Source organism: Ceratotherium simum, chromosome 6 (genome assembly GCF_057802395.1).
Source record: "Ceratotherium simum simum isolate JZ-2026a chromosome 6, ASM5780239v1, whole genome shotgun sequence".
NCBI lineage: Eukaryota > Metazoa > Chordata > Mammalia > Perissodactyla > Rhinocerotidae > Ceratotherium > Ceratotherium simum.
This window is the reverse complement of record NC_141905.1, coordinates 57,231,925-57,376,103: the sequence shown is the minus strand read 5'-3', so window position 1 is coordinate 57,376,103 and position 144,179 is coordinate 57,231,925. Positions and strand designations below refer to the sequence as shown.

At 41.9% G+C, this 144,179-nt stretch overlaps 2 protein-coding genes across 4 annotated transcripts in view; one reads left to right on the top strand and one right to left on the bottom strand.

Annotated features, from left to right (window-relative positions):
* DNTT (DNA nucleotidylexotransferase) overlaps window positions 1-24,538 on the bottom strand; it is a 33,512-nt gene extending 8,974 nt beyond the window's left edge. For 2 of the 3 annotated variants that reach the window (XM_014785603.2, XM_004427891.2), the window contains exons 1-8: window positions 24,336-24,538; window positions 12,283-12,457; window positions 11,420-11,545; window positions 10,099-10,269; window positions 8,922-8,993; window positions 7,549-7,672; window positions 1,849-1,981; window positions 689-797 (exon numbers count right to left, since the gene is read on the bottom strand). In XM_014785603.2, coding sequence (XP_014641089.1) covers window positions 689-797; window positions 1,849-1,981; window positions 7,549-7,672; window positions 8,922-8,993; window positions 10,099-10,269; window positions 11,420-11,545; window positions 12,283-12,457; window positions 24,336-24,538 — 1,113 coding nt within the window. The remainder of the gene's footprint in view (window positions 1-688; window positions 798-1,848; window positions 1,982-7,548; window positions 7,673-8,921; window positions 8,994-10,098; window positions 10,270-11,419; window positions 11,546-12,282; window positions 12,458-24,335) is intronic. The other variant, XM_087432967.1, reaches the window with a different exon arrangement.
* A 39,057-nt stretch (window positions 24,539-63,595) lies between these two features.
* Window positions 63,596-143,437, top strand: BLNK (B cell linker). The gene is made up of 17 exons (XM_004427890.3): window positions 63,596-63,793; window positions 88,918-88,983; window positions 93,494-93,543; window positions 103,823-103,863; window positions 108,508-108,664; window positions 111,313-111,476; window positions 117,403-117,484; window positions 118,696-118,767; window positions 125,874-125,946; window positions 127,959-127,986; window positions 128,815-128,857; window positions 131,152-131,236; window positions 131,724-131,755; window positions 134,832-134,908; window positions 135,739-135,822; window positions 137,736-137,891; window positions 142,637-143,437. The coding sequence occupies exons 1-17, from the start codon at window positions 63,747-63,749 to the stop codon at window positions 142,754-142,756; spliced, it is 1,377 nt and encodes a 458-aa protein (XP_004427947.1). The 5' UTR covers window positions 63,596-63,746; the 3' UTR covers window positions 142,757-143,437.
* Window positions 143,438-144,179: the final 742 nt, after the last annotated feature.

Genomic DNA, 144,179 nt, shown 5'->3' with positions numbered 1-144,179 from the left:
CGCCCCAGGCCTACAGGCCCCTGGGGTAGGGCCCTCTGGTCTCTTTGGGAAGTGAAGCTCTCACTAGAGTTGGGTGGGAGTCAGGGCTCTGCTGGTGGCTTTGGCCACAGGGTCAGTCTTAGCTTCCTCCGCTGGACAATAGGCGGCCTGTGGCAGGTCTGATCTCCTCAGAGGGTGTGGGCTTCTTGAGCCATGACCTCTGCTGGGCCCAGCTTGCCCTCATGAGTTTCCTTCTTGCCATCTCAGCACAAAGTGAAGGTGTTATCAACCAGCATAGAGTTCAAGGCACCAGCGACATCTCTTCGACTGATTTTATCCCAATCTTAGCAGTCCTGCCCCACCCCTAAGCCTGCTCTGCCCCGGCTCACACCTCCTAGGTCTTCACAGCACAAGCTTTTCATTTTATTTAAGGCTTTAATGCCTCTGCATGTCTAACACAGAGACATAACCACTCTCGGCCCCTTTGGTAATAGGACAAGTGTATATAAACAAGATCATAACATGGACTCTTGGACCCAAGGCACGTAAGTCTCACTGCATGCCGTGTGGCATGGTGTAAGCTGTTGCAAACAATTGAGAATCAATTAAATGGTCATTATGCAATTATAAGGTAAATAGCATGTAAAATTCAACAATATTAATATAATGCTTGAGCATCCAGACATCTGCTTTTGATCTTTCTTCTTACCTTCCTTTCCCATAATTTTATCACTTTAGATAAAAGTTCTTGCTCTTCTTCCTCTGTTGATCCTGGACTGGTAATTAAAAAATCTACATCATGCCCAATCTTCTTACCCCTGTTTAAAAAAATAGTATAAAATGGAAATAAGTTAGATTTTTAGCTCTCAATTTTGAAAAGTCAATTTTGTTTCTATGCCCTATGCTTCAAGTTGGTAACACAAAATGATCATGACTTTTTTTTTAAACAAAATATCCTTGGTTGCACTCTGTGTTTTGCAAAATAAATTTATGACACAGAAAAATAAAAAATCATACATAATACGTATAAGATCACCTATGTGTGCATAAAAAGTGACAAAGAAAATTATTTCTCCTACACACACACCTGCACACACACACACACACACACACACAGAGACAGCATGACAACAGGCAAACCAAGAACTATGTTCACATAATATAAGATAGGGCTCTTGGAATTATGACATAGACTAAGGGCATTTTCTTAGATTCGGTCTTCTCTTCCCACTTTCTCTCTCACCTCAAACCCAGCTTGCCAGAATGGCCAACAGCCACCAGGTAATACAGCCACAGGGAGAGTCGGAGGAGGGTGTGGGAGGGAAGGAATCTCTTTCTGAAATGGAGGCTTCAATATCCAGCAATTGCACACATCTCTGGGAAGAGTTCCTTCATTCATTGACTCAGCCAATGCACTGGTTCTCACCAGCACTAAGTTCTAAAATCTTAATGGGGAAAGCACCCAGACAAACAAATTACTTGACAGCTGCCCAGGGAGCACTGAAGAGGGATGCCTAGCCCAGCACGGGGAGGAGGGAGTCAAGGAAGGCTTTCTGGAGGAGGTGGCATCTGAATTGAGTCTTAAAGGATAAGTCAGCCAGGTGACAATTTGAGGAAAGCCAGTCCAAGGAGAAGGGTCCTACTGAGCAAAGGCACTGAGGCAAGAAACAGCTCCATGTGGGCAGAGAATGACAAGCCATTTGGAGTTGCTGGAGTGAAACATGAAATGCAGGAGACGAGGCTGCAGAGAGAGGCTGGTGCCAGACCCCAAAGGCCTTTTGTGCCATGTTCAGAAGCCTGAACTTCTAAAAATGGGGAGCCTCTGAAGGTGACAGAGCAGGGGAGGCAAAAAAAGCCCTCATTATTTACCTCCGGAATCCTCCTGTCATGGTGATGAAGGCATCAGGCAGAAATGCCCAAATGGCCTCTTTAACCAGCACGCCGACTGCCTCTGCTTCTGCTCTGGTCACACAGCTGACGAGGTCTTCATAATAGAGGAATCCTGAGAGGCCATTGGACAGGTCAGTGGAGGGAGTGATACGTGACCAAGTAATGTGTGCTCTCTTGGTTGTGAATTTTTCATGTTAACAATGGCTCTTTGCTTTCTGATTGAGAGGCTTATAATTTCCTGGCTAAGAAAGAGACAATATTTCATACCCCTCTGGAAACCAAGCTTTTCAAATCTGACTTCCTATTGAAGAGCCAGCCCTCTTGATCACTAAGCTGTGCCCTATTATTTTAAAAAGATAATGCATAAAGATTTGGGATGGGAAGATTTAGAGTTTGAAGATGATGGATGAATTAAAAAATTAAAGTTGAGAATAGGAAGAGGGTAGATTTGCGTTTGAGGCGAGGTAGGACACATCTTTCATGGTTTGGCTTGTTGTTTCCTTGTCTGACCACCATAAATAAATGGAAGCTCAGAGAGAGTCATTATGATGAAGAGTTGTTATAGTGACTTGGTTATTCCCACAGACCCATGGAGGGAGGCATAGAGTGGAGGAGTAAAGGAGATGGGAGCCTTATCTCCAAGAATAGGGATGAAAATTTGGAGGGGAGATTAGCAGGGGTGCAGGGGAGATTCATAGAGCCAGAGGGACATCTATCCTTCAGTATAAGGGACTGCTGTCTTATTTAGGATTCCCAAGAAGGAGTCATTCAGGGGCTGGCCCCATGGCGTAGCGGTGAAGTGTGCGTGCTCGTCTGCTGGCCAGGGTTTGGATCCCCGGCACACACTGATGCACCGCTTGTCAGGCCATGCTGTGGCGGCATCCCACATAAAGTGGAGGAAGATGGGCACAGATGTTAGCTCAGGGCCAGTCTTCCTCAGGAAAAAAAAAAAAAAGAGGAGGATTGGCATGGATGTTAGCTCAGGGCTGATCTTCCTCACAAAAAAAAAAAGAAGAAGGAGTCATTCAAACTTTCTAATAATAGGGGGCCCTGATACCTCCAGAGGCAGCCCATTTCTTAATTGTAAAGTCTGGGCAGCTCTTTTTTTCCCCCAGATTTATGGAGGTATAATTGACAAATAAAAATCATATATATTTAAGGTATACAACGTGATGTTTTGATATACGTATACATTTTGAAATGATTACCACAATCAAGCTAGTTAGCATACAATGGAATATTATTCAACCTTAAAAAAGAAGGAAATCTTGCTATTATCAACAACATGGATGAACTAGAGGATATTATGCTAAGTGAAATATATCAGACACAAAAAGGCAAATATGGCATGATCTCACTTATATGTGGAATCTGAAAAAGTCTAGCTCTCAGAAGCAGAGAGTAGAATACTGGTTACAAAGGGCTGGGGGTGGGGAAAATGGAGAGATGTTGGTTAAAGGGTACAAAGTTTCAGATACACAGGATGAATAAGTTCTGCAGGTCTAAAGCACAGCATGGTGACTACAATAAACAATACTGTGTGGTATACTTGAAATTTGCTAAGAGAGTAGATCTTAACTCTTCTCACCAAAAGAAGAGGGGGCATCACAAATTTGTTCTTTTAATTTTTTTTTTTTGTGAGGAGGACTAGCCCTGAGCTAATATCCGATGCCAATCCTCCTCTTTTTCCCTTGAGGAAGACTGGCCCTGGGCTAACATCCGTGCCCATCTTCCTCTACTTCATATGGGACGCTGCCACAGCATGGCTTAACAAGCGGTGCATCACTGCACACCTGGGATCCGAACCTGTGAACCCCGGGCCACCGAAGCAGAGCGCCCGCACTTAACCGCTGCGCCACAGGGCTGGCCCCACAAATTTGTTCTTTTGATAAGCTTAAGTCTGCTTCTTGCAGTTTCACCCATCACTAGCCCTCTGGAAAGATGGGGAGCAAATCTATGGATCCTTATTTCTCACTTCCAGGATCATGGGAGGGAGAAGGCAGGGAGGCCATTTGGCTTGAACATCATGGTCACAAAATTCTCAAATTCAAACTTCCCATATTATCTCTAAATGTGGACATTTGCAGAAATATGTTGGCAGGATTAAGAGAAGATGATGTTCACACTAACACATTGTTAGAAAAAAACAAATGGAGAGCAGCCTCAAAAATTCCCTAAGCAGCAAAATCAGGTTAGTCATACAAACAAAGCTTAATTTAGCTTATTTTATAAGGCTAACTTGACCTGAATCATTTCTTGCTTATGCCTCTGGAAATCATAAGCAAAACTTGAACTGTTTCCCAAGGTTAATATGAGTAACTACTGAAAATTCTAATATTGTAACCAATCACTCTGAAGAATAAACAGTCCCTGCTTTCTCACTCCATAAGCTGCTTTATAACAATATACCCCTGAGCCTCATTCCATGTCCTTTTTTTTTAAAAGCCACATTTTTTTTTTTTTTAAATTGCAACATGGCCATTTTTGTATGTAGGGAGTTTAATTTAAAAAGCAGTGCTTCAGGGGAGTTGCTGTTCAACGGGTACAAAGTTTCAGTTATGCAAGATGAGTAAGTTCTAGAGATCTGCAGTACATCATGGTGCCTGTCATTAACAGTACTCTGTTGTGCGCTTAAGAATTTGTTAATGAATGTGATGTGGATCATAGACCTAAATGCAAAAGTTAAAAAGAATCAGGCTTCTAAAGGAAAATGGGAAAACATCTTCATGATCTTGGGGGTAAGCAAATATCTCTGAAACTGAGCACACAAAATATTAACTATAATCAGAAGATTAATAATTTGGACTTCATTAAATATAAGAACTTATGCTCATCAAAGGACATTATTAAGCAAATGAAGAAGCAATATACAGACTGGGAGAATCTGTCTCCCAGCATTTCGTATATCTAACAAAGGACTTATATGCAGAACACAAATTAGCTCCTACAAATCAATAAGTGAAAGACAAACAACTTACTTTTAAAAAGGGGGAAAAGACACAAATAGGCACCTCTTAGAAGAGGAAATGGCCAAAAAGTACTTGAAAAGGTCATCAGAGAGATGCAAACTAAAACTACAATAAGATAACACTACTCACCCTCCAGAACAGACAAAATTGAAAAGACTGACAATAGCAAGTATTGGTGAGGATGTGGAACAACTGAAAATCTCATACACTGCTAGTGGGGGTGTAAATTGGTTCAACCACTTTGGAAATCTGTTGGGCAGTATTTACTAGAGCTAAATAAATAGCTATTTATCCTCTGACCCAGAAATTTCACTCCTACATATATGCACAAGAGCAATGAGGTACAAGAATGTATCTCATTTGTACCCCACAGGTACAAGAATGATCATAGCACGTTTTCTTTTTTTCTATAATAGCCAAAAACTGGAAATAACTCAAATGTCCATCACAGGAAATGGCCAAATAAATTATGGTACCAACAGGAAAAAATTAAGAGGGTAGATCTCACGTTAAGTGTTCTTAACCACAATTAAAAAATCAATTTAATAAAATTAAATAAATATTTTACTAAGGTGAAAAAAATAAACAGCTATGCTCCATTAGACTCTTTTTTGATACAAAAATTGTCGTCTTGACTGATATTCAAAGTATGACTCACTTGGTACCATAAAGCTCCTGCGCTTATTCAGGGTGTACATAAGCCAAAAGTCATGATTAACAAGAATTTCTTTAAGAACATGTGCAGATATCAGGAATGAACTTGGAGAGACTATGATAATTTGTTGACACCTGTGAAAGCAACTTAATTGGCTTTCCTTTTTGGTATGGTGGGGAGGTTAACTTATTACAAGAAACTTATTACACTGCACAGTGTTATATATGTGCTGCTACATTTTAGACATGGACTTTTCAAGGCCAGTATAGCATGTGACTCCTCAAGGCTTAGGAAGACTGAGTCTAAAGATTCAGACTAAAATGACTAAGACTAAGACCAAGTGCAATTATAGTAAAATTGAATCAGGTTTTCCATCTGACCCGTGGATCATACTTCCAACGTATTCAATTAATTAGCTTATCCTTTGCGGTATTCAGAACTATTCCCATTGACAATTCCGTTCATTGTAGTGCTGTCACAAGGGATGCATATACCCAGGGGTTTTTTGTTTGTTTTTTTTAGGTATAAGTATAATAGGAAGGCATTCCTTCAGTTGTACATACAACAAGAGCATTAAAGAGTCTGATGGCAATCACTCATTGATTAACTGAGTAATAGCTGCTTCATTCACTGGGCTGGAAGAGCTCAATAGGAAGAGAAAAGTCCAGTTTACAAAGCTGGGAAATTGGAAGCTACTTAGATCCTGAGCACCTTTGGTGTCATCTGATAAGGGTTTTTATCTCCATGAAACACTATATTTCTCTCTAAGTGTTGAGAGTACTTTCTATCATTCTAAGCTACTCACTCACTACTTATGTTTAATACTTACATAAATTTCTTTTTAATGGCATCTCTAGAGCTGGTGTAAATCACACTTATTAAATGTGCAATTTCAGGAGCTCAGATTGTAAATACAGGGTCTTTTTCTCTTAGACTCTTTTATTTCCTATGTGGTATCTTATAAAGCTTATTAGCAACCCTTCAGAGGTTAGCAACTTTATGAAAGATGACTAAGGGTCTTCTATAGTAGTGATGATGCAAAACACCAAGATTTGATTTGCTTCCTATCCCATTGCTTGTTTCTTTTCATCTTTTAAACAGAAGATAGCTGTTTTCTTTTTTTCTGGTTTCTTCTTATAGAAGATTCCCTTACTTTCATATCATTAAGAATATTGATCATTCTCTGTAACTCAGAAGCCATAGTGCTCAGGACACTGTGGCTGTGACTCTCTTCCAAATTACAATTATATTGCATTTCTATTGCATGTTAAAAGTAAATGTCTAAAACATATACAATTTTTTGACCCTGTATTGGCATGTCTTCATTTTAAAAAATGTACTGGGACCTCCACAAATGGAAGTGACCAAGCACTTTCAACCTCTGGGAGGCCCCTCCAGGCTTTCAGATCCCTGACTAAACACAGTCTTCTCAGGTCTTGGTTGTGTAGATCAACCCCATGTCTAAATTTCCACCATTTCCCTTCTATATCCTGGTGTTTTACAGTTTCCAAGGCAGATCCACATTTGTACTGGGCAACAACTCAAGTTTGTTCAAATATTCTTTACTCCCAATCCTCCGTGTTGACTTTCTGCCCTTGACTCCTCACCCACGCCTCTCATCCAGGGAGACAGCTAGGACCCAAATGTCTAGAAGAGTCAGTTCGGTATGATCCAGATCAACAGCACCAGCTCGTTTGACATCTGGATAAATGAACAGTCTCTGTGCCAGGCCTGGTGCCAAGGGCTTTGCCTGTGTCATCTGATTTATTCCCCCACTGAAGTACCAATGTTACCTCCCTCTTATGGATGAGGTAACTTAGGCTCAAAGATTTTAACTAACTTGCTCAAGAGCACACAGCTGGAGAGTGCTGGAGCCAGGATTTGGATCCAGATCTGTCTGATCCCAAAAGATTGTGCTTATAAACATAGTATGAAAAAAGGCCAAACAAGTGACCCAGCTCCCTGAGATTGGAGTGGAAGCACAACAGACAGATCTCAACCACAGCCTGACCAGTCCATGCCAACAATGTGAGCCTTTTAGGAGAGACAATTTACCTGCTTTCTGCATTTTTGTGAATTTCAGGGTTTTGTCTGACCTTATTTTACTCAGAGTTCTGAAACCCATTCTGAACCATTTCTCAGATGTCTTCAATCCCACTCCAAATACAGAAGTAAAGAGCTGAAATGGAAAAGGCATGCCTTTAGTTTCTAAAATAATCATTATGACAATGAAGTGAATCTTTTCAAGGTCAAGCGATTAAGAAAAATTATAAGAAGATATCTGACCCACTTTCTCCTGTATATGACAAGCAGGTGAGTGATGCTAATGTTTTAGAGACGTTTTGTTTCAGAAGGGTCCTTTCCTGACATATAGTATTACTAAATGAAACAGAAGTGAGGAGGCAGGTTCTAGCATCTGCGTAGGGCTTCCGCATAATTTGATCGTGGGATTGCCTGTGCTGTCAATGCGTGACAACAATTATTCCTATCGGGCCCTCCTCTTTACCAAGGATCTCCTACACACATTCATGCTCTGCATATTTACCCTCACAACTTAAAGAGGGATGCACGTGTAGGTTGTATAAATTCTTCACCATCACACAGCTGGTAAGTGGCAGAGCCCAGATTCAAACCTGGTCTGTTTGCACTCCAAGCCTGGGCTCCTGCCCATGAGCACCTTTTGGGCCTGTGCATCACTTCTGAACTGAAGGGATTAGCAGAAGTCCCTGCTGCCTTCAACTCCAAGGTAAGGAAAATTGGGAGGTTACAAACCCAGCTTCAAAGTAGACAAGGATGTAGTGAGGAGCTTTCCAGCATAGGTTTGCTCTTTAAGAGCAGGTTTGTTTTGTCTCATGGCCCTAGTGTCCCCATGATATTTGTACCCATGAGTGACAGACTCCTGATAGGTAAGGTAATTTAAATCTCACCATACCATGGCAATAAGCTTGAGCACCCATATTTATTTAGGCATCTGCCTCCTAGACCACTGCTATGGACTGAATTGTGTCCCCCCCAAATTCATATGTTGAAGCCTTGACCCCCAGTGTGATGGTATTTGGATATGGGGCCTTTGGGAGTAATTAGTTTAGATGAGGTCATAAGGGTGGGGCCCTCATGATGAGATAAGTATCCTTATAAGAAGAGACACCAGAGAGCTTCCTCAGCTCTCTCCCTGCCATGTGAGGACACCTTGAGAAGATGGCTGTCTGCAAGCCAAGAAGAGAGCTCTCACCAGAACCCCACCATGCTGACAGCTGATCTCAGACTTCCAGCATCCAGAACTGTGAGAAAAGAAATATTTGCTGTTTAAGCCACCCAGTCTACGGTATTTTGTTATGGCAGCCCATGCTGAGTAAAACAACCACCTAGAATGAGTAATAGGATTAACTGAAAAACCGTTTTCCATAAATATACATAAAATCACTTACTTTGAAGGACTGATATCGTTCATCATTTAACACAGTTTTAACTTCAGAACTTTCTCCATCTTCAATAATTTCCTGCATGGACAGTTGAAAAATATTTTAAATTAGTGATGTTGAACAATCACAGACTGAGACTCTCAAATTCACAGATCTAGTAGCTTGACTTTTCATGAAATGTACACTCATTGCATGCAGGATGTTTCACTAGCTGATCTGAAGAAAACAAGATATTTGCCTGTAATCTTGAAAATCCCAGGCCATTATATATCCAAATACTCCTTTACAATCCTCAGTGACAAAGGTACAGAATGATTAGGGTCCAAATCTACAGAACACCAAATCAAAGTATTCATTGAGAAAAGTATGTCTAAATATTGGTGATAATTTTCTTTTCAATGGATATGAACTAGCTGAAACAAGAGGACTTTTCATCTGAGCAGGTTAATTTTGGATCCATTGAAAAGCCAATCCAAGTTCAAGCCTTTATGATGTCTAGCTCAGGGCCGCCCACCCTCCTCTAAATAGAATTGGGATTAATTTCCTTGAATAATTTACCTTGCACTTAACTATACTGAAACTTACTCCTGGGTGACCGACTTGTTTTGCTAGGGAATCCTTAAACATTATTAAATAAATAAATGCCCATCCTTGGCTCTCTTCTTGGAACACACAGGTAGAGATGAAGAACCAGCTCCACTGCACGTCACACCCACCACCATTATGGAGGGCAACATCTCCTGAGAGGAGCTGAGGTCCTTCACACAGCCTGTTTGAAGTCAGACCGTTTTCTGCTGCTGAGATTTTAGGTCAATTGACTCTTTCACCATGATTAATAATAATATGGGAGAGTTCTTTTTCCACTAGCTGGCCCCACATAGCTCCAACTGTAATAATATTGGGGTATGGATTATACGTATATACTTGTATATATATAATCTATTTCATATATTATAATCTATCTATCTCATATATATAATGTACATATATCTATCTAACTACATCTCTATCTCTCTCTATATATAGAGAGAGAGAGAGAGAAAGGAAAATAAGTCGTGAAAACCACATCTACATAATTGACAGGAAAGTCAATTAATTGCATCTCTTTCTCTCTCTCTCTCTTTCTCTCTCTCTCTACCTACCTACCTATTAGGAGGTGGGACAAAACACATTTCATCCTTACCTCTATGACACACCTCGCTTTGTCCTCCAGGCATGGAATGCCTTCTATGTCTTTCATACTGATGATTGTGAATGGCAGAGATTTAAGTACAGAAGCTGCTCTCATAAATGCCAGATAGAAGCTTTCGTTTTCTCTAAACTCATAATTTTCAGCCAGTACCTCAAAGGCATCCTGAAGAATAAAACCAGGTGAGCAAAACACGGTCTGCTTTCTAGCCCCTGGACTAGTGGTCACTCGCAAACACCTCTTGCTCTCTGTTAAGTGTTGGAACACCGCCTGACTGCTTCCTTGAAGGTCGGGATTGGGTCTCCAGTACCTTTGTGCCAGTCCCTTGTTGGGGATTTAACCAAAACACAATCCCGTGCTCACTGCATCCTACTAGTCATTACTCAGCGTGATCCTTCCCTCTTTGCTTGCTGACTTTCCCACCAGCCTGTGGCCAGGATTCTGCCTTGATCACTGGGCATCCTCATCTCTTAGCTTGTACATAAAACACAGGCAGCACTTAACACAGCCTTGTTGAATGGATGGGTGTAATCACAGGTGGCACAGACCAGAGGCCGGGGTTATTTAAGGTAAGGCACGTTTACATTTCTAGCAGAGGAGGAAGTAACTGCAGCTGTGTGGCATCATGCTCATCCTGTCCAGTAGCTGCAGTTTCCTGCTCTTTCTTGCACACATGGGGCTGGAAGTCTAGAAATGAGAAGTTTTGTGTTTGATGTGCTCCTGCATGTTTTATCCACCTGACTACTGACTCTAGGCTGGAGGACAAGCATTTGTGGCCTTGTTAGGGTCATCTGAAACACAATTACCAAACTTCAAGGCTGGGTGGGCTTTAGAGATGATCTAGCTAATTTCTAATTGAACAGATGAGGAAACTGAGACTCAGAGAGAGGAACTGACTTGCCCAAGCTAGTTAATATCAGAGAGGCGAGAATCCAGGTCTGTTGTCTCTCAATCTTTTGGTTTCCCAGCAAAGGCTGTTTATGCATTATTGCTATTTCTACGTAATTGCTCTTACTATGTTTTGGTTTTTTAAAATATTTGCCTTTGACAAGTGTTGTGCCCAATAATGACAACTCTCAATAAATAGTAATCTACCATCTCTAAAGAATATAATCCAAATGCATTTGTCCCATTTCCATGGCAGAAGTAGACCCATTCTTGACAGAAACAAGAACCAGAGATCAGGCTAGGCGGATGGATGTGTGGGGAAAACTTCCCTAAATTTTCAGAAAAATTCATAATTTAATTTGTAGATCTGTGGAAAGAAGCTGCAAGCCCTCCATTTTCTCTGGGTGTTGTTGGAAAGCCCCATTACCGTGAATACGTGGTTACAGTTGTTTAAAGTGGTTCTTCTCTGACACGCATATGGAGAGATCTTTTTTACAAGTGGTGGAGTCTTCTGGGGCCCTGGGTCGGGGCTAGCTGAATCATCTCTTCTCACCTAAACAAATGCATAAGCATCCACTTTTAATAACAATCAATAGTAATAATAACAGATATGTATGAAGGCAAAATGGGAAGCAGTTTGATGGCAATTGTCTCTGGTAAAAGGATAAAATTATAGGAGAGTCATGTTTTATGTTAGATGCATCTCTGATATTTGAATTTGCTATGATTAACATGTATTATTTTTGCAATCAGAAAAAAAAACATGAAAAAGAACCATCAAATAGACTCCATTTTCCCTTTCCGGGAACTTACACAGTTATGGTTCGAACCCTCTTCCTGAGGTTCTAGTGCTATTGGTGAAGGATTTGGAATTAAGAGCTTAACTTTCTTTATTTTTTTCTTTAGGAATGATCATAGTAAGAAAAAAAATAGGAACCCTTTACTTTTCCAGATGCCAGAACATCAAGGCTTCAATATTTTGAAATATTTGTGTGCAAGTTGTTCATCAAAATAGCTACCATTTATTAAGTGCGTACTATAGATCAGGCTTTGTGGGAAGTGCCTTACATGTATGTTGTTCAAATCCTCATAACCATCTTATGAGGTAGACGCTGTTGTTATCTCATATTATAGAGGAGGAAACTGAAGCTCAGAAAAGCTAAGTGACTTGCCCAAGGTCACACATGGAGTAAGCAGAGAACCTGGGGTGTAACCCAGGTCTGTTGGTTCTATAGCCCATGTTCCTAATTTCAAGCAAAGGGCAATGAAAATCACAACCGTGACACTTACAACAAGCTGGTGTTCTTCTGTCATCTCCACCGGTTTTCCTGCCCTCATACATTCTATCAGCCAGGAGACATCGAGGAGTTCTAGCTGTGAGCTGGCTTTTATATTCTGTACCTGAAGCCACTCCAGGACTTCTGAACCAGAGTTGTTTTCTGCCACAATATGGGTGACGGATTCACTGCAGAATGCAAGACAAAGTTACTAGCTAAAGGGGCTTTGAAAATCAGAAGCTCCCCTCTTTCCTCAAGGTGTTCAGAGCATTCCGTCTGATGGAGAAAGATGCACGCTAGGTCTGACCATAGGCACAGAGAATTTAGGTCTCCACGCAAGGAAAGTCTCTCTATTTTAATGAGTGTAGTAACAGTGGTCTATGTTACATGTTAGATGCAAGAAAAATTAAGAAAACATTAGCAAGATTGTGGTGTCAATGGAAAACCAAGGTCCAGAGAAGATGAAATTGCTCTTAAAGTAGCACCTAGCACTCTGTACGTGGCTTTGGTGTACCATTTCATTTTTATTTGTAGAATGCTTTAATCCTGTGCCTTCCAAACTGTTTGTGACCCATAGTTAGAAATACTTTTTATATCATGACCCAAAATAGAAATAGATATAGATATATATACGGTTATAACATCCCACTAAATTGATCACGCAACCCATTAATAGGTGGTGACTAGCCTTTGGGAAATATTGCTTTACATGTTTCTCAAAGCACAGTCCTGTGATATAACAACTCCTGAGCACTTACCATGTTTCTGCACTGCCCAAGGGCATTACGTACATCATCTCATTTAATACTTACATAGCTCCTCAAGTAAGTGTTATGTTATTCATACTTCGAAATTGAAGAACGTAGAGGTTAAGTGACTCCAGAAGGTCACACAGCTAGTAAATGATATTTATCCTTTTTGATTGTCTTTTCTGAGTCGAGTATACTATTTCTAGTTTTTAGCAAGTCTTCGCAGTCAACTTCATATCATTAGAATCAATGATTTTTTTAAGGCTTTTTCAGTTCAAATAGTCTATGAATCTGGGAGATAGTAAGTGACATATCTAGGCATCCAAGAGAAAAATAGAAGTGTATTCTCTCCTTCCTACTTCTCTTCCTGGACTTCCTCTTTCCTCTTCTCCTGTTTTTGATTGACTCTTGGATTCATTAGGTATTTTTTTGGTTTACTGGTATATTCATAGCCCTAGGTTCCTTGCGGTGGTGGCGGTGGGAGGCGGTTGGGTACCAAAGAAGAAGAGGGAAGTTTCTGGACATTAATATCTTGTGTGGAACAGATGGTTAAGATGTGACAAAACATGAGGCACGGACAAGTTCTGCAAGTGGTGGGCAGAGAAGGAAAAGAGCTTGGTGTGAGCTGGGAGAGGCAGGATGGCTTTGTGGAAAAGTGGGATTTGTGTCGGGCTTGATGGATGGAAAGGAGTAAAGTACCTGGAGGCAGAACTTTGGGCCCTCCTGGAAGAAAAGATTCAGAGACCAGAAGGAAAGGGAGGAGAATGGCCGGCATGGGAGTGAAGAGTTTATGTGGGGCAGTAGTTGTAGCCGTGGCTGAGTTGGTAGGGGCAACCGTGTAGAGAAGGTCTTGGAAGCCTGATTGAGGAGGTTGGGTCTTATTTTCTGGAATTGTGGAACCAGTGAAGGCTTCTGTGAGCAGGACATTGATAGCATTTCTGTGTTATTTAAAAAGACTAATTTGGTACATGCAATGATTTGGGGGAGAGAGTGATGCATGGGGAGGGTCGGGGAGCTACTTAGGAGAATGAAACAAAGGACCAAGTGTGAGATGATCTTAACCCAGTCTGGTTCCTACAGCATTAGGAAAGAAGGCAAAGGAGACATATGACGAATCTCCGGCATTAGTTCACCTATAAAAGGTGAAGTGGAGAATAGAGTCAGATATTACTCTGGCATATCTATCACAGTAAAGTAATAGCCCTTTTGGTAGAAACAGGGATTTAGGAAGTTGCATCTCTTTGGGGGAAGGGGCTGGGCGTGGAACTGGAGTTTATTTCAGACGTACTGCATTTGAAAGATGGCAGGAGATCCAAAAGAAAACATCCAGTTGACAGTCAGGATCTGAGGCTGGTGCTGGGAGAGAGATGGGGCTGGAGATCAGAGCTGAGACCATCTGGACGGCAGGATGGGCAGCAGGCCCAAGCAGAGATAAGTTGTGGTAAAACAACATTTTGCAAGAGTTGAGAGAAGATGGCTAGCTGCTTCCCTATTCTAGGTCCATATAATTCCAAAAATTACTTATCATAAACTTCTTGAAATGTTGTTTATGTGAAGACTTTAAGAAGACAACAAAAGGATTAACAAGGCTACATAGGAAGTGTTATTCTGGCTGTATTTATGCCCTTTGGAGAGAAACTTTATTATTATGTTATTATTTATTATTATATTGATGATGATGATGATCATTATAAATAGGGTTTTGTCTAAACCTCAGAGGGAGAAGGGTACGCTGAGGAGGAGCTCTGGGGCTCAACTTCCAAATGCAGAGCCCCCCGCTATCCACTCTCACACCACCCTCACCCCCACTGCCTCTTCACCTGGGATTCCTGGAACAGTGTGGGAATGTCTGAGCTCACGCTGATGGATGAGAACCATATGCATCTGTTATAGAGTTAACATAAGCGTATTTGTGAATGACAGGCCATACCTCACATGAAGGAAGACTCTGATCTAAACTTCCAGTCCCTGCTCATTAAGCAACTAGCAAACCAAACAAAACAACAGCAACAATAATAAAGCACACAAAAACAAAAAATCAAACAAAACGTCGTCAGCCACTCACACGGTGCTACTCGGAGTTTAGTACTGCTTGCCACTGGTTCCCACAAGGTCAGCACAGAAATTGAAAGTCAGAAACTTTCATTGTCATTTGACACCATCACAGTAGTTTATTGTTTGTTTTTTAATATAAGCAGTGGTCTGCAACACATTTTTTGAAAACTGGTACATCACCACAAATAACTTAAGAAACGCTGTGTAGAGCATAGTCTCTCTTCTGGTCTGGTCAGTATTTCCCGTCTTCTTGTGTTGCCTGAGTCCGGCCGACGCTCTCCTCATGGCAGCCTAGATCTGGACTACAATGTGCTCTCTGTGATGGGCTTGTCAGGCGCCTCTTGCAGACCGTTCACAGTCTCCGTGCGTGGGTTCCCTTTCAGTGCTGAGGAGAGTCACTGCCTCCAGTGTGTTCTGCTGGCGACTTCTTACTGCTGTGTTGTGACAGCTAGTTGTCTACTGCTGGTCCAGTGGTTTTCTCTCTGCTCTGAGTACTCCAATATTAAAATGTTGAAAATAATATTGAAATAGTATGAAGTGCCAGACACTATAGTAGGCACATTTCATACATCACCTCATCTAACTGTCAGTAACACTATGCCATCGATATTATCACCCTCATCTAAAAAATGAGACAAGAGAGCCGTGGAAACATTAAAAATTCACCCAGCTAATAACTGGCAGAGCAGGGATTTGATCCTAGTTCTATTTTAGCCCAAAGCCTATATTCTGGACTACACTGAGCTACCCCGCTGTAACTCTGTGCTTCTTCCATGGCTGTGGAGAGAGCTGCTTCTTTTTGCAGAAGTAATAACATCGGGATGGGGATCATAATAATAAAAAACCCGGATTCCCTCCAAAGGACAGAAATAGAGACACAATAACACTTCCTATGTAACACTATATACACTGTCCCTGCTGCTGCCATGTGGAATTTGTGTTTTGGTATTTCATGTCCAATATCATATGGACCGCAATAAGACTGCAAGCCATGTAAAACTGTCCCAGAAAATCTGGCAGAGCAGTTGCCATAGCTACACACCAAGATGGAGAAGCCACGGGAGGCTGTCAGGCTCTCTGAGCTCAGGGTTTTCTCTAAACCTCGGAGGCAGGCAGGTGTGCCGAGGAGGAGCCCCGGGGTTCATCCTCCAAGTTCAGGCCCCTCACCATCCACTCTTACTACTCTGCCCCACCACCCCTATCTCTTCACCTAGGATTTCTTTAGACACAGAAACATCCAGAATGCCTAGCGAAGTGGTGGAAGGGTGCTGTAAAACAATCAAGAAACAATATAACATACAGGCATATAAAAAAGAAAAAGACTGAAGAGAAATACTCCAGACTATTAGAAAAAATAATAACTACACACACACACACACACACACACACGTGTATATTCTTACTTAATCCTCACAAGAGTCTTATGAGGTGGACAATGTCGTTTCAGACGAGAAAGCCAAGGCTTGCAGAGGTTACATGCAGTCAGGATTCAATCCCAGGTGTGCATGACTCAAACAATCTCTTAACGTTCTACCAGGCTGTGGTTAGACCCCTGGGGGATGTTTTGTTTTAAGTATTTTTTTATATTTTCCCATTTTCTGTCATGAATCATCTATCACCACTTTTTTACTTAGGAGAAAAATGCACATGAATGTCATTTTCAAGGGCAAATAAACCTGGGGCTGGGGCTGAGGTAGTGTCTGCCTCACCCTGGAGGCCTGGGCTCTCAGATGAGAGGTGAGAGCAAGATTCAGGCAACCATCCCCAACCTCTTCCAAGGACCCCAAGGCGCTGCTGAGACGGCTGTTCCTGAAATACCAGTGGGTGCAGTTCTCTAAGTGCACCTAGTTTCTCAGCCATGACCAATTAACGATGGCTTGGAGTAGGTTAGGGAGGCCTTGAACCAATTACAACAATTCTGAACTGGGATTTGTACCTCAGCTTTCCACAGGGAAGAAGATTCAGGGTCCTCTCCTTTGACTAGTGCTGAACTGAAATGCGCTTGGCTTGGTCCCTTGCGTCCCTGAGGGCGGGGACAGTGTTATAATCTGCCTGGCTATAATTTGGGTTATAATCATGCCTGGTGCCCAGCACATGGCCAGATTTATAGTAATGGTCAGTAGATAGACCATTGGTAGGAAGAATAAATGAATTGATTAATCAATAGCTCTAAAGGAATGTTTCTTAAACTCTAGTGTCTACCAGAGACACCAAGGAAGCTGGGTTAAAATTCACATGCCTGGGCCGTATTATCTAAAGCCCAGGAATATGCATTTTGACAAACTCCCTTGGTGATTCTGATGTAGTCAGTCAGTTCTAGTTATCTATTGGTGCATAACCAACTATCCCAAAATGGCTTTAAAAAGGCAACAATTTTGTTATATCTCACAATTCTTTGGTTCAGGAATTCAGGCAGCTCAGCTGGGTGATCCTTCTATTCAGTATGGTGCTGATATTCCATATGGCTCTGCATGTCTGGCACCTTGGCAAGGATGGCTGGGAGATTGGGCTCTGCCACATCTATCAACCTGAGCACCTTTACGTGGCCTCTCTCAGAGGGGGCTCAAATTTCTTACATGAGGCTCTGGGGGCCAGGGAACAGCAGAAGCCTCAGGGCCTTTTATGACCCAGCCTCAAAAGTCACATAGTGTCATTCTATTGGTTTAAGCAGTCACAACCCCTCCCAGATGCAAAAGAAGGGAAAATAGTCCCTGCCTCTCCATGGGGATGACATATTTTAAACCCCACAACCAAGAACTCCACTTTGAGAAAGCTCTCTCTTTACCTGCCCCACGCTGGACTTTGGGCTCAATTACAGCAATGTTTCCCAAGGGGGCATTCATTTCTCTGCAGGTACTTGAGATGATTTTAGCAGGTACACAACTGAACATTTAAAAAACATATGTGTTTATTTCTATGTACTTTTTTTAAACAATTCTTTTGTTTTTTTTGGAAGATTTTCCCTGATCTAACATCTGTTGCCAATCTTTTTTTTTTTGCTCCTCAAAGCTCCAGTATATGGTTGTATATCCTAGTTGTAAGTTGTTCTAGTTCTATGTGATCTGCTGCCACAGCATGGCAACTGACAGACAGGTGGTGTGGTTCCACGATGGGGAAGTGAACCCAGGCCGCCAAAGTGGCGAGCCCCAAACTTTAACCACTAGGCCATCAGGGCTGGCTCTATTTCTATGTACGTTTTTAAATTATGCTTATCAGACCCATAGTTTTTATGGGTTTCATGGTTTTTATATTATTCCTTAGGACAAGGCTAAATTATTTTTAACAATTAAGTTTAGGGACAATTAAAGGAAACAGATTAAATATATAGTAACACATGGCAAAAGATATTATAAGATTTATGAACGTGTCGCTCAGATGTCAAGAAAGCCCTGAGTTATGGAATTAATGAAAACTTAACAGTTCTGATTTTTTTCTCCGATACCTGTATCCTCACTCTTCCTGTCTTTCTCTTCCTGGTTGGTCCTGTCTCTCAGTATAATTGGAAAAACTCTCCATGAAGAAAGAGGCAGCCATCCTTCCTTGCCTGGAGACGGACTGACACCCAATCTGACTTCCCCAGTCCTCAGGGATGGTCACTTGCTTTTACCTTTGTCTTTAAAACTGTTTTCTTTCCCTGGAGAGGTTATTCCTGAGTCTTCCCATCTGATGTAGGACTTATTTTGTAACTAATGACTTTAAATAGTAATTTACAGTTGAATGGAGTCATTTACAGTTTAAAAAGCCTCCTGCCAATTTCCCTTAGCAACTGTTTCAGAATCCCTGAAACAGAAAAATCACAGCAGTTTTATTTGGTTTTATCCCACACTCTTACTAGCACCAGTAAAGACAGGTTTCTATTTGCAGCCCTGATATATTTAAGACTGAGAGGGCCTTGCCCTGATTTTTTGGCCCACCTTAAATGGGATCATAAACATTTTTGTTAATTTGAAGTCCACAAATTTTGAAATATAAAGTAATTTGGACAGAGCAGGACTAAAGTTTACATTGCATGCAGTTGAATTTATAAAAATCAAGTCTTTATTATTTTGCTGATTACAAAAGTAATACTGATGCATTGTAGAAAAAATTTTAATTACAAAAATTAATCTTGATAATCATAACTTTGGCTGGTTTCATGTTCACCAGAGAAATCATTCTTTGAGCAAATATTTCCTGAAGCCTACTGTGTGTCAGAAAATTGTCAAAGTCTGTGGGTGAGGTCTACACAATGGCCTTGACGATGCCCTTGCCCTCATGGCGTCAGGAAGGAGCAACTGGATGAGATGAGAAGCAAAGACAAGTGGGAGAGTTGGGGGCCAACCCTAGGACATGGGTCACATCCACTTTCCCGGGAGGAAGTTCTCTGGAGAGGGCTTCCAGTGGTCTTAGGTCGTAGACACAGAGAGGTGTAAAGAGAAGGGGGGAGAGAGTGAGAAAATATGTAAAGAGAAACCAATGAAGATGTGTTTGGACATTGGACCTGGAAGGGGCCTAGAAATGGGCTGGTTCTACATCATATTTTCTAGAGCATGTAACTTATCTTTTTCATCTGGTGTTCCGTTTATTTTGCAAACAATGACTTTTAATATTTTGATTTCAGACACCGCCAATTTGAAGTGATAGAACATTGTCAAAGATAAACAAAGCTGGACACTAGTTAAAGCAGTAAGGATAGATTTTATTTAGTAATAACTATTGCAATAAGGAAGAGAGTCCAGCATGAATGGAGCTCAACTTCAAGGAAACAGAAGGCAGGAGACCTTTTAAAGGCTGGGGTGCGCTAAGGGAAAGGCATTAAGGGCCATCATGGGGGATTGGTCCATGTGACCAGGCCACCTGGATTTGCTAATTGGCTCTTATGCAGAGGAGAAACAGATTTCTCAAATCTTGATGACAGCAGGCAGTGGCGTAAGTTAGAACAGGTGCCCACTAAAGTTAGGTCTTCACCCTCCCACAGAAGCTGGGAGAGAGAGTTATCTCCTTGAATGCCTGTCTTTCAAAGACCCAGCTCTCGAGTCTTGGAGAAGACAGTTCTGGGTGGTTAGAAGATTTACATCTCAAAGAGGCAGAGAAAGGATTTCTAATTACAAGATTTCTAAAGTAACTGCACTAAAAGGGGTTCAGGGGCCTATCTGCCTATTGCCAGGTTTTAGCTGCAACAAACAGTAAATTCTCCTGGCAGCCTTGAGCTTTCTCAGGCAGGCGTTTTAAGCGGGCCCATCCTAGGGACATGGCCTTAAGCTGCTAGAAGCCACGCTAGAGTTTGGTCAAGGAGAGAGTCTTTATCAACATTCAGGTGAAAAAACTATGGATTTTACTACCATGAGATTCCTTGGGACTTGGGAGACAATAGTTTTGGGATAATGAGTGGAGCAGAAGCCACATTTCAAACGTTACATAGTGAATGGATAGAAAGTACAGGCAGGCAGATTGCATATAACTAAACCAAAATAACATAAGAAGACTGACAGTAAAGGGTTGGGTAGGAAAAAACTAATTAAAAAAAAAAAAGGAAGACTAGTACATACTTGGAAAATATATTGTGCTATCTTTTAATTCCAGGTGACGACAGAGGTAAAATTCCTAACATTGCTGTCCAATTGTAAACTCCTTGCTTGCAGGGCTCATGTCTTCTAATATTTTGATCTCCAGAACCTGACAAATACTGTGCACAGTGGGTACTAACAGAACCCTTTATTTGTTGCTACAATCCTACAATGGTATATCTTGCTTTCATCAAAGATAATGCCTTTCAAAGGTACCTTTGTAGACAAATGATGGAGATCTAGGCAGGACAAAAGTATCATCTGGTAGGTTTCTACTGCTTGAACAGTAGAACTCAGCCAGTGTTAAACTGCTGAGTGATGTTCCCCTAGAGAGTGATCCTTCTTAGCCACAGCTCTCTCTTCTTCAACATCAACGATTTAGGTCAAGACATGGACAGTAGGCTTAGCTAATGTATTCACAGAGGACGGTTGATGACAGATCAAGTTTTAAAATAGTTCAAAGTACTGAACCCAAGGATGAAATAAGAATGTGACCAGCACTAGATTCTGATCCTTCTCTAGCTTGTCCTAGATAACTCTAAAATTATGAAGTTGCTTTAAAATTGAGCATGTTGACCACGGAAAAAATTCAGTATCCTTTTCATGAATGTGCAAAAATGCCTCAAAGGACTCGACACCTCCCTTGATTTATATTTTAAGGACCAGCTTCCTGTGACACATTGAATAGCATGTCTTGTGCAATATAACATAAATATTAATGAAGCCCAATCCAAATATAAGGACACAGTGCACCTATACTGGAGAATAGTTCAACACATTCGGGTACACCGATTCTAAGCTGTGTGTTCAGGCCCAGGTGAAGTAGGAATCAGATTTTTCCTCAAATTTAGTCCTCCTGGCAGCCAAAGAATATGCCAGGAACTATGGAGGTTGCTGCCTATTTTCAGAGCATATTATTTTTCTTAGCTCCTCTTTCTCTGAATCCTTTATACTAGAAAGGAGAGGTATAGCCTTCACTATTGAGACGTACCCCTTTTTTTTTATTTATATATATATATATTTTATTTTCCCCCAAAGCCCCAGTAGATAGTTGTGTGTCATAGTTGCACATCCTTCTAGTTGCTGTACATGGGATGCGGCCTCAGCATGGCCGGAGAAGCGGTGCATCGATGCGTGCCCGGGATCCGAACTGGGCAGCCAGTAGCGGAGCACGCGCACTTAACCGCTAAGCCACGGGGCTGGCCCGTACCCTTTCTTTTAAAAACCAATTTTATTTTCATTTTTAAAATATATGCTTACTGTAAAAACTTTGGAAAACATGGAGAATAAAAGCAGCTGTAATCCCTCCCTACTACCCAGTTCCCCCTAAAATAACCACTTATAACATTTTTACGGGTTTCCTTCCTGTCTTTGTTCTGTTTGTTTACATTATTTGACCTAGTTCATATCGTGGAGAGAGAGCCCTCTCCTTAGGGTTTTGCTGTAAAGGTCAATAGATCCAGCTAATTAACAAGAAAATCACGTTACATTTGTAGAACTGTTTTAATTTATGGAAGCACATTGACATCCATTGTCGCATTTGGTGATCACATCAGACAGACTAGACCATTTATCTGGAAACCAAGGTCAGAGAGGAGAGGGGGGGTCTTGCCCCACACCACATGGCTGGGAAGGGTCAGAGCCAGAATTTGAGGTCTTTAGACATCTTATCTAGAGATTTTCCCCTACAATAATTTCTATTGTCCTTCCCAATTAAAGTCTATATATCTATATGTACAGAAATTCCGTTTGAGAGCTAGGACTTCTACTTCCTATGGTTTATTTTTGTGCCATAGAACACATTTGTATATAATGTGTCTTCTGAGCTGCCAGCCTGGGAACTTGGCCACCATCACACACACAGCAGCGGCTTGCTCACCATGCTCCAGTTTCCTCTGTCGCCTGAGCAGCTGGGCTTGGCCTCTGGCAGCAGGCATCTGGGGCACGGACCTGCCTCTTTGGATCTCTTGTCAAAAAAAGAAACTTGCCTCCTGTCGTCTCCTCAAGTACCTGCCTCAGCCACCATGTGTGTATTCGTAGCTGTGCCTGTAACCGAACTAGTCAGCCGTTGCTGGAAGTGTGGCCCTTTCAACAGAGAGCTTTCTATGTAAGTGGTACCTTGACCATCTGTCTCTCGCTTTCCTGCCTGGCCCTTGCCCAATTTCTTTACCACAAAAAGCAGTTCCACATTTGCGAAGGCTTTTAACTTCTGCTTTTTAAATGTTTGGTTTTTGATCTCTCTTCCTATGTCATCTTTTTTCCCCCTAATTCCAACATTTTATGTAAGTCTATAAGGTTAGGAAGACTTAATTAGATGAAATCTATGATTTTGTGGAAGGGAATGTTAACAGTAAATTAACTCTTGTTTTCCTATGTATAATCTCATCAGATCCTCAAATCACTGAGATTTTACGCTTAACATCCCAAATGAGATAGGGAGTTAAAAAGAAAAAAAGAGGCGGGGGTGGGGGGTGGGGGGAAGGAGACCATGTAAAGAGAAATCAGATGAGAGAGAAACCATGGGAGACTCAGAAATTTCTGAATAGAGCATTGCAGTAACAAAATACAATGTTCTGTGACATTGACTTTTCATATGAATTATGGGTGTTGTGAAAGTTATTTTATCTGATTATTGACTTTTGACATATGTTTCTCTAGCAATTTGAAGCCAACATTTCTTCAGCAGGAAATGCTTGTCAGTTTTATTTTTAAATATCAAAGACTATTTTTAAAATAAAAATTTATTTTCACATAGAATTCTTACAGTTTTTCCTGAAAAAATTGTGGTCAATCTATTCTTTGGACCCTCAAAGCCAGCCAACCACATTAATCATCATTCTTTATTCATTGCAAGCTCCCTGGCAGTTATGTTTGGAACTATTTACGTCAAGGTTCTAATACCATTTGTTTGTGGGTTTTGTTTTGTTTTCTCTTCCATCTATTTGAGACCAGTGAAAAGCTCATATAACAGTTAGAAAAACAACAAGGCTAATTGCTGGGATGTGAGTGGGTTTATGAATGAGCCAGTTTAGGTGGTCCAAATACTGGCTTCAACTGCCTTCTTGTCTGGACTCTGATCTCATCACTTTCAGCATGGTGTCTATCACCCCTGGACAGAGCTTCCCCTGCATCTTTAACCAGCATCCCTCTCTCTACAGACCCCACTCTCTCTACAAACCTCTCTCTACAAGATCACTGTTCTTTAGAAAAGCATGATCAAGCCCGCATTTGGGTGCCCGTGGTGAGTCAGCTACAGTCACTCATCCTAGCCCATCACAGACATCATCAGCACAACCAGATGTTTAGCTTAAGAGCCAAGCAACCATTCTTTCTGCCTCAAAGTAGCTGAAATTTTTTGATGGAACTCAGTAGTGTTTTGTTTAATTTGGTCAAGAATGAAATTGAGTGGTTTCAGCATTGAATTTTCAACTAGGTTTCTATTTATTGTCCCTAAATACCTTATCTCAATAGTGGAAGGCAAAAAATTTTTTACCTTATTTTTCAGTGCCAACTAATTTCAGTATAATTGCATCCCGTCCCCACTCATCTTATTTCCCTTAACTAATTACCTCAAATTTGTTCTTTGATTTCAAGCCTGTTCTCCCAGTGGGAATATCACCTCTTCCAGATGTGGAAGAAAACCCGGGTTTCTTGGGTTCCAAAGAAGCTGTTCACAAAAGCCCTGCTTATTCACAAAGGGAATCAGTGATGCTTACCTGAGCTCATTTTCAACCCTGAATCCTTTCCTTCTGGCCAGCTCCATGAGGAAGGCTCTGCGGGTGGTTCCCATTTTCTTCTCCAAAATGAAGAGGACCAAATCTTGGAACTTGATGTCATGAGGAGGGGAGACCATCGAGGCACTCATTTGCCTGGGTCTCTTCTTCCGAGGGCTCGAGTGGGCCATTTGAAACGGATCCATGGGAAGAGGCTGCTGCTGCTTCTGGCTGTGCCATCAAGTGGTGTCTCCAGAAGTGAGGAAGAGCCTGCCCCTCCTTCATGAAGAGCTTTGATGTCACCTTACTGGCAGACTCTGAAGCCAGGGCAAGGCTTCCTGGGCCCTGCCCTGGCGACAGCTTCTCTCTGAAGAGCATCGGGGAATTTGTATCTCTGTTCAGTTCATTTATTCAATATGGAGATCATAATGGAAACAGTAAATTAACTTTCTCTTTCCTAGGCATAATCTCATCAGATCCTCAGAATAACCTTGTGAGGAAGGTAGGGAAGCTTCATTGTTCCCATGTTATTTATTTATTTACTTATAAACTTGTTGAGGCCCCTCTTTGTCTTTATTTTTGATCCCTTTTTAACCTTCCAACTCGCTTGCATTCTCTTTCTCTCATAGACAATCATTACAATACATTGGATTTCTGTAGTTTGCATGGGTGTTATACGTTGCGTATGGTTGTTTTGATTTTACATAAATGGCATTGTTATATTTCTCATTCTGCTGATCACATTTTTTTCACTCAAAACTATGTTTTCAGATCCATCCACATTGCTCTGTATTCTAGCATGTTGCCTCTAATCGCTCCATCATACTCCATGGTGGAGATTTTAGCTATGTTGGTGCATTTTTTAAGTGAGGAAACCAAGGCTCAGACAGTTTACTCAAGATCACAGAATAAGGTGCAGAACCAGATCTTGAATTTTGGGCTTCGGGCTTCAAATGCTATATATCTCAGCCTTCTCAGTGTCCGGAGAATTGTCTATTATGTAACTCTAAAATTGATCTTTTGGGCTGGAATAGGATGATCTTTAGATGAGAATTACTGCCATAAAGAGACATTTTCATAACTTTATGTGCAAAATAAAATTAGTGCCTTTCATCAATACACTTGATAGATCTCATTTCCTGAGCATCTACTACGTGGCCAAGGTAAGTACCTACCAGCCTTAGCCGAATGACTCCTCACCACGCCACTGTCTGGTAGGTACTAGCATCCCCATTTGCCTAAACTACTTGCTTAAGGTCACAGAGCTAGGGAATGGTCACAAGTAGGAAATGATTGAGCTAGAACTTGAACTCAGATCTGTCTTATTTTAAAATTTGTGCTCTTAACTCCCAAGAAGCCTTCCTCTCTATGCGTCTGCGCCAATAACAAATCTGAGCTCTGCTCACCCACTCGATCATATTATTTGAGACTTTTGCTACCTCCAAAAGCACAGCAGCCCCTCACCACAAAACCAGGGGAGGAGTTATATGACAGCTGCCTTCAAGCAAAGCTGTGACAGTCAAGAGAGCAAGATCAAAAATCTTCAGGTGGAACTTGTAGAGCAATAGATTTTAACTCTGTGCAAGTAAGAACTTTTTATTAACTAGAGCTGTCTAAAAAGAAAGAGACTGCATTGTAGAGTGGCATATTACAGGTTAGGAAAAATGTTCAAATGGAGTCCAAACAACTGTTTATTGAAATGTTTCAGGAGGGATTCAGACATCTGGTAAGGACCTTAATCCAGCTCTGCCATTCCAGTATGCTATGATTGCTAAAGATGAAAATCTGGGCATGACAGCCCATTTTGGCCCTCACTGTTAGGCATTTTGTTACTGAAGTGCTGAATGCTTCATGTGAGAACGCAGTCTTAACTACCAAGTGGCCCCACAGCATGGAGCAAACAAAAGATTCTGGCAAGAGTCTGGGGTTGTTGTGCTCATCCCGATGGTATGGCCAGAGGAAGAACCAGTGTATCGACGAAATGGTAAAGGGGATGGAGAGCTACAGAGATACGGCTAAGAGCTCAGGCTCTGACATCAGGCTACCAGTACAAATCTCATCTCCACTGCTTTGAGGCTGTGACCTTGAGGAGGTTGCTCCACTTCTCTAAGCCTCAGATTTCCCATCTGTAAAAGGAGGGCCAGCTGAGGTAACCCACGGATCCTGCTGAGCAGAGTGCTTGGCACAGAGGAAACACTTTAAATAAAAGTCAGTTGGTAGTAATTTGGTGTTTTGTTTTTAGAGAAGTCCCAGTCTGATTTGAAATGAGATCTATATGTTTTATAAAACCATTAAATCACCAAAATTTTATATTAACCAATGTTTTATTTAATTTGTTTTGAATCACCGGTATTGAAAAGATTACCAACAAAAATTAAAAATGTGATGATGTCTGTCTGGTTATTAGGCTATTGCCTATGAGCTCAAAATCTACTTTTCTATGATGGGCTCTATGAGGTTGGGGCTGGGACTGTGCAAACCCCATTTCTCATTTCTCAGCTGGCTCCATGTTAGGCTCTGCCAATAGGGGGCACTAGAGAGAGACTACAAGACTGGAGAGAGGACAAGGATCTGATCCTTTTGGTCTGCTTGCTGATACTGTCAGGGTCTTCTCAGTAATGGTTCTTCACTCCGGCGGCAGCGATTGATTCCACTCTCCAGGTGATGCCAGCCCTGATATCAGTTTCCCTACGTAAACCCAACATATATGGGGTTAAAACCAAAGGCGCTCATCCCCTTTCCCTGCTTCTCTAAGTTACATTCATATGTAAATATCGGTTTTTTAAACCTTCCTATCCCTGAACTTCACAAGGCAAACGCAAGTTACAAATTGTTAAAAGGCCAGGTGGCCTCACACTGGGCTCACACTGAAGTTTTGGCTAGTTTTGGGTTTTTTGAAGTTTTATTACAGGGAAACTGATATCCAGAGAATATCAAGAAGCTGAAGCTTCCCAGACCCAACTCCTTGGCTTACTGGTGCCCGAATCCACCACCCATCATGGAGGCAGACAACCAAGGACACCCACCTGTGGATTCCCTTATCTCACCATCCTCATCCCTATCTATGAGCAGCCTCACGAGGCCAAATGCAGGCTGGTGGGAAAGCGCCAACCAGCAAGGCCACCGGCTCCCCCTCCCTACAAGGAGCTACGTTCCTCGCAACCTTTAAAACCCCTTGCCTCCCATCTTTCGGGGAGATGAGACAAATTTGAGGGCTCACTCTCGTCTCCCAGCTGACGTCACCCGAAATAAAAACATTTCCTTGCCATAAGCCTGGCGTTCCAGTTTTATTTGGCCCCTCTTGTGTGGTGGGTAAAGAACCTGTGTTTGTGTCCGGTAACACAGCTATTTTTTAACTTTTTTTTCCCACAACCAGACACAGCCTCACCATGCCCTTCAGAGACACCAGCACCAACCAGAACATCTCCTTCTCAGAGGTCTGAGTCCCAGCTCTGCAAGGATTTTCCTATGGACTCCTACAGTGCCAGCAGCACAGGCAGCACCCGCTCCTCAGAGATCTGTGTTCCAGCTCCATGGGGATTCTGCTCCAGCCTTGAGGGTTTCAACAACCCCAACTCTGTCCTTCTGTTCCCCCAGCACTAGGTGTGGGACATGCCTCCTACAGTTACTCTCTGAGTTATCTCAGTGTTCTCTTTTTGCTTTTTAGCCTTCCAATGCCTGTGAAACCAGTCCCTTATATTAAATTCTTTTTGTTGAAATTCCTAGTGTGCTTTCATTTTTCCTAACTGGACCTTGACTGATACACTGTCCAATTAAAATGAGGTGTGTGGAATGGGGACTCACTACTACACTGCTGAAGATATACACTTTCTAAAGGGAAATTTGACAACAGAGTGAAAAAGTCTTTAAGATGTCCTAATCCCTTGACCCAGCATTACCATTTTTTTAAGAAAGAGAGACACATAAAGATGAATTCACTGCGATGTGCATCACAACATTGTCTGTGCAGAGGAGATTTAAAACAACATGAATGTCCAGTAACAGGGAGGGGATAAAGCATGATAGAACATTATGCAGCCACTAAAATCATGTCATAAGAGAATATTAAAAAACATGAGTAAATGTTCACAATCTAATAATTGTAAAATCAATTTACAAAATAATAGTTGCTGTGTAACACCAATTTTGACAGAGGAGACTAGAAAGATATATGGCAAGCCTAATATAATAGTGGTTATCACTGGTTGTTGGGCTTATGCATGATTTTATTTTTGTCTTTGTGCTTTTCTGTATTTTACAAATTTTCTATAATAAACATGAATTATGTTTGTAACCACAAAAACAAATTATTTTTTAAAAATTAACTTGAGATGACACCATGTGAACTTAGTGAAAAGCTATGACTCAAAGGCAGTAAGGTTGCTGTGAATAAGCTAAATAGCAGTTGAGTATGTTTTCTGATAACTACAGAACAGGGCTGAGGGACAAACACTTTTATATTTTATGTACAAGTCGTATCTTACTGCCAGGCAAGACTCCACTAAGTAGGATTCCAGCACTGAGGAATGGAAGGGGCTGTGTAATTCTGCCTGGTTTGGATAACTTGCTGAAGCTGACTCTGGGGAGGGAGTTTGTGGCTTCTAAGTCCTTAGTCCCGCCTATGAGGGTCCTTCCCAATCATGTCATGTGACCTGTGCTAGGATGACAGTTATGAGAGCTGAAGCCATTGTCATGGCTTGGTGAAGGGAGGTGTGAACCCCTCAGCCTCACCTTAAAATGAGTCTGAGTACACCAAAGTCTTTTTGTTGTTTCAGGAATTAAATTAAATCATGCTCGTGAAAGTGTCTTGAACATCATGAAACACTACCAAGATCAATGTTCTTATTATTCTCATTGGCCATGCTGCTAATGGCAGGAATTAATTAATTTCTTCTTTCTGAACCATCGTTTTCTGATTCAGTGTTGAGCACACCCTTGGTCCAGTATATGGGTCAATAACCCTGAAATCTCAGGGGCTTCACACAACAAAGTTTACTTTCTCTAATGCTACTTGTAGGTAGAGGGCTCTATTCCACTCAAGACTCAGGCTGATGGGGAGGCTTCACATTTTTGTACCTGTACCACCTAGACTATGAGGACTTCTTGGTCACTGTGGCAGGGAAGAGGGCACTGGGGGGTCTTGCACCAGCTATTAAATGCTTTGTCTCAAAAATGATACACATTTCTGCTGGTCATAGCCTATTGGCCATAACTAGTCATATGGTCCCACCTAACTGCAGTGGGAGAAATTAAAATGCAGGGGAGCACATGGATTTGTGGGGAGCATTCCTATTCCTGCCATGCCCAGGATCAAGTTAAGTGCTGGCTGGTGGTGGTAGAGAATCCCAGTCAAGGGGGTGTTACTGCATCTGCACTAAGCCTGGGGCAGAGATTAGGGGGGACCAGAGCCCTGCACTTCCTAGTGGAGAAGCTCCAAGAGGAGGATCACACGGTACAGTGGACAGCCCATTCTGGGGACTTCCTAGAATTCCAAGCGTTGGAGTGGTCCTGGGGACAAGAAGATCTGATCCCCCTGAAATACATACCAACTTTTCCTCCTTTCAAGTATCATAGACAGGAAAGTCCTTTATAAAATGTCAAAGGGCTATCCTAAGTTCAGGTCAGGTGCTCTCCCTGCTCCCACTGTCTTCTATGCCTCCTTGCCTATCAGAGCACGTGTCCTTCTGTGTTGTAATGCTCTAATCCTGTGTGTACCTTCCATTGGACTGTAAATCCTATTGGAGCAGGAATCATGTAGGTTGTATTCACATCTGACTCTCCAGCACCTAACACAGCACCTTGTACAGTAGGCACCAGTAAATGTAGAATAAACTAGAAATCAAATGTAAATTGATATTATTACTATTATTAAGCTTTCATGCTGTTTGGGTAACTATGATATGAATCTTCTGCCATGACCGCCCTTCTCCACCCTACAAGTTCCCAACTAAATGTCTTGTCAATATGAGCAAGTATAATACAGTTGTTAAGGAGCCGGACTACCTGAATACAACAACCAGATGTTTATGAGCTGTGTGAACTTGGGTAAGTGACCAAACCTCTCTGTGCCTCAATTTCCTCATCCGTGCAATGGGGGTTGTAATGATTTCTATCTTATAGGAGGTTAGGAGGACTAAATAAGCACTTCAAAGAGTACTGGCATGCAACAAGTACTCAGAAGTGCTCATTGTTATAATAGCTCAGTCTCCTTGTCCCCCTTGCCTCCCCATCCCTCCCCTGTGTCCCCATACACTTGAGAAGTATTCCATCAGAGTACTTCCCACTGGCCTTTTGCTTTTCCTAGACTCTTCCAAAAATGGTGTCAGGCCCACTCCAGAACAGACTCAGGATCTCAGTGAGACTGGAGGGGTGTCCTGCAATGATTCCCAGCACAAGTTCCAGGGAACGCCAGTCTCTGAAGTGTCCCAGGCAAAGCAAAAGTTTCTGTATTGAATTAAGTTTAGGGAAGCCAGAGAAACTTTACACAATTTGAGTTAGAACATTAGAGGCTTCGGGAAGCCTTGCAGTAAACAAACCTATTTAATTTTGGTTAGCCCAGTGTGTTCCCAACTTGCTTGTATTTTTGTTTGTCTGTTTTCTAGGACATTTATAGCACCTTGTTGAACACAAGTGTTGACAGCTACATATGCACTAAGCTTGGGTGCCTGGAGTTAGACAGGCCTGCTAACCATCTGCCACTCAGCAGGTGTGTGATCTTGCGCAGGTCACTTAACTTGTGGGATTCTTAGCTTCCGATTTGTACAATGGCAATTATGGCCGACTGCATTGCATTGTCAGGGATGAGTAAGATAATATGGACATACCCGCCTGCTCCCTGGGGGTGCTGGGCCCTAGTCCAGCCCTCCCCCCACCTTGCCTTGGCTGTCCCATGTGCTGGCAGACACGCCCAGGGCTCTTGGCTTGGGTAGGTGACGACAGCTACAAGGAAGCGAAGAGCAAACCTGGTCATTGCTTGCCACCCTCACGCTCCCATACAGGTGCTGCTTTTCTTAGTTTGCTATTGATTGGTTTTTCCATCTTGGGTGATACTTGGTATCCACATGATTGTTTACTGAGCGTGAGAGTATGGGGCAGGAAAAAAGGCAGAGGGTTGCAGGTTTTCCCTGGTTCGGTGAAGTGGGCCTCTTCCCATCAACAAACATTATTTTTATCCCTAGGAGCCCTGTTGTTCTTCTGTTTCTGTGCATTAGAAGAAGTCAGTTTGAGAGAGCAAACTTCTGCTTCCGGCAGTTTTATTTTCTTTGATATCAAATATCTTGTATCGTCTACTCATTTCAAGCTGTAGATCTGGGAACCTTGCCATCCTCGAATGTGCGAGCAGAGTTTTGTTTTGGTTCGGTTTTTTACCGAGCGCCAGCTTCCTCTGCTGTCCGAACAGCTGTGTTTGGTTCTTGGCTGTGAATGTCTCCTGGAGCTTAAAACTGCCTCCCCTGGAAAACTTGCAGGGTTTCTTCAATGACAAAAATCTCGGAAAATTTGCTTCTTGCCATTGAGAAGCAATCTGTAGCTATGTATCCTTGATGTTAATAAATACAAGAACATTCTATATTTTAGTTATAACTTGGGGTTCACTTTTGTCTACAAGGTGAGACATAATGGCAAGAACAAGGGAATTGATGAAAATAGTAGTTTATGGTGACTTCTAGTCTTTATTAAAAAACGTTTATTAAACTCCAGCTGTGCACAAAATGTTGAAAGCATGAGTATCAGGCATGGAGATGAGAAAGTACAGATACTTGCCTCAAGGAAGAGTTTGAATAGGAGAGTTGGGATTTTATTTGCAAAGAATTGGGAGCTGTTGAAGGAGTTTGAGCAAAGGCAGAAGGTGATAAAATGGTGCCTTAGGAAAATTAATCAGGCAGTAATGAATGGGATGAATTGGAGAGGGAGAGAGAAGGGAAGAAATTAGGAGGCAACTGTAATAATCTAGGTATGAGTTCATCAAAGACTGAACTGGGACAGCCAAAGAGAATCTGAACAGAGCCTGAAGTGAGAGTGACAGGCCCTGATGACTGTGCTGTTGACCATTTGTTGGGGGGAACTGGGGTCAGCAATGGCTCCTGGACATGTGGGGGAAGTCCTCCAGTACTACCAGTATCCAGTGATTTCCAAAACTTTATCTCCAGCCCATTCTTCTCTCTCGAGTGTCAGACCCATCTATGCTCCTCTCATGGGTCTTACTCAAAATGCCTAAAACAGAACTACTCATCCTCGCTCCCTCAACTGCCCCTTCTCCTCTCTGTTAATTCTCTCCTTCTCACTCAATGGTGTTTCTGAGGTAACCAGTAACATCTCATTCCCTCTGGATTACAAACCAGAAATAAGCACGGGGGTCAGATAGGCGGCTGGAAGCATGTGACTGCTTAACAACCAGCTCGCAAAGTTCCAGAACATTTAACCTTTGGTCCTTATTAGTTGGCGCTAGGTGGCTCCAACACATCACTGTGATCTGATTCACCAGATCAGCTTCATATCTAGTCAACTGGTGAATTTGGCTTGATTCTTTAGCTCCTACCTTCTGGACACCTCTAATTTAATTGAGAAGTTTATGCTATAATCACACGATGAGGATGGAGTAGCAGTCATGGTCAGCTGTGAAGATGTTACGCCTTATGAAACGCAGTAACATTCATCCTCACGCTCAGTCTTCAGAGCATCCTGGAGGACATTTAACTTGCCCCTCTTACAATCTCCTGCTGGGAGAATTTGAAGGAGAGAGAGGAGGGGAGAGGCAGAAATGGTGTTCACAGAGGAGGGAGCCTGTCCAGGGTCAGGAGGGATGCGCCAGATCTCTGAGAGCGCTGGAAGCCTGAGGCGGCATTGGGAAGACATGGAGAGCTTCTGAGCAGGACAGCGGCACGAGTAAGTCAGCCTAGTTGGTGATGTGACCATAGTCTAGAAAGGAGACATCTTGGAGATGCAGAGATCCAAAGCCCTGACTCCAGCTGGGAAACTATTGCTGTTGGCAGGAGATAGACAATGGAAGCCTAAACTTGGACTATTCATTCATTCATTCACAAATATTCATTCTGTGGATCCTATGCTCCAGGCACTATTCTGCACAGTAAGAATACAGAGTGAATAAAACAGACCATCCCTGACCTCCTGGAATTTACATTCTATTAGAGGGAAACAGACAGTAAATACAGTTAATAAATAAACTAGACTAGGCCAAATGGTGATAAGTGCTATGGAAAGAAAGAAAGGCGATATGCTGGGGTTGGGGTGGCAGTTTTAACTAACATGGCCTCACTGAGGAGGTGACATTTGCACAAAGACCTGAAAGAAGCTAGTGGCAGTAGGAATGGAGGCTACAGACCAAGGAGGCATGTCATAAAGAAACAGCTTTAAAAAGAAAGAACCTTGGGGGCCGGCCTGGTGGTGCAAGTGGTTAAGTGCACGCGCTCTGCTGTGGTGGACCGTGGTTTGCCGGTTTGGATCTCAGGCACGCACTGATGCACTGTTTGTCAGGCCATGCTGTGGCGGCGTCCCATATAAAGTGGAGGAAGATGGGCGTGGATGTCAGCCCAGGGCCAGTCTTCCTCAGCAAAAAGAGGAGGATTGGCAGATGTTAGCTCAGGGCCCATCTTCCTCACAAATAAATAATAAAAAAAATTAAAAAAAAAAGAATCTCACAATCATTTAGACAATGAATTGGAAAACAATAGGATCATAATCAAAATTGTAAAATATATAGAATTACACCAAATTTGAAATGTGTTTGACCTTTATGGTTTTAAGAGTCAGTTGAATTTTTCAGTTTTTCTTTAGTAGATTATATGGGGGAAATTTTAAGTGATAGTAGTATTGTAATTCTAGGGATTTGAGATGGTCTTAGGTCAGAGTGAAATGAATAGTAAACAGAGGCTGATAATAATATGCTTCAAAATTCCCTGATTGCTCCTAGCCCCTTAGGAATGGGCCTTTTCCCCCTCCTGCTATAACCATTTATCACCAACATCACTGATATCCCCCGTAGTGGATGCTGTGGTGTGCCGCCTAAAGCCCCCTTCAGAACGGAGGCACTCATTTCCTCTGCAGCTGGGAGTATTGCCAGCCGATGGCTCACTGCCAGAGGGAGCCACCTGGCCTAAGGTCAGGACCCTCCCTGGGGACAGCTGCATTCAATTACCAGTGGTTGTGGTGGTGGTGGTGGGGGGGTGGTATGAAGGCCAGGCCATCTTGTTTCAAGGAGTGACAAGGCTGAAGGGCTCCCCTGGCTCCAGAGCATCCTGTGGGATTAGCTGAGGCCTGTGTTGTGACTGCATTGTGGATCAGCTGTTCCCTCTACCTCGTCCACTGCCTTCACTCCCCCACAGGTGTTGATCCCAAGGGCATCCCCAGTGGACTTCCTACACACAAATCTCCATTTCAGGGCCAGCTTCCCAGGAACTGGCCCAAAGAACACACCTTTGATACTTATCCTATTTCGATTGTCTTCTGCCCTTTCTTCATGTAGACAAGCAGGATGTGTCTTCCTACCTAGGTCAAAACCTTCTTAAAGGCGAGGAGACTGTCCTTGACCACTTTGTGTGCCCTAGGGGGCCTAGCATGGGTCCTCGTACGTAGATGGCAGTTCCTAATTACAGGCTTAAGAACACCATTTCTGCTTCCAACCAGAGAGATCAGTGAGAACTCTGGATGGCAAACACCTGGTGCATAGAAGAGGCGAGCTCAGACCCACGAGTGTTTGCGCCAAATCATTTCTCTAAAGCTGGTTTTGCTGGGGATGCAGCCAAAACCCTCTTTTATTCCTGCCAGAATGTGAAAGTCTTTTATCACCACCTGGGAGGAAAAAGGGGTTCAACCGTCCAGGCCCAGTAGAAACAACCTCACATTGGTGAATATGGTATGAAACTTAGTTCTTGATGCAATAACTCTGAGAAATTTGTTTTGAATATGTGTTTCTCAAAAGAGAATAATTCAGGGGGAGAGGAGCAGGGACTCACTTTCAACATAGTAATCCTTTTTCATAAAGGTTTGTGAACAATTGATTACTTTCTAAAATAATAGAAAATTTCATATTCAATGTTTTAAAATTGTGAAGACAGTAGTATAGCTTCTAGTTATGTGCTAAAATGTATGATTATATTTAACCAAAATGTTTTAACTCGTAGAAACTGTAAACTACTGTGACACAAAAGAGCCTGGCTCCTTTCAAAAGTTTTCTGAGGTAGCAGGTTACTTAGTTTCAGAAGACATAAACCTATATACTTCTAGTAAGTCTGAGCTCTATGAGAAAAAGCAGAAGAGGGTCCAGCAGAAAACACATGGGCTGAAGGAAGAGGTTTGCTTCAGACGGCTTGGGAGGAGGACATGGGGAGGGGAGGGGGAGAGTTCCAGGAAAATCCAAGAGGAGCCTGCCAGCTCTGAGAGGAAAACTCAGTGAATTCTAGATGTTAGAGTCTTCTGGGGCATGGTGGTTGTCTTATTTTGGGCTGCTCTAACAAAAATACCATGGACTGGGTGGCTTAAACAACAGAAATTTATTTCTCACAGTTCTGGAGGCTGGGAAGTCCAAGATCAAGGTGCTGGCTGATATGGTTCCTGGTGAGGGCCCTCTTCCCGGTTTGCACTCAGCCACCTTCTTGCTGTATCCTCACACGGCAGAGAGAGGTCACGTCTCTCTTGTCTCTTCTTGTAAGGACACTAATTCCATTCATGAGAACTTCATCTTCATGACCTAATGGGCTTCCAAAGGCCTCATCTCCAAATACCATCACACTGGGGATTAGGGATTCAACATGTGAATTTTGGGAAGACACAAACATTCAATCCATAACAATGGGTAAAAAACAAAAGAAAATGCTGTTTGTGTGTTACATGCATACACGGTTACATAAATATTTGTTCTCTGCTTAGAACTTTGGTTCACTGCCCTGGCTGCACAATAGAACTACCTGAGCTTTTAAAATATCGGGGACCAGGCTCCATCCCAGACATTGGATTCCAAATTGCAGAGGGTGGGTTGGGGCTAGGCATCCATGCTTTTTACAAGCTCCACAGTTATCCTCCCGTGCTGCCAAGGTTGAGAGTCTGCTATTTAGAATTTTGTTGCAGATGTCTGCCATTTCTAACTTTACTTTGTCTCCTTTATATAAAGCTAAAAAGATATAGAGACATATCTATATGTCTCTTTCCCTCCTCCCTTTTGATATTTGGATTTGCTAAATAAATGGAATCACTACTTTTAGTTGGTGGACTTGTTACTGAACCAAGTCGGCTCGCCTCCTGGTGAGTTAAATAAGACTCTATGCCAGTGGAAGTTGTCTCACAAAGTAAAGTGTATTTGCAGCAAATAGGAGGCCATGAGGAATCATTTCCAAAGTCAGGGTGTCCCCAAACAAAGGGAAGCAGGAAGTTTTATTTGGTTGGGGAATGAATATTCAAAAGAGAGAGCGGGGTATTCGCTTGCACAGGCTCAGCTGGAGAACATGCTTCCACATAATGAGGCCTAAGCTTCTCCTGGAGAGATCTTTGCATTAAAAATAAGGCAAAGGGGGGGCCGGCCCCATGGCTTAGTGGTGAAGTGCATGCACTTTGCTACTGGCAGCCCGGGTTTGGATCCCGGGTGCACACGGAGGCACCGCTTGTCTGGCCATGCTGAGCCCGCGTCCCACATAACAGCAACTAAGAAGGATGTGCAACTATGACATACAACTATCTACTGGGGCTTTGGGGAGAAAAAAGGGGAAAAAAAGAGGAGGATTGGCAATAGATGTTAGCTCAGGGCCAGTCTTCCTCAGCAAAAAAAGGAGGATTGGCATGGATGTTAGCTCAGGGCTGATCTTCCTCACAAAAAATATATATATATATAAGGCAAAGGTCATGGGCGTAGCTCTTGTGGTGAGGCTTGGTCAGTTTCAGGATGGCTGGTGGTTACATCTTCTTAACATACAAAAGGAAAAAACCTTGGAAAAACAATTAATTGCTTCCAAACCCACCTTTGAGTTTCTTGAGGCACCTGGTCGGTGACAGAATGTTGTCCTCAATATTCTGGACAACTCAAATTTGCACCACCCAGCACTTGCCAGGTGGCATCAAGCAGGGCATCAGGAGAAGGCATCTCCCTACTTTGAGTACTAGCTCCACTTCATCGCCACCTGTGAAACCATGTTCCCCAAAGCCACATGATCATGGCCACATGTTTCTCTCATATACCTAGGCGCCATCTTGGGGGCCTTACATTTCCTCAAGTTATCCAAGCAGAAACCGAGTTACCAAATGCGACAGTTTAAATTATTGGATTAGACTGAAATGGCCAGATGAGACTAAAGTTTAGTTCTTTTCCCACATTCCAGCAAGAAGAAAGAAAATCAGCTCTTCTATAGGTGAAATAACAAAGCTCACATTTTCTCTGTACACATAAGGTAAGTGATTTTGCACCCTGACACATAAGCTTATGAATCCATTTGCATATACTCATGTATATATACACAACCACACACTGTAGACCAAGGCGGTATAAACAAGAAATTAGAAGAACAGGCCAGCAGTGGGGAGCACCTGGCATAGCCTGGGATTCTGGTTGGCAGAGAGGGAATACCAACTTCTTGGAGGCAAATCCTGACATACATGTGTGGGAAACGCTGCAAAATGAAACTCGTCAGTGGTGCCATTGACAAGCTACTTGCCTGGGAACTATCACAGTGGTTTGGTGAGCTGGCCAGACTCCGCGGCGCTTCATTTGCAGTGATTCTGTTGCCCCACGCATAGAAGTTCTAGTTGTCACCATTTGGTGTCAGTATTTTCTGTCTTAAAAGGTCTCTGGGTTGTCAAACAATGTTCCCGTTGGAGCAAGTCTGGAGCATTTGGGTGTGAATAAATTACTTTTTAAAATTTTTTAATATTCTCCCAGTGGTTTCTCAACCCTGGCAGCACAAGAGGATAACTGCAGTTTGTAAAAAACACGGATGCCCAGTCCCACCCCAAACCTCTGAGATTCAGATTCCATTTGTCTGGGATGGAGTCTATTCTAAAAGCTCAAGTACTACTACAGTGTAGCCAGGGTTGTGTACCGAAGTTCTAAGTAGAGAACGACTATTTATGTAACAACTTATGCATGTAACGCACATGGTTTGTTTCGTTTTTACCCACTGTTATAAACTGAATGTTTGTATCTCCCTGAAATTCACTCTTTCATTTTCTGCTTTGTAATTTTTTTCCCTTTGTGCAGGAAAAAGGCAGCATCCTCTTTATCTGCAAAGGCCAGCATTGGATTACACCATTCAGTCATTCGACCAACAAATTTTGAGGATCAGCATTGTGTAACACAGGTCCCTCCTCCTACCCAGCCTTTGGGATTCCAGAGGGCAGCATAAAGGGGCAGAGGAAGCTGCTGGAGACAGCAGTTCTGTAGGGAAAGAAGCAGGCTCTGGCTTTGAGCCTGGCTTTGCCACTTAGCAGCTGTGTGGCCTTGGGTAAGAAACTTAACCTCTCTGAGCCACAGTCTCCTCATACATAAAATATGCATAATAAACACTTTTTTTCAGGTTTATCATGAAAATGTTACTAGCACTCACAGATACTTATTGAATATCTCACCGTGTTTAATGTGTAGATAGGGGCTGCTCCGGCCCCGTGGTCCTCCAGCTCTGGTGCACTGCAATAGCACAGGGTTTGCAGCCAAGTCCAGGTTCCATCATTTACCCTTGATGACAGGTAACTGGCTGAAATCCTCCATACGGGCATTTAAATTTTTATAGATGTTGCCCATCTGCAAATTGCTCTCTACTGAGGATGTACTAATTTACACTCGGATTATACACCTGAGAGGTGCACCCTTTCCTCATGCTCTTAACACATGGTGCATTATCAAACTTTGGGATCTTTGCCAACCTGACACGTGGAAAAGAGTATTTCAGTGGAGTTTTCATTTGCGTTTCCTTTAATATGAGTGAGTCTGTGCATCTTCATCTATTTAAGGGCTACGTCTATTTCTATAAACCATCTATTTACATCTTTTGCCTATTTTTCTATTGAGTGTGTTGTGTTTTTCTTATTGATTCGTGGGATTTGTTTACATATTACAAAATTAGCCCTTTTCCTGCATATGGGTTTCAAATACTTGCCCTAATTTGTCCTCTGACTTTTGATTTGGTAAATGGTGATGTTTTTTAAACACAGGTTTTTTTCTTATGTAGTCAATATATCAGTCTTATCTTTTATGACTTCTGTGTTTTGTGTCATACTTAGAAAGCCCTTTCCCACTCTGAGATTCCAAAATAGAAAAAAAAATCCCATGTTCTCTTTTAGGTTTTTTATAGTTTTATTTTCATGTTTAAATCTTTAACCTGCTTGGAACTTATTTTTGTGTACAAAGTGAAGTGTTGGATCCAAGTTTCTTTCCCCCAAGTAGCTTCCTAGTTGTCCTAGATCCTTTTATTGAATAATTCATATTTTCTCCACTGATCTGAAACCTACTTAGGTTTTTTTGTGTGTGTGTGAGGAAGATCAGCCCTGAGCTAACATCCAATCCCAATCTTCCTCTTTTCCTTGCTGAGGAAGATTGGCCCTGGGCTAACATCTGTGCCCATCTTCCTCTACTTTATATGAGACACGGCCACAGCATAGCTTGACAAGTGGTGCCTTGGTACACGCCCAGGATCCAAACCTACAAACCCCGGGCCGCCACAATGGAGTGCGTGCACTTAACCACTGCACCACTGGCCGGCCCCCTTACTTAGGTTTTTTTTTTTTTTTTTTTTTGGTGAGGAAGATCAGCCCTGAGCTAACATCCACGCCAATCCTCCTCTTTTTCCTGAGGAAGACCGGCCCTGAGCTAACATCTATTGCCAATCCTCCTCCTTTTCTTTTTTCCCCTTTTCTCCCCAAAGCCCCAGTAGATAGTTGTATGTCATAGTTGCACATCCCTCTAGTTGCTGTATGTGGGACGCCACCTCAGCATGACCGGACAAATGGTGCGTCGGTGCGCACCGGGGATCTGAACCCAGGCCGCCAGTAGTGGAGCGCAGGCACTTAACCGCTAAGCCACGGGGACGGCCCCACCCCCTTACTTAGGTTTTGAATAAAGGTCAGTGACTTCTAAATTTGGCAAGAGGAGGATGTCCAAGCTGCAAACTTAACACTAGGCTCTTAGCTCTTTCTGAATTGTGTCTCTTGTCATTTGGGAAAAAAAGAAATACATGTGCATTGATCTGAAAATTTAGTTCAACCATTAGCTGTGTGGGAGAATGGAAAGAACATGGGCTCCCAAGTCAGAAGACCTGACTTCACTTCTGTTGAGTAATTGTGGGCAAGTCACCTAACTGCTCTGTGCCTCAGTTTTCTCCTCTGTAAAATGGACCTAATAGCATCTATGTCATATATATTGTGAAGTTCAAGTGCATTTTATATGTGAAAGAGCTTTATAAACTATAGAGGTCTATAGGCACATTAGTCATTTGAATTTTTGCAAGTTGGTACAGCATTGCCAGTTAAGCAACACAATTCTAGATTGTTTAATTTATCAGCTGTCTCGAAATTCTTCAACTTCTTTGGAGATGGTTAGTTTGTTTCTCCTTGCTGGTGAGTCTTCTGGGTTTGCTGATTTTTGTTTCTTTGTCTGTTTTCTGACAGCATCTGAGGAGGGGAGGTGGTGATAAGAAGAGAAGAGAAAAGTAGGAAGTTAGAATCATCCGTTAGGTTTTGAGGGAGAGGGAGGTGAATCAGCACAGGGGAATGGGGGTGATTTGGTGGAAAACAGAGAAAACCAGAGGAAGAGTGAATGAGCTTATTTACAATTTTGTAAATATAATTATTTCCAAGAAAATAATTATAAAATTTGCTGTTTTGTAATTTAATTTACAGCAAAGGTTTGTGGGCAGTGCAGAATAAAGGCTAAGAGTCAGGTAGTGCAGTGGTGGAATCAGAGTCCCTCCTCTTTTTAGAAGCCCCAGTTTTCTCTTCTCTGAAACAGTGTTACTCATATATGCATTCCTCATGCTCATGTGAGACTAGATTGGGGATTGGGGCGGGCAGCTGAGGAAAAAGTGTAAATCTCATGATGGTGGCTTGTGTTTGCTCTTGGGAAATGCAGTTGAATTTATCTGCAACCAGTCTTGCCGGAGACAGGTGCAACTGGAGTCCAGGCGATGGCCGTTCCCAAGCCCACGGACAAATGCCCCTCCCCGCTCTGAGCCAGCAGAAGTCTGGGCAGAGGAAGATGCCACTGATTTCCTGCCAAGTTTGCAAGAAAGGACATGGGATGATGACTGCATTATCACAAGGGGAAGATAGACTGTCCAGGAGGACAAGGGGTGGGGACTTTGGATGGGGACGTCGGGGGAGGGTCCATGAGACCAGCAGAAGAAGGACCAGGAGAGAGTGAAACCACCATTAAGGTTGCAGCTATGAGACGCTTAATGAAGAAAAAAATGTGACTGTGATTTAATTTGTTGGAACCAGAGAAACCAGTTGTTCAGAATTCTCTCAGCTGTAAACCTGCCTTTATCAGCCATTCTGTCAATCAGTTACAGGGTAGCTAAGGTTATTCATGGTTCCCAGCTCACAACGCCCTTCCACATATATTATTACAAATGCTTCCAGCCCCAGGGGAAAGTGACTTCAAAATTCCTTCCATGTTTATCATATTCTGAGTGTATTTTATTAAGTTATAAAAATTTGAAAACATGTCACCCAAAACAGCCCATTCATCAGTTGGCCCAGGTGTTGTAACGAATTACAATATTTTCTCTGTGTCAGTTATTGTAAATAAGTGAATTCTAACGAAGTATATTGGAAACCACCAGAGAATGTTTTCACTTTTTTGTGAGGTCACATTATTAAATTTTCAACTTGAATTTCTGGTTAATTCTATACCAGCCTAGAGATTTACGCATGTGACTACATGTGTGTGCTCTCATTAATAAAAACCCACCAGCAGGGACAGCTCTGTGGGCATGTTGCTTGTGCAGTCCCATAGGGCCCCACACTCAGAAGAGCCCACACTTGGTTTAATGCTCTGCTGTCACCGTCTTGAAATTCTTGATAATTTTTGAGCAAGGGGCCTCACATTTTCATTTTGCATCAGAGCCCATAAAATATGTAGCCAATCTTGCTTACTATGAAATATTGAACTTTGTTCAAAAGGGCAAATGAGTTTTAAAAAAAGTTTAATTTGATAGTTATCAGTATTTTATTTTTTAAAAATGCCTAGCGTTCAGGTATGTAGTAAATCACACGCCATTGTTTACAGGGAAAAATGCTTCATCATGCCCATGTATATACAAAGGGTATCAATCTTGAATAAAAAACAGTAAATAAATGGTTTTGAGAGAAAAAGAAACTATAGTTGAATTAATTTCTTTGGTTCAGGAGCATTAATTCTAACCATGTCATCTCCTATAGTTAGAGGAAGTGAGAGAGAAATAAAGAGACTGAACAGAGAGGATCAGTCAAGGGTGTAGAAGAGAAACAGAGAGGAATCGAGGGTGGGCCAGTGAAATGAATCAAGTGTTGAGCCCAATAGTCTTATTTTGATGCAAAAAAGCAATTTGCATGGTCACCCCCTTCTGGTGTGAGCATTATCTGATGATATTGACTTATCAAGGAGACAGGTTGTGTGCTCTCTTCACTGTGTGGTTTTGAAATTTTTGTGTGTCTGAGTTTGCTTTGCAACAGACTAGAAACATCTTGCCGATCTCTTTGAGTGACTGGACTCAAAGTAAAACCAAGCTGTTCAGGTAGCTTTGATCTCTTATCTCTCCCTGTGCTTGGAGGAACTTTACTGTTTTGCCTGAACTAGCAATAATAAAGTTAAAAAATAAGTTAGCCTCTTTTCTTATACTGTGCAAATATATACCTTTTCTTCCTAAATTTTCAGCATTGCTCATTTATTTTTTTAGCCCCAGGCATTTCTTTCACCAAGTTTTCTCTTAAATGGATATGTGTTCACCAAAGAAATGATTCTGTTGCTTTAAGAGGGAAAAAAGTTACACTTGGTCAGTCTGAAAATTTAACACCTGGTGCCTATATTTAGAAATTTTAAAACACACACATACATACACACACGCACACGCGCACCAGGCTTTAGCACTGAAGTGTGCAAAACATTACAGGAAGCTCATTGCTTAAAAGCAGTTGAGTTCAATCATTTATTTGTAAGTTGGTTGTTTGGAACTTGAAAGCACTTTTTCCCATAGAAGCAAAGCTATAAATGGTGCTTTGGTCCCCAGGCTCAAAAGACTGTTGCAGAAATGTCCGCTGTGGCGATGAAAATAGAAAACGATCTTGTGGCGATACAGTAATTGAGCCAAAGAGAAAAGCTAACAAAGTAAGAACTTGTTTGCTTTGAATGCTTATGCCTCAAGAGGAACGGACTTCATCCGTGGAGGTGATAGAGGCAGCTGGAGATTTCCGAGGTCCTGTGGGTCATTTCAATGGCCCAGGCTCTTTGCATACTCAGTTTAAAGCCTAGATGTCCTTCATCCCCCATGCAAGGGTGTACCACGCAGTGCTTTGGTGTGACTCCCATGTTTGAGTTCTATTTTGGCTCAGAATGGAAAGGAGAGCAAGAGAGGAAGGGAAATTTTCTTGAGGTATCTGGGGTTTTGGAAAAAAGAGGAGGAAATGCAGCTGGGTGACCTTATGGTACTGCAGCTCATGTTGTTTCTTTGGAATAGAAAGTCCCCTTTGTGCCCATCTGTTCACAGAAACTTCCTATTTGTATGTAAAGCTCCAGCTCACAAGTCCTCTTCTCCGGGGAGCTGTTTGCTAACTACCCCATTAGCTCTCAGTGCAGCTTACAGATATCTCCGTGAAAGCACACTTCACATCGCTTTGTAATTATTTGTTAGTATGTCTCCTCTACTTGACTAGGAACCTCTCAAAGAAAACAAATAATTTAAATTTATTTTTAAAAAAATCTCAGGAACCTACACAACACAGGAATGTATGTTTCTGTCTAAATTGGAAGCAAGCTGTGAGCAGTAAAAAATGGGACTGAGGGGAAGATAGTGGGGACCTCATCCCACCAGAGGTGAAAATTGGAGATTGTGGGGAAGAGGTCTCAGATCAGAGCCAATCCGTCTCTCCCCTCTTTCCAGGAGCTTCATTGGTCCAGAGCCACTTGTCTCTTGTCCAAGATGAATGGAAGAAGGGATCTTGAGGTGGGTTAGGGGAAATGGAGACTAAGTGTAAACTACTAGTTTATAAGCTATGGTGGTTATATTTTTGAGGTTTCTCCAGTAGCCATTCTCCCTTCTTCCAATGACAGCTCTGATTTTCATGTGGTATCACCCCAAATACACAGGCATGTGTGGGCCTCTGACCTAGCTCCAGGATGGAGGACAGGGCATCACTGTCCCCTGGCCTTGGTGTTTGGGTCAGGGATGGAGATGTGACCAAAATATCCAATCAGAGTGGATCTCACTACTTTTGAGGGTGCTGTCACCATTCTGTTGTACTTGAACCTGTGGGGCTGTGAGGCTGAAGTAGCCAGAGTGGTGGTGTGTTGGTAAATGTTTAATAATTGCCTCTCAAAAAAACCCCAAACAGCCCTGATTTGTAGTATTTGCCACTTCCTGTGGTGTAAATACTTCCACCATGGCTGATTTCAAGCTCCAACATAATGTCACCGAACATGGAGTTGGAAGGAGACGTGCAGTAACAGACGATTATATTGTCTTTAGTCTTTCCATCATAAAGATAGATACAAAAGACGTAAATAATCTCAAGAGCATAGATAATAGCAAAATAACTAGGAAGAGATGAGTTTTGAGTATTTCTTAACTTTGTTTTATATACAGTTTATTTAATTGTAGGCTTAATTTATTTTTTTCAAATAACGGCTATGTTGACAATAGGCTCACAAAATTCTTGAAAATTTAACAATTGTCTCTTAAGAGCTGGTATGAGCTAGCTCCAGCAACCTATTGAGCCAGAGCCATATGGCCACCTTGAAAGAAGAAATTAGTCAAGAGGCCCAGAGAGTGTGAAAAACAGTCCCACCCATAGTGTTTGGGCCCTGAACTCTGTAGCCTGTTCAGCCTAGGGCAGTTGGATAAATCAACAATTTATTTTCTTACTTAATCCATCATGAGTTGAGTTTTCTGTCACTTGCAATTGAAAGAGTCCTAAGGGAAACACAAATATTTTTTATACATACTTGACATTTGTAAGTCAAGTGGGACTGATTTAGGTATGTAGTGGGTTGAAGGGTAGCTTCCAGAAGGTATATATGTCTATGCCCTAACCCTTGGAACCTGTGAACCTTTTCCAAAAAAGATCTTTGCAGATGAAATTAAGTTAAGGATCTTGAGATGAGATCATCTTGGATTAACTGGGTGGGCCCCAAATCCAATGACAAGTGTTCTTATAAGAGACACACAGAGGAGAGACATGGAGAGAAGAGAGAAGGCCACTTAACGACAGAGGCAGAGATTTGAGTTATGCAACCACAAGCGAAAGAATGCCTGGAGCCACGAGGAGCTGGACAAGGCAAAGGAGGATGCTTCTCTAGAGACTTTGGAGGGAGCTTGGCCCTGCCAACACCTTGATTTTGGACTTTTGCCTCCAGAACAATGTGAGAATAAATTTCTGTTGTTTTAAGCTACCAGATTTGTGGGAATTTGTTATGGCAGCTCTAGGAAACTAATACAAGGTAGTAATATTTTACCTGTACAACAAGTATAATTTTAAAAGCAAATGAAAGATTCATTGTAGAACTTAGGAACATTTTAAAAACAGACATGATAATCACGCAGAAATAATCACTCTTAATGTGTCAGTCTGTTTTCTTGTGTGTGTGTAATTATAAAACCTGAATCATGCTATATGGACAGTTTTAGGTCCTACTTTATTTTTTTTGCCAACACATTATGAAGATTTCCTCATCTCATTATAGATTATTTGAAAAATACTGTTTTTAGTAGCTGCAGAGCATTCTATTTTATGGATGTATCATAATTTATAAAGTTATTACATTATTGTTAGACGTTTACATAATTTCTAATTCTGTACTATTATAAATAACTCTACACTTAGGAAAATTTTCTAAAATTTTATGCTTTTCTTTTGAGCATATTAACGTTTTAAGAATTCTGATACACATTACATCAAATTGCCTTCTAGGAAGTTTTTATTAATTTTTAGTCCTATCAGCAACAAGAGTACCCATTTAACAACACCTTTGACAAACTTGGATCTGATTACTTTTTAAAAGTTGAACCAATTTTATAGGTTAAAAAATGGTATCTTATACTTGCTTTAATTTTTTTCTTTGATTTAGTGAGACTGTGAGCTTCTTTATCAGCCATTTGTACCTCTTCCACTGTGAATTAATCTTTTGTGCTCTTTACTCACTTTTCTCCTGGGGGCTTAGCTATTTACTTATTGATTTGAAAGCTCTCTTTGTATAGTAATGTTATAGAACATTTACAAAGATTTCATTATATAAAGTGGCTTTTCATAAATATTTATTACTTATTACATGAGGGTCCTCTCATTCATAAAAGAGCAGAATGTTGAAATCACACGGGACAGGCAGTCGTGCTCTGGGAAGATGACAGTGATCCATTTGATTCTCTCATTCCAATTCCTAGGCTGCCATATGCATTCTTGGATGTTTCCAGTCTGTCAATCCTTGTTATGCCATTTCTTAAAAGGGAATTTGAATTCTTACATTCACATAACCTGAGTTTAGAGATGTGAGGACGTCTTTAAGCCATTTCACTTTAAAGGCCCAAATTATTTGGTTAATTAATTAATAGAAAAACACATACAAATTTTTTTTCATAAGCAGTCTGCTTCCTTGATCTGATTCAACATGTCTTAACATAGACATTGTTGTCTTTGCAAAAAAGAACATTGTACACGGGTTTAGAGTAAGGAGATCTTAGTTCTCTCTGCTATTGTTTTTTTTCTGATTTGAGGTCTTTCTCTAAAATGGACTTTTGCAAGTTAGTTCACTCTCTGGGCCTTGGTTTTCTCATCTTAGGGTTGCCAGATAAAATACAGGATATGATGCAATATTTAGGACATGCTTTTACTAAAAAAAATTTGTTGTTTGTCTAAAATTTAACTAGGCATCCTCTATTTTTATTTGCTAAATCTGGTAACTCTCTCTCTCTCAGGCATATTCTAGACCTGACAAATTATGATTGAATGTAGGGCCATGAAATGTAGTCCAATCTCAAGGCACTTGGCACTCTGGGTAATCTGTGTCCCGGTGGGACCTCAGTGGGATACCATCGTCCAGAGGAAACTGTTCCAGAGATGATGGTAAAGGAAATGTTGATGAAGCCTGGGAGGCCAGGGATCTGTTTGGAGATAGGTAAGACTCGCAAGTAGGATCAGAGAGACAATATGAAAGAGACTATAGGATTGACAACCACTGATCTTTTTACTATCTCCACAGTTTTGCTTCTTCCAGAATGCTATATAGTTAGAATCATACAGTATGTAGCCTTTTCAGATTGGCTTCTTTCACTTAGTAATATACATTTAAGGTTCCTCCATGTCTTTTCCTGGCTTGATAGCCATTTCTTTTTAGTGCTGAATAATATTCCATTGTCTGGATGTACCACAGTTTACTTATCCATTCACCTACCAAAGGACATCTTGGTAGCTTCCAAGTTTTGGCAATTAGGAATAAAGCTGCTATAAACATCTACATGCTGGTTTTACTGCAGACATAAGTTTTCTACTCCTTTGGGTAAACACCAAGGAATGCTATTGCTAGATCATAAGGTAGGAGTATGTTTAGTTTTATAAGAAACCGCAAAACTGTCTTCCAAAATGGCTGTACCATTTTCCATTCCCACCAGCAATGAATGAGAGTTCCTGTTGCTCCACATCATTGCTAGCATTTGTCGTTGTCAGTGTTCTGGATTTTGGCCATTCTAATAGGTGTGTAGTGGTATCTCGTTGTTTAATTTGCATTTCCCTGATGACATATGATGTGGAGCATCTTTTCATCTGCTTATTTGGCATTTGTATATCTTCTTTGATGAGGTGTCTGTTAAGGTCATTGACCCTTTTTTAAATCAGATGTTCATTTCCTTACTGTGGAGTTTTGAGAGTTCTTTTTATATTTTGGATAACAATCCTTTATGGCTTGTGTTTTTTGCAAATATTTTCTCACAGTATGTGGCTTGTCTTCTCATTCTCTTGACATAGTCTTTTGCAGAACAGAAGTTTTTGATTTAATAGAGTCTAGCTTATCAATTATTTCTTTCATGAATCATGCCTTTAGTGTTGTATCTAAAAAGTAATTGCATACCGAAGGTCATCTAGGTTTTCTTCTATGTTATCTTCTCAGAGCTTTACAGTTTTGCATTTTACCTTAGGTCTGTGATCCATTTTGAGCTAATTTTTGTGAAAGGTGCAATGTCTGTGTCTAGATTCATTTTTTTGCATATGGATGTCTAATTATTCCAGTACCATTTGTTGAAAAGACTATCTTTTCTCCCATTGTATTGCCCCTTTGTCGAAGATCAATTCACTACATTTATGTGGATCTACTTCTGGGCTCTCTATTCTGTTCTATTGATCTATTTGTCTATTCTTTCACCACTACCACACTGTCTTGAAACTGTAGCTTTATAATAAGACTTGAAGTTGGATAGCGTCAGTCTTTCAACTTTGGTCTTCTCCTTCAGTATTGTGTTGGCTATTCTGGGTCTTTTACCTCTCCATATAAACTTCAGAATCAGTGTGTTGATATCTACAAAATAACTTGCTGGGATTTTGATTGAGATTGCACTGAATATATAGATCAGTCTAGGAAGAACTGACACCTTGACAATATTGAGACTTCCTATACATGAACATGGAATACCTCTCCATTTATTTAGTTCTTCTTTGATTTCATTCATCAGAGTTTTGTAGTTTTCCTCATATAGATCTTGTATATTTTTTTTAGATTTATAACTATTTCATTTTTGAGGGTGCTAATATAAATGATATTGTGTTTTTAATTTCAAATTTCACTTGTTCATTGCTAGTATACAGGAGAGTAATTGACTTTTATATGTTAACCTTGTATCCTGCAACCTTGCTATAATCACTTATTAGTTTCAGGAGTTTTTTTGTCAGTTCTTTCAAATTTTCTACATAGACAATCATGCCATTTATGAACAAAGACAGTTTTCTTTCCTTCTTCCAAATCTGTATACCTTTTCTTTTCTTGTCTTATTGCATTAGCAAGGACTTCTAGCTCGATGCTGAAAAAGAGCAGTGAGAGGGGACATCTTTGTCTTGTATCTGACCTTAGTGGGAAAGCTTTAAACTATTAAGTATGACATTAGCTATGGTTTTTAAATTATTCTTTATCAACTAGAGGAAATTCCCCTCTATTCCTAGTTCACTGAGAGTGTTTATCATGAATGAGTGTTAGATTTTATCAAATGTTTTTTCTCCTCTATTGATATGATCATATGATTTATTTTTTATCCCATTGATGTGATGGATTACATTAATTGATTACCTATTTCTTCTTGTATGCATTTTGGCGAACTGTATCTTTCAAAAAAATAGTCCATTGCATCTAGATTATCAAATTTTCGGGCATAGAGTATTCATAGTATTTATTTATTTATATTTATTTTTTTCTGAGGAAGATTAGCCCTGAGCTAACATCTGTGCCACCCTTCCTCTACTTTATATGTGGGTCACCGCCACAGCGTGGCTGATGAGTGGTGTAGGTCTGCACCTGGGATCCAAACCCGCAAACCTGGGCTGCCAAAGCAGAACATGCTGAACTTAAACACTATGCCACAGGGCCAGCCCCCATAGTATTTTTTTATTAACATTTTAATGTCCATAGGATCTGTGGTGATGTTCCTTCTTTCATTTCTGATATTTGTAATTAGTGTCCTCTCTCTTTTTTTCTTAGTTAGTCTGGATAGAGGCTTATTGATTTTATTTATCTTTTCAAAGAACTAGCTTTTGGTTTCATTGATTTTTCTCTATTGATTTCCTGTTTTCAATTTCATTGATTTCTGCTCTAATTCTTATTATTTCTTTTCTTCTGCTTACTTTGAATTTAATTAGCTCTTCTTTTTCTAGTTTCCTAGGGTGGAAACTTAGATTATTTATTCTAGATCTTTCTTCTTTTCTAATATATGCATTCAATGCTATAAATTTCCCTCTCAGCACTGCTTTCACTGCATACCACAAATTTTGCAAAGTTGTGTTTGCATTTTCTTTTAGTTCAAAATATTTTTAAATTTTCTCTTGAGCTTTCTTCTTTAACCCATGTGTTATTTAGAAATGTGTTGTTTAATCTCCACATATTTTGGATTTTCCAGTTATCTTTCTGTTATTGATTTCCGGTTTAATTCCATTGCGGTCTGAGAGCAGACATTGTATGATTTATATTCTTTTAAGTTTATTAAGGTGTGTTTTATGGCCCAGAATGTGGTCTATCTTGGTGAATGTTCCATATAAGCTTGAGAAAAATGTGTATTCTGCTGTCATTGGATGAAGTCATCTATAGATGTCAATTATATCCAGTTGATTGATGGTGTTATTGAGTTCAACTGTATCCTTACTGATTTTCTGCCTGCCAAATCTGTCCATTCTTGATAGAGGAGTGTTGAAGTCTCCAACTATGATGGTAGATTTCTATTTATATTTCTATTAGTTTTGCCTCATATATTTTGACACTCTGCTGTTGCACAGACACATTAAGAATTGTTATGTCTTCTTCAGAATTTACCCCTGTATCATTATGTAATGCCCTTCTTTATCCCTGGTAAATTTCCTTACTTTGAAGTCTGCTCTATTTAAAACTAATATAGCTACTCCTGTTTTCCTTTGATTAGTGTTACCATGGCATATTTTCCTCCATCCTCTTACTTTTAATCTATATGTGTCTTTATATTTAAAGTAGATTTTTTGTTAACAACATACAATTGGATCTTGTTTTTGATCCACTCTTACAATCTCTGTCTTTTAATTAGTGCATTTAGACCATTGATGTTCAAAGTGATTATTGATACAGCTGCGTTAATGTCTACTATATTTACTGATTTCTATTCCTTGCCCTTGTTCTTTGTTCCTATTTTTGTCTTCCACTCTTTTTCTGCCTTTTTTTTGGTTTTAATTGAGCATTTAATATGATTCCATTTTCTCTCCTTTCTTAACATATAATTTATGCTTCTTTTTCTATTTTTTTTAGTGGTTGCCATAGAGCTTACAATATACATTTATAGCTAATCCAAGTCCACTTCCAAATCACACTATACCACTTCACAGATAGTGTCAGTAGCTTATAATAACAAAATAATTCTAATTTGTCTCTCTCATCCCTTGTATCATTGCTGTCAATCATTTCACTTATATATAAGCATACATAAGCATATGTATTTATATACATAAAACATATATATAAGCATACATATATTGTTGATATTATCATTTTGAACTGTTATCTATTAGATCAATTAAGAAAAGGAAAAGAAAAGTTTTTATTTTATCTTCATTTTTTTCTTCTTTAATGCTCTTCCTTTATGTAGATCCAAGCTTCTGACATATATTATTTTCCTTCTCTCTAAACAACTTATTTTAACATTTCTTGCAAGGCAAGTCTACTAGCAACAAATTCTCTCAGTTTTTGTTTGTCTGACAAAGCCTTTATTTCTCCTTCGCTTTGGAAGGATAATTTTGTAGGGTACAAAATTCTAGATTGGTGGTATTTTCCCCTCAACACTTTAAATATTTCATTCCACTCTCTTCTTGCTTGAATGGTTTCTGAGAAGTTGGATGTGATTCTTGACTTTGTTTCTGTGTAAATAAGGTGATTTTTTTCTTTTGGATTCTTTCAGGATATTTTTGCTTATCTTTGATTTTCTATAGTTTGAAAATGATATGCCTAGGTGTAGTTTTTATCCTGGTTGGTGTTCTCTGAGCTTCCTGGATGTATGGTTTGGTGTCTGACATTAATTTGGGGAAATTCTCAGTCATTGTTGTTTCAAATATTTCTTCTGTTCTTTTTTCTCTTTTTTCTCCTTTTGGTATTCCTGTTATGTGTATGTTACACCTTTTTAGTTGTCCCGCAGTCCTGGGATATTCTGTTCTGGATTTTTTTCAGTCTTTGTTCTCTTTGCTTTTTGGTTTTCAAGGATTCTATTGATATATCCTCTAGCTTTGAGATACTTTCCTCAACCATGTCCAGTCTATTAATAAGCCCATCAAAGGCATTCTATTAATAAGCCCATCAAAGGCATTCTTCATTTCTGTTAGAGTTTTTTTGTCTCTTGCATTTCTTTTTGGTTCTTTCTTAGGCTTTCCATCTCTCTGTTTACATTGTATATCTGTTCTTGCATACTGTCTCCATTATCCATTTGAGCCCTTACTATTTAATCATAGATGTTTTAAATTACTGGTCTGATACTTCCAACATCCCTGTCATGTCTAGTTCTGATGCTTGCTGTCTCTTCAAATTGTGTTTTTTGCCTTTTGGTATGCCCTGTAATTTTTTCTTGATAGTTGGACATGATGTACCAGGTAAAGGGAACTGCTATAAATAGGTCTTTAGTATGTGGTGGTGAGGTGTGGGAGGAGGAGAAGCATTCTGTAGTCCTCTGATTAGGTCTCAGTCATTCTGTGAGCCTGTGCCTCTGGACTGTGAACTTCACAAATGTTTCTCTTTTTTATTCTCCCTCCTTAGGTGGGACAGCATGGCTCGAGTGGACTGGAGTTGGGTATTTTCTTTTGCCAGGTCAGTTAGGCTCTGATAATACCCCAGCAGGTTAGGCTCTAGTTAACTAGTTTCTCCTGAAGGCAGGCCTTGCTAAGAAGAACAGAGCACTCTGGTGTATTTTAAAATGATTCTTTTTCTCCTCCCCCTGCCAGAAGCAGAAGGGACTTTTCTCTAACATTTACTATGGGAACCTGGTCAAACTCCTGGAGGTTAATCTCACAGTATTGTTGGGGCCCCCTTATGACTGGATTCCCCTGGAGTTTTTAACTCTCAGAGTTGTTCACACCAAGCCCCCAGCAATTTGTCAATTACAGTTCAGGTGTTTCCATGCCCTCACTCATTCCTGCAGCAGTTTCTGCTCCTGAGTCTCTGCTCCAGGAAACTGTGATGACCTGTATTCACCTGTCTCTCCAATCTTGGGGGCAAAGTTTCGCTCTGTGTCCTCCCATTTCTTACAGATCAAAGAAGAATTGTTGATTTTTCAGTCTGTTCAGCTTTTTACTTGTTGTTAGGATGGAGCAGCAATTTCCAAGCTCCTTACATGTGAAACCAGCAACTTCAATGATTTTTAACATCAATTCAGTTCCTGAGTTTGAACAGTAGTTGCATCTCACAACTAGTTTTTACTTTACTTATTTGCAGATGTCTTTTAATAACTGCCAGACTTAATTCAGAAAGTACTTATTATATATAAATAATATTCTTGTTTTGTGCTTGCGATAGAGAAAGACCAAAGAAATAGAATAGTCCTTTCAGTGTAATGTTTATAATCTCATCAAGGTAATAGATATAAACTTATGAAAAATACTAAAGAGTTGGCCTGTGGCTAAAAGTCAAAACTATGGTCTAAGTACCAAGAGATGGAGGTCATCAGAGTAGAGGCCCAGGGGGACCAGAAAGAGATGAGACAAGCTTCTTGGAGGAAGTGGGCCTTGAAGGTGAGTGGGATTTGGACAGGCCATGAAAAACTAGAAAATGGTCAAGATTGGGGCAAAATATGGGAGACGGAAAGACTATGCCAGGGCCCCCTTGAGCAGAATTCTCCCTTGGTGGAGACAGCACTGATGAGGAGGCCTGGGCACCAGATAGTTCCAATACCCTGGATGGCTCTCTTAGAGGGGCTTGAGGGTGAGAGACAATTGGAATCCCGCCATTTTTTAAACTCTTACATGAAAATTTCAAATGTATAGAAAAGTTGAAAGAATGGTACAATAAATACCCATATACTCATCACCCAGCTTCATTCATTGCTAACATTTTTTTCTGAACCATTTAAAAGTAAGTCATAGGGGCTGGCCCGGTGGAGTAGTGGTTGACTTTGCTCGCTCCACTTCAGCAGCCTGGGGTTTGTGGCTTTGGATCCTGGGCACAGACCTACACCATACATCAGGCCATACTGCGGTGGCAACCCACATACAAAACAGAGGAGAATTGGCATAGATGTTAGCTCAGGGACAATCTCCCTCAGCAAAAAAATAAAATAAACACCATGATACTTAAACCTTAAATCCATCAGTATGTACCTTCCAAAAAATGTCCTAATAAGGATCTTCTCCTACATTACCAGAATACCATGTACATACTTAAGAATATTAACAACTCCCTAATATCATCTAATATCCAGACCATATTAAATTTTTCCAAATGTCTTCTATAGTTGGTTTCTTTCAACTAGTATCCTATTTGGGTTTCTGCATTTGCATTTGGTTGTTATGACTCTTGAGTCTGATTTAATTTTCAGCATCTCCTCCACTTTTTCCGTTTTTTTTTTTTTTAGAAGACCAGGTGGTTGTCTTGTATAATTTCCCACATCTGGATTTTTTAAAATTTTATTGTTTCCTCTTAGTGCTGTTCAACTTGTTTCTCTACTCCCTTTATTTCCTGCAACTCAGCAGGACCTCACATTCCAGTTTGTCTAGGAAAGTCCTGTCTGTTTACACCTGTAGTCCTGGCATAATTGTTAATCAAGTCCCCCTTCACTCTCAAAAGGTAATGTCTTAAGGTAATGACAGCCAGATTTCATCATTGTAAAGGTTGCTTTTCCCTTTGCAATTAGACAGCAGCCATGAGATAAGACTTTGATACCCTGAGAATATTCTGTTCCCTAACATTTCACTTACTAGTTTTAGCATTAATTGATGATCCTTACCTTAATCAATTATTTATTTAGGGTTGCAAAATGGTGTTTTTCTTTTTTTAACGTTCATTCTTCATTTATTGGCCAGCATTCTTAGAAAATTGAGAAGGATTTTTAATTCCTTCTAAAAAATATCAGGGTAAATGCTTCGTTCTTTTTAAATTTATTAACTATCAGAAGTAAGGAGTTGATGGAATAGTTACCTCCAATTGTGGCAAATGACTTTGGTTTTTGGTTTTGTTATTGTAGACTGGTAGATTTTTATTCAATGTTTTAAAATAAATTACAGTCATTATTCTTTTTGGTGCTCAAATTGCCCCCTTCAAAGATCTGCTCTTGTGTCTTTTGACATCCCCCCCATCCCGCCCCAACATCCTTTGAGTGTCTCCTTGCTTTCTGGCATAAGATGTTCCAGGTTCACCTTCTATCTTCTATGCCACAGATCTGAAACCAACCTTTCCTTCATGGAGTCTTTGGCTCGTGATAGTGGTGAATCTGTCTTTTTCTTGATATAATTGTGACTGATCATCTTTTCATACGTTTAATATCTGGACTGTCATTACTTCTAGGTCCTTTCTTTTTTTTATTTTTATTTTTTTTATTTTTAATTTTTCCCCCAAAGACCCAGTAGATAGTTGTATGTCATAGCGGCATATCCTTCTAGTTGCTGTATGTGGGACGCGGCCCCAGCATGGCCGGACAAGCGGTGCATCGGTGCGTGCCCAGGATCCGAACCCGGGCCGCCAGCAGCGGAGCGCGCACACCCAACCGCCAAGCCACGGGGCCGGCCCTAGGTCCTTTCAATATTTAGTGCTAGGTAATCATGAGTTTAGATTGATATTTCCAATTAAATTTAACATTACCAAGTTTTTTATCTTTGATTTTATATTTGTATTTTTTCTCCATACTAAAAATCTTAGTTTCTGCTAATATTAACATATTTATTAGCTTTAGCTAAAATATACAAAAAAATCACTTCAAAAATCATAATACATATTTTACTACTAAAATTAAAAATACTGGGTGGAGTTTGAGATTTCTTTGCAGTTATTTTTCATCCTAGAATATATTCCACTGAAGATGCACAGAAGACTCTGTCCAAAAGTCAAAACGTTCTCTTCTCTGGGGTATGTTACCCTTTATATTCATTTGTTTCTGTTTATTTTTATTCTAAAGTTTGCCTTTTTAATATTTTTGCCTTAATTTTGCTTTTAGGATATGTCAAACCATTACCTAGTTTAAAAGTCCACAAACTCCGTGAAAAGACAGATCCAGAGGATCTATGTAATCCTTATCATTTCTGCTCTGTTTCCAGCTCCCTTCTGCCTCCTATAGGTGCTATTTTTATTAGTTTCTGATTTATCTTTCTAGTGTCATGTTTGTTTTTGCAATAATAAATGTGTGTATATGTGCATGTGTGTTTAGACTTCTTCTATCTTCTTGTTTAAAAAAAAAAAGCAGTTTACACTGTCCTGATTTTCTCTATTCCACTTAACATATCCTGGAGATCACACCTTTTTTATGGCTGCACAGAACTCTGCTATAAGGATGGACCAAAATTTATTCATCCAGTCCCCCACTGATCAGCATTTAGGTTTTTCCAATCTCTTGCTATTGCAAATAAAACTGCAATGAATAACTGCGTTCGGATGCTGCATATGTGTGTGTGAGAGTGTATCTTCAGGATCGGTCCTAGAAGTGAGATTGCTGGGTTACAAGGTAAATCCATGTATTTTGTTAGGTGTTGCCAATTCCCCTCCTTGAGGATTATAAGGTGTTGTAAGCCAAGGGTGCCTGTTTTCTGAAGGCACCCTAAAATCAGACTTTTAGATTTTTGCTAATCTGTTATGTGAGAGAGAGAGAGAGAGAAAGAGATACATGTTCTTTGGCTTGGTCATAATCTTTCTCTTAATAGGAGTGTGATTGAGCATCTTTTCATCCATTTAAAGACCTCCTGCCTTCCATGATCATAGTTTTTGCCCACTTTTTATCTAGGTTTTTTTTTTTTAATCTCAATTGTTAGGAGCTCTTTATCTATTAGGGGAATTAGCCTTTTACCTATGATACATAATGCAGCTCTATATTCCCAATTTGTCCTTTGTCTTTTGAGGTTGTTTATGATGTTTTTTACCACAAAAAAGTTCTTTATGTTTTTCTAGTTAAATGTATCAATCTTTTCTTCGATTACTTCTGGATTTTAAGTCATAGATAGGGTTATAAAGACACTTAACTATGTTTTCTTCTGGTACAGGTGTGGCTTCATTTTTACATTTAGATCTCTGATCCATTGGGAGTTTTTTCTTTGGAATGGTTTGAGGTATAAGTCTAAGTTTTATCTTTTTCCCAATGGTTTTGCAATTGCCCTGTTTATTTAAAAGTCTACCTTTCCCCATTAGATATGCCACATTCATAACATTTAATTTCCTTATATTCTTCAGTTTATTTCTGCACTTTCTCTTTAGTTCCATTGGTCATGCAGCAATATTACGCTGTTTTTATTAGAGAGGCTTCGTAGTGTGCTTTAAATTTGAGAGGCTAGTCTCTTTCCACTCCCTTGGACTTCTTTTTCAGGAGTTTCTTGGTTATTCTTTCTTGTTTCTATTTATAGAGGAAATTTAGAATCAATCTGTCTCTGGCATGGGAGGAAGGGAGGATCATATTGCTATTTTTATTGGCATCACATTAAACGTATATTAAATTGGAAATAATAGGCATCTTCATGATACTGAGTCATTCTATCTAAGAACATGAAACATCTCCCCATTTTCTCAAGTCTGCTTTTGTTTGGGGGCCCTTTGAATCCAGAAGAACTGTCTTGGTAGGAAGACTAGGAGACTAGTCAAGCTTCACCAGATAAAAGGTAACAGAAAATTATAATCAACAGGCACAGCATCTGCTATCGAGGACTTCTTCTGGCCTCCAGGACCTTAACTCCTGGAGGCCATGAGCCTTATCTCAGCTCTCCACATCTATGATGCTCCCATTCCTTGGACAGAGAACTCTGCTTCTCCACCTTTGCCTGCTCTCTGGCTTTATCATGGTCCTGATTAATGGGGACAACCTGGCCTCCTGATGTCTAGGACCCCGTGTATCTGCCTCCCACTCTGTTTCTGGATGGTTGTTTCTAGCTAGTGGCTGGGCCATGTGACTGATGAGGAGAAAGGGGTTTTTGAGAACCAGTCTGAAGAAAGGGATGGTCACCTACTGGGAATTCGCAGCAGGAATAAGATGGATCCTCAGGGTGAGACTCAGTAACAGAGAGGCATGAGTCACATTCATACTTGGTTCTAGAAGAAAGGAAAAGCCTCTGAAATCCTTAAGAAGAGTCAGCAGTTGGGAATATTGCCTGGGAATGAGGATGAGGGTAGATCTAGCTACAGAGAAGTAGCAGGAGGCTGAGCAGTGATCCAAGTGAGGGCCTATGCTCGAGGGAGAGCAGGGTGAAGGTGGACATATTACAAAGGAGAATCTTGCTGGCAGATTGGCTCTGAGGGCTAAAGGCAAGGGAGGAGGTGAAGATGACACATACATCATGAGTTGTCCATCCCGGCAATAGACTATTGTAATGTTCTTGCTGACCAGTGGCTTGGACTGATAAAATGAGTAAAGACTATTTTCTTCAAAGCTATTCTCCTAATAATACAGATGCTGCAATCCAGGCCAATTTGATATACAGAATATTGAATTTACTGAACAGATAAAATAGGGAAGTGATTTGTCTCACAGAAAGTGAAGCCTTGAGCATAAGAGAGCCTTTGCCCATTTGCTCAAGTGACAGACGTGTTCTCTTCCTTCTTTCTCCCTTTCTGCACCCCATCCTCCCCAAAGAAGGAGAACAGACAGACCAGCATCTGCCACACTTGCTTTTCTCTCTCTGGCTTTCCCTGGCCTCTTCTGCTATTTTCCTCCACTGATTTACCAGCCTCCTCAGGTTCCTCCCAAGCCTTCCTCCATCTGGGCCCTTAACTGGCACTGGCCAGTTAAGCAGGCATGGGCCTGACCAATAGCTAGCTCCTGCTACTTTGGTCTGCATGTGTCCAAAAGCTGCCAGGGCCACTGTTCCTGCAGGACACACCCTTACCCCAAGAAAGTGGACCAGCACAAGAGAGGAAAAGAAAGTGAATGGTTTGGGGGTTAAAGGCCCTGGCTCAGTGGTCAGGATCCTGGGTGGCCTCAGGTAAGTCAGGTCACCTTTCTGAGGCTAAGACTTCACATCACAAAATGGGAATGATAATAGTTCCCTCTCATGTTGTGAGGCTGATCATCATGGGAGTAGGTTATAGTTAAAGCCATAGAACCATACTGCATAGTACCACTGCCACACCTTGGCTACTTCCTTTGGCAGTTTGTCTACACCAGCTCTGGTAGGAGAAAAGCCATGAGCAGGTGGGTGGCAGAGCAGAGAGGGTGAATTGTGGCTGACCTCCCAGTTCCAGTGAGGAATTGGACTACTTCCAAGGCTCTGTAAACTGCCACAACCACCTAGCCCTCCTTTTGGAAGCAATCTAGTATAAGCCATCAGAGGCTTCTCTTCTGGAAACTGTGAGAGTGTTTCTACTAGTAGCATCCAATTTCTGTGCACATGGGCCACTGTTCAGATGCCAAGTCAGAAGGAGCATGAGCCCTCCTTGAATCCTCTTTTCTTTCCTCTAAAGGGAAGGACAGAAAGAGAAGTTGAGGTCAGGGAGACTAAGTGATTCATCCAAGGTCATGGTTAACTTGGTGCCTCGATGTCAGGGCAGGGCCTTCTGCTGAATCGCAGATCTCTCTTGTGATGGCAAAGGCCTGTGATTATCAGCTTAGACTATGGAAACAGGCTTGGGTTTGAATCTCAGCTCTTACATTAATGAGTGGTGTAACTTTGGGCCAGCTACTTAACCTCTCTACGAATCAATTTCTTCACACATAAAATGTGAAGCGGAAAGCATTCAATAAGCATGTTGTTGTTTGTTGTCATTAATAGATACAAGGAAAAGAGCCCAAGAGAAACTAGGGCTAGTTGAGTCTTATCCCCAAGCTCCTGGGTAATCTGTCTTCTTGTTCTCAAGCCTCATCATCTCACAGAGCTAACTGAGACTTAGGCAGGCTGTCCTGGCTTTGCCCCATAATTCTAGACCAGATCTTTTATTTATTTTTGTTAAATATTTAAAATCTACAATAGGTACCTATATACCCATCAGTCAACTTAAGAAATAGGGCACTGCCATTGCCTTTGAGGCCTGTGTTCTCCTTCACTCCAATCCCACTCTCTGGTAACCATTCACCTGAGTTCTACATTTATCATTCCCTTCCATGGTTTGAACATATATGTATGTATCCTAAATAATATATTCATTTGATGCGTCTTTAGCCTTAACATAACTGGAATCATGCTGTACGATCTTCTTTAACTTGCCTTTTTTTTGTGTGTCTGAGGAAGATCAGCCCTGAGCTAATATCCATGCCAATCCTCCTCTTTTTGCTGAGGAAGACCGGCCCTGAGCTAACGTCTATTGCCAATCCTCCTCATTTTTTTTTCCCCTTTTTCTCCCCAAAGCCCCAGTAGATAGTTGTACGTCATAGTTGCACATCCCTCTAGTTGCTGTATGTGGGACGCCGCCTCAGCATGGCCGGTCAAGCGGTGCGTCGATGTGCGCCTGGATCCGAACCCGGGCTGCCAGTAGCGGAGTGTGTGCACCTAACCGCTAAGCCACGGGGCCAGCCCCCTAACTTGTCTTTATTGCTGAAATTATTTTTGTTATTTATCCATACTGATGCAATTGTAGTCCACTCATCTTCACTGTTGAATAGTATTCCATTGCATAACTATGCCACAATTAATTTATTCTTTCTTCTGTTGATGAGCAGTTGGGTTATTTACAGCATTGTTCTATTTTCTATTAGAAATGGGGCCTCAATGACAATTCCTGCACATGACCTTGGTGTACATGGTATATTCTTAATGCTCTGCCATGTCTAGGACCCATGCTGGGTCATAGGTATGTATGTTGTCAACTGTATTATGTAATAACAAACTGTTTCCAAAGTGATTACATCTACTTATATTTTTATTAGCAGTGTATAGGAGTTCCAAATTTTCTTTAAGTTTGGATTATTAATTTTTCATCTTAATGAATCTAGTGATTAATTAACTTTCATGTCCACTGTGCCGTGTAGATTGAGACTGAGTGTTTATCACGGTATGTGGTTCTCCGTGTGCTGCAGAAACCACGTTACATGGTCTCACTCCTTTTACAACTCATCAGCGAAGTCTTGGTTCCCTCAACTTCCATGCTTGCGTTCACCTTCTTGGGAAGCCAGTTACAGCTGCAGAGCAGTCATGGCGGCCTGGAACATTATGGCTGTCACACTACCCAACAAATGGGGCAAAATGTCCAGTCTGGAAAAGCAGCCTCTTATTTTTACCATGTCAGACTAAATACAGTAAAAAGAAGAAAGACAAGTGGCTGTAAAAAGAAAAAGCAGAAGTGTAACTCTTGCCCCTGATCTTTTTCTCTGGGGAAATAAGAAGTTGTCAGCCCAGGTGCTGAACAGAGTTGTTGGTTGAGAGAAAAGTCAAGTGGCCGATCGGGTGCACTTTACAGTAATTTAGACAGAACAAGCTGATTATCATCATCCCATTCAGAGAAGCTTGATTTTCCTGATCTTTGATGACATCATACGTCCCCTCACATCCTGGTCTGCTAGTTTCTTAAGACCTATGGGCAGGGGATGGGCGGAGGTCTAGAGCTCCTTCGGGATACATCGCAAGAAAGTTGAGCTGCTTGTTTGGGGAAAATATATGATTGAAGGAGGCAAGCGCTTGCATTTTTCTCATGACGGGTTGTCTGCTCTCTTGCTGGCCTGGCCAATTCGGTGGCTTAGCCAAGCAGAAGGGCCCCACCCTTTAATAGCTCTGAGGGTTCTGCTCCAGAACACCTGGTCGAACCAGAAATTCAGAGGCAGTACACAAATGTGAAGAATCAAGATTTACCTGGAGAAATACAGAACCTCTGTTTGTACATGGAAAAGGCACAGGAGGGAAGAAATCCATCTACCACTCCCACCTCTGCCATTACTGCTGCTGCCTCTCCCCTTCCTCCTCTTTCTTATCCCCTCCTCTTCCCCCTGCTCTTCCCCCTCCTCCTTTCTTCCCTCAGCCTCCTCCAGCTCCTCTTCTTTTGTCTCTGTCTCCTCTTTCCCCTCTATCTTCAGCAAGACTTGAGTCTGTAATAGGAGAGGTAACTGGGAGCCCTCTACTTCCTCCTTTCTGTGTATTCTTCAGACCCAGGAGAGGACTGGTCACCTGGATAAATGTGGGAAATGTGTGCCTACTTCACAAAGGTGAGCAAGGCATCCCTGCTGGCTACAGGGAAGAATGTCCAGGTGTAAAAGTTATGATCTTTCACATTTCCTTCCTCCCTGACCTAAACCGCCTTCTGCTCTCTAAATAACAGACAAACTCGAGGTTTTCAGAATAGGTAAGAGGACCTGTCAAGTCTCCCAGGAGGGAAGTGGACCTCTTTGGATGGGTTCAGCCCCTGCAGGTGTGGTTCCCTCTGCCCTGCTCCTCGTCCCACCAGGCTGTGCTTGGGATATCCCTCACTGCTTCCCAGTCTGGAATGCCGCTGGGTGTGGTGAGAAGATGAAAGTGAGCAGTGGATAAGGGCAGGAAGGGACGAAGGCAATGAGGACAGTGGCACCCTGTTTTTCAGGGGGCTTCTGAATGGCCTGATGTCAGAATTCCATTGTTGGGAGATTGTTAGATTTGTTCTCAGCTGATTTTTGGGTGCATTCCGGTTTTGTTTGAAAGCACCTGGCTATCAGCGTACTCCTGACTCCACCAACCCGACAGGAGGCCACACATTTTATGATGGAGATCATCTCCCCTTGTCCAGATCACCCGTCTGTCTCTACCTCTAAGATATTGCCTAGATAATTGTCCATCTTACTTTAAACAGATCTTCAGGAAAAGTAAGATGAGTAAACTGTTATCACTATGTCACTGTAACACTGGTATTTATTTAAAAACATATTTGGGAGGAGGGGCAAGGAGAACAATAAAAAACGCCATTTTCATATAATAGTTCTTTAAGTGGAAAAGCTTATCCATGACTTTATGCAAATGATCAGAAAGTCCCAAAGAGACCTTGAGATGGAATTGATTATTCTGCTTTTCCCCGAGCCCAGGAAGTTTCTGGGACAACACAACACCTGCTGAAAACAGGGACTATATGTGTTTGGGACAACAGGAAGTAATGACCAGCCAGAAGCTTGCCCTGACCTGGTTACAAATCTGGTTATAAAAGAAAGCAGCTGGAAAGAAATTTGCATGTCCAATAGGTTTCACTATTAAAGTTTACACAACGTGGAGTAATCAGCCAAGCTGGCTGGCTACCCAGATCACATGACTATGTAGAAACATGAAACTTGACTATGTGCTCCAGCAAGTTTTACTTCTCCCTCCCTCGTGCAGGGGTGTTTGCCAGCAGCCTGCACTCTCTCAGAAATCAGACTCAAGTGACTGGGACCCTTGAGATCAAAGGCTTACCATGCTACCCCCTAGGAGGGCCAGGCGCTGCTGACGTGACCACTGGACAGTTATTCGTGGCTCTTATAATTACCAAAAAGAATGGACAAGTTTAATAAAATAACTGTCCCAGCCAGTCAGAAGTTGAGGTAAGATTTTCCCCATCCAATACTTCTTCTTTTTCTTCTTCTTCTTCTTTTTTTTTTTTAAATGATCTTACTGCAGCTCAGAAATACCGAAATCCTGGAATACTTTGCTAGTTCTAAGGCAGTGGGTGGCAATTGCTATAGGGAAGTGGACTGAGTTTTTAAAGAAATGTGTAGGAACAAGTGGGCTTATTCTAGCTGGTTTTTGCCAGTGATAGATTACGTGTAAAGCTCTGGAGAGACAATGAAAAAGAAAATTCAAGGGCTTAGATTCTACCAAAGGTCAACTTTCAGCGTCTGAATATTTGAATCCTCAAACATTTCATTGTGGATTATCATTTAACGTTAAGGATAGTTGTAATCATTTGTATTCATTGTAGGTTTACTATCTCTTATTTATTTTGTGGGTGTATATCACAAGTGTACTGGGGAGATTAGAACTGTTTTTCCAATGTCCTCATGTCAGTGTAACAATTGTCTATAAAAAGCTACTTAGAAAGAAAAAACGAGAAGTGGTCCATGGGGCAAGAGTCAAGAAATTCCTTTGAACTATGGAACAGACAACTTCCCAAATTTTGATTTTGGTCTTCTTTTTGTCTCATTGTAATGGCATCATGGCTTTTGGAGATTGGAACTTTTAAATATTCAATGAGTGTTTTACATTCCAGCTACCATTTGAACTTCATTGTTTCATGGGGTGATGTGACACGTGTAGCAATTAAGTTATCACAAATAATAAGGAGCTAGAGAATTAGAGTTTTGAGACAAAATTTAAGAGAAATTAGTCTGGAATTGGCAAAGGACAGCCCTTTATAGTTAGAATACGGATCTTATACCTGGTAGGTGCTTGGTAAATGGTCATTTGAAATGAACTGCTGGTCTGGAATCAGTAGGCAGCATGGGCCACGGTCAGCCATTTTGAGGGTGTGTTGTTGAGTGCCACTGTATGATCTGCAATGACAGGGGACAAGAAGGTACCTCAGTCTTGCCCTTGGTCTCAAGTTGCGACACGGTCATGGGAGGGGGGGCAGGTAAAGCAGTGGAAGTAGTAAGTCACTAAATGAGTATAAGAAGGGAATTGGAATAGTTGGAGAAAGTTTCATGGAGAAGATGCTTCAAGAGCTAGGCTTTGAGAGGCAGGTAAGGTGAAAGATGCTGGAGAATTGGAGGAAGAGTGTTATGTGCTGGGAGGGAGGAAATACAGAAGCTGATGCTTGGAGCTGGACTTGAGTATGGTCCATTTGTGGGATGAGGAGGAGAGTTTTCTGCCCAACAGAGGCTGTAGAGTAGGCATGTGCGACCAGAAGGTCCTGATAAGGCTGGACCTATAAGGTGGGGCCAGATCACAAAGGACAGTGAGGGCTCTAACCAGAGGGAGTTGGAGAATAGTTTACACTGCTAGAGGTGTCATGCCAGCAAGCTTAAGGGAGGTTGGAAGGATGGACTGGAGGGGGAGAGAATCTGGAGGCAGGGATGCTCAGTAGGAGGGGGACAGTTAAGTAACCCAAGCTTCTAGTGTTGTAGGCCTGGACTTGGGGCACAGAGGTAAGAAGGGAAGGGAAGGGAAAGGAGAGGTAGGAAAGACATGCCAAAGAAACTAACAAGGTATGGACATTAGGACTTCTCTCAAATGAGCAAGAGGGTTTAAAAGGTCCTTTTCAGAGATAGTCCATAATCTAGAGCTATACTAAACCTTAGAACCTCTTTCAGGAAATCCAGATGGGAACATAAATAAAGAAAGGCAATAGAACTTAAATCACTTTATGATCCCTCCCTCTGGGACAAAGTCCAGCTTGATCACAGAGCGGCTGGTAGGCAGTATACAACCATAGATTATAGGGTAGAAAACCAAAATTATATTATAGATAATCATACACTACATTCATCTGCTTAGGCAGAAGTAACTTTTCTTTTCTCCACTTGGTTACTCAGTTGTCTTTACAGAATTGGCCTGTTTTGGTAAAACGTGCACTGTCGATGTGGAATTTTTCAAAGAAATGAAATTGTAAACACAATGGACATGAAGCACCATCTTAAATCTTTTCTGCAATTAGATGGGATGGTGAGGAATAGGTAAATGAAATAATTGATTCCTGTGGTTTGTATCCTCTGTCCTGACTGGTTAACAGCAATTCAGGAAGTTGCCTAACTGCAATTATTTGGCACTGGATGACAGTGTAAGTGAAGAGCTGTGTTTATACTCTTAGGTTCATCAAAGTTTACGTGAGAATTTGCTTAAATTCTTAGCCACAAAAACAGAGAGATAGTGAGTGCCCATCAAGGGACACTAAAAGGGGTGACGTTGATCTAGGGGGTATATTCTCAGGGCTGAAAAGGGAATGGAGGTAGAAGGGGCGACCAGGAGGGGAGAAAAAGCATTACCAACCAAGCAAAGGAGGACAGGCTGGATGGGAAGGAATCAAGGGATTCTCAAAGTGAAGGAGAAAGAGAAGGTTCCTAGATGGACACAGTTGGGGATAAGTACTCACCCTGAGAGTTTCTGCTGTGGAAGAATGGAGAAAGGCAAGGTGGCTAAGTTGTATGTAACCACAGAAGTGTGTGAGCGCAGATTCTCGCTTTTTTTCTCCTGCTGAGGCACTACATGAAGTACCTTTCTCTGTTAGTAGGACTCCATAAACTCTCAGGATGTTTTAGTTGATTCTTAGCCATGATTTTGCCTGGATTTTGTAAGTTAAAGATATCATTAGAAACCTAGCTGAGACCTGGGTTCTCAACACTTCCACAGTAAACATTCCTATGATCACAAGAATTTTACACTTTTAGAGAAACATTTCAAAATATACAACCTGAGTCACATTGACTGTATTCTTTTCAAGTTAGTGAAACTAGTTTGAAAAGCAAATTTCATATTTTTATATTTTTAATAACCTCCCAATTGACTCATCTTCTATGATTGTGTCTTTTTCTTTGTGGCACCCACAAACACTCATTTATTTTTACAAATAGAAAAGGTCTTTGACATGAGTGGAGTCAAGTCAGTTTTCCCCAATCCTTATCTTATAGGTTAAAGAGTATGGTATTTTTCAGTCAAACTAACATATGTGTGACTTTAGGAAAGTTTACTTAATCTCCCTGGTCCCAGTTTCTTCAGCTGATAAGATAGAGATAATAACAGTAGTAATCTCATAGGGCTGTTGTAAGGATTAAATAAATTATTTTGTGAAACAATGGACACATACTGATCCTGGCACATGGTAATTATTGGATTAAAAGTGGTAGTTATTAATATCATTATTGTTATTCTCATTAATTCTATAGGTGTGCAACTGAGTTTCTGAACATAAACATAGGACTTTACATTGATCCTTGATAAATTTCATGTTAGTTTCAGTTCTTCTTTCCAGCTATTTTGGCTATTTTGCCTGATGATTTTGATGTCTGTGGCATTTAGCTTTGCATGAACTGTAGACGTGACAAACATCCCTTCTCTTCCTTCATCTAAGTGGCTAATAAAACTTTTGAGCATGACAGAGCCCTGCCATGTGCGTTTGAGTCTCACTGCTAGGGCTCTCACTCAGAGATCTTATCTGACAGATTCTGGGACATGACTTCTCTTCTCAGGTCTTGGAATCCTCAACTGGAGTTTCCAGTTACTTGACTTTTCAAGTTCAATTCTTCAGAAACAAATTCATCTTCTTTTCACCTTTCTGCCACTAGCTTCCTCTTGGGTCCCCCCTGTTTCTGTCAATGGTATCATCATCAATCTTAAGTTTGATTCATCCTTCTCTCTGCACTTCCGCTCACCTACCATACCCAGTAGTCTTTCTTTTATGATGCTTCCATATACGCCCTTTTCTACCACACCATCCTGGATAGGTCCTCATCTTCCTGTGTCCCCATCTACAAAATGAGGAGTTTGGACCAGGCAATTTCCAAAGTCCCCCTCAGCTCTGATGCTGTGTGATCCTTTAGGCATGGAGAACATGTTTGACATATGTTACATCCTCTAAGGCTATTATTTTATTCCATGACTCTCAGGACATATTTCCTGATTAATATATCAGTTTATTTGAGACAGTTTTCAAAATATTTTCAAACTCTCCTCTTATTGCTTTGAAAGCTGCCCATCTCTGAACACTGGGGTCAGAGAACACACCAGGACAGCATCCAGATGAGATCATCTAGAAGGTAGCTGTGATGTATTTAGAAGGACAATGCAATTGGAGCTTAAAAGGGCTGGAGCTATGGATCCTGAGGAAGTCACTCAACTTCTCTAAGCCTCAGTTTCCTCAACTAGCAAATAAAACTAGAGACGCCTTCCTCACAGGCTTGTTATGAAGACCAAGTAAAAAGACAACATGGGCTGAGGTGCCCAGAATGATATTTGTCACTTGGTCAGTATAACAAGTAAATAAAAGTAAACACAACAACCCACCCATCATGAATGATCATTTGCTCTCTCTCTTTATACTCACAGTAATGGATCCAATCTCAAAGTGGCAAGCAGAGAAGTATGCTACCCAGGGGCTCACAGTGGATAGAGCACTCTTGAATACACATGTGTCTGTCTTCTCATCCTTTAATAAGCTTAGATCAGAGGCCACTGCTGATGTGGGAGGGCAAAAAGGAGGCACAGCATCTAATGGTAGAGATAAGGTAGACTTCCCAGGAAGTATGGTTTCCCGTTGTCTTCACACTGCCTACCTGCATTATGTAAGCTGAGAATCCACTCAGCGGGGCCATCTTGTATCACCCTGATGGACAGAATACTCAAACAAAGTTTCTTTCTCCTGTGGGAAAGCCACATGGGAGCCACATTATTAGGAATTTGCTTAGTGTGTGTGTAGACTCCAGGATCAACAGGTAAGAAAACACAAGCCACTCTCTCATCCACTGTGGGTGTGACTGTACCAGGAAAACCCTAAACCAGAGTCCATATATCCGAGGCACACTCTCTCTTGGATCTGATGATCGCTTGTGTGCCATGGCTGAACAACTCCTTCCTCTTCATGCAGTTGGTCTCCAAATGGGCTATGATACAATTAATTAGGTTTCCAAGAACTGAACCACAATTACATTCCAGCCCTGGCTCCTAAATCACTGGATGGGAGGAGACTGGGCTGGTGCAATCTGCTTCAGGCACACATATACAATCTCCTGGTTTTCCCCCACAGGTGACTAACCTTGTCTGTTCTGAGGAGAATTTACTAGTTTGGTTCATTTGCAAAAAGGATCTTACTATTGCCCTCATGCAATGACATCAAGGAATCTAGGCTTATTCAAGAAGACGAATAAGAAAAAAAATTAAATGGCAGGCTGTTATAGGGAAATTGAAACACTGAATGGTTTTCTTAGGCTTTTTAACAAACTCCATAGAAATATCCTTCCCCGGCCCTCCCCCAAGACATAGCTGCGTGATTTAGATCAGTGGATCTCCACCAGGGACAATTTTGCCCTCCAGGGGACATTTGATTGTCACAACTGGGGAGGGGGGTGCTACTGGCACCTAGTAGGCAGATGCCAGGGGTGCTGCTAAACATCTCACACTGTACAGAGCAGTCCTCAGAGCAAAGAATTATCTGGTCCAAAATGTCAATAATGCTGATGTTTAGAAACTCTGATTCAGACCAAGTGGAATGACTTCTCTCCAGAACAAGAAGCACATATTCATTTGTATGTTCTTAGAGTGACAGTATACATTTGAAGTTTAGAATATCTAATATATATCTTTGCGATTGACATGGCCTTTGCTCACTGAACTGGTTTTCCTCTGTCTGGGATGATTTGGGTGAGGGGCTGCCAAGGGGAAGGGCTAGGGGTGTTTGGGCCTATATTTCAATGAGTTGTTTTTTAAAAAAATTTTCGTGTCAAACAAAACTAGATTTTATGAACTACATGCAACATGGAGGTATATGTTGTTCTTTCCTGGGTAGAGAAATGAGAGCAGGAAAAGACTTCCAGATGTAAGGTCATCTTGGAATAGTCTGTTTCTGCCTCTGCAAGTAGACTAGGTGAACCTTGGGTAGAAACCCTTAGAGTTGGGATAAAAATCAAATTAAGTGATAACATAGATATTAAGAAGTCCAAGGGCTTAGGGATCTGATCCAATGGCCAAATTCTGGACAGAGGTGGACATGCTGTGCTTGTCCTGGAGCAGAATGTGTTGCCTTGAGGTCCATGGGTATAATGTTACCTGATAAAGATAAATCAAGGGGTGGAGGGGAGATGATACGTATTCTTCCATCCTTGATGCCTTTTCAGTCACATAGGAAGATTCTGCAGCAGCGTCTGTGAGGCATGGATTTGGAATAATTCTTCCATCAGTTGGGATAGTTTCTGCTGCAGTATTTGCCTTCTCTTGCCTGGTCTCCCTGTAGCCAGTGGTGTTTATTTTGTGAAACTCATGGATGGATTTTGAGGGTGCAACTTTGTTTTAAAGAGCTTATTCCAGCTCTGTTATAAAGCAATCCTCTCTCTCTGCTCCCTCCGTGACTCTTTTTTTTTTTTTTTTTGTGAGGAAGATCAGCCCTGAGCTAACATCCGTGCTAAACCTCCTCTTTTTGCTGAGGAAGACCGGCTCTGAGCTAACATCCATTGCCTAATCCTCCTCCTTTTTTTTTTCCCCCAAAGCCCCCCAGTAGATAGTTGTATGTCATAGTTGCACATCCTTCTAGTTGCTGTATGTGGGACGTGGCCTCAGCATGGCCGGAGAAGCGGTGCGTTGGTGCGTGCCCGGGATCTGAACCCGGGCCACCAGTAGTGGAGCGCGCGCACTTAACTGCCAAGCCACGGGGCCGGCCCCCTCCGTGACTCTTTAAATTGGTATTGATCTTCTCTTGATGTCAGGAAACAGTTTGCTTGATTCTCTCATGCTATTGGGAACAGTGAGAGGAGACATATGCAAGGGATCCAGGCTGGTATGGGGCTGCTGTCTCTTGTAATGTCAGATGATCAAGGCTTGTGAGTGATCCTAGATCCTGCCTCCGAGCTAAAGGGGCTGCAGGGCTCTCGCCGCCTCTAGATATGGCCTTGCCAAGGAAACCTTCTAAGTCCACTTAACGAGACTCCATCTCTGTAGGATCATAGTCAGAGGGACTGCCACTGCCTCCCTGTCAGACACATTGTGTCTCTTGCTATGTGATTCCGCTCTGTCAGGTCCCCTTATTCTCACTGACCTGGGGCCATTCTGCTTCTTTAAGGTGACCCTGCATCTCTCTGTTTGCTCTCTTGGGTGCTGATGTCTAAGCTCTCGGCGACAGTTTTAGTTTTCTCATTCCACATACTTGCTGGGCTTCCTAGGATTCCAGGGACCAAGCACATGATTAGGGGTTAAGAGGATGGCACACCTGTTGCTCCAGAAATGGGGCCCTACCTGCTGATTGGGTGGAATTCCAGCCCCCATCCAAGTCCTGCCTGCAGATCAAGGGAGTGGTGAACCCTGAAGTGTGACCTTGGCTTGCTATCTTCTAGGCCCCAACTGACCTCGAGGCTCCTCAGCATGCTGTAGGGAAGTGGCTTTTGTGCAGGACTCTGATGTTGGAGCACAGATTGCCTGGCCTGCCATGCAAACCCTCTCCAGCAGTCACACCTCCTGCTGTATGCTGAGCCTCCTTATCGGCTCACGTGTTCCCATCCCTGGTTCTCCACCCATCAATGAGCAATCTTGTCTTCCTTCCCACGCCTGTACCTTGTTCCACAGCTGACGGCTCTCTGCTTCCAAAGAGCTCCTCCCACAAGCCCCCACTCCTCCTGGCTTGACCCCCCCTTCTCCTACCTGCCCTGCCTCACCTTCCTTCTGAAGGGGTGTCCAGCAGCAGCTACACCTGCAGGCTGATTTTCTGCTAGGATGTTTTTACCACCCTTTTACATACATTATGGTCAAGGCCCACAGACATGCTATTTTCCCTCAGTCCAGCATGGCTGTTTCAGCGCTCATTTCAAAAGCAAGGCAAGGAAGCCAACCTAAGGGACATGCTGCGTCTCCTTGATGAGCCATACTTCTCTGTTGGCCACTTTCCCGAGAAAGGAGCTCATTACCCCAGGGGTGTCCCTGCCTCCCAGAAGCCTAGCTGGGGGCCCCAGACCTACTCCAGATTTCACCCCTTCCCACAGTAGAGGGAGCATGCAGCAGAGGCCACTGAGCTGCCTCGATGTGTGGCCGGGCCGTCACACAGGGCCCCGTGCTCCAAGAGCCCAAGGCTCGGTTTAGTGCTCTGCTGTTGCAGTCTTGACATTCTGAATAACTTTGAAGAAGGGGCCTTGCATTTTCATTTTACACTGGGCCCTGGGAATTATGTAGCCAGTGCTGGCCACAGGTTCCTGGAGCCAGCCCAGCTGGGCCTGCTCCCCCTGCAAGGTGTGTAAGAAAGCTGAGGCTCAGAGAGGTGAAGTTACCTGTTCAAGCTCACACCAGCAGAGCCTGGACTAGACCTACACCTCCATGTTTGTCTGAGGAGGAAGAGCAGGCCATGCCCTCTTTTTTTTTTCTGTGTTGTCTATTGGCCAATAAAACATTCTACCTTAGTCTGTATTCTACATTCTTCCTAGACATTTTTAAAACTAAAAGGCAGCTAATTTACTAGTCAGAAACCCCAGTGAAGCCCTACAGAATCCTGCTGTCAGTATTTCAGGCTGTTACAGGTTTCCAGGTCCAAACTTGAATTCCATGCTGACTCAGGCATGCTTGGTATCCTACTGATATATATTTTTCAAAGAATGCTCCCACAATCATTCATGTAATCTGAGAGTGAGCTATAATTATAAAGAGCAGAGTTGGTCTTATGGGTAGACTAAGCATACAGGACCAATGTGGTGTAATTTAATAAGTGCCCCACAAAGGTGTTTTTGCTGTACTGGAAAGAATGTGAACTTCGGAATCAGGCAGACCTTGGTTTGAATACCTACTCTGCACTTACTAGCTCATGGTCTTTGAGAAGTTCACTTAATGCTTTTCAGCCTCAGCTTTTCATCTGGAACATGGGACTAATAATATATAACATAATAGATGTGTTATAACAGTAACAGTAAAACAGAGAGTAAGAGCTCAGTGAATGTCCCCTTCCCAAAAATCTCTCCTGGCCTGGGCCTTCCTGATGCCCCAAATGGTGTCATTAGAGAGGCATCCACGTGGGATAAGGCAGTGTCTCAGAGTCCTGGTCCAAAAGTAAACATCACTAAGTGTAATAGGTTAAGGCATTAGCCATTATCTGTCACTAATGCCCGGGCAGGAATCCTTTATCTGACAGCCAGCTCAGATGGAGTGGGCAGAGAGCTGTGCTCTTCTATCTCCCGCACAGAGGTGTCTCAGTCAACAATGTTAGCTGAAAGAATGGAACATTGTTTGGGAAAGTGGTGATAAGGAGGAGGGAAAGGTCAGAGAAGGAAGAGGACATCTCACTGAAGGGAGTTCCCAGGGGGAGGCTGTGACTAAGGTGCTTAGACTAGAAGATTAGAGAGTTGAGCTCAAAGGTAGAAAGAGTCTCCTCCCCAGCTCAATTTCTTGGTATTGTTGTTTACTTTATAACTCTACTTGGTTATATATTAACGTCCATACTCAGTACTGGACAGGAAGGAAACAGTCATTTTATTTTAGTGCAAATAACTACGCTAGAATCAAATACAAACATGAGAAATATATTTTCAAAAAAGAAAATGGCAAATGTAATACCAAATCACTGGAAAACTGGACCCTCTGCATATTTGTGACCATTTCGCCTTTTAAACTGTCTTTCCAGCCTGTTTAGGGTCCAAGTCCTCTTTCTACAATGGAAAGACTTTTGATTTCATGTCGTCTCCACATTTCAAAGATTATCACAGTTGCCAAACCAATCCCAGATGATTGGGGCTAATATACCTAATGAACGCTGAAAACAACCTCTTAACATGATTAAAACAAAAGCTATTCATGTAAATACCTCAAAAGTAAATTGAAAAAAACCTCTGCTTTAAAATTGCTAATGACTGCTTTATGGGTATGAAGTTTACTTTTGGGGTGATGAAAACGTTCTGCAACTAGATAGTGGTGGTGGTTGCACAGCATTGTGAATTTACTAAAAGCGACTGAGTTGTACACTTTGAAATGGTTGAAATGGTGAATTTTACATTATGTGTATTTTACCATAATAAAAAAATTCATAATGAGATTATTTTTCATACTTACCATAAAATATCATATTTTGGGGACCTATGATCATTTCTTTTGACCAATTAGATATTGTTTCAAAGTTTTTAAAAATGTATTATTGATAAACATTTCTAGATAGTTTTTAAGAATTACAATGCTTCCCTCCACTTCAATCCCTACACATGATATTCTTCAATATCTTTTTTTACTCAGACCCCAGTGAAATGAGCTTAACTGAGTCCAATTTTTTCAGTGTATCATAAATATATTTCTCAAAATCATTCTTTACTCCCTAAAAATGTCTTTGCTTTTAGCTATAGAAATGGATGCCCAGACAAGTGAGTGACAATGTTATATTGTACCACATAAACATAGCCAAGACTCATCTTTTTCTCCTTAAAATTAATTTTTAAAAGAATACGCTCGAATTCTTAAAACACATTCATTTTCTAGAACTACATGGGATTACATTTTTGGAATTTTCTGAAACGTGATTAGAATTACTTATTTGTCATTTGGTCTTACAAATTTGAGAATCATCAGTTTCACACGTTAATTTTCATGCTGGTAGAAGAGAGACTGTGAACATAGCAAAATGTCAGCTATCAGCAAGTTCTAGTAAGAACAATGAGCACATCAGAGCTGAGCACAGTGACTAGGATTAAATAACATCACCTCTGGGGCTCTTCCAAAGCCAAGAGCCCGTGTCATCTGTGGATACAGGAGCCTCCTTTAACTTTTTTGGTTTTCGCAACCTGCTTTTATATAGTCTTAGGAAGAAGTTTCCCTTTACCCAAGCCCCTCCCTGCTGTGTGGGTGGGTGAGAGCAAGGACCAGCAAGATTTCCTCAGTGCTAAGAGGGAGGAAAGTGCTGCATCCTTACGGGCCCCAAGGGCTCTCAGTCCCTAAAATCAGGGAGGGGGACAGCCGTGACAATTTTTATTGTCACATCAAGTGGCAAATCTTCTAAGAACTTTTTAAAGCAAATATAGCAGAGTTTCCTTGTCATCTCATCAGTCTCAGGGCGGTGCGTCCCAAGCCTGATGGCCTCCGATAGGGTGAAGCGTGCCAGGAGTTTTTAAAGCATTCAGGGTGTTAGTAGGATCATCTCTACTCCTGGTTGTGCCAAGTCAGACCAATTCCATCTGCTTCTAACCCAGATCAGCAGTTCAGACATACCAAAGACCATCACGAAATATTTGCAGAACTTGGTAGGAAAAAAAGAAAGAAAGAAAGAAATGGAAGAGTGTCTGGAGAAACTTGCAAATTACTTTTTCTGGTCAATAGGCGGTTAGTAAGACAACTGTGGCCGCAAGATGCTGGCGTGTAAGATGGACGCATTCCCTCCACTCCAGGACTCTTAGGTGGCCTTTCTGACTAGGGTGTTGGTGAGGACGCATGAGATTAAGGTGCTCTGGTCTCCTTCTTCCTGAGCTCAGCCACTCTGGTTCTGAGCATGTTCTGGACATCAGAGAGCCCCTACCATACTCCTTCCTGCTGCCTGTGTGCACTCCCTCTCTCTTTCCCCTCCTGCCATCTGTCTCTTCCTCTTTTTTCTCCGCCCCTCCCTGAAGACTGAAACAGGCCCCTAAGAGCCCATGCTCCCCTCTAGCAACAAGTCTGACCTTGGGGACCAGTAGCAAGGCAGTGGTGGAGGCACATTTGTCCCCAGTAAAAACTACTTGATGGGTAGAGGGACTGCCTCCTCCAGGGACAGAGAGGAAGGTGCCCAAAGAGGCACATGGTGAGGCCAGTCACCTGACCTGTGAGGGGCCAAGCTGAAACAAGTCAGCACATGTCACCAAGGGTGGTTGAGAGCACGGGTTCTGGAGTCAGATGGCCCGATTTCAAATCCCAGCTCTGTCATTTACTACGTATAGGACCTGGGGCCAATTACTTAACTTCTCAGAGCAAAAATTTTCTCATCTATAAAAATTGGGATAATCACAACAATGTGAATATACAACGTACATGTGAATACACTACTGACCTCTACACTTAAAAATGGTTAAGAGGGTAAATTTTAACGTTGTGTGATTATTTTTTACCATAATTTTAAAAAATGGGGCTAATAATAGGACCTACCACATAGGGCTGTGAGGGTTAAATGAAGTAATATATGCAGAGTGCCTGGCACATAATACCCGCTCAGTAAGTGCTGGCTTTCACTGTGTTGCCCTCGATTGTCCAAGTCTGGCCACTGGGGGGGCTTATTGGGCTTGGACTATAACTGTGGCTCTGGGCTGCGGCACAAGAAGGTGGAAGAGAAAATTCTTGCCATGGAAAAGCTGATCCTCTAGCAGGAGACTCGGGCTATGTGTGGAAAAGGAAGGAACAGGGTCTGATGGAAACAGCTAGAGGATTCTCAGCTAATTAACCTTGGGGCAATGGCAACATTTCCCTGGAGCTTAGCGTCTTCCCTTACAACAAGAGGAGGCTGACCTAGGATATTCCTATAGTCTCTCTCACTGCCAGATTTCTGTGACTACTTTAATGACAGGCAAAATTAGGAGTCGAGATTTCAAAGCTGTGTGGTCTGAGACAGGTGTCATGGTCTCTCTGGGCCTCAGTTTCTGCATCTGTGAATGGGGTTGGGAGTGCTAACTCACTCTTAGGAGGCCTCCTCGGGTGATCATACCACAGAAGGGACTGTCAAAACTTCTGTGCCAGTTCCATCATGGACCCACTCTCTAGAAGGAAGCAACCTCAGCTGCTGAATTTGCAAAACTAAATATAATACCAATAATGCCACAGGAAGGCTGGGCTGGAGGAAGTGGGGCCTGAGGAAGCTGGGCCAGGACTAGAAGAGGCTGTGGAAAGCAGGGAGGAGGGAAGCTGGTGACCGGTCGAGTTCCCCCGCATGCAAATAATAGAATAGTCACTGAAAAGAGGCCTTCTGTTTCAAAATGACGGTTGGTAACCAGAGACTTCAGCTTTACGACAGAAATTATCCAAAAGGGAGATATTTTATGTGAGCCAGGAGAATCCCCCACTCTCTGTCTGTATCTGTCACAGGTCAGCTTTTTGTCATGCGATAAGGTGGTGGAAGGGATCTCTTTCCTGCATTCCCAGAGGGCAGGACTGGTGTTCTGGTGAGCTCTGCATCCTGTGTGTGCCTTGCTCAGTGTGCATTCACTGAATATTTGTGGAATAAATAAGACTAATACGTGTCTTATTTGTATAAAACAAATAATAACATTAAATTCTAAGGGGGAGCCCCCCCGAATCAGTAAATCAAGATAAATAATATTTTAATATAATATTTTAAAAATTAAAATTAATGCAAAAAAATCCATGATGAACAAAATATTAACATTTTAAATGAAGACAGGAGGGGCTGACCCTGTGGCTTAGTAGTTAAGTGCGCGCACTCCGCTACTGGCAGCCTGGGTTCGGATCCCGGTCGCACACCGACGCACCGCTTGTCTGGCCATGCTGAGGTGGCGTCCCATAGAAGCAACTAGAAGGATGTGCAGCTATGACGTACAACTATCTACTGGGGCTTTGGGGAGGAAAAAAAAAATGGAAAAAAGGAGGAGGATTGGCAATAGATGTTAGCTCAGGGCCAGTCTTCCTCAGCAAAAAGAGGAGGATTGGCATGGATGTTAGCTCAGGGCTGATCTTCCTCACAAAAAAAATAAAAATAAAAAAATAAATGAAGACAGGAGCAGTACTGCTGATTTTTTTTTGCCTCAGACCCCAATATGGCTGGTACGGCACTGTGTCCCAGCAAAGTCCTCTTTGAGAGCTGTTGACCTTGCAGCCATCAATTCTCCCCCTAACCCTACAGAGCACTCCAAATGTTATTCCACTGCTTTTGGTATCCCACTGCCATGGGCTTGCGCCAGGGCCCAGAAGAGTTGCCTTCATACTGGTCTCCCAACTACCAGTGTCCATGCCCAGGCCCTCCTCCATTCTTCCTCCCTAATCAGGACACATTCCTGAGTAAAGGTCTCCAAGGACTTCCCACTGCCTATAAACTCCATCCCCTTGGGCTAACAAGGCCCTTGACTCCCTGCCACTCCCCAGCCTCATCTTTGACTACATCCCTCCCCCCAATACCCTAAATTCCTGCCACTCTCAGCTTCTCACTAGACCCCAAACATTCCAGACAATTTCAACTCTGAGCCTTTGCACTTGCTGTTCCTGCTGCTGTTCCTCACTCTTTTGCCTGGTGAATTTCTATTTTCCCGTCAGGATCCAGCTCCCAGGTCACTTAATCTTAAAACCTCAAATCAGTCACTCCCTTCTTAGGGTTCTCACAACTCTCTGATCCTTTCTGTTCCCAACAAAGACTTATGAGTAGTTTTCACTGGTTACCTATCTGTGTCATATGAATTTTTAAAAATTAGCTTGTATTACTTTCGTAAACTGAAGAAACAAAACTATTTCCAGTTTAGGACAGAAAATTAGTTTAAGATATAGGTACAAAAGATGTCAGGTGAACCAAATAATAGTTCAAAAATTGCTATTGGCACTGGAGATTAAATGACCAATAAGTAGTACTGTCTGAAGTGCCAAAAATTCAGGATATATAGCAATAAAATTTAGAGCTGCAAAAGACCTGAGTGTCCATGTAATCTATTCTTCTCATTGTACAGGAGAAAATGAAGCATTGAGTGATGATGAGAATTGCTCAGATTTGCACAGCCAGGAAGCAGCAGAGACTAGAGTAGAATCAACTTCTCCACACTCTCAATCCAGTGCTCTTTCCCTAAGTGGCTTCCCCTCCTGTGCCCAAGAAATGATCTGGAAGGGGGAAGGAACAACTTGAGCTGGGCCTTGGGCTGGGGGGATGGAATGGGAACAATTGTGGGTTCATAACCGTGGGTCAATTACGTCTAAAATGTTTGGTTGGGTCCAGATTGTGAAGTCCTTTCAATGCCAAGCTAATGAGTTTGTACTTTATCCTTCAAGAAACAGGGAGACATCAAAGACTATTCATGAGCGGAGTGGCATGATAAAAGGGGACATTTAAGAAAATGAATCTGGGGAAGGGGAGAGACTGAAGATAGGGGGATCAGATGGGAGGCCACTGGCATAGTCCATTGTGCATGAGATCACAAAGGCTGTTGCTGAAGGAGTGGACAGGAGGGGACAGAGACAGATAAGATTCGTCTAAAAATAAATTGACATAAATGGTGATGGGAGATGAAGAGTCAAAGAGAGAGAGAGTCAAAGAAAGCTCAGAAGTTTCAAGCCTGAAGATCCAAGAACAGCAGTTTACTAGCTCTATTTTCTTCTTTTTCTTATCAGAAGTTTCAAATTTTCTGTAATATACTTGTATTAAAATTTAAAAACAAAAACAAAATATACTATAAAAATGATGAGTAGCATCTTAAGAAATCCTCAATAATGTGAGATCATTTAAACACCTGAAAAGGAGGAAGTCAGTTTAAGAATCAGCAGACCTAATGATGATCATTACATTTTTAAAAACCCATTCATAGCACAAAGTAGTTAAGAGATTGGATGTTTTCTTTGCTTCTATATATATCAAGGAAAATGTTAGAGAGATTTCTATTCCAGATTGATCTTAGAAGCATATCAACTGGAGATACCAGGCCAGTTGTGAGGAGAGCAGAGATGTTCTAAGGGTACCCAGCTAAGGAGAAGTAGACAATTCAAGGGAGTGAGCTGGTAGTGACCCGGTGGTTCTAGGAGCTCAGGGTGAAACTGAATAACTTTCGGCCAAGATAAAAAGTCAGATTTGATTCAGTGGATTCTGGGGAGCTGCCGCAGGCTCTTGAGGAGAGAATGGCCTGGTGAAAGCTGGGTTTTAGAAACATTAGCTGAAAAGGGCCCTGACAAACCCTCAGGGCACGGACTGGAGGGGCACACTGCCAGGCGCAGCATTTTCCTGGTGTGAGGGAGAAGGTTTAGGCTTGGATCTTGGCTGTGAAAGGAGGACCCACCATACAGATATTGAAAGGATGAAACTTGAGGTTAAGATGTGGGGATAAAGAAGGAAGGACTTACCTGCTCCTTTTTGTTTGCCAAGAGTTGCTTTAATTTGAGGCTCTCTTTAGTCCATTCCTAAATCCAGATTAAACATTGATTTTCTCTGATTAACATTGTTTTGCATTCCACCCTTTCTGGAAAGAGAGAAGTGAAAAAAAAAAAAACCACTAAAACCTGCCTTTTCATGGTCCTCTGTGAGTGCACTAAGGAGCTAAAAGGAAAGCAAGAGGTTTCTGATCCTTTTATTTTTTTCTACTAAATTTTTAAAAACTTACTTCTTGCAGGTGCTATCATCTTTGAAATCACCTCCCATATTTAATAAAAATTATTGGAAAGGTATTTTGTAAAATATGAATTTTTTTGAACTACTCTTTAGTGATCCGGCCAAAATATCCACGTGCAGCTGCCTTCCCAATGGCCCCCGGCCCTGGTGGAGCTCTGCATCCCACCCGTCCATCCTTCCTGGACTTGTTCTGTCTCTCCACAGACCTGGGGCTGTTCTCAGCCTAGAGACACCTTTCTGAAGGGTAGTCAGCATCTATGGATTCCTCTCCAACTTGCCTTCTCTTAGCTAGTGCGTCTTCCCCAGGGGATCTACAAAGATCTCCTATACTAATAACGCTGCCAGTGGTTCTCAGCCTTAGCCACACACCGGAATCACCTGGGGGCCAATGGTCTGGGGGGAGGCCTGGGTATGAGGGTTAGTAAAAGCACCCTAGGTGATTCTAATGTGTAGCCAAAGTCAAGACCACTTATATAACCTAACTTTTCCTCCAAGAAGGAGAACATGTACAGAGACTGCCCACTGATGTAAGCTCTTAACTTCAGTTCAGAAAATACTCATTGAAGAAAGCTGGGCACCTGGGGTAGGAGTCCCTGCTCTGATCCAGGCTGCCTGGGAACAGAAGGTAGGCAGGCGAGAAGTATCTTTGTGCCTGACTTGTATTGATCTGTGCATAGCAGAAGGTAAAAACCTGGTCATCAGCACCCACAGCTGATTCTTTCTGCTCTTTTTTCCTCTGTTGAAAGCAGACATCACACCACCTACTAAAACTCCTGTTTGCCACTGTGTTCCTTTCCTTGGGAGAGTGTCTGAGTAAACCTTTGACATCCCATTATGGAGTAAAGAGTAGGATTTTCCATCAAAGATAGTTTAGGCAATAGAGGGCCAGTGGGAAGATACTCTGGAGGTTGGGAGGCCTTCTCTTTTGCTCTTTGCAATGACACCTGGCCTAGAAGGAGATAAACCTGCCCTGGTCCTTTTAAAAAGGTTCTCAGCCTTCCAGGTACATGAGAGTTACCAGTCTCAAGAAGTTTGTTAAAGGGCAGATTGCTGGGCCCCACCTGGCGTTGTTATTCCATTGGTATGGTTAAGAGCCCAGCAATCTGAATTTTTTATTTTTTAATTTAATTTTATGTTTTGGGAAGCACATCATTTTTACTTACTAAACTTAGTATTGATTAAAATACTCTCTTCTTACACTTGAATACAAATGACTATATGGACGCATTTGTTAGTACTAATTCTTTTTTTTTTTTTTTTTTTTTTTTGTGAGGAAGATCAGCCATGAGCTAACATCCATGCCAATGGCTGTTAGCTTTTTGCTGAGGAAGACCGGCCCTGAGCTAACATCTATTGCCAATCCTCCTCCTTTTTTTCCCCCCCTTTTTCTTCCCAAAGCCCCAGTAGATAGTTGTAGGTCACAGTTGCACATCCTTCTATTTGCTGTATGTGGGATGCCACCTCAGCATGGCGGGACAAGCGGCACATCGGTTCGCACCCGGGACCCGAACCCGGCCACCAGTAGTGGAGGACACGCACTTAACCGCTAAGCCAAGGGCCCGGCCCCCCCCCCACTTTTTTTTTAAGAGGGAAGTATCCGGTATGCCTATCTGGCATGAGCGATTAGTTTTGTGGGGTTTTTTTGCAGTTATTTATTTATTTTTTTGGTGAGGAAGATTGGCCCTGAGCTAACATCTGTTGCCAATCTTCCTCTTTTTGCTTGAGGAAGCTAGTCCCTGAGCTAACATCTGTGCCAATCTTCCTCTATTTTGTATGTGGGACGCCGCCACAGTATGGCTTGATGAGTAGTGTGCAGGTCTGCACCCAGGATCCGAACCCGCGAATCCTGGGCCACCAAAGCAAAGCATGCAAACTTAACTGCTATGCCACCAGGATGGCCCCGGTATTAATTCTTAGTACACCCTAAGAACCCAAAATAATTCGTCTATTTGCAGATAGTATTACTTTAGGTTAGAGATCAAAATGCCTCTCCATGTCAGGGCACATAAGAACCCATAGTTTTATGCAGAACTGAGGTCAGCAGATCATTCCCAGAGGTTGATGCTGTCAGCCATGCCAGCTTGGGGAATGTTCTCAGCCAACCCTCCCTGCCATCACCCAGCCCCACCCCAAAAGAAAACAAACAGTAACAAGAACAACAAAACCACAACCGAACCCAATTCTGGAGTATCCTCTGGACTGGAGGACGTCTACCCAAGTGGAAATGTTCCCCCCTCATGTCTCCAGCAGGCAGCACTGATTTGAGTTTTGTTCCTGGTCTAATCCAGTCCCTGGAGTCTTTACAAGAACAGCCATTACCATGGACTGAAACGCCAGTGTGGGCAGGCACTTTACATCCATTATCTGTCATTTTCCTAGCAACCCTGCAAGGTAAATATTACCAAATTCATTTTAGATATTAAAGTCAGGTAGTCTTCAGACCGTGCTCTAGAAAACATTGTTTCGGGGGGTGATCTGGGTTTGAAGGCACAGGAGGGAACCTGAGATTGTTGGCCTTTTCCTGTCCCTCAGGCCCAACTGCCTGATCCAAGGCTCCCAGAAGCAAGGCATCCAGCACTTATTCTCAACAGCACCTGCTTCTCCTGGTCTCCTCAGGTCTGGTCTGGTCATTGCTCCCTCTCCTCAAGCACAGGGGTCCTGATATTTCATCGCTTCCTGTCACACCCACCAGGATCAGAGTTTCAGCTAAAGGCCCCTCAGTTTGCAGGAGGGGGAAAGGTGCCAATAAAGACAAAACCTCAGGATGGTGCTCACTTATGAAAAGCTTCAAGATCTAAGTGGAAAATGCAGATTACAAAATGTCAAATATGATCTTAGTTGTATAAAATCTGTACATATACACGTGCAGTAGAAAATTGGAAGGCTGTTCAATTAAATGTTAATAGTGGGGGTTGGAATTAAGAGTGACATTTTAAGTATTATTTCCAAATTTTGAGACAATGAACATCTATTACATGTAGCCACCATTATAGTATCATACAAAATAGTTTCACTGCCCTAAAAAACCTGTGCCACCTATTCACCCTTCCTTCCCCCCTCCTGAACTCCTGACAACCGCTGATCATTTTACTGTCTCCATAGTTTTGCCTTTTCCAGATTCCAGTTGGCATCATACTGTATGTAGCCTTTTCAGATAGGGTTCTCTCACTTAGCATATATTATATTTTTAATCAGAAATAAAATTATAAAGTTAAAAACTGTACAATCTATGAGACCAGCCGTTTCTTACCTGTGACTCCAAAAAAGGAAAAAATAGAAAAGATAAAAATGTCACTTTATCTTTTGCCATTCAACTTACAGTACCCATATCCTACTTTTACCAATTTCCTGCCCCTGGGATTCTGGGCATGCGGGGGCTGCTTACACATCCCATAGCTCCACACTGGCTCTTGTCGTCTCCAGATCCCTGCGCCAGTCGTCCGGGAGCCGTCTGTCCCTCACTGTGGTGCAGATGGCATCCTCTAGGCTCCATCTGGATTTCTTGGGCTCCTTCCACCTTTAGCCACGGACACTTTCCTTGTTTCCTCACAGTCCTAACAGAGTTATTAACACATAATAAGACTTCACCAAAATTCGGGGACTAACAGAAGGGAAGTACAACAGAGAGAATGAGTTATATTTGCTACTAGACAAGGCTTCGCTCAGTGTCCCAGACCCTTCTTTAGGTCCTTCCTGCTTTGCTGCCAGCCAGAGACCATTTCAAGTGCCAGCTCACCTCTGTGCTATGGGACTCCTCCTGGAGGTCGACTCAACCTGTCATCCAGGGACCAACAACCAGGAGGCCCCAGGAAGACAGGAAACCTCCTGGTACCAAAGCCCAAGGCCTGCTTACCACATCCTCATTTTCCTCACTTCCAATTCTGGATTGGAGGCTTTGCAGGATGAGTGACAGCAAGGACAGCCCATCCCCCAGGGACCGACCGGGATATGGTCATGTCTTAGTCCCAGCGTCACCACATTCTGTGTTATTCAGTTTTAGAGTACCACATTAGAAATGGCAAAATGGTCCCAGCCGTGTCACCTTGTTCTGAGCAGGTCCAGGCCCTTTTTGCAGTGTTGCACAATATCAGGGCTTGTTCTTCCTGCAGCCCCTTTATCTCCACTCTGCAGCTTTTGGAAACTACTGATCAAGAAGAAAGCGCATGACTACAAAATAAATAAAAACATACAGGCATAGGTAGGCTAAATCCATACAGAGAAAAGTCGAGAGTCCCATAAAGAATCGACAGTCTAGTAAAGCACACGCCCAGATTAGGTTATCTAACTGCCAACTCAGCTTCTTTGTCTGAAACTTTGCACTCCGCTAACGAGGACTCTAGTTTTCCCCAAGCAGGCATTTACTTTACTTGGGTACAACTAGAAGACCCCCAGTGGAAAAAGGTATGATCTATCACAGTCGTGCTCAAGGTTGGTCTCCTGACCAATAGAGTCAGCACCACCTGGGAACTAGTTAGAAATGCAAATTCTCAGACCCCACCGCAGACCTACCCAATCAGAAACTCCAGAGGTGTATTGCAACTCAGCGTTTCAATAGCCTTCCAGGTGATTCGATGCAGCTTAGTGTGAGAACCACTGGTCTATCAGATTCCCAAGTACCCCACTTCTTTGAAGGCAAAAAATTGCTGGAAACTTTCAAAGAATGATTTGTCCTCTCTCAGCACATCATGGAATCTAAATTTGTTGAGATCCCAGCTCAGCCAGGGTCACACTACTACAGTGTGTTGTTAAATAACTAAGTTTGTTGACATTAATTCAAAGCTTAAAAAAATTTTAAAAACAATGGCACAGGAGAGAATATGAAATTTGATTTGGTTTATACAAGTAATAATAATTATAATGATTTATACGACCTGTTCACCATTTTTAAATGTCAAAATGCCATACTACTTAAAAATTACATATTAATATTGCTTAAAAACATGTATTAGATAAGCTTTGTTCTTCATTTTATTTTGTTACCTGAACATGGCAGTCTTTTCACAACTTTAAAAAATTAGAACACTGTGATCCTATTACCCTTCTCCCAACCACGGAAGAATATCTCTGAAAGAGATAATCAACATGATGCTGTTTATGCCTTACCTGCTTTCACCTACAGACAACTTATCACAGTGAAACAACTGATGTTTAACTCGAGAGCAGCCTTTCCTGGAACAGTCCAGTTGCAAATTCCTTTGCTATTGTATACACTTTAAGTTGTAGTAGAGAAAAAATGTGCTCCAAATGATGCAAGAGAGCAGCAAAAGCTGTGCACCACAGCATGTGAATGGTTAATAAAATGAGCTGGGAACATCACCACATCGTTTTGGTTTGGGGCACACTGAGTTTTACGAGGTAACAGAAGTTTGGCAGCTGTCACTCAGCAGTCTGTGGACATCAGGATTTGTGTGAGCAGGATGCAGAGGGAGAAGAAAAATTTTAGGCACAAAATATTTTGTTTATGAAACAATTCAACAATCTACTATAATTATGTATTATAATTATAATAATTTTAATAATCTATAATAAAAAGTAATTAGGAAATGCCAAGAAGCATCAAATACCAACTTGAGCAAATGACAAAATTAATCAAACTCTTTTGCAACAATTTACATCTGTTTTTCTACACCTACAGCAAAGTCGCTTATGCCAATCAGCCCCTGGTTCCCTATTACTCTGCCTGTGTCCCACTCCTGACAAACTTCTGATAGGATCCTTCACTCTGACCCATTTTGCCCTTCAACCTGGTTAAGCATTAACTTAGGCTGAAGACATTCCATTCAGTTACCGTCAGCTTATAACCAGGTTGCCCTCTGCTCTCCATGTGAAATTATTGAATTTCCTTCCAATCAATCCATTTCAACCTCTCTCTCAGTCTCTCTTTCTCTCTACTCCTAGACCTCGTATGTTTCATTTTTCCTCATTCCTCTGTCTCAGAGATTCTCTATAGTTCCTCAGGAAAAGGAAAAAGGGGTCTGACACAGGACATATGTGAACAAATTCTAGAATACGGTAGGGTTCTGAGGCAACTCAAGGGTCCAGCTCCAGAGAGACTCTCTGTGTCTTTCTGATGGGCCAGGTGGTCCCCTTCTCGCTCATCCATCCTTTTATCTCTGCTGCTGAGCCTCACGCTTTGCTGAGCTCTCAAACATGTGTGGATTCAGGATGCCCAGCCTCCCTAACTGGGGATATAAAATGTGGTCTCATTTCCTTTGTTACCCAAATTATGACTTGGCACTGACCTCCCTACATCTGAACTTGGGCCCCTCAGTGGGCCTCCAGTTATGTAGATAATTCCCCAAGATGCAGCCTTAAGGACATCCTGAAAGAAGTCTCTCTTATCCTTCTACTCTACCCTCCAGTGTGTCCTCCCTCTGTGCTCCACCCCTTCAAGCCGATGGATCACACCCTTCCCCACAGGCCAGCTGAGGTCAGGCTGCAAATACTACTGAAGATTCAGGGACAATGAAGAGAAATTATCTTGTTGAAAATGGCTAGTAGTGGTGCTGTGTATGGCTCTTCTTAGAGCTGAGGCCCAGACTCAGTGTCAGGTTCAGGGCCACCACCCCTCCCCTCCCCCTCTGCACACATCCCCACCATTGAAAATCCCTCAGGTTTGTCTATGCTCTTCAGGATTCTAGGTCCCAACAGTCATTAGCCCTAGAAGGAGAAAGAGCTCCCCAATATCCTCAATGTAAGTTCCCATTTCTTGTTTGAGAATCTCCCTTTTCCCAAGATGGCTGAGAGTAGGAATGTCTATCCCCTACCCAGTAAATCTCACTCCACCCCCCTGGTACCCAAGGGCCCTCAGTCAACAACTCCAGCAGAACGTCATCATAGGTGGTTATCTAGCCTTAGATTAACACAGTGAAGGATGCCAGCAGGCCAGGCCAGGTGGAGTTCCTCTGACAAGCTGTCCTCTCATCCTCTGAACTGCTCCATCGCCACGCCAAAAAGCTTTGCAGCATGTGTTCTAAATCCATACAGAGCCAGAGATCTTTCTCCCAGATCCCCCCCATCAACAGGGTTTCCTAGACCTAGTCTAAGCTTAATTGTGCACCACTATTCATATTAGCTAACAGAAGGCCTAGCTCCCAGAGTCAGAGAAATCTGCATTTTTCCATGGAAAAATCCATTTTCTCCAAGAACAATGGCTATATACAAGCTTTACATTTTGTTCACTAAAGGGTCCAATCAAATAGTTTTCTCAGAACAAAGGCAAGCCTCCCCTGAAAGGTGAAGTCAAATTATCTTACTCTTTCAAGGCAGAACCATGTGAAATTTTATTTATATATTTTTTGTCAGAAAATTATTATGAAGAAAACAAAACATAGTCCCATACTCTGATGATTTTTCTAATTTGTAAATGTCTCTAATTTCTATTGGCTTTGATAACAACTGTTTAACAACTTCTCGCACATCCTTCCAAAAAGTTGTACACATACCAGCATATATGTATGTATATGTCCTTTCCCCCCCAAATAGCATATCAAAGACATATTCTGAACTTTCCTTCCTTCTTTCTTTCTCTTCCTTCTCCACTTTTGTTTAACTTAATAATTGAAAATTTTTATATATCAGCAACACAGATGTATGTATCTTTTTTTTTTAAAGGTCTGTGGTATTCCATTGTATGGCTTTATCAAAGTTTATTTACCTGGTTCCTTTTTAAAGATTGATGGGCATTTAGGTTGTTTCCAGGACTTTTTAGAGGGAGAGGAAGGAAGGATTAGGGTTATTACACATAAAGGTGCAATAAACATACTTATATGTATATAATGGTATAGTTCTGTGACCATGTTCATAAGGCAAATTCCTAGCTGTGGAATTTCTGGGTCAAAAGTCATGGAGGTTTTAAATTTTGACAGAAATTGATTGTAACAATTTACATTCCCAAGAATATCTGTGTTCTCGTACCTTTGCCAATACTGGGTATTATTACACTTGTTAAGTTTTGCCAGTCTGATAGGCAGAGCATGCTATCTTATTATTGTTTCCATTTAGATTTCTTTAAATATAAGAGATGTGAAATTCTTTTCATTGGTCTGTTGGCCACATGTATTTTTTTTCTGTTACCTATGTGTTCACATCTTTTGCTCATTTTCCTGTTGAATTGTTAATCTTTTTCTACTGAGTTGTAAGATTTCTTTGTAAATCAAAATATGTGGTCCTTATTATTATTGTTATGTGTTGCAAATATTGCTTCTAGCGTGTCATTTATCTTTTGATTTTGTGCATATTACTTTTGTTCTACAGAAGTTTCAAATATCTACGCAGTCAGATCCATTAATCATTTTCTTTATGGCTTCAGTGTATGTGCAACTTTTAAATGACAATTTTTCCAGATTCTACCTAGTAAAGTTAACAAAAAAAATCTTGGGCCTGATTTCAGCCTATACTGTGCCCTTCGAAGTAGTCCCATCCTTGCAATGTGGATGCTCCAAGGACAAGAAGTGACGAACAGTGAGGCTTATGATAGATCAGAGGGCTTTTGCCTCACATGTCTCCTCCGAATGGACAGATCTGGGAATCAGAATTCCTCTTACAGCCTGAGACTGACCCAGACATCCAACGGATGAGGATATGGCCCAGTGACCACATTCCTTATAGAATCAGTCACACTTTCCCTTTACTCAAGTAGCAGATGGTTAACTTAATTAAATACAATATAATTCATGCTATTGAGGGGTTTTATTGTAGGGTTTTTTCTCTTTTTTTGTACTCAAGAAGGATAGAAGACTTTTTTTAAAAAAATCAATCTAGTTATTAATATTTTATGTTTAATTTCATTTCTTACAGGCAGCTTCAAAAGATGGTCCATGATATTAAGAACAATGAAGGTGGAATAATGAACAAAATCAAAAAGTAAGTTAGACTCCATAGCACTATATGAGCACTTACTTATGTAAATCATATCTTAATTCACCTATGCTAAGTGGAAGAAAACAAAGTTCTCTGTTATGTGAGTGAGGAGTTGCAACCTCTTTAGCATGTAACCCTTTCCTACTTGTGGCTGGAGTCCATGGTGGTCAGATCCACATTTAGGAAACGTGGTTAGTGAATGTGGTGTTACGCAGGTGGTACTTTGCTCATCCCTCTCACTGCAGGAAAGGTGAGCTACGCCATTCAAGGTGCCCAACAAACATCAAAAAAGATGTTTACAGAAGCAAGACAATCAGCTTCTCTAACCATTTAGCTAAGGGCCACTAGGACAGGCTTGGAGAAATCCAAAACAGAAGTTACGAGAACACAGCCCCAGCTTCTTTAGGATGCCATACCTGTTTTCCTTATTTTGATTTCTGCTTTTTTGATTATTGTCTTAAAATAGTGTTTTCAATTGGCACTTGGAGAGAGAAAGCTAGAATTCCAAATCTTCCTGCACACCAAAAACTCTTAAGCTTTCTTTTTTTTTTTTTTTTTAATTTATTTATTTTTCCCCCAAAGCCCCAGTAGATAGTTGTATGTCACAGCTGCACATCCTTCTAGTTGCTGTATGTGGGACACGGCCTCAGCATGGCCGGAGAAGCAGTGCGTCAGTGTGCGCCTGGGGATGCGAACCCGGGCCGCCAGCAGCGGAGCGCATGCACTTAACTGCTAAGCCACGAGGCCAGCCCAAGCTTTCTTTTTTTTAAGAGAATAGAAATTGTACATACCTGCATTTGTCACTCATAATCTAAGTCAAGAGGAAAAGGGAAATGGTATTCTGTTGAGTTTTTAAGTTTTTTTAATGGAAGTAATAGAGATTCACCAGGAAAAAAAATCAAAGAGTTCAGAATTGTATAAAGTCAAAATCTCCCACTTCCTCATATTCCCACCTTAACCCACTCCCCAGAAGCACACATTGACATGAGCAAGTTTGGTATATATACCTATATGTATATATTTACACACGCATGTACATACACTGATGTAGATATAGTACATATATATCCAGGCATACATTTTCATCAGGCATGGCATCACACTACATACACCATTCTACCAACTTGCTTTGTTTGTTGGTTTTACTTAATGCTATAGCACGGACATTTTTTTGTGTTACTATGTAAAAATAAACCATATTCTTTTGTGTGTGTGTGAAGAAGATTAGCCCTGAGCTGACATCCGTTGCCAATCCTCCTCTTTTTTTGCTGAGGAAAAGTGGCCCTGGGCTAACATCCGTGCCCCTCTTCCTCTACTTTATATGGGACACCACCGCAGCATGGCTTGACACGCGGTGTGCTGGTCAGTGCCCGGGATCCGAACCTGCAAACCCCGGGCCACTGAAGCAGAGCACGCGAACCGAACTGCTATGCCACCGGGCCGGCTCCAAACGTATTCTTTTTTGAACAGCCAATTAATAGTCTCCTATAAATGTATTATCATTCACTTAACCAACTATATATTGGTGGACTTTTTTTAAAGGGGGGTGGGAGTTTAAACTGGTGCAACATTTTTAGAGGGCAATTTGATAATATCAATCAAAATATTGTGGCCATCTCTCTCAGTTTAACTTTCACAAATAATACTTCAATAAATATCCTTTACAGACTTTGAGCATACCAGAAAGCTAAATTCCTGAAATGAAATTTGTGAGTGGAAGGATTTGTGCCCTTGAAAGTTTGATTGATGTTACCAAATTGATATCCCAAAATTTTGTACCACCAATTGTGTATAAAAGTTCGTTTCCCTGTGCCTTCAGAACAGAGTAGCTTTATTCTTTTTGATCTTTGCAAAACTTAAAAGTAAGAAATCACTTACATGGTGTTTTTAGACTACAAAATGTAAACAAGTCTCAATATGTAAAAGTGATCACCATAAAATAGTTTCAATGGTCTTCTGCTTGTGGGGCAGTGGTCATCTCATAGAGGAGAATTTGCCTTCATGTTCTGTTCTATGACTGGGAGGGGTGTGTGACTATTTTCAACTATTATTTCTCATATGTATAGAATCTCATTGAAATGAGAGAACTCCACTAGTCATTGTTTAATCACTAGCAATTCTAGATCAATTATCCCGCAATTGCTAATTTTACAATACACTCGTTTTCTCAATAACATGAAGCCTCTGTATAAAAAGTCTCTCTATTCCATGGTCAGTCATACTTACAGCAGCCATGGAGCCCAAATTTGTTCAGACAGTTTCTATTTCATTCTGCCCATTGTCCCCAAAAGCACATTTACTTGACAAGCTACGTTTCTTCTCAGCTTGGAAGATATGGCTGCCATAGTCATTCCCCTGGGTGAGGTCAATGGCCCTTTGGTTCTAAGTGACTTGCAGTTAAGTTCTCACTCCTAGCCAGCCAACAGGTGCTACCTTGAAAGGAGGAAGCACAGTTGAGCACACTGGTTTCCTAACGCAAGACCGTGACAGAGTGGTCACCGGTCCATGGCCAAATGAGAAAATAAGGACCTTGAAGGGTTGGGGGTTTAGCGTGCAGCTGCCGGCTGCTAAGTGAGGCCAAACCCCACCTTTTATTCCTGGTTGGTTTTCAGTGGCCAACGGTCCTTTCTTGAGTCTGTCCTTTATTCTGAGGTGGTGACCTTTATACATTTTGGAGTATTAAAATACTTTTTCTTTTCTTTTATGAAGTGATGGTAACAGTAGGTAATAGTTGGTTTGTGTTTTTTGAAATTTTACTGGTCCATGAACAGATCTGGCACCAGACCCAGGTTTGCTTTCATTTTTCTTCCCTACAACACCCTGGACAATCTCTCTCTCTGGACCTCACCATAGGTCTAATGATAATATCTTCCCAGCACACCCTGCTGGTTTGCTATGAGAATTGAATGAAATAATAGATATGAGAGTGTTTGGGGAAACAAAAAGCAGAATTTCTATGCAAATAGAAATATTGTTATTTTTGAAACATTACAATTCTGATTTATAAGGCTTGTTTTTTGTAATCAAACATGAATTTCTGTACTGCTTTTTATTTTCTAAGAAATGAAATTTGTTTTATATGTAATGGTTACCTTATACGCTGCTCCTCTAAAAAGGTGTATGTTTTAGTAAATAAAGCCTACTGAATATAGGTTTCATTTATATATAGATTTTTTTATTTGTTTTTTTTTTTGAGGAAGATTGGCCCTACGCTAACATCTGTTGCCAATCTTCCTCTTTTTTTCTTTTTCTCCCTAAAGCCCCAGCACATAGTTGTGTATCACAGTTGTAGAGTTGTTGCTCTTCTATATGGGATGCTGCCTCAGCATGGCTTGTTGAGCGTGAGTAGGTCCATGCCCAGGATCCGAACCAGCGAACCCCGGGCTGCTGAAGCGAAACACACAAACTTAACCGCTACGCCACCGGGCTGGCCCCCATTTATATATATTTTAAATTTAATTAAGCTAATCATTTTTAAATAAAATGGGTAACCTATTATTAAAAATAATATTTTATGAGGCTAGCCCGGTTGCACGTCGGTTGAGTGCACGCGCTGTGCTTCGGCAACCTGGGGTTCGCAGGTTCGGATCCCAGGCACGTACCGGCACACTGCTTGTCAAGCCATGCTGTGGCGGTGTCCCATATAAAGTAGAGGAAGATGAGCATGGATGTTACCAATCTTCCTCAGCAAAAAAAGAGGAGGATTGGCATCGAATGTTAGCTCACGGCTGATCTTCCTCACCAAAATAATAATAACAATAAAAATAATAATAATAATAATTTACTATAAACTTTACCCATTTCAAATAATGGAAGTGGAAGTGTTGTCAGAACTTAGAAAAAGCCTAAAAATTGGGATATGTTTTTAAAATGTAATTTTAATTTTCTTCTTTTAATGAGTGGGGAAGGATTGTGAACATTCAGCACATTTTATATGTATGTGCATAAAGATACAAAAATAGTTTTGAGAGTGCTTGAAATAGTTCAACTTCTAAATAAGCTAAATATCACAATCCCCAATCTGGAGACACTCACTGCTCACTTACTTGGCATTTTTTTTTAATGGTGCAAAAATAATTTCAGTCCAACCTACAACTCAAGTACTTATTACAGCTTTTTTTTTTCCTGTTATTTAAAGTATTTATTAAATTACTTATTAAAATAGAGTTCATCTTCTCTCACCTTCCTATCAACCAATCAACATTTATCTTCATTGACCCTCTGAACTTAGTGCTTACTGGTATATTGATCTCTCAGAGCCCTTTTACAGCCTGACTTTACCTTTGCTAAGTCACAGCCACATTGTGCACTGGGGAGATGGGGAGGGGTGGGAAAACTCTGATGAATAGCTTCACTGTATTTACAATACATTAAGTCTTTCAATGTGATGGGTCCAAAAGAAGCCATTATTCTATTCATTATCTATCTGTTATCTCTATATCTGCTCATATTATGGGCCTTCACAACAGTTGTCCTACCCACTAACCATTTGTCTAATGGTTATTATCTACAGGCTGAAAGTCAAAGCACCTCCAAGTGTTCCTCAAAGGGACTACGCCTCAGGTAAGAGTATTTCTAAAACACTTTGAATCTTGACTAATTTACTGTTCATAGTCACTTGTTGAAAAGGGAACCATGCTCTAATCATTTAAAACAAAAAGTACCAGGGCCGGCCCCGTGGCGTAGTGGTTAAGCGTGTGCGCTCCGCTGCTGGCGGCCAGGGTTCGGATCCCCGGCGCGCACCAACGCACTGCTTGTCAGGCCGTGCTGTGGCGGCCTCCCACGTAAAGTGAAGGAAGATGGGCATGGATGTTAGCTCAGGGCCAGTCTTCCTCAGCAAAAAAAGAGGAGGATTGGCATGGATGTTAGCTCAGGGCTGATCTTCCTCACAAAAATAAATAAATAAATAAAACAAAAAGTACCTATCTTAATCTTAAGAATGACCAAGTCTATTAGGCATTTGACTATAGTGGGGATGTAGTACCCCCTCCATCCATCCATCTACTCATCTGTTTATCAAACATTTATTAAGCATCTTCCATGTGCCAGGCACATGGGTCTTAGGTAGAAACATGGTGCTAAACAACATAGGTATAGTCTCCACACTCACAGAATTTATAGTCTGGAAAGGAAGACAGATGATGTTAAAAGCAATTACAATTCAGAGTGATGGGAAAGCACAAAGTTCTACGGAAGTACATAGCGTCAGTATCTAATCTAATCTGAGGTGGGGGATGTGGAGGAAGTGGAGAAGGGAAGGCTTCCTAGATAAAGAACTGTTAAAATGAATACTTGAGCATCAGTGAAGGGGGTGGGGGGCATGGGAATAAATTATTGATGGCACATGGTTATTCAGTCCTCTCTGAGTTTAGCTCTGCAACCCCATTCCAACTAGGATGAACTTTGTCAGAGGGAGAGGAGTTAGTCTTGAGATTGGTGGTGTTTATGGCAGTGGTGAGCAATGTAAAAATTCCAACACACTTTCCTTTTCTAGAACAGATACCTTGGGAGGATAGGTCCTCAAGTCTCTTTCTATTGGATTAAGTATAAAGATTTCCTGGACCTGGACAGATCTATACAGCCCTTGATGAAAACCACAGAGTTACAGACTTTGATGAAGACTCTTCCTTTACAGGCCACAGCTAAAACCAAATCACAACCTTAGAGGATGATGACTATTTTATTTTTTCTGCCACTGATCAAGATAGCAATAAATCAGATAGTTGAGTTCCTTTTGGGCACTAATGAAATCTTATCACATGGAGAAATGCTGACCAACATACCAAGTCTGGTCATTGACCCACTGGACCACTTTCCAGAACTCACTATGTCACAGAGTATTTATTGACCTCACCTTGCCAATCAGTCAGCAAATCTGAAGAGTTGATCAGGGGATTCCTTTGCAGTTTGGAACTGAAAAAGTAAGAACCTGTCCTGGGCTTTAAAATGTACCAAATCCAAAGGCAAGGGAGCTGCTTAGTTAACAAATGAGAATAAACGCATTCTTCTCTCCAAGTTCTAAAAAAGGAAACAAAGCAGACTAAATCTCTTAAGTAGCCAAATAGGTTTGATGAGAATATTACGGAATCATGGAGTCTCAGGTTTAAAAGGAGCCCCAGAGGTCATATAGTCTGACATCCAATCCAAAGCTTAAACTTACCCCACCACCGTGTACCCCACAACCGAGGCCCACTTTCTGCTTGGACACCTCCTGTGATGACCTCCCAAGCCTGTCTGGTCCAGTCAGGGGCAGACAGCCCTGGCGAGATATAAACGGGATCCATTTCCTTGTAGCTTCCTAAGTCTGCCCAGATGGCCACACAGTACAAGTCTTCAAACATTAACAAAAGTGGAAATAGAGTTGTTCTGTGCAACTTCAAAGCACAGAATTGTTAGGTCATTTGAGTGGTTTCTTCTCTAAAATAAACATCTCCAGGTGCTTCAGCTGTTCCACACATTCTTTGATTCATTCAACAAATATTACACAAGCGTGTCCTGTGTGTTACTCACTGTGCTAGATATGGAGTGGAGACCAAAATATAGTCCCTAACCTTAGGGTACTTAATGACTAGAGGGGAGTCAGATAATAAACAAGAGTGCAAACAGGTAAATATGAATTACCAAGCACGGTCACTGCAAGGAAGGAAAATGGCAGGTGCAGTGATAGGGAATCACTACGCGGTGGGGGAATCAATTAGGTAGTCATGGAAGGTCTCTTAAGGAGGTTACTTTTAATTTGAGTCCTGGGGATGAGCAGGAACATTTGTCACCATGTAGATGAATCAGCATTGGAGATTCTGAACACAAATGTTAGGAGCTCAGAGGCAATTCTTGTAAACCAAAGTAGACTGACATATCTGATTTCAGGATGGACATGTCTCCTGATGGTCCCCCCATATTCAACTGTCTCCTTGCTCATTCCCTCAGCAAGGCCCCTCCTTTTCCTGTTTTCTACTTGGGTGAAGGGCAGGTAGCCGTCATCACTTATTCATCCTTTTGCCTAACCCACACATGATGGGGATCTACCTGATTCCTCCTCTTCCTTCATCCTCTACAAAAAAAAATTAATCTTTAAATCCTATTGAGGCTATCTCAAGTGTCTCTCAAATATTTTTGCCCCTCTCTATTCACATAGCTACAGCTCAGGCCCTCAATCTCTCTTGCTTGTTCTAGTACAGAGGCCTCTAAGTAGTCTCCTTAATTCCTAATCCATATGGTCCTCTCAACCTCCACCTGAGAACTGTTCTGAAATACCTTTGCTTAAATATTTTTATGGCTCTACATCACCAACAAGAAAAACTGCAAAGCCCTGAGCCCACATACAAAGTCCTTCCATGTCGAGCCACTAAATGGCTGTGTAAACTTGGACAATTCTCTCTTCTCTCCTTATCTATATCGTGCAGGGACTGAACTAGAAGATCTGTTAGGTTCCTGCCAATGCTAATACTCTACCCTCCTGCAGAAACACAGATCCTTGGAGCCCAGGGCCCAGCAAAGAAGTGAGCCTCTCCTAACATTCCTTGGCTTTAGGAGGTTGCATCTTCCAAGCTCCCTGATGCTCAAAAGTGTTCCCTTTCTGGACCTCAGACATCTGCTCTCTTCCCTGAAACCCCCCAAATAGTCTTGATATTAGTACACTTGTACTTAATCTCTCTTGGAACACAGAAACATGACACAGCCGGGTCTTCTAAGCCTTTGCTACTCGAAGTGTAATCCCTAGCTTGGCAGCATCAGCATCATCTGGGAGCTTGTTAGAAATGCAGAATCACTGCCCCACCCTAGAACTACTGGATCAGAATTTGCATTTTAACAAGAACTCCAGGGGATTAGAATGTATATTAAATTTGAGAAACCCTGGTATAAACCACCAACTCTGTCCTTGTTGCTTCTCCTAAACTAAAAGACAAATCCATTGAAGTTCCAGGATCTCAGAAATTCACCCTGTTGCTTCACTAGACCAATAGGGCCTTGCCTAGTCTCCCTGCTCTTACACTCAATCTCTGGAAATGGTCCTTTTGGCAAAACCACCAAGTTTGTACCTTCCTTGCCATTCCCCCCATTAACTCATGTCCCAGGAGCATTTCCATCTGCTTTCCCTGAGCCTCGGGGCCCCTCCACAGCTGCAAGCCCAGGGCCTCAGAAACCAGCCCTGACACTTCCTCCTGAACCCAGGGAGTCTTCAAGAACTTCAGAGGTCCCAGTGCTTGGAGACCTTAGCCTACCAGACCTCCTGAGACTGGGAGGCCAGTCAAGTTCTCCCTGGAGGCCTGTGCAATTTTGGTCCACCCAAGCCTGCTGAAACAGCCCCACCTGTTTCTCACGGATGCTGGAATTATATCCTCTTTCTAGTCCCAGAAGCAAATGGCTTCCCCCAAACCTTTAAACTGGTAGAGTGTGTCGATCTTGGTGATGCTGACCTTCAGAGAGCAGAGGATGGAAAGGACCAGTGCCCCCTAGAGGTCAGCAGAAGACTCACCAGTCCTTCCTTCATTTAGAGTGTAGAAAGATAAAGCTTGAATTATACAAAGAACAGAGGCCTGGACCCCCTACAGATGCAGATCAGGCCAGTGTGGAGCCTGCTGCTTTCAGTTCAGACTCCACATTCCTACTTTGTCTCTGAGGAAGGACCACTGGCTGCAGGGACCTCATGGTCCACTGAGCAGAGTGCATTAGCCCCCAGCAGCTGGTGTTGCTGTGGGAAGGGAAGATATCCAAACTGTGTTGTGTATTTACTCTGCTCTGGGCATTATGCTAAGCTCTTTACAGACATTAGCTCATTTAATCTCCCATTAGCACCATTATATAGAAATGACTATCTCAGTTTTGCAGATGAGGAAAACGCAACTCAGGAACATTAAGTAACCTGTCCAAGGTTACTGCAGCCACTAAAGGAAAACCTACCCAAGGCTTCCATTCCACTATTCTTCCCTTTGACCCAAGCTGAGATGGATACATTTTTTTCTGGGGCATTTCTTAATATTCTGAAGGCCCCAGAGCCTCTGATATTAACACCAGAACCTGCTGCCTGAGCTTTCAGAGTGAACGGCCTCCTGTATCTTTGAACAGCCTCCTGTATCTTTGAAGTCTGAGGCCTGGCTTGGGAGGGAGGGTAGGTGAGATCAGTTGTGGTGTCCCCAGAGTCTGCTGGGGTCATTTAAGAAGCTCCACTCGTCACTCCACAAACACCTGAGAGTCAGAACTGAGCAAGGCCTCTTTCCTTGTACCCTTGGGCCCTGATATCCAGGGGCTGTTGTGATGTCCCCAGAAGGTCCACTTTCTCCTCCCACCATTGATGTCACACAAGGAGGAGATCAAAGCAATAATAAAGGGGGTAGGTGGCAAAGGAAGGTACTTGGACAGGGATTCTTGGTTAAATGTCCCCCACAGAAACACAGGGTATGCATAACAACTTTTGTCCACTGAAGAAGTGAAATTTAACACTGCTTTTGCCCCTGCCCTGGTGCCCTTAGTGAAGCCAGCACTCACTTGACTTTCTATCTCTCCATTTACACCCTAACTGGTGGTACCAGCAAAGCCAACACGAGGAGAGCTGTACTCGACATCAGTCCTGCCTCATGGAACTAAGAATAGAGGAATGAAACTTGGACTCAAAGGTATTTTAAAGCCTAGAAAGTCCTGAAAGATCACCGAATCCAAGCTCTTATGTTAGGGATAACTGGAGACCAGAGAGGCAAAGTGACCACCCAAGGTCACATAGCCAGGTGATGGCTAAGCCAGGACTGCGCTCCCATTCCCGCACATCTGCCCCCCTGTTAATAGAGCCCTGTGAAGGGAGGAAAGAACATACAGAAGAAGAGAATTTCTAAGATGTCGAGTATTTAGATTCAAGTCATCTCTCCCAGCCAGCCCGGATCCAGGCCCTGGCCTCAGCTGCCCACACAAGACACGTCCCTTTCCCCTCTCAGGGTATAGCCGGTGGGACTGTCCACTCGCTGCCTCCCCTGCGGCCTCTGTAGTTCTGCTTTCTGTTCCTTCCCTGTCTGTCCCTGCCACTGCAGCTAGCCCACTTTCCTTCTTCCCTTCCCACATCCCGCTGTGGTTTCCCACTGGTTCCCTGCATCCCACCACCAGCTCCATGAGGGGAGAATAGGCAGGGCCCAGTGGCCCAGAGCATGGCCTCCGGAGCGGGATCAGGGCACACAGCTGTGGAGTGCACCCCCGCCATGCCAATGGCTGGGATGCCACCAGCATCTGCCCCAGTGTCTCTGGGCTCCTGATGACCCAGAACCGAGAGGCTGAATTCACACCCTTGCCTTTATCCCTTCACTCAAGCTCTCACCACAGAGCCCTTTACTGTCCTTCCAGCCATCCCCATCCATTCCCAAGACCCCTAATCTGGTTCAGCCTTTGTCTCTTCACACCTGAATTACTCAAACACTACCCTCACCAGCCTCCCCGCCCCCAGCTTGTCACTGGAACCTGCAGTGTCCAATATGGCTGGAGCAACCCCTCGACTGGCAACAAATCTAGCTTTGTTTTCCCACTTGGCATATCCTCCCGTGATTCTCCAGTGCAGCTCGTTCATTCTGTGTACATGCACCTTATGGATGCCCCGTTCCATCCATCTGCTAAGCCCTGTCTCTGGGACGGACATGCAAGCCCCTGGTTTAGGGGGGGCTTCTCTCACCCAAGTCATGCTCGTCTTTCAAGGCCCAGTTCAATCCCACCTTTGACACATAGCCTCATGCAACCTCTCAGCCCTCACTGAGCACACTCTTCTCCAAACTTTTCCAGCACCTGGCCATGATTCCAGGTGCTAGGACATTTATCAGGAAATTTTACCCAGCCCTGGATCATCCTCAGCCTGATACATGGTTGTTCTTCTAGACTGTAGGTCTTTTATTTCCATTACACAGGGTGGCTTGGTGAGAAGACCTTGGACTTTGACCTGGGTTGGAATCTGGCTTTGCCCCGTGGGCATTACATGAACTTAGAAAGTTTTGTAACTTCCCTGAGCCTCAGATTCCTGATCTGGAGATATGAATACCTGTCCTTCAGGTTATTGTGAGAATTAAAGAGAAAATAAATGAATAGTAATAACGATCATTCATTGAGCCTTTACTCTATGTCAGGTATTCTTCTAAGCACTTTCCATGTGTTATTTCATTGTCATTCTCTCAAAACACTATGATATAGGTACTACTAATAATGTCCACTTTAGTGAAGAGAAAACTGAGGCCCAGAGGTCAAACAGTTTGCCTAAGGTCACACTGCTAGCAAATGGCAGAATCAAGATTTTGAGCAAGGCAGCCTGACCCCAGAGCCTAAAATGAAAATCCTGCATGTCTTGACCTGGAGCAGACACTGAGAAGGGGGCCGTCGTGGCCATTCTCAAGTGTCCCATAGTGCCAGGTGCTGTGCCTGCAGGCTTGGGAGGGCCACGTGAATCGCTAAGCCTGGGCCAGGCAAGGAGAGGAGTCTGTCTATTGTGTGGCATGGGATTACAACACAGTAAATAGAACATAAGCCCCAAACTAGGTACAGGACACAATAGCAAAGGCTTACCTGACAAGGAGGCCCAACCAGCATCTCAGCTTCCTGGTAGTGGCGTGCAATCCCACACCCCAAACTAATCCACCTGGCCCAATTAAACTTGAACTGACCCTCCTGAAGATTTATTCACTACACTAAGACTTTCTTGGATCCTTTTCTTTGTAGTAGCTGTATTGTGTGTTTGCCATTAGAGTGATATAGTTTGGGCATCGTTTTGAGGGTTTATTAAGACATTGTCAATACCCAAGACAACAATAAGTAATATTAATACAGCATTTACTGTGTTGCCAAGCACTTCACATGTATTATATTACCTGATTCTCATAAAAACATGAGGCAGGCACTATTAGCCTTGTTTTACAGGTGAAGAAATTAAGCTTTAAACAATTAAAGTACCAGTCCATTGCCAAGCAGGTAGTCGAGAGCAGAGCCAGGATTTGAACCAAAGGAGCCTGGTTCTAAAATCACTATCTGCATTCTTTGGGAGGCTCCCTGAGATGCTGGAAAACCACCCACTACTTTGGATCTAGTACTTTGGGCTGTCAACTTTTCAGTCTGGGCAATGGCCTGCAAGGTTGTGACTTCATAAGTATGATGCTATGAGGTGCCTGTGGGAAGATGGGTACAGCTGTGGGGGGGCACCATCAGATACCCTCTCCCACATGATGCTTTTCTCTCTTTTGTACCTCGATGTGCCATGATGCCTGGATTGGGCATTCTCATATCTCCTAGGTTTTATCTGAACGCTCAGTAGAGGGCCAGGCAGTTCCATGAGATTTTAGCTGCAGAAGCCAACACAGACAGCCTGGCCTCCAATCCAGCTTACTAGCCATGTGGCCTCAAACAGGTTTTGCAACCTCTCTTAGCCCCAGTTTCCTCAACTACAAAACAGAGATATTAACAGCACCTACCAAATAGTCCTGTTTTGAGGATAAATGAAGAAATACATTTGCAGCACTTAGCCTAGCACTTGGCACAGCGGAAGTGTTCGATAAGTGGAATCTATTATTATTATCCTAATTTTCATTCATTCAACTCATTTACTGGTTCATACCTTTATTAGTGCATGGATTAAAAATGCAAAATGCCATCTAGATACAAAGATAAATGAAATAGGCCTTGCTTTTCAGTACAGAGAGACGCAAACAACTTAATCGTTGCACGGGGCAGAATGAAGTCCATGCGTCATCGAGGTGCCAGAATCATCTAAGAGGGCCCAGAGAAAGGAGAGATGGGTTATGACCAGAGGGACTGGGATAGACTTTATGGAGGAGGAATGACAGGGATTTCTGTGGAAGAAGGCAGATGGGCTGGGAGAGCAGCATGAGCAGAGCAGAGAACTATCAGAAGCTCAGGAAGGGAGGAACAAGCTACCCGGCATCACTGGAAGGGAATCTGGAAGACTGGCGCAGGAGAAGTTGATGGAGGCACAGGAGGTGGAGGCACGTGAATATGTTGACACAGAACCTTGACTTTACCCCACGGGGAGCCATTGGTGATTCCCGAGGAAAAGAACAGCATGATCCAACCTTTATTTTAAGAAAATAACTAGAAACAGTAGGAAGGATGAGTTGTAGAGGAAAGATAACAGAGACACGAAAACTAGTTAGATGACTACTGCAACTACTTTCACCAGTGACTGATCCTAAAGTGGACCCTGACTCACTGAGGAAAGGTGTTTTATAAAGGCATTTTATAGAGGTTTATATTTTAAACGGTTGAAACAAAAACATTTTGGTGCCTTAAGTGTTGATCTTCAGTTATCCCCAAATTTAAGGTATTAAAAACGTATTCCCCTACTGTGCCAGGTATTGGCAATTGGGAAGAGAACTTATTCACCTATTCTTCTAGAGCTTCTTAGCAAACCCTAATGATTGCAATACACTATAATTTGGTGTAAGTCAACCCAAAGAATAATTTAATAATACTTATTTTCTGTTAATGTCAAAGTTGACCTGTATCTGACTGTGGAATGAAGCTCCTTCTTAGCGCCTATTATGTTTTTCCTAAGAGAGGGCGCTATTGCTATTGCTTAAAATCTGGCCACCTTGATCCAAAGACCTCCTTCCTGCCCGACTTCACCTCTGCAATTCTTTTCCTTGTGCCTTGTGGAACAGCCCCCTCCCTGTCCTGGAGCTGGAGTCAGTGGTCTGCCACAGCAGGGGGTAGAAGTGGCAAGAAAAAGTTCTCCTGAGGTTCTGGAGTTCAGGGACCATCCACCACTGGTGGCTGCTCAGTGGGGTGGGAGAGGAGCTGGGACCCTCTATGGCGCAGTTGTTGGAGCCACTCTGCGATCTGGACGTGTGTCTGGTTGATCTCGTACATAGTGGAGTGAATCATGTTTAACCTCTAAGGTCAGTTTATGTGATGGGATGGATGCTAAGCTTCTCAGACTCTAAATGTGTTTTGGAGGAAAAGGGGTCAAATATTCTCCTTTGCTGTCATAATTCAGACCTATTTTATTCTTCAAGATCGTAAGCTACTTAAGACCTGTCATATCCATTTTTCTATCCCCTTTGGAGCCTGGGACAGGGCCTGCACCCTGGAGCTCAAAGAGAGCGAGGCAGCATGGAGCTGGGGTCCAGAGCATGTGCTTGGAAGTCAACCCGCAGGGTTCAACACCTGGCTCTACCATTTACTATCTGACCTTGGGCAAATGCCTTATTTTCTCTAGGCCTCAGTTTCCTCATAAGGTTTTTGAGAGAGCTAAACGAATGCAAAGCTCTGATAATATTGCACTGTAATGTATAAAGCACTGGCATGTAATAAAGCACTGGATAAAAAGTTTTTTCATAAAAAAGTCAAAGTTAGAGCCAGAGAGAATCACAGAAGTTATCCTCTCATTGTACAGATCTGGAAACTGAGGCCCAGAGCTGTTAGGTGTTCTTGCCTACTCTCCAACTAGTTAGGAACAGAGCCTGGATGAGAATTTAGGTCTATCTGACTCCCTGTCCAGTGCCCTTCCTACTACACCATCCACATATTGATTCAAAGAAATCCTCGGAAGGAACACAGTATGGATTGCAGCTCCCTACTGGGTTACTCTAAGGTCCCAAAAATATCCTGTGACAAAGACAGACATGGGTCAGATGCACCATTTCTCTGCCCCAGTGGGATTTCTCTCAATGCTTTGAGAATTGGCTTTTCTAAAAAAAGAAGATTCGAAAGTGAATGAAGATGAGATGACTGTAATAACTGTTCAAAGCCAAGTAAATGGGAGGAGGAAGCCCAAGGGCAGGGAAGGCAGGTGCGGGGTGCTTGTGGACAGGATGGAGCTGGGCAGCTGAGATTTATGCTTGTGCATTCTGCTTCCCACATGCCATTTCAGGGAGCCCCGCTGATGAAGAGGAGCAGTGGTCAGATGACTTTGTAAGTATTTGCTCCTGGGACAAGGAGGTTACTGTTTCCACCAGGGCCCACGGGAGGCCTTTTTAAGGGCTTGTTCCTGAATTACACACTGGCGGTCAGCTGCGCATCACAGAGGGGAGATGACCGGGCTGGAAGGGACACCTACAGACAAGACAGCAATAACCTCATAATGGCTGACTTGAGCTAATACCACTATGTGCCAGGCTATGAGCTTTATATGCATGACCTCATCTAATCCTCACCACAGCCCTATGAGTAGGCATTCTTATCCCCATTTTCTGCTGGTATTCAGAGTACTCACCAGCACAGCCAAAACAGATGTTAAAATGTTTAAATATTTTCATATCAGTTGGCAAATGCCTCTGCCCTGAGTTCCCCAGTACTCCCCATCACTACCTGGCCCCTGCCCAGGAGCTCTAAACAAATCAACAACTAAAGAGTGAAGGCCTGGCACATCAGTGGCCTCTGGGCCACTCTTTAGGGCCATGGTCAGAACCTGGGCTATATTGGTTGTTAAACATTTTGAATATCATCCCTGCCCATTTTACAGATGAAGAAACCAAGGCACAGAGAGTTTAAGTAATTTGCAGTTGCAAAATTCAAACCCAGGCCCTCAGATCTCAGAACCAGGCTATTAAGCTCCAAGGTGTTTGCTGTGACCAAGATGACATTAGCAGACTCTTGGGGCCACAGAGTGAGAGAGACAGATCTGGCCAGGATGACACTGGGAGTGTTGTGTCAGAATTAGCTGCCAACCTCTTCAAGGTGGCTGTGCAACCCGCAGGGCCCCAGTGGCCACTTCTGTCTCTTGGGCTGAGTGTTGTAGGGACAAGACATCCTAAAATCTTTTCTTCACTTATTCCTCATTTATATCAAATTCATCCAGAATGTTAGCCTGCTCCAATTTGTGAGTTTTATATCTGGAAGGGATCCAAGAGGGCCTCCACACAACCACACACCCCACTTTACAGACAAGGAAACTGAGGCCAAGAGCATGAAAATGACTTGCCCACTATCACTCAGTTACTCAGTGGCCCAGTGGAATAAGCACCCAGGACTCCTGTCCAGTGCCCAGAATTGAGCCTGAGCCCAGCTCTGTGCTATGTAACCACCTGGAGTTTATTCAGAGTATTAGCAGACAGGAGTTCCTCCCTTTTCAACTGCAGAGAAAAGATTTTTTAAAAGAGGGGAAGAGATGGCCTCTTTTTGAGTCACTTGTGCATGAACTCCTCCCTGGCCAGGCAGCCGTTGATCCCTCAGAAGCACTGCAGCTGCGCCCTCTGCTGGCTGCACGCGCCGGGCCACATCTGCAGCAAAGTTAAGAAGCTGGTCCACATCCATGGAGAAGACAGGAAAATTGAACTTGCTCCCTGGTTGGATAAAAAGAGCACATGGCAAGGACTTAGAAAACACAAAATGAAATCAGCCTGGAGAGGAGAGAGTGACTTGTGTCCCAAAGTCAAACAGCCAAAATTAAGATGCCAGCCATAATAAGGACTGAGTGAACATTCACTCAGTTGTTTTTACCTTATTGGAGTCCCTTTGCACATAGAATGAAATCTGGGCTTGTTGCTAAAGCCTCCAGCCTGATGAAATCCAGCCCTGCGGACCTGTCCGGCCTTCCAGGCACCCCCTCAGCAGGGTCTTGCTCATCACACCCCGGTGCACAGGCCTGCCCTCAGTTCCTACAACATGTCGAGGTCCTGCCTGCCTCAGGGATTTCAGACCCATGGTCCCTGGGCAGGGGAAGGAAGAAGGGAAGAGAGGAGAAACCAAAGAGCATCCCCATTCTTCCTCACTTGGTTGGCTCCTTCTTGTCCTTCAGGCGTGGCTTAAACATCTCCTTCCCAGGGAGGCCTTTCCGGCACCCCCATCCAAGGTAGATCCTCTCCTTCCACAGCTCTCTGTCTCAGGACTCTTGATTGTTCCCCTACGGGCATATATCACCAGTGATGGCTATTTTATCTGTTTGACCATCTACTTCTTATTTATTATTCACTATTTGTTTGTCATTGGTCTCCCCTGTTGGAATGTAAGTTCCGTGAGGGCAGGGACTGTGTTCAGAGTCAAGCTCGGGGCCTGGCTCATAGTAGGTGCTCAATAAACATTAATTGATTGAATGAATGAACGAATGAATGGACAGTTTGAGAAGGTTTTATCTGGCTACACATTTCCTTCTTCAAAGTTTCCATCAGATTGTCCAATGTATTGCACTTGCTCAAATATTGCATGAATGAATGAAAGAATTTTATTTGCCAGAATTTAGCATAATTTGGGGGGGGTTAACTGTCTCAGAAGTTTGAACAGCTTCCTTTTGTATTATCTTGATAAAAAGGCATTCAGCACATTCCACTGTGCTTGAAGAAGGAGGGGCTCATGGTACAGCTCCCACAGAAAAGATTTTCCAAATGAAGGGCCAGCCCAGCACTTCTCCTGATTACCCATTCCCTCCTCCTCAGTTTCTTCCGAGCCCAGGGCAGAGCTCAATTCATTCATTCATTCCACGGGTGTTTGGTGGGCACCTACCCTGCCACGAGTCCTATGCGGGGTCCTGGAAATACAGTCTCAGTCCTGGTCTCATGGGAGTTACAGTCTGGTAGGCAGCCCAGTGTCAGAGGAATGGTTGCCAGGAACAGCTGACTTGGAATCTCTCCTCCTCTATCCTCTCTGCCACCTCTGTCAATCTGGTCCTCTCAGTCAGGCTGCTCTGCCCGAGGGGCTGCAAGGACCCCAGTGTCCTCCCCAGGATGCACATTGCTCCTCAGAGTCCAGGTAATTAAGTCTCGGAAGCCTCATCCCTGCTCCATGGAAACTGAAACAAAGTGGGACGCCCAGCTGTCTCCCAGGCAGGCACATGTGTCTGGGTGCCCAGTGACTATTTCACTTTCCAGATGTTTATGAAAGCAACTGCTTCTTGGCACTTGCACTGACCTCTCCCGGGATGCCATAACTACAGAGATTGGGTCCTTGGCCTGGATGGGGAGCGTCCCAACCACCTCATGCTGGACTAGACTAGCCTTGGGAAGCCAGCTCTTGCCCTGTTAAGCTCCCCGTCCCCCCATCCCCAGGCCACCCTTTCACTCCCACTCCATCTCCCAGGCCTCCTGCCTAAGAATAATCATTGGCTTCTCCAGAACACAGATTGCAGACTCAAATTACTCAACTCCTCTGTGCCTCAGTTTCCTCGACTGTAAAATAGGATTATAAAAAAAAAACTCTCTCATATGATTGTGGTGAGGGGTAAATGAGGTATGCAGTGCATAGAAGTATCAATTATTATAATAATTATTATTATCATTACTCCATTCAGCCTAATTTCATATTCATGTTCAGGAAGGATGATTGAGCCTCCCCTCATCTGCTATTACTGAGATAGGGGTTTGGGAAAATCCCTCCCCAGGAATTTCTTACCTGACCCCTTCCTGTCCTTTCCTGGCACTCCCGCTCTAGGGCAAGGACAAGCACCTTCCTTAGGCTCTGTCCTCCTTTTATTCCCTCTCCCAACACTCCTCCAGCCACCTCAGGAAAAGCTCTCTTTTCAGCCTCCTGTCTCATTCCTTATCCACTCTCCACTCTAGTCCTCTCTTCTCCCCATCTCCCTGCGGACTGAGGAGGAAAGCACTGTCCTCACTCAAGTATTCATTCATTCATTCCAAACATACTGAGCCCCCATCATGTGCCAGCCCATGACAGGCCCTGAGGACACAACAGTGAAGGAAACACTATACCTGCATCATGCTTTACCTGTATCAACCTTATACAATTGCAAGCAAAAGGAGACAGGCCAAAAAGCAGGTGCATCATCCATTCATTGGAAACTCACGTATGGATCCTGCATTGGGTCAGGCTGTATGTGGGGGCAGTGGACACAGAGTCAGAGGCCCTCTCAAGTCCTGAGTCAAATACTTCCTCCACATGCATATATGTGTGTATGCTCTATACATAAACTATCTCGAACAAAATGCCCAAGAAGCTAGTAACTTTGCCTCTGGGGAGAGGAACTGAAAGGGCGGCTGGGAGGGAGACTTGACTTTAGATCCTTCTAAACTGTTTGAACTTTAGACCACGTCAGTGTATTTCTCAATATTGACTGAAGTAAAATTTATATTAAAAAAAATAAAAAGAAAGAGAATGGACTCTGTGTCAGTTTGAAGCCTGGCCCCTGCGGCTTACCAGCTCTGTTTTAAAAATCTTTTTAGAAACCTCATCTTCTCAAAGGTATCCCATTCCTGTGCATCCCCTTACCCTTTCCTTATTAAACTTACTTTTTCCTTACTTTTTCATCAGCATTCATGATGAATAAAACCTATTCATTATTCTATTTTATTGGGTCCTTTTTCTGTCTTTTAAAAATATATTTTATCTCCTACTGTTCTTTGACAACATACAGGGTTTCAGCCACCCTTCAGGTTAAATGGTCCACATATTCCCCCAGGATAGTAGTCGAGGTGATAAACTCTGGAGGCAGAAAGGCCTGGCTTCCACCCCAGCTTTGCCTCCTCATGGCTACCTAACCTTGGCTTGCCAGCCTCCCCAAGCCTTGCTTCCTTGCCCTTACATTGGGGGAGCAGCTGTGGCCCCCTAAGGCAGGAGCTGTCCTGACCACTAAGTGCAGGGCACTGAGCGTGGTGTCTGCACTTGCAGGACAGCGATTATGAAAACCCAGACGAGCACTCGGACTCAGAGATGTACGTGCTGCCCGCCGAGGAGACCGGGGATGATAGCTACGAGCCGCCTCCCGCCGAGCAGGAGACGAGGACAGTTCACCCAGCCCTGCCCTTCACCAGGGGCGAGTACATAGGTGAGGCCGCCCCCCAGACCCTGGGCGCTCAGCCCCTTCTGCACAGCAAGGGGGGTGGGGGGCAAGCCAGAGTTGCAGGACAGTGGGTACCTCCCAATCTCAATACCTCTAAGCGGGTCATCTGGTCACAATGGAGCCCCAGCTGGAAAGTTTTCCCATTTGAGGGGGAAAGGTATCCTTCCCAAGTCGGGAATATGGAAAACAGGCAAAAAATAAAATGAGCACACCCTGATGGTTGCCCAACCCCATCCCCACCCCAAACCTGACAGTCCCATGAGAAATCAACCCTGAGATTAGTTGCTGCTTCTCTTTGTGCTTCCTGCACACAAGGTTTTGGAATTTCTCTTAAGACATCTGTATAGAGCAAGGATAACCTTCAAGGATCCCAGTGTCTGCTAATGCCACTCCTTCCTCCACACCTGCCCCCATGCTGGCAGTCCAGACACACTGAATCTAGACTGTGGACTTTTAACTAGGGGTGGGGATGAGCGTGAGGACCTCTAAGCTCGGAATTAGCCTCACAGGTCAAATGAACACAGCTCAGGTCTGGCCTCCAGGCCTGAATGTGGCTTTTAATGTCCCCCAAGAAGAAGTCCGTGTTCCAGTCTTATCAGGTGACTAAGTTCAGCAAAGGTGAGGAGCAGAGTGTATCCACGATGATCATGGTGATGCCAGCCTTTGCACAGAGCATCTCTACATGTGAAGGGCTCCTTGTCCATTATCACTGCCATTAACTGCCTCTTCACAGGTATCAGGCACTGCCCCTCACTTCATGCCGCAATTAATCTACTGAGCACCTACTATGTGCCAGAGCTCAGCTAAGCACCAAGCACCCAGCAGCAAGCAAGGCAGACACACACCCAGACTTTTTATAGTTTACAAGTTAGTGCTTTACAGTCATGGCCTACTTCCCCCTCTCAATAATGTTATGAAAGAGGTATTCATCCCTACTTTACAAAGGAAGACAGTGAGGCTCAGAGGAGTGAACTAATGGGCCAAGATTTTACAAGTGGCAGAGCTGGGATGCGAGCCGGGCCTTTCAGCCCCCAAAACCCACGCTCTTTTCACCGCTCTGCTCCACACACCGCCCACCATGTTTGGTAAGTGACCTTGTTCAATCGTCACAACAGCCCTGGGAAGGACCGGGCTATGTTACGCCCATTTTATAGACCAGGAAAACGCAATTCGGGGTGGTTAAGTGGCTCCTTCGAGGGCACACTCTTCAAAGCTTGTCTTCTGTGTTTGGCTACTTCTGATGGGCTTAAATTTGACTTTAAGAAATCTAAGTAAACTCCAAGACCTGCAAATAAAACTACAAAAACTGACAGAGTTATAGGCACAGCAAACAGGATGCTCTACTGCCTGAGCACAGCGACGCCACCCAGAAAGAGGCTCCCGAGGACACATCAAATGTGAAGTTAACCACACACCTTCAACAGGGCAGAGGTGTGGGCTGAAGGCAGGAGCAGGCACCCGAGGGGAGCAGAGTCGGCATGACTGGCAGGAGCGGATGCACAGAGCTCCAGCTCAGCTCAGGCTGGGCTGCAGCAGGAGGAAGCTGCAGGAAGCCAATAACGCAGTACAGAGGCCAGTGGGGGGCGCCTGTGCTGTTCCCGGGATGAGAAAGAAGCACGCCAGGTTACTCCCATGCTATGATTTTCCTCAAATGTATCAGTCCAAATCCATGCTCATAGAACTGACTGGGTCGACTCTACATTGCCTGGGCCCTCACCACATCACATAAGTAATACTAGTTCTATTTATTAGGCATCAACTCTGCCAGACACACTGCTCCTCCCATTTTCAATGCTTTCTTCCTAGTCCCTACAATAACTCTCTGAGGTGGAGATTGTGATCCTCAGTTTAAAAATGAGGAATGTGAGTCCCTGAGAGGTTGAATAACGAATAACTAGCCCAAAGGAGAGCAGCTAGTGAGTGGCAGAGCAGGGGACTGAACTCAGGGCCATTTGGCTTCAGAGCCTGGACTCCTCCCCCGACACCTGCTGAGGACAGTCCTGGACCAGCGGGAATCATGGGTTCTCCATGATTTGAGGGAAATCATTGAGGGGAGGAAGGCGTAGTTCACCCAGGTGAGTAGTCACAACTCTGAATACATCTTAGAATAACCCGGGTACTTTTAAAACCTATAATGCCAGGTCCCTCCACAGAAGTTCAAACCAATAGGCCTGGGGTAGGGCCTGGGTCTTGGCAGTTTTTAAAGCTCCCAGGTGGTTCTTATGTGTAAGCAGGATTGAGAATCACTGCCCTTAAGGGTTCAGGGAGCAAAGTGAACCATCGAGGAGCACCGCCCCCCTTAGACCCTCACGCTGCCAAGGTCACGTCCACCCTGTTGGCAAAGTGCTGGGCTGTCATCTCTCCTGAGTCTGAGGGTCTCCATTACTCCCCTGGGAAAATGTTTTTGATAAGGACATTCCTCTGGTTTTTATAATGTAAGTCAGTGAATGGGCAGTTGAAAGTTTTGCCTAACATGTCATTTTACTCTTTAAAGGAATGTCCTGATTAATAATTTGTGGCTACATAGATGCAAATGACTTTATACTTTCTAGATCTTGGTGGCTTCCATGCAGGGAGTGATCCAGACCCCCTTTATTTTATGCTTTGTTGTTGTTGTTCTTGTTCCTTTCAAGACAATCGATCAAGCCAGAGGCAGTCTCCGCCCTTCAGCAAGACCCTTCCCAGTAAGCCCAGCTGGCCTTCAGCAAAAGCGAGGCTGACCTCCACTCTGCCAGCTCCAACTTCTCTTCAGAGACCTCAGGTCCCACCCAAACCCAAAGAACTTCTTGAGGATGAGGTAAAGTAAATCTGCCCCAGCTTCCCGCAGCTAGTGGAAGACAGGATGCAGAGGGGCAGGGGGGAAGGGGCCAGGACAGACTGGCCTCCAGCGTGTCTTCCTCCCTCCATGCCCGGCTCTCTGGCCAGCACCAATCACCCCGCCCCTCTAAATCTCCACTGTTATGCCGAAAGGATGTTTTTTTCTCTAACAATGGCATATATGGCCTTATTTTAAGCACTTTCATTTACGAGGCGTGTGGTGTAATGTCAATGCCGGCTCTGTGCCCCTCTTACTGACCCCTCTTTCTCTACCCTTGGTTTCCTGTGAATCTTCCCTTTCCTCCATAAGTTATTTCCCTGTCTTTATTCTCCTTTGCTTCTCTGCAATGTCCCGCCTCACTTCCTTTCCTCTACCTTCTTTTCTCTTTGCCTCTCCACTTTCCTCCTCTAAGATGCTGAAGGGTGCGGTGGGATGTATGATGGAGACTCCTGGTCTGCAGGGAAAGCCTGCACAACTTGTAGAGGAGCTGGCCCCTCACTTCCCTGTGGCAGCTCTTGCTTCTCTCTCCCTTCCCCCAGTGCCCATTTCCAGGGACCCACCTTTGCAGATTGTCCGGAACCCAACTTTGGGTTTGTCTCACCGATGTCCCCTCTGTCAGCACCTCGCTTCATATGAGACTTATTCCCTATGGAATTGCTCCCATTTGAAAATGAACAGGTAAACTCATTCTGACTGCTGTCAGAATGACTGATAAAGGCTATGTTGTGGCTCCCAGAGGAACTTGCACTTTGAATAAGGACAAAGACAAGCCCTCAAACTTAGCCATTAAAACAACCCTACACGTATAATAGTCACAGAAGGAAAAGACATTAAAGGCAAGTCTTAGCCATCACCAGACATAATCTTATCGCAGCTTCTCGAAGAAATATTGTTTTTCTAAATGCCTGTAGATGGTGAAACCTACAGCTTACAAACATGTTGTGAAATGACCTTCATTTTCACCTTAATATAATATGTAGTCCAGCAGGAGATGGAAAAGAGAGACTATCAAATAAAATAAAGGCAGCATCTAGGCCCAAATTCTTGCTTTCACCTTTACTAGCTGCTGGACTTGGGGCAAGCCAGATAACACACAGAAGGATTCTGTGTGTCAGATATGTAGGATTCCTTTCTACCATATTCTAGATTCTTTACAAAATCCAGTTTTCTAGTTTCTCCTGAAAACTGAAGGCCTGGCAACACTGGGCCAGCCACGGCCTCAAAGCAACTGGGCCTCATGGCAACCTTCCAGCTCAGGTGTGAATCCTGGTCCTTGTTTCTGTCTGTCACTGTCCCCACCACTCATACAAGGCATGCACACACCCTTACTCTGCACATGCCCCCATTACTGTTCCCTGCCTGCTCCTATAAGCATCTTAGTTTATGACCTCTGCGCTAGGAACAGTTTAAGTCAGAAAGTCAGCTGACTGAGAGAGAGTGTGGTTTGTCAGTCCTCAGTCTGTTATCGGAGAGGTGATGCTGTCCTGTCAGGGTGAGAAGGGAGTGGCAAGGAGAAGCGGAACAGGGGACAGGTTAGGGAGCCCAGCTGTTAGGGTCCTGCTGTGAATTCTTTCAGCATTCAGCAAATCCATATGAAGATACCAATTCAGGCACAGAATACAAATGAATACTGTGGATTATGTAACACTCTCCATTTCTGGGAATAACTGAGAGTGGGCCCCAGGGCGGGGGGGAGAGTTTTGCTAACAGCAGCTTTGTGGAGGTGGCTCAGGCAAGTCTGAACCAGGGGGAAAAGGAGAAGTATGGAGGAGGCACATTCTGGAATGGGCAGATGGACAATCAAGATAAGAAAGAGGTTAAAATAGAAACAAGAGGCCAACATTAAGATCTGACTGAGCCATTAGATAGGAAAAGAAGAAGTCAAGTACAAGCATAAATAAAAATGTTTAGCTCTGCCATACAGGTCACAGGCAAAATATGGGGATATAGGCTAACCAGAGAGTTGGGGATGGGGCAAAGACATGCAGGCGGAAGGAGCATCTGTGCTATAATGAGAGTGGCTAACACTTGACGAGTGCTATGTATCAGCTGGTGATCTGAGCACTTTATATATATATTATTTCACTAAATCCTCACAACAACCTTATGAAGTGTGTAGTGTTATCATCACCATTTTACAGATGAGGAAATGGTGCAAAGTGGTTGAGAAACGTGTCCAAGTTCACAGAGGTAAATGGTAGAGCAGGCATTTGAACCCAGATAATGAGATGCTGGAGCCCAGGGGCTAAACAGCTATCCTGTACCACCTCTCAAGTATTGACTAAGGCAAGACCAGCTCTTCATTCAACACAAACATGCCAGACACTTGGTGGGTCCCAGGCTTCAATGGTGCCCAAAGAAGACCTGGTACTTGTCCTAATAGGGCTTCAGTCTTGTGGTTTTATGTGACCTTGGACAGATTACTCAACTTCTCTCAAATCCTTCAGATGTAAAATGAGGATAAACGTACCTAACTTAGTAGGAAGGTATTATTGTAAGAATTTAATAAAATAATGTATGTAAAGAAATCATATACTCACATGAGCTGTAATAAGGAAGAAACTCATGTGGGAATTTAATAGCTAATCTAAATGACGTGTGATAAGTAATAGGGTGTGGGGCAATGGGAAAGTGAAAATAAGATGAATCTGTGGCACTCCTATTTTTCAAATCTGTAGTCTAGCGGATGGCAAACATGTGAATACCTATAGCAGGTGTCTTAGTACTGAACATCTAAACATTGGAGTTGATCTAAGATAATTTTTTAAATAATCATCTGTTTATTTTTAAATCACGCCATTGTAAAAACTGAAGAAGGATTTCTAATAGCATGCAGGTGGCAGTAGGGGAATAATCTACCTGGCTCCACAAGATCAATCATTGATGTATCTACAGCCAGGTTTTTGTGATGTAAACATGGAATAATGGAGTTTATATTAAAACACTGCAGCAATGTGAAGGTGGACATGTTAGGATACAAATTGTGATGGTTCTTGATCATTTGCTTATTTTAGCAGGCAACAACTTTAAAGCTTTGAATTGTAATTGAATTGAATTGCTGGAAAAATACATTACACTTTCTTTCTCCTTAAATCCTATAATAAGGAGAGGGAAGGTGGTGGGGAGGGAAAAAACTGCAAATAGAATTTGTTAGACTTGGATCAAGTCTCTTTTTCTATCTTTGCTCCTTTGAACTAAAAATTTCTCAACTCCAAAAATATCATTACTCTAAACAGGTCAGATTCTAGACCTTGCAGATAAACCATCTTCTACTGTAATCAAGTACTATAGAACAAACAGATGCAAAATTGAGAATTCAGAGGAAGGCATAAATTTTGAGGTGGTGAAGTAAGATTAAGAAAGTTTTGGTGGGGGCGTGATGCTTCCAACTTCCTTATATCCATTCAGGTATTATTGCTGAGTGCCAATACCAATGTTCTGTGTTCACCTATAAGATACTTGAGGATTTTGTTGACTACAGGCTTTGAGAGGATAGGCATGTCTCCTGGGGGCTCAGCCTCTCCTCTAACAGGAACTAGCCCCTGGGAGAGAAGCTGGGCTCTGACAACATGTCACTCTGGCCACAAATTAATCTGGAGAGGTGGAAACAAAAGGGTCCTGCAGGGATACTGAAACCACTCAACATCAACATTTTTCAAAGCTGCTAAGTCAGTCTCTTCCCAGCCTTAGCTATTTGGTCAATTTCACTTCAATGCAGTGAGGCTCTTAGCTGCGCTGGGAAAACATATACAGACAAGGAAGAGTCCTTTAGGTGTCTATGGTCTAACACAGTGAGGCCAGTGACATAACGGAGGTGAGGACCAGGTCAGGTTCCCTGCACCCCAGAGGAACAAGTGGTCACCTCTGATTGACAGGGTCCAGGAATACTTCTGATGATTCAGTGATTTACCCCAAGACATAGAACTAGAAAAGAGCCAAGCAAGGATATCCCCCCAGATCTGTCTGATTCCAAATCCTCATCTCCTTCAGCCAGATCATCTCCAAATATGACTGCAGAATTGAGATATTGCATGAGTAGAACCACCTAATGCCTCTCAGTCAGGTTTGGAGGAGAAAAAAGAGATGAGAAATAGCAATTAAATGAAGAAAGGGTAGAAATAAGACAGAAAGAGGGGAAGAAGGAAGGAAGGTACTCAAAAGTAGTGGATAAGAGTATGGGGTATTGATTCTTGAATTGTACTCCTGGCTCGACCACTTTTTAACTATGAGACCTTGAGCAAGCTACTTAACTTCTCCATGCATCAGTTCCTTCAAGTTTCTTTATCTTAAAATGGAGCTGATAATGGTAGCTACTTTATTAGGTTCTTATAAGGATTAAGTGAGATAACACATGTAAAGTACTTAGAAGAGCACCTGGCAATAAGTGCTCAATAAATGTTTGTTTTTTGTTTCTCCCAGTACCCATCTTGGCTACCCACCAAGCCAGGTGGTAAAAACCACTTTTGAGATCTGGTTACTTCATTTGCCTCTTATCAGTATAAAATCCCTCCCTCCCTATATTTATGGTCAATTGATTGTTGGCAAAGGTACCAAGACAATTCAATGGGGAAAGACTAGTGTTTTAAACAAATGGTACTAGAATAACTATATAATAATCCACATGCAAAAGAATGAAATTGGACCCCTGTCTCACACCATGTACAAAAATTAACTAAAAATGGATCATAGATCTAAATGTAAGAGCTAAAACTACAAAAGTGTTAGAAAATAACATGGGTATATATCTTTATGACCTTGGGTTATGCAATGATTTCTTAGATACACCACAAAAAGCACAAGCAACAAAAGAAAACAGATAAAATGAACTTCAAAATTTTAAACTTTTGTGCTGCAAATGATACTACCAAGAAAATAAAAAGACAACCTACGGAATGGGAAAAATATTTTTCTAAATTATATATCTGATCAGAGACTTATGACTAGAACATTTAAAGAACTCTTATAACCCAATAATAAAAAAGATAAACAACCCAATTAAAAATGAGCAAAGGAGTTGAATAAACTTTTCTCCAAAGAAATGGCCAATAAACACACAAAAAGATGCTCAACATCATTAACCATCAGGGAAATGCAAATCAAAACCACAATGAGAAACCACTTCACACCTACAAGGATCTACAAGGATAATCAAAAAGACAGACAATAAAAAGTATTGATGAGTATATGGAGAAATTGGAATCCTCATACATTGCTGGTGGGAATGAAAAATGGTGCAGCCACTTTGGACAACAGTTTGGCAGTTCCTCAACTTGTTAAACTTAGAGCTATGATATGACCCAGGAACTCCACATCTAGTTATATTCCCAAGAGAAACGTACATCTGCAGAAAAACTTGTGCATGAATGTTGATAGCAACATTATTCATAATAGCCAAAAAGTGGAAACAACTCAAATGTCCATCAATGGATGAATGGATAAACAAAATGTGGTACATTCATACAGTGGAATATTATTTGGCCATAAAAAGAAAAGAAGTAGTGATACACGCTACAACATGGTTGAGACTTGAAATCATTATGCTAAGTGAAAGAAGTCACAAAGGGCTACATATTGTATGATTCCATTTATATGTAATGTCCAGAATGAGCAAATCTTAGAGACAGAAAGTAGATTAGTGGTTGACTAGGTAAGGGGAAGGGGTAGATGGGGAGTAACTGGGTACAGGGTTCCTTTTTGGGGTGGTGAAAACGTTCTAAAATTATATTGCTGTGATGTTGCACAACTCTGTGAATATACCAAAACCCACCAATTTATACACTTATATATGAGAATTTAATGGTATGTGAATTGTATCTCAAAAAAGATTTTTTTAAAACCACTCCTTCCCATGCAGCAAGCTATGAATGGAAAGCATTCTCCTCATTTATTTCTGCATTTCTTTTAGGCTGATTATGTAGTCCCTGTGGAAGATGAAGATGAAAACTATATTCATCCCACAGAAAGCAGTTCACTCTCATCTGAAAAAGGCAAGCATTTGTAGTTTTGAGCACTGAAAACTTCTAGCAGTTCAAGGGGGCATACAAGACTATTTGGTAGCAAGCACTGTGGGGCTCGGAAATGATGGTGCCCAGGCCTCTCTCCTCTGTGACCACAACTTTTGCCTTGTTTGGCTGGTTGAGCAGAGAACATCAGTGAGCGCCCACCTCTGTTTCATAGCCTGTACCCTTCTTCTCCTTCCTCTTCCATGATTTAATGATCCCATTGCAAACTATGAAAGTATTTAGGTTCTTATCCTTAGCTCTTCACTTAGAATGGATTTCTCATAAACCTTAATATTCACAACGTCAGCAGCTACCATGTTGGCCTTACAAATATTGCACCAGGAACAATTTCTGCAGGGGACTGAAAAAATAAGAGTAAAATATGGTATGAGTCCTGATTCTTTAGATTTAGTGCTGTCTCAGGCCCATGAGAAACATTTTGTTTGTAAACCTCTGGCAGAATAACAAATATAGTTACAAATTATGTTAAAAAGCCAGTGCCACATACCCTCAGATCAGGCATGGAGCAGTGCACGTTTACTCTGGATATAGTCACTGTGAAGAATAGAATCCTGTATAAGCGATGCCTCTTCAAGTAACATTACTCATCTAATAAACTCCACTCCAAAGTAGCAGTACTAAGTTTTTACTCTGCCATCGTGTCGACCCTCTCCTGCACTCCCTAAATATCACCAACGGCTTCCAGACCCACCTGAATCCCTGAGCCACCCATCACCATAAAACGATAAATACACGTGAAACCACCCCTCCCTCTTCCAAACCCCACAAAATCCTAGAGAAATAGTATGTGTTGCATGTGGCAGGGGAGATGGGGCTATTAATTTGGCCCCTCTACTGTTAGGTTCAATACACTGCTCCTGATAAAAAACAAACAAAACTCTTTCATCTCCTAGACCTCCAGTTTGGCAAATGAAATTCCAAGCCACCATTCACTTTAACGAAATCCCTATCATAAAACAATTTGATTATTCCTTTAATCATTAACATATTCATTCTAAAGGTGTTTCTTCTGAGAAGGCTTCTTTTAATGGCATGTGTGTTTAATACGTGTCTCTCATTCTTTGCAAATTCCCTGGTCTGACCCATCATTCCCATGATGCATTTTTCCCTGAGTGTGAAACTCCCTCAGTAGACTGTATCGATAATCATTACATATATATATTTGTGTGTTTAAGCTCCCATGGTGAACAGATCAACCAAGCCAAATAACTCCTCAAAGCCAGCCTCTCCTCCAGGGACAGCTTCAGGTAAAGTATATGCATGATTTGGTGGGGGTTTTGTTTTTTGTTTTTTATTGTGAAATGATTACATTTGGGGGTTTGGTTTTTAATCTGTTCGAAATAAGATAAACAACTCAGATCAAATATTAATAAATAATCCCTTGTATTTCCAAATGTCTTAATAAATGGTAACAGAGGCCTTATCCTCCTCCTCATCCACTGTCTGGTCGCACCTGTGTTGAAGGGACCCTCACCTCATGCCCCTGGGCCTCTCTTAGGCAAGTCCTGGTTTTCATCCCATCTCACTGGGCACTTTGCCGGCTTCTCCTCCTTCTCCCCTTCCTGGCTGAGGATGTCTGCCTGGTTCAGCCCTCAGCCCTCCGCTCTTCTTTCAGAATATAGTGGTGGCTAAGAGCTTGGGTTTTGAGCTAGACAGACCTCGGTCAGAATCCCAGTGCTCCCAGTTGCAGCTATACCACTTTGGGCTTGTACTTCACTTTCCAAGCTTCAGGTTTTCTCATCTATAAATGGAGATAAAGCCCCTGCCCTGTGACAGGAGAATTCTGAAACTGTGACTGGAAAACTCTTAATGCCGTGCCTGGACACACTAGGTGCTCAGTAAAGAGTATTGTTTTTTACTTCTTTAGGGTTCATCCATTCTTCTGGCTTCACTTCTCTCGTCTAAGCTGATGACTCTCTGATGTCCAACCTTGACCTGATTTCCCTTCTGAAGACCTTGACATTCCCACCACCTCAAGGTCAATGCATCTACCACCAAACTCAAAGCTCATGCCCTCTCTACACTTTAGACATTCCTATTCTCTTCGCATGTCAGCCTCCAGTCTACATGTCTCAGTGCCTGTGTTCTTTCCAAAGCCTGTGATTTCTTTTCCTGAATTTGGTCTTCCATTTTAGTTGCCACCACCCTAGTCCAGGCTTTCTTTACTTTATCAAGTCACAGCTGCTTGTCTGCAAGAGTCCACTATCCACACCCCTGCCTCTAGGCTCTCTCCTCAGTCACTAGACCGAGCTTCTGAACACCTCCAAATGTTGACAGTTTCATCCCATTACAAAGTTAGTTTTTACCATGTCACCCCTCGCCAAACCATGAACACTCAGTGGTTCCTAGCTGTCTCCTGTAGGGTTTGGCAATCCCAAGACTGAGGCCCACAATGCTGAGTGGTGCCCACACCCCCACCCTATTACAGCACAGAGAGGTGCAGGAGCATCCTCTCCAGGGTTCCCTCCTTCTCCCTCTCCCTTCCCCCTCCATCTCTCTCTCTGTCTGTCTCTCCTTCACACACACACTCACTCTCTTCTCTCCCAGAGCTGAAGCGAGAACACAAGAAATTGGAAGACGGAGCTCTGCTTCAGGGACATACTCCTTGAGAGAAAATGACGGAAGAGTATTTTTTAATCTTTTTCTAGACTCATTTCTTGTGCAATCGTTCACTCTCTTCACAAGTTCTTATCTTATTTATCCTCTCCCTTGGAAACCACAGGTTCTTTACATTTGGGGAGTAGAGGTCAGAGCCGTCTTATCCAGCTCCTCTTAACTTCTGGGAACAAATGTCAACACACTAACCTAAAACGTCTTGGTGAAGTTGCTTTTGTCCCAGCTGAAATGGAGACTCCTGACTCACGATAACTCAGGAGAAGGGCTGTTATTACTGGAACAGAAAACCTTTCATTGAAACAGATAAATGGAGGCCTAAACCCTTCTTTAGAAGAATAGTTTAATAATCTCTGATGTTTGCATCTTAAAATGCTCTTCTTACCTTACAAAGACTTCTCCCTAAAACACACCCAATACTCCAATCATTCTGTATTTCATGGGTCCTGCCTTTGGTGTTCATTGTGTTCTCAATTTTATGATACCAAACCCTACCCAGCCTTCAAGGCCCAGCTTGAGGTCTCCCCCTCCAGGAAGCCTCCTATGATTTCTGTAGCCCTGAGAGAGCTCTCCTCTGCCATAAGTCTCATCCCACTTATATTCAGCCCATGCCTGTTCCCTAATTCCTTTGTGTCTCAGTCTAATCTCCCTAAGTATGTTGCAAGCTCCTTGAAGACATTACCTTAAATGTCACTTGCTCAAGAGGGCTTTCTTGACCCCACAATGGGCTAGATCCTTTTGCTACGTACCTCTCTAGTGCCCTGTACTGCTCCTTTATCCCCTGATCCCTCCTGAGACCTCTCAGCTCCATGTATTGCTCACAGCTGTGTTTCCGGGGTCTAGAGAGGACCTGGCTCAGAGCAGGTACTGACATGTTAGATGGGTTAGTTGGTTGAGAGAGTGAATGAGTCCCCCAACACTGGTTGTATTTAAGGAATCACATGGCACCATAATTAGGGCATTAGCCCATTGGATTTATTACTCATTAGTTTTCTATTAACCTAGTATAGCTATATTTTAATACTAGAGGCATTAGATGAAGAAACCACATCTGAACAAGAAAATAATTTTCTGGTTTTATGACTGTTGGATACAGACGGGAGGAAGTACAGGAAGAGGGAGGAAGTGAGATAATTTGGGAGGGACAAACCTGAACAGTGAGAGTGAGTTTCTGAGCGTGCAAACAGTAGAATTTTCAGATGGTTTTTATAAAAGGAATAATCAGACTACTTGCTGTGTCTTTGAATAACCATCCATTAACCTCTAAAGGGTCAGATAGTGCCCTGATAGGCATCATGGAAGTGCTAAGGTTTCAACTTGGTGTTTCTGTCAAAGTACCACACCATGAACTTGCCTCTGGTTAATGTTGCTTTTGGCTTTTTGATGGCTAATAAGGTGCTTGCCGAGGATTAGGTAGTGAATGAGGTGCAGTGGCGGGCTCTGCCCTCTCCTTTGTGTTCCATACTGAGAAGCGCAGTTGCAGGACTTAGCACAGACTCCAAAGCCAGAGCGTTCAGGTCCTGGTTTTGACACTTGCTAGGTGCTGGACATCTCACAAGCTAAGTAATCTCTTTCTTAGTTTCCTCCTCTGAAAAATGGAGGAGAAAATGGTACCTACACTTAGGGGTATTGCGAGAATTAAATGAGTAAATACATATGGATCACACTCATAAAATGATAGCTCTTTGTTATTTATTATTGTTGTTGTTCAGAATCTCTTGTTTAACCTGCCTTGATTCATGACCAGTCTGGCAGAGCACCCTGTACACATCTCAGGAAACAATTGTGTTTCTTCCTTTCCATGTGAAGTTTTACTCTAAATCAGGGTTTCTCAACCTCAGCACAATTGGCATTTAGGGCTAGATAATTCTTCGCTGTGGGGGCTGTCCTGTACATCACAGGATGTTTAGCAGCATCCCTGGCCTCTGCCCACTAGATGACAGTAGCACTCCCTTCCCCAGTAATGATAAGCAAAGTCTCCAAATATTCCCAAATATCCCTAGGGGAGAGGGGCAAAATCACTCACAGTTATGAACCACTGGTCTGAACAAACGGAAAGACTGGAGCCCATTGTGATTTATCTCTAAATGAGCACTTAGAAGAAGGTGGTGCAAGCTCTGGCTGATTTGTAGCTTTTGTCAGAAGAGGGTAGAAGGGCATGTATTTCTGAACTTTCTCTGAAGAAACAGTATTTTAAAAGTATTCTATCTCCCAAAATAGGGTAAGGAGTTTAGAATTTACATTCCCTGCTAATATGCAAGTTGAATTTTACCTGTAGCCCAAATTGTTGTGGATTGGTTAAATTAAATATCTTTATTTTGTAAGAGTTCATGCATTGCCTGAGAGGAAGGGATGCTCCAGCTGGCTTGCAGGCCCCACTAATGATAGTAGGGTTTCTATAACAGCCAAAAAAGAGTTGAATCCCAAGGGCTTTACAATGTCGACATTGGGATTGTTTACAATAAGGAAATTTACCAACACTGTATGTAAAACTGAAAAGAAGATGATGCATAAAATATACTATGTGGTAGAAGGACAAACTATGGGTAAACTATTTCCTAATTGAGAAACTTAGGTAAGCACCCGCTTGTGCAAGGCCTGCGCTGTTAAATCAAACATTAACATAATTTTTTGGTCAATACAATTAAAACAAATCTAATTTTTTTCTTTTATTATTGTGCTTTTGAGCACATCTCCCTCTGTCACATTCCCAATTTCTTCCTTGGAGTATTCCAATCAAGAATTCGGTTTTGCCAGAAATCAAGGATCCTGGCAGTGACACGGGTACCAGGTTGTCCTACCCCAGCCATACCCCTCGGTCTGACTTCAGGCCCAGCAGAGAGGGTCACTGGCCTGTAAAATAGAAGAGTCATTCTCCATCCTCCCATGGGCATCCACAAAAGCACCCCTGTTTCACTAATTTTTCCCCACATAAGGGAGAAGCAGCAAGTGAATCCCACATGCCAAATCATGCCCTAAAGGAACATTAGGAGGTTGGTTTTCAACCCCAGCCCTGCCGCTTAACCTCTCTGAGCCTCCATTTGCTCATTTGATGTTATGTGAGGTTTAGAGATGGCACATTTGAGGCACCTGGCACAGTGCCTGGCACCTAGAGATACTGTGGTGGTTGATAACAAGATATAACAAAAATAGCAATAATCATATTTACTGAGATCCTTTATGAATTATAATTTATATCTCATAAAACTCACTCATTTTATATGTATAATTCAATATTTTTTGTAAATCATTACATTTACAGAGTTTTGTAACCATCACTACAATCCAGTTTTAGAAAATTTCCATGCCCACTCCAACTCCAAAAGAGCCTTTATGCTCATTTGTGGTCAATGCTGTTCCCACCCTCCAGCCCAAGGCAACCACTGATCTGCTTTCTGTTGCCATAGATTTGCCTTTTCTGGACATTTCATATAGAGAGAGAGTCATACAATATATAGTCTTTTCCATCTGGCTCCTTTCACTTAGCATAGTGTTTTTAACCCTCAAGTATTTTCAATCTCTTTCCAGCAATATTACTTTATATTTGACTAATTCTTTACATTTCAGAGTCACTCTATTATCTTACCACAGTAACTCTGAGTTAGGTAAGATAGGTGGTGGTGTCCCCCTTTCACAGAGGGGGAAACTGAGGTACAGTGGCCTGTAAGACGTCACCAAGCGAGTTTGGTGGCAGAGAAATAACTAGAACCCTGTCTTCCTGATGCAAGACTATAGGTTATCCACCACTGCTAATACTCCACCACCACAGGGGAGAGCGGACATGCCCCTCCCTCGCTGATCACAGAAGTTATTTATGGGGAAGGAAGGGGAAAGGAAGATGTTGGCAGACTGTTTGAAGATATGAAGGGAAGGGAAGCTTAGCAGAAAATCCAGGCAGTAGATATGACAATGATAACATACCCAGGCCAAATGATCTCTTGGCATTTGAGAAGAGGGAAAACCCCTGGGAGGAAATTCTGACTTAGACCTTCTTTCTACTTCCTTATTTTTCAGACAAGGGTTTTTCCCCCTTCCTCAAAATCTTCCATCAAAATCTATGAGTAGCCAAGTGTATTTTAACAGTGTTAATCTCAAGTATTGAGAATTTGATGAACAGTATCAATTTGACACACTAGCTAATGAAACTCAGGGGGACTCATACTACAAGTTCTGATGACATTTCAGACATGTCACATGACATGTTGAAAATTCCAAATGTAGTCTCTTTTTCAAAATGTCTTTAAAAGTCATGTCTAGGCCAGGTAACACGGAAGTAGGAGTGACCCGGGAGGGGGCATTCCTCTGTGGGGTGCCGGGGAAGGCTGCTTCGTGGAATCGTAGCACCCACTCTTGGCCACTGCTCTCATTTGTGAGTGCTGATGGAAATTAGCCGTATGTAATACTTGTGTGTAGAGAAAGAGTAGATGGGCTCTGAGTGAAAGCCTGAAGGCTCCTCTCTAGTAAAGTATATGAGAATGAACTTTATGGTCTCTGTTTTTAATAGTTTTTGAGGTCTTTTTTTCTTTTTTGTGTTTGGAATAGGTGGTTCTGTCAGACGAGGTGGCGCAGGTTATGTCTTCTCCTGTTATAAATTCCGAAAGGGCAGAGGCCTGTCTCTACTTCTTGACCTCTTCCACAACCCCTAACATAGTGCCTCCAGGTGCTTTTCACATACCAGGCTCTGAATACTTCTTGGTAATTTATTATTACTTAATTGTTTACCTGCGTGTGCTTTATCTTGCAAACTAAAACAATACATACTGAGGGCAGGTCCAATCTATATTTACAGAGTATCTCCTATAAGTCCATTAGGAATTATAGACTTATAAATGTAGTAGGTTCTTAATAAAATATTTATTCAGTTGTATTTATTTTAATAAGGAGCCTTTGTCTCACAGAGCAATACCGTCCAGTCAGGCGAGCATCGGCCTGAGAGGAGGCAGCCAGGAGACGCTGAGGGGAGCCAGCTTAGCTTCTGGCCTCTCCCGGTCCAGGCCTGCTCTCTATCCCAGCAGTGCAGCTCTACCTGTCTCGCACCGTCCTCTCTCATAATGATTGCCTGGCTTCTATCTTCAGGTAGGGGGAGAGGAAATTAGGTGCAGTGGACAAGGCCCCCTGTGTCCCTTCTGTGACTTCAGAAGATGAGCTTTAGGCAGTAGCTTGCCACTTGTTTCAATTTGTCTAAGTGTACATTGGGCAAAGGCCCTGAGAACTGAGATGAATGAATGAGTATCCTCCGAATGTGAAGTTAGGTGTAGGTACTGTATTTAAGTGTGGTGATGAATGAGCAATGTCTATGGGTGTATATCAGGAGTGGTGGGTCTGTGCCTCTCTGTCTCTAGGCATCTCTGGTGTGCACATTTGTGCAGTGTACATAGATGCAAGTGTGAGCTCTTGGCTCCCTCCCATAGGAACCGTTGGGGGACTCTCGCTGAGACCACAGAATCAGGGGCTCTGGAGTTGTCCCATGGAGGAAAAAGGAGGTTGTGTAGAAATGTTAAGATGGAGTCCCTAATTCACATCCTAGTTCTGGGCTTATAAACTGACAGTTTTTAAAAGTTTCATCACCTCTGCCTACAGGTTTTCCCTAACAGCTTCACCGTAACTACCTATAAATGCTTAACTGAAAGTAACAAAAAATGTGCATGTATTTCTGAGGCTGCCCAAAAGGCCAGCCTCACTGTGACCAACAGCTCCAGGTTGGGAACTTGGAGACTGAGCTGTGTATTTGTTTGTGCAGGTCGCAACAGCGGGGCCTGGGACTCTAAGTCATCTTCTCTACCCACTGCGCCGTCCCCACTGCCCAGGGTGGGGTGAGTACCTGCTGCAGGGAAGCAGCTGTGAGATTTGAGTGGATGGTCTCCACCACTGCTGTGAGTGGGGCCTGCCTGGAATCCACAAAGGAGTCCTGCCTGAGAATCTGGGAGAGGGGGGTGCTTTACTGCTGTTTTCATCCAGAAGTGCACACCTGCCCGAGCTCAGATAGAGGTGCACCTCACCTGACAATAGGTGTGTTCCTGAAGAGTGTGGCAGTGAAACCCTACTGCCTGTTCTTCTCCTCCACCCCCATGGCACTCTCCAAGTTGGACTAGGGGTGTCCCTGCTGAAATCGAAAACTGGTAGTCTCTCCTCCCAGAATTTTTTAGTTAAATCTTAAGTTCATTGACTTACAATGTTCCATAAGACAGAAGCTCCAGCACCTGAGTAATTTTGAGGCCCACAAGCAGGTTTCATCTTTGCTTTCTACTCCTCAGCTTCTCTTTCAAGTAGTTAATGATCTATAAACAAATGTGTACACCGTGCAGCCTACACTGGGGTGTTCAATCAAAGCAACACCACTGGGGCTCCTTTCAAAAGCGAGATGAGGGGCTGGCCCGATGGCACAAGCGGTTAAGTGCGCGCGCTCCGTGGCAGCGGCCCAGGGTTTTCTGGTTCGGATCCTGGGCGCGCACCAACGCACCGCTTGTCAAGCCATGCTGTGGCGGCGTCCCATATAAAGTGGAGGAAGATGGGCATGGATGTTAGCCCAGGGCCAGTCTTCCTCAGCAAAAAGAGGAGGATTGGCAGATGTTAGCTCAGGGCCTATCTTCCTCTCACGCACACACACACACACACAAAAGCGAGATAAGTCATTCTTTCCTATTGAACTTAAAGGGCTTTGTAAACTGTCAGGTGAGTATTGTAATGTGTTCATATTACAAACAGTGACCCCACAATTTTATATTGGCTCAATAGGTTATTTTAAAAGCACTTTTAAATATGTCCAAAGCTGGCTTGCATGGTTATAATCTTAATTCTGCCTCTGTGTAAAGCAAAGAAATTAGTAATTTCAGGGGTTTATTAACCAAAACTCGGCACACGTCTCTCTTGGCTCAGCTTTATCGCTTTCGGGAAGTTACTTAGTCTCTCTGAGCCTCAGTTTCCTAATCTCTAAAATGTAATGATAATAACCAATTTAAAAGGTCACTGTGAGGTTAAAATAACATGTAAAGAGCCTAATCCAGGGCCAGGCATCTTAGAGGAACTCGGGTATTATTAGCATTCTTCTCCCATACTTTCAGCTCTCAGCCAAAAACAAAGTGAGAGAGAGAAAGAGAGAGACAGCATTGAAAATAAACACAGAAGAGAAGCATAAAACCTTAGAAATATTCGATTCCAATCTCTACTGGAACTAAGACAAACCAGAATGCTAGGCCAGGCAAGCACCTTCAGGACCACAGATCACAGTGGTTTTCAAACTTGTGTTGGTCTTGGATGTCTCGGTTCGGAATGAAATCCTAGGCAGATGTCTAGTAGAGAAGAGTCACGGGAAGAAGGGGGGCAGTTGGCACAGGGAGGTGGCGGCTGCAAACTCACCTGCATGGCCACGCTAGTATATCCACCCTCCATCCCCAGACAGAAGCCCTGGGGTGCTGTTGGGGGAAGGGAGGGCTGTGCATACACACTTTTAAGACACTGATTCTGGTCCTCATTTTACAGATGAGGAAACTAAAGCTCAGACTGGCCTCACAGCCGAGAGAAAGAGGCCTGAGGTCATGGAGTAATTAGTAGCAGATGGAACAGGAGCTCAGTTACCCGGGCTCCCTAGCAACTGGTGCCCCTGTTTATCCCCAATTAACCCCTATGCCATCTGTCAGTGGACCCTATCTGATGCTAGGAGGATCACGGCTAAATCCTGCTTCCATCCCTCTCTGCCCTTTTTGGATAGTCTTCCTACACACTCGTATCACTTTCATTATTCTAGTTTAAATTTGAGAGTAAAATGATAAGTAGTCAGCTCCACTTTATCTTTGTTTATCAAAGCTGATCTCTTCTTATTTCTTAGGAAAAAAACGGCTACAACACTGAAGACAGTAAGTTAATTTTGCATTTAAACATGCTTCATATATCCCACAATGTGTGTTCTTATCTACTTATTTAAGGTTGACAATGCTTCCAGCTAAGGTGAACATAATCTTAGCAAATGAAGTTGCTGCCCAGACAGTCCGAGAGAAATGTGGAATCCTCAGTTAGCCAAGGAAGATGCTGCTCGGAGGAGTTCATCCTCACTTGCTCCAGGCAGCTTCACTGAGTGTGAGCAGCAGATCAGAGGCGGCGGCCAGGCTCCCTGCCTCCCATGACATCCGTTTTCCCCACGGGAGGCCCTGTGTCTGCTTCCCACCCCGTGGCCAGGAAGCTAATGGCTGTCAATTGAATATCAGGCACACATGGGCCTGACTAAACTCAGATTCTGGCCAGAACTTGGGGAACCTGGGCCAGCCCACTATTTGAGGAAGCCCACCTTGACCTGGTTCCTACTCTGTAGCCTGACGTTTATAATCACTTAGCAAACACCAAGAAGGTGGGGCCCAAGACTGAATCGGATGCCAGACTCCCACTGTGCAAGCACTAGTACCTGGCGGCTGCTAGGGGTCATGGTATCCAACCCTTTTGACAGCAGGGAGATCCCCACACCAAGACGACACTGTTCCTTCCAAGACACTTCCAGTTCATTGTCGCTTTGTGCAAAGCCGGGCTGGGGATTGTGTGCTTTTAATTGTTGTTCTTGTGATTGAAAGAATAGCTATGCATCAAAGAAATGTTCTCCCTAAATATTTATTTTAATAATATTTCTTTGAATTTTATTTCCACATTTTTTCACATTCCACTGTATTAAATATCCTTGCCTTTTTTTTTAATAGACTCCAGTTCCCTCTCAACAGAATGCCTCAAGTGTTTGTGAAGGTAAATCTATATTATTTTGATGGATGAGCATGTCCTCTAAAAGTGATTTTAATTAAGAATTTGTATATAAATGTATTTCTAAATTTCTTTCATTATTTATAAGGCTATTGTAAACTCTAACTCAATTTTCTAAACAAAATGGCCTGCACTTTACAATGAGTAGTGAGCAGCAAAGCTGGTCGGGACCTGATCTTGCTGGACAACATCTCCGGGGTAGGCTACAGTCTACACGCCTCAAACCTGTCTGTCTGTAGACAGGTATGACTTGCCAGAAACAGTGCCATGACCTTACATAGGTATGAAGACTTATTTAGAGCCGTTCACGTATCTTAGAACTAATAGCTTAGTGAGGGCGATGAAATTTTTAAAAATCTGCTTATTTGAACAAGTTCTTTTGCTAAGTTTTCAAAATAATGTTTTCTGAGTTCAAATATCTGTCTTCTTAGGACATCTTCAAATGCCTTCCTTCTTTTGTTTCATCATAACCTAAAATCCTTACGTATACTTTTTGTTAGAACTTTCCCATTTAAAAAAATACTTGTATTTGAAAACTACTGGGTAGAGAAACAGAAAGAAGTAAGAATCATCCATAATCTCAGCACTCAAAACACTATATGGAAGTTAAAAGTCCTGCACCCACTTAGCTCCACATGGAGGTACCCAATGTTACAAGCTTAGTGAGTGCTCTTCTCACCATTTCCTGAGTTAATATGGGCACATCTACATAGTGTTCTGGTTTTTCTGATGATGGATGGTCCTTAGATTTTCTGAATGTACATTACAACTCATCTGTCTGCTTTAATTGCTCCACTGGGTTTTTTACATCCGTTTCCCACATCTTTTTCCCCGGGGCTATTTCTGAAGTATCACTCCCTTCTACTGTCTTGCTTTCTTCTGCCTTTCCTTTGATGCTTTTGCCTTGCTGTCCTTCCATTCCTTACAGTCTTGCATGCCTGTTGAGCAGGGAGCTTGGAGTGATAATGAAACCTTAGGGTGAGCTTCTGCAGGAAGTAAGTACAACCCTGTGCAAATTTCCTGGCTTCGGGAGCCTCCAAAATCCAGCAGAGAGGAGGCTCATGGCATGCCCCATGCAGCTTGGGTGTCCTCATTCCCAAAGAGCTCCCAGTGCAGGAGCTTGGCATGCTCTCTCTTTTGTGACTTATTTCAAGAGCAGAGGCAATGGCCATCTAAACCCAAAGTGGGTGAGTGGGCTCTTCTCGCCTAGGAAGGAAGCCTCCAGGATGGCAGGGGCAAAGCAGGTGTGGTCAAAGCTCATCAGGCTGTGGGGACCTAATGTGTTCATTGTTTCTCCTTCTGAAATCACTAAGTTGTAAAGTCATGAACAAAATACCTCACATGGAGGCTCAAAGTAACTTGCCACATATGTGAAATATGATCTTCAGTTGTTCTTCCGAATTTCACTGCACTGCAAGAAACCCTGAAGTCTATCTTATCATCTATTTGAATCTTTGAGTTCTTACTACTTTTATTCCTTTTGGGTTCCTGTAATGTGAGATCAACAGTTCTCCAGCCTTTCTTCCATGCAGGAGACACACTCATGGACATACCCAGATTTAAACACACCTTAGACCAAATTTGAGAGAGAATAAAACACTAAAATAATTTATAATCACATTTATCAATGGTTCAGCAGTAAAGTTCACTATGGGCTTCAACATAAATTTCTTACATTTCAGGTTATGCTCATTTCCCTCTGTACTAGTTACAACTCCACCCCTTCATCTCCCACTCAGGAAAATAGTGAAATGCACGTGAAATTAACATTATTATAAGGAAAACCTTGAATTTGCTCAATTAATTTTTCAAAAAGAATATATCATTTACAAACTCTTATATTTTACCTCTTGTCAGTAAGAAATTAATTATAGCACATCTATGACTAATGAAGACACACCAGGGGGTGTCTGCACATAATACCTATATGCAGACACATAGAAAGCAGGGACGGCTACAACTTGCTCATTTTCTGGCTCCCACCTGTACTCACACACTTAAAGGTCCAGACCCAAAGGGTTCAGTCCCCATGTACATTGCCAAGGGGTAAGTGCAGAGGCGGTAGGGTGTGCCTATAATACTGCTGGGTAGGAGTCCTAGTCCTAATATCACAAACACCACCAGACTGACAGCTGCACAAACAGATGACATCCTAGTGAAAGACACGTTTGTGGGAAGACATCTGACCAAATCCAGTTCTTCTCACCTGATGTTGCTGGGTTTGGGCAGGGGGAAAGACATTTCATTCTAATCCTAATATGAGAATTTTTTTAATGCAGAAAAACCTATACCTGCTGAACGCCACCGAGGATCTAGTCACAGACAAGAAAATATGCAGTCACCTATGTTTCCTCCCGCCCAGAAGTAAGAATCCTTTCCTTTAAAAATAAGTTTCCTTAACACCTGCATTGTTGCACTGCACAGTGACATAGGCTTGCAGCGCTTGGTAAAGATCAGATATTTCATTGCTTCGCAATTAAATCTAAAAAGGTATTAAGTATTGTGTGCCATGGCAAGGTACACAATAATGAATGACTGAATGACAACTTTTAAAGGTAACAACTTAAAAAGAACTGCTTAGAATCACAGGAACCTAATATTCAGGTTAATTATTAGACTTAACTAACCTTGAACACTTTAGTCAAGTCTACTCCTTTTTAAAAGCTAAAGGGAACAATTTTACTTATCCTGAAGGTTTTGGTGCCCCTCCTATCTTCAGATATGTTTTATTGGCCATTTGTGTTGACTCCTTTGTGATGTGCCTGTTCAGAGCATCTTCAGTGCAAACAAAAGGTCAAACTTATTTATCTTGTGCTTTGCCTTTTAATTAATCTGAAATCCTTCCTTTCAGACAAATCCATCAAAAACCCGTACCTCTGCCAAGTAAGTACAAGGAAGTCCTGACGAGCAGTATCAGGTAGCTGTTAAGGCTGGATCTTCATGTCTGAGCCACCCAGGTTCTAACACAACGCTGCCACTTCCAGCTGGAGGATCTCAGTATCCTCTTTAGCTTGTTTCCTCATCTGTAAAATGGGGCCAAGAATATTTATTTCATAGAGTTGTTTTGAAAAGTTAATAGACTTGAGATAATTTTTACTTTTCTCTTTTTTTAGTATTGATTGAATATTTTACTGGTCATCTTTTATTTATTTATTTATTTTTACAAAAACAATACAACTGTTTTCAAAATAAGATTAAGTAAAACAACATATGGGAAGTAGCTAGTATAATGCTTGGTACACAGAAGGTCTTCAATAAATGATAGCTATTTAAATTAAATCTAAAATACATTTTAATGATCATAAAATATATCTACAAAAGGTACCCTGAAAAGAAGATTTGGCAAATATCTGAATAATTTTCCCAAGGCAAACAATATATGGCCCTAAAAATATATGAAGTCAGGCTCGCAGAACATAACTGCCCAAAACTTGGTTTGCTTTCTACTCAAAATTTAACATTTAAAATTTTAATTTCAAATTCTAAACACCAAGTGAAAATGCTTTGGCTATAGAAATTTTATTTTTCCATATGTAAAGCTCTATTATACCTTTTATTGTTTTTCAACCCAAGTCATTCTTTCAGTTGACAAATATTTATTGACCATCTGCCATGTGCCAGTCACTGTTCTAGACACAAGGGATACAGCAGTGAATAGAACAAATAGAGCCCCTGCCCCATGGAGCTTCTATTCTACTGGAGATGGCAGGAAAAATAAACAACTAGATGAATCCTATAACATCAGGTAAATGCTAAAGTGCTATAAAGAATAACAAAGCAGTTGGCGGGGATGGGGTTGCAAAGAGTACTGGAGGCAGTGAGGGCTGCTGTCTTCGAGGGTGGTCAGGGAAGCCTCATCTATAAAATAGGGTCAAATTGCTCCTCCCATAAAGGGCCAATGTGAGGACAAAATGAGCTAAGATGTGGAAAATAGAACAGGACTGGCACAGGGCCTGCCCCGTGGCTTAGCAGTTAAGTGCGCGCACTCTGCTGCTGGCGGCCAGGGTTAGGATCCCGGGCGCGCACCGACGCACCGCTTCTCTGGCCATGCTGAGGCCGTGTCCCACATACAGCAACTAGAAGGATGTGCAGCTATGACATACAACTATCTAGTGGGGCGTTGGGGGAAAAATAAATAAATAAAATCTTAAAAAAAAAAAAAGAACAGGACTGGCACATATTTAGGGATCAGAAAATGTCAGCCTTAAATTCCCCCAACTGCCCAAACTGTAGAAACCACCAACCACCTTGTACTGTGTGCCCTGGGAGAGCCTGACCACCTGCCCTCTTTTGCTGCTCCCATTGGGAGTACCATCCCTTCCCTCACACCCAACCTTGCAAGCCCTCACTAGTCCCTGCTGTTACAATGGTGGCTGTCTCCTTTGAACATCCAGAGCACTTTCATCTGAGGTACTTAGTTCATCTAAGCCTGTTTCTCCTGCAGACTTCCCCTACTAATAAGGGACAACTCTGGTTGCTCTGGTCAAAAACCTTAGAGTCACCCATGACTCCTCACTTGCTTTCTTCACATACCTTCCAGCTAGATATATTCCTTCAGAACATATCTGGAATTCAACCACTCTCACTGCTTCCACTGATGTCATCTGTTGCAAGCCACCATCCTCTCCTGCCTGGATTTGCAAGAACACCCAACTGGCCTCCTCTCTCTGCCCTTGCCCCTTCTATCTATTTCCAGCCTTGCAGCCAAGAGTGACCTTGTTCAAAGACAGGAAAATCACATTACTACTCTGTTCAAAACCCTCCAAAAGCGTCCCATATCATGCTTGTTAAAGCTCAAGTCATGCTAAGGGGTCCACCAGGTCCCACAGATCTGGTCCCTTCATTACCTCCTGTCTGATTTTACTCCATATCCTTCTCCCCTTTTCTCACTGCACTCCAGGCAGGGTGGCTTCCTCTCTATTCCTCAAATACGCCAGACCCTTGTATTCACTGTTCCCTCTACCTAGAACATTCTTTCCTGAGATATCCACATGCCTCCTCCCTCTGCACCTGCAGATCTTACCCAAGTGTCCCCTCAGTGAGGCCTGTACCACTTGTCCAAGGCTCTCCATAGCACTTATGACTCTGTAATATTGCATATATATTTAGTTTTGTCTTTATTGCCTATCTCATTCCATTGAAATTTGACCTCCAGGAGGGCAGGGCATTCTGCTGTTTTATTGACTGCTGTATATACCCAATGATCCATGGCAAGGCACACAATAATGAATGAATGAATGAACGAATGAATGAATACAGCTAAGTATTTTCTCTATTTTGTGTGTCTCCACATTTAGACCATAAACTCCTTGTAAACTCCTTGAAGGAGTTTATGCCTTAAAATAGCAATTCTCAAACATTTTGGTCTCAGGACCATTTTAACATGCCTAAAATTATTGCAGGCCAAAAGAACTTTGGTTTACATGTTTCTTTCTATTGATATTTAATATATTAATTAAAACAGACATTTAAAGCATATTAATCCATTTTTAAAATATTAAACTCATTACGCGTTAACATACATAATCTATTTTTATGAAAAATAACTGTTTTCCAAACAAAAACAATTTAGTGGGAAGAGTGGTGGTGTTTTACATTTTTTGTCTCTTTAATGCCTGGAGTAACAAAGACAACTGGATTCTCATATCTGCTTCTACCTTCAATCTGTTGCAATGTGTTTTTCTGGTTGAAGTATATGAAGAAAATTGGGCTTCAGAGAGACATGTATTTGGAAAAGACCTCACAAATCCTCTGAAAGGATCTTGGGGATTCCCAGGGTCCTCAGACCACACTTTGAGAACCATTGCTCTTAAGGATTTTTTGGTGTGTGTGTGATTTTTCATGTGCATGGTGTTTCAGTGTGTGTGTCCCCTGGAGCACCTAGCACAGTGTTGAGGTATAGGCATAGTAACTGCTCAAGATATAATGAAGATCCATGGATTTTTCAAATCCTTTTCAGGATTTCCGGAAGGGGGAAGCCCAACCGTGGATGGCTCATTACCCCACTTTTCATCTAATTCCAATTTGTCAGAACAGGTATGGAACAAACTCTTATTGTTACCAGTAAACTGCAGAAAAGGGCATGTCATCTTGTAAGAGAGAGTTTGAGTGAAGCTTGAGAAAAGACTATATTTTAAGTCAGCTTCTGAGTTGTCATTTGCTGAGGGGTACAGAGTACATTGTTTTTCAATGATTAAGACCTTGCTCCATTTATTCCAATTTGTATTTTACATGCCCTAAATAACAATTTATGTTTTTTCAAAACTAGCAAAGAAGAGTGCTGTATTTATTGTTCTTTCTCTCACACAGATTCTATTTAAACTATGTAATTTTCTCAGAATAGATCTGTGGAGGCACATGATATTAAAACACATAGAACAACACAGTTTAAAAAAGACAGAGAAAGGGCTCTGTGTGCCCTTGGGCAAGTCTCTCTAACCTTTCTCAAGGATGATAGCATGTATCCTTCTTGCCTTCAAAGTAGTTATAAGAATCAAATAAGATAATACTTGTAAAAACACTTTGAAAACTATAAAGCACTCCACAAAGCAACACCAATAAGATCACAATGGAAAGGGAGATTATAACTTATTAAGGAGAAAGGAATAAATGGTTCAGAAATCCAGCAGGATTTGGATCTTAAGTTTGAGCACTAAGGTTAGCAGCTAAGGCCAAATGGGAAAAAAAAGTCAATTACATAATCCTGTGATTGATCAAAGGAAGCACAAAACTCATTTTCAAACTACTGGTCCAAATGTAATTAGGCCTGTCTTGGTAATGCAAAATGATACTTTGTTTTTAATGCACAGAAGGTATGGTGTCACTGAAGGCCCATCTCATGCTTAACGATGCCCTCTGTTTCATAGGAAGCTGACGTTCACTGTAAGCCATGGTATGCTGGTGCCTGCGATAGAAAGTCTGCTGAAGAGGCGTTATACAGATCAAACAAGGTGGGGCCATTTTTAAATCTCATATTGTGCCCTCAGACTATACTGGGCAGAATTAGCATCCTGATAATACGCTAACTAAATAACTGCAACAATTGTGGATGCAGGGATCTTTTTTCTTTACTTACTCAAGAGGAATGGCCATCTCCTCTTCTCTTTCGAGCATCTCCCTCTTTGTTCCTCCATCTCATTTCTACTTGTCCTGTCATCTCTACAGGGATCCATAGGCTCCACTGCTCTCTAAACAGTGGGAGAGAAGAAGGGTCCAGGGGGAGATCTCTGTAAGGCTTGGTGCTACACGAGATCCTCCAAGAGTGAGAAGTAACAGGCTATTTTGGATCAATGCACGAGATGAAAGATTAAGATCAAGATGGCAAAAAGTACCTGGAAGTAAATTTTTTGGAGAGTCTAAGCCCGGTTTTGTAGGAACACTATGGACAGTTTGGACAATCCAAGACTAAAGTGCCACTTGTCCCTTCTTTCTCTTTTCTCCTCCCATTTTTTTCAGTTGCACCCTAGTTTGTCAGAACATATAACATTTATATACTCTTTTTAGCCACGCTTGTCTTAGTCCTAGCTCTACAATTAAATATATTAAATGCTTTCCATCAGTCCCTTTGATGGCTTCCCCAGTTCTCTCTTTTTGTCTGATGAAGCTCACCTTGTAGTAGATTCTCAGGAAGGACTGTGTTTACATTATTCCCTGAGTTCTTGAACATTCAAAACCATTTTTCACAGCCTGATACCTGGAGGAAATCTTGGCTGGATATAAATCTTTGGTTTGAGTTTTTTAAAGTGTTGCTCTGCTGGATTGCCTTGTTCTATATCACGCTTTTGAGAAGTCCAATGCTAATGTTATTTTCTTGCCCTTATAAGTAATTTGGTATTTTAATCTGAAGGCTCTGTAGGCTTTTTGTTTTTAAAGTCTAATAGTTTCACCAGAATATATCTCTGAGTTGATTTCCAGGTCAATTTTTTCAGGTAGATGGAAGCCCTTTCAATATGTAAATTTAAGATTTATCTTATTTCTAATACATTTTCTTAAATTATAGTCTTAAAGAGTAGTTCTGTTCCATTGTGTTGTTTTTCTGCTTCAAGGCATCAAATTACATGCATTTTGGACCTTTTTGGTCTTTCTTTCATTCCAACCACTCTGACTCTCTTGTACTTCTTTTTTTTAATCTCTATCTCTCTTTTGTTTTTTCTTGTCTTGGTTGTTTCCATGCCTTCCTTCAGTCATTTATTAAATCTTCATTTAAGGCTATTGTCCCTTGGGCATCTTGTAATCTCTTCTTCATTTCTGAGATAGGTTTGTCTTTCTCTTCAATTTCTTTCCTGAGTTTGATCAACTCATTGCATTTCTTCTTCCTGCTTTTTGTCCATAATTTTTGAATTTATGATTCTAGAATATTTTATAAAATATATAATTAAATTTAGAATGTTGTGTTACAGTTACTTTTTTTTATGCTTTAATATAAGTTTTTTGGGAGAAAATTTTTATCAGCTGAAATGTTTTGATTCCCAATTTCTGCTTTCTTCTTATAATACTTTTGAATGACATTTGTTTGATCATTTTTTATTCATAGGCAACTTGTGGACATAGTTCCTAGTTTAAGAGTGCCCTCTATGTTTGATCTTAATGTGTCCTTTCACACATTTCTAAATCCTATAAATGTAATATCTTATTTAGTGCATCAAAAAGCTAGCATTGACCTCACCCAGCATTTTCTATAAGCATATATTTTACTGAAGTATTTTCTTGGAAAATAATAAAACAAATTCTAATTAATAATAAAAATCATATAGCTACATAATTAACTTTTGAATATAATATAGGTATTTTTCATAAAATGATTTCTAACCTGTGGAAATATAAGTAATACTAACCATAATTATGCTTTTCTTTTAATAAACAGGATGGATCATTTCTTATTCGGAAAAGCTCTGGCCATGACTCCAAACAGCCATATACACTAGTTGTATTCTTTAATAAGCGAGTATATAATATCCCAGTGCGATTTATTGAAGCAACAAAACAGTATGCCTTGGGCAGGAAGAAAAATGGTGAAGAGGTCAGTAATTTCTCTTTTAATCCAACTCTATAACTATGAATTGAGCACAATGGCATCATATTGTATTAGGTGCCAGAGATGAGAAGAAAGGATGCAAGAGTACTTGGTCCAAGGCTTGCATACCTGTCATAACTGGAGGACAAGATAAAATACTATGTTCGGGCAGTCTATCCTATGAGAGAACAGAAAAGATGAAAGACTCATATGATGTAAAGGCTACGTCTTAGTCCTTTTATCCTGTTACTTAGTGGGGTCAGTCTGATTCAGCATTTCAGTCCAGGGGGACATAGAAATCGAGGTTGAAGGGTCGAGTAGAATTAATGTTGTAAGAATCAAGGTCAGTATCCAAAGCACCTACGTCAAGAACTAGGATCTCAACTCAAGTACCAAGGTAGATGACCAGTGAAGGATCAGAAGAGATGCAGAAACTTGAGATGAAACATTAGACTGTAGCCCTTGGACCAGCATGAGCTTTTGGGTCTTGAATACTAACCAAACATTAACCTCAACTTCTCTTTAATCTGTACCAAACTCAATGCTTACCATATCTCCCGTTTAGCCAGATTGTTCCTATAAGTGAGCCCTGAAATGTGGGCTGGAGTAATCCATGAATGGTCAGAAAGGGAATGATACTTGTTCTGGTCTTGAATGATGCATTGAATTTGAATAGGTAGAATGAAAGTTGGAGGAGATGAGAAGGAGAAAAGTGGAAAGAACAATCTAAGCAGAGAAAACAGCATTTTAAAAGTTCAAGTTAAGAAATACTTATTTTCAATACTCCTTCAGAAAGAACTACACCCATTCCAGACCCAGCACTTGGTAGAAAGTGTTCGAATTGTTAGAAACTGTCATAATTGCTGAAGTGTCTGTCTTCTCCACTAGATGAGGCCAGGCCCTAGCCTATGTTTTGTTCATCTCTGTATTTCCAGAACCATAGCACAGTGGCTGGTGTCAGTGGATGCTTAATAAGTACCTATTAAATGAATGAATTGATTTCTTGATTGAGTGACTACAGGCAGGAGAATAGCATTTGTAAAACAAACTGATCAGATCTTGTGTCAATGTGTGTGCTCTTTATTTTGCTTTTTTAAAAAATTGTGGTAAAAAACATGTATCATAAAATGTACTGTATTAACTATTTTAAGTGTACAGTTTAGTAGTGTTCAGTATTTTTACCATGTTGTGAAACACCTCCAGAACTTTTTCATCCTGCATATCTGAAACTCTATACTCATTGAACAACAACTCCCCTTTTCCCACTCTGCCCAGTCCCTGGCAACCACCATTCTACTTTCTATTTCTATGAGTTTGACAACTTTAGATCCCTCATATAAGTGAGATCATGCAATGTTTGTCCTTTTGTGACTGGCTTAATTTATGTAGCACAATATATCCTCAAGGTTCATCCACATTGTAGCATGTGACAGGATTTATTTCCTTTTTTAGGCTGCATGGTATTCCATTATATTATATACCACAATCTGTTTATCCATTCCTCTGTTGATGGATATTTGGGTTGCTTCTACCTCTTGGCTATTGTAAATAGTGCTGCTATGAACACGGGTGTATAAATATCTCTTCAAGACTCTGCTTTCAATTCTTCTCGATATATATCCAGAAGTGGGACTGCTGGCTCATATAGTAGTTCTATTTTTAATTTTTTTGAGGATCCATCATATTGTTTTCCATAGTGATTGCATCATTTTACAATCCTACCAACAGTCCACAAGTGTTACAACTTTTCCACATCCCTGCCAACACTTGTTATTTTCTGGGTTTTTTAAATAGTATCTATCCTAATGGGTGCAAGGTGATATCTCATTGTGGTTTTGATTCGCATTTCTCTGATGATTAGTGATGTTGAGCATCTTTTCATATGCTTGTTGGCCATTTGTATGTCATCTTTGGAGAAATGTCTATTCAAGTCCTTTGCCCATTTTTAAATCAAGTTATTTGATCTTTTGTTGTTGAGTTGTAAGTGTTCTTTATATATTCTGGATATTAACCCCTTATCAGATATATGATTTGCAAATGTTTTCCCCCGTTCCATAGGTTGTATTTTCACCCTGTTGATTGTGACCTTTGATGAACAGAAGTTTTTTTAAGTTTGATGTAGTCCTATTCATCTATTTTTGTTTTTCTTGCCTGTGCTTTTGGTGTCACATTCAAGAAATCATTGCCAAATACAATCTCATGAAGAGTTCCCCTATGTTTTCTTCTAGGAGTTTTATAGTTTGGGGTTTTATTTTGCTTTTAATAAAGTCTCAGATAGTTAGAAAATGCAAAACTCTTAAATCTGAAAACCTGAAACACTGATCAAGACCAAACTTGGGTTTTAAAATATAGACTGCATTATCATTTAACACCAGGTAAACTTTAACAGAACTGTCTGCTTTTCCCTACTCACAAAAACCCTCATACTCACTGAAATTTTTATCTGACAAATCTTTTTAAATAAATGTTCCTCAATAGTAATCAGTAATAGGAGATGGTGGTAATCCTACTAAGACAGAGTGAGCTTAGATGGATGGATTTCATTCTAAAGTCTTCCCAGGGGTCCATTACTTCCAGGAGAGGCTTAAGGGTGGATTTGGGAGCTGTCCTGTTTAGACGTCCTGAAATTCTCTCATATAATTTTTGAGCTCTCAGAGGGGCTCAGAACTTCTTTGTCCTGCTAGGAAGCTCTGGTAAACAGGGATTCCTCTTGGCCTAAAGAATCTTTGTTCCTACCTCAGAATGAATAGATCAGAGCTTCACTCCACTCCCCATATCCAGCCAATGAATACCAAAATAAATAGTATATTATTATAATGGCATCTGAAAGTACTGACAGAGTCCATTTAAACTCTTACTTAAATTATCTATAGTAAAAAAAATATTTCTCCCATATAGTGAATATCTGAATGGAAAATGAAAATGTTGGTTACATGATGTCAACTATGTGGATATTTTGAAAAATATGTTTGTCTATATTTGTGTTTGCATGTAAACGGGTAGAAAAAGTAACCAATTGATTAACAGTTGAACTTTTTTATGCAGCTGTTTTGGCATTGTGTAGACACAGTATTGAGTAATTTTATAGCTTTGATATGTGTTTGCTTTATTATATTGACCATGAGATTTTGAGTTATCAAACAAGTTGCTTTTCTGTCCAGGTATGAATATCTCAAATGTACTGAATTAGTGTAGAGAGGAGAAAAAAGAGCACTGAGGGGGAACTTCAACTAAGTTATACTCAATTCTTCATTCAAAATAATCACAAATATGCCTCAACTGCTCTCTCTACTTCAACCACTTCAGCTCAACTCCACTCCCTACTTCAAACATTTCAATCCTCAGACACTGCAACAAAGCAATTCTCAAAAATATGCACGGACTAGAAGAACAAAATGAGATGTTTGTTTATGTAAATACAGCAACTCTCGCCTATGTTTCCTGGATTCAGAACACTTTTTCATTTGGAATCCACTTCAAAGAGATTGTGCTATTTCATTTCTTGGTTCTTTAGTCCATAAATTTAGCTTCAAACTGCATTCAGTTTAGCAACATGCTATGCCAAACAAACAGAATGAATGTCTTTATGAATATCATAAAAGAATTTCATTGGCAATTGCAAGAGGGCTGAATGATTGAAGAGAAAGAAAGAAAGAAAGAAAGAAAGACTAAAGTATTCGAAAGTCCCTGTCTCTCACCTCTCCTCCCTGACCTAATATTAAGATAGCCAATTATCTAAAAGACAAGTGGTATTTCATTTGAAAAAGTTGACCAGTATTCTGAACACTTTACCTTATTCAATACATAGATATTTGGAAGCTATCCAAATAATTAGTGAAGACTTAAAAAAATTTTATTCCAGATGTTTGTCTTTATATGAAAAATTAAATGACAATAAAATCAACTGGTGATAATTGCTAAATTTATGGCACTGTTGGAAAACAATTACCATTTTTTAAAAAATGACTCTGAATGCATTTATTTAATTATTGTGAGCTTGTAACACTTTTGTATAATCTATGCACTTTATTTCATGGTCTGTGTTACATTTATTTTCTCTTTCATTTAAAACAGTGATCATTTTTCTGAAAAAATTTGTGGTAACCTTAAATTAAAACCCGTAGACAATAGAAATTAATATATGGAGAAATAAATACATATGGTAAGAGCCTACCATGAAATTCCATTATTAATTAGGCACTAATTTAGCTTTAAACTTACTAGGAGCTAAAGCAAAAATGAAAATGTGAGGGTTTATAAAGTTTTCCTTATTTATTCAAAAAAGAACACAAAAACAAACACAAATTAATCTGGGAAATAACTCTGTCCTGACACTAAATTCTAAGGTTAATTTTTACATCAGTCCTTGTGTCTAAGACTTGTGCAACATAACAGATAATCTATGTTTTGTAAAGAATGTAGATAAATTCAATGTATGACAGGTTTACACTTGACACTAAATGAAAAACAAAATATTAAAATATTACATCATAACTCAGTGGAGTAATTTCTCTAAGTAGTTACACTAATTCAGCTGTCAGCTGTATTTTTAGTCTTAATGAATATAGGAAAGGCCAAGGTCTGCTACCTTGAAGGTTACAGCCTTTGTTAAATTAGACTTTTTTGGGTAGAATGTCAGCTGGAACCTAGTAACTTTGACTAACTTGAGAAAGTGGGAGAAGATGGGAGGAGTGGAGTTCAAAGTTAACATCAATGCCAATGTATAATTCATCTATGTTTTCTTGCTCTAGTACTTTGGAAGTGTTGCTGAAATTATCAAGAATCATCAACATAGTCCCCTGGTTCTTATCGACAGTCAGAATAACACAAAAGATTCCACAAGACTGAAATACGCAGTTAAAGTTTCATAAATTTTAAAAAAAGATCAACTTCATTGCTTCAGACATTTTCTCTCTTTTTACTTTTGAGAAAAAGTCTCAAAACTTCATATTTTGGATTATGAATCATCAGTAATTAAAAAGAAGATGGAGGCAGCTATTGAGGTAGTCATCCATTTCTTTATAAGAAGCTCAGATGAACTTGTTCTACTGCCTGACCTGATGAACTGTTAATATCTGGTGAGGTTGAGTTATCATGCTACTAATATTCTCCAAATAAATGTCTTTATTTAAAATAACCAAGTGTAAAGTATTTTCAGTCTTGTAAAAAAATAACACTCTGTTTTCAAAATAAGAAAAGAATACTCTTGGAGAAAATAAAGCTGCTAGAAATTTAGACCACCACAATGGTCACTGGTGCACTAATGTAACTAGGATATCTGCTGTCAATGCTTGACAGTTATGTCTTGGTTAAAATTTTAATGTGTAGAAAACAAAATATAGACAATGTATGATATTTGTAAGTACAGATTGGGGGATAATGGTTCCTTTTTGTGAAAGCTCCCAACCATGGGAGATGTATATAGATATGAACTTTCTAGAAGTTCCTGTCCATGATTATGTTGTTAGCTTTGCTTATTAAAGAAAATTATACCCTCTTTGATATGCATGTCTATTAAATGGACCCTAAACTTGATATGAGGTTCAAAGTGGGATGAGAGCAAAACTAGACTAAAAGTCTGGGGAAGCATCCCACAGAACAAGAGCAGAAAAGCAGACATTAATGAACACTAAGGAATAAAAAAGATACCATTGTGAGCAGCCATATCCAAGGTCTTAGATCATCTCAGAAATGTATTATATGATAAATCTAATAATTAAATGAGGAACACACTTGATCACTGAATAAGATAGCAGTGTCTGAAAGGATTTTGAAAGGCTAGAGGGTAATGATTTCAGAGTAACTCACAGACTCACTTGTAAAGATAACTGTATTTTTAAATGTCATATACTTTCATGATTACTATCTATGTTATGGGTTAGGTTGTGCCCCTCAAAAAAGATATGTTGAAGTACTAAACCCCTGTACCTCAGAATGTGACCTTCAGGGTCTTTACAGATGTAGTCAAGTTAAGATGAGGTTATTAGGATGGGCCCTAATGCAATATAAAAAGGGGGAATTTGGACACAGACACAGACATGCACAGACAGAAGACTACGTGAAAATAGGATATCCAGGGAGAATGCCATGTGAAGACAGAGGATTGGAGTGATGCATCTACAAGCCTAAGAGGGCTGGAGATTGCCAATAAACCACCAGAAGCTAGGAAGAGGCAAGGAAGGATTCGCCTATAGATTTCAGAGGGAACATCGCCTTGCTGACACCTTGATTGCAGAATTCTAGCCTCCAGAACTTTGAGACAACAAATCTCTGCTTTTTTTAAGTCGCCTAATT

What these genes read in the sequence shown, in the direction of transcription:
- BLNK (XM_004427890.3), top strand. Translation starts at nt 63,747, where the DNA reads ATGGACAAGTTTAATAAAATAACTGTCCCAGCCAGTCAGAAGTTGAG. An exon ending in ATGTTTCCTCCCGCCCAGAA is followed by an intron (nt 131,237 to 131,723) that starts GTAAGAATCCTT and finishes CCTTCCTTTCAG; the next exon opens with ACAAATCCATCAAAAACCCG. An exon ending in CGTTATACAGATCAAACAAG is followed by an intron (nt 135,823 to 137,735) that starts GTGGGGCCATTT and finishes TTTAATAAACAG; the next exon opens with GATGGATCATTTCTTATTCG.